Source organism: Ranitomeya imitator, chromosome 8 (genome assembly GCF_032444005.1).
Source record: "Ranitomeya imitator isolate aRanImi1 chromosome 8, aRanImi1.pri, whole genome shotgun sequence".
NCBI classification, from domain to species: Eukaryota; Metazoa; Chordata; class Amphibia; order Anura; family Dendrobatidae; genus Ranitomeya; species Ranitomeya imitator.
This window is the reverse complement of record NC_091289.1, coordinates 61,076,535-61,211,448: the sequence shown is the minus strand read 5'-3', so window position 1 is coordinate 61,211,448 and position 134,914 is coordinate 61,076,535. Positions and strand designations below refer to the sequence as shown.

General features: G+C 45.7%; 1 protein-coding gene across 1 annotated transcript; it reads right to left on the bottom strand.

Moving 5' to 3' along the window:
• Positions 1-16,010: 16,010 nt before the first annotated feature.
• On the bottom strand, positions 16,011-132,169 carry SUN2 (Sad1 and UNC84 domain containing 2). Its single transcript, XM_069737017.1, has 19 exons — positions 132,044-132,169; positions 131,769-131,891; positions 91,357-91,466; positions 87,925-88,082; positions 80,531-80,671; positions 75,893-75,970; positions 73,882-73,975; positions 59,091-59,161; positions 58,634-58,776; positions 44,531-44,740; positions 44,362-44,439; positions 43,934-43,977; positions 43,406-43,568; positions 41,885-42,118; positions 23,604-23,688; positions 23,409-23,524; positions 22,974-23,141; positions 19,903-19,995; positions 16,011-18,353 (listed from the first exon to the last, which is right to left on the bottom strand). Exons 3-19 carry the CDS (start codon positions 91,458-91,460, stop codon positions 18,240-18,242), a joined length of 2,094 nt encoding a protein of 697 aa, XP_069593118.1. The 5' UTR covers positions 91,461-91,466; positions 131,769-131,891; positions 132,044-132,169; the 3' UTR covers positions 16,011-18,239.
• Positions 132,170-134,914: the final 2,745 nt, after the last annotated feature.

Here is a 134,914-nt window from a genome sequence, read left to right as displayed (position 1 = left end):
TGGGATGAAGACACTGGTGAGGTTTTGGAGCCTTCATTCCTACCCGACTTTCCATGGCACCACATTTATTAAGTTACCCATAGCAGATATACTCATTTTCCTTGGTCATGTCTTGCTCCTGTGTTTCTGGTCTCTTACAGAATTAGGTGTTTCATGTTGTAATAGAAGCTATATTCCACCACCTCACCCCACCACTTTCCAACCCATTCCAAGTGTAAACCTTTATCGCTTCATTGGGGGACACAGGAACCATGGGTGTATGCTGCCTCCACTATACACAAAAAAAGTTAGTTCTTCCGCAATGTACACCCCGACTGGGACTAGGTTAATTGGTTTTAGCTTAGTGTCAAGATCTCTCATGCAGGAAAGTACATCTGCCTCCCTGGATGCCGCATCTTGCACAGTTCAGGCGTCCAGCAATATTGTGGCCATGCGACAAACTATTTGGTTTAAGGCCTGGCAGGCGGACATGTCTTCAAAGAAGTCCCTTACCAGCCTGCCATTCCAGGGGTCCCGTCTGTTTGGCTCCATGTTGGACCAAATTATTAAGGAGGCCACCAGAGGCATGAGTTCCCTCCTTCCCCAGTCCAAACCTCGCCGGCCTCCTCTGAAGCGGCAGTTTCATCCCTTTCGCCACTTTGTGGCGACGGAGGATGTTTCCCACCAGCAGATGTCACAGGCTCGCCAGGTTAGGAAAAAGGCTTCCTTCAAACCCACCCCTTCCTGGCGTTCCCATAACACCCATGGTAGATCTACTGGGCCTAAGGCTAGGGTCACATTGCGTTAGTGCAATCCGTTTAGCGCTAGCGGATTGCGCTAACGCAATGTTTTCTATGGGGCTGCGGTCGGGGTCGCGGTAACGTCCCCGCTCTCGCAGATCCCCGATCTGCGAGAGCGGGGAACGGACCGCGGGCGCGCCTCGGACGCTGCAAGCAGCGTCCGCGGCGCGCCAGGAATCCCCGGCGCGTCGCTAGCGCGTGCCGAACATGGCACACGCTAGTGAAGCGCGTTCCCATTAGCGTGAATGGGCGCGTTAACGGCCGCGTTGCACGGCGTTAATTTCGCCATGCAACGCTGTCCGTTTAACGCGGTCCCATAACGCAATGGGAACCCAGCCTAAACCTGGCAGATCGTCCTCGGCATGACTTGTGTCAAGATCCCAGCGTATCTCCCAAGCTGGGCGGTTGTCTTTTTTTTTTTCCAGGGACGTTTGACTCGCCTCGGTGGAGGACGCATGGGTCAGGGAGGTTGCATCCTCAGGATACAAAACAGAGTTCGCATCACGGCCCCGAGATCAATTCTTCGAATCCAGTTCTCCAAGAGATTCTTCTTTTGGTTCTGGGTTTCTTTGCATCCATCGCCTCCCTTCTCAGTTCAGGGGTAATCGTCCCTGTCCCAGAAGGAGAACGCTTCACAGGTTTCTATTCAAACCTGTTTGTGGTGCCGAAGAAAGATGGGGCGGTTTGGCCTATCCTGGATCTAAAGTTACTGAACAAATGGGTCCGCCTGCGACATTTTCAGGATGGAGTCCCTTCGTTCAGTGATTGCTTCCATGAAGGCGCAGGAATTCCTGTGCTCCATGGACATTCAAGACGCCTATCTCCATGTTCCGATTTTCCCAGGACACCAGAGATTCCTGCCTTTTTCCGATCTTTCGTGTTCACTGGCAGGTGGTAATGACAGACACCAGCCTTCTCAGCTGGGGTGCTGTAGTTCGCCATCTGATGGTCCAGGGACGTTGGTCGGCACAGGAATCTTCTCTGCCGATCAACATTCTCGAGATCAGGGCCATTCTTTGTCCCTCCGTCACTGGGAAAGGCTCCTCAGGTCTGCCAATCCGAGTTCAGACGGACAGCGCCACAGCGATGGCATATCTCAATCACCAGGGAGGGACTCTGAGTCCCTTGGCAATGGCTGAGGTATCCAAGATTCTTCTCTGGGAAGAGGAGACTTGTGGAGATATCTGCAGTGCATATCCCCGGAGTGGATAAGTGGGCCGCCGATTTTCTCAGTCGTGGTGGTCTCGCGGCAGGAGAGTGGTCCCTGCATCAGGAGGTCTTCCATCAGATTTGCCATTGATGGGGGACTCCAGATGTGGACCTCATGGCACCCGAATGTACAGGAAAATTCCACAGTTCGTCTCCAGGTCCTGCGATCCTCTCACGGTGGGCGCCGACGCTCTGGCCACTCCCTGGTCGCAGTTTGTGCTTCCCTACCAGTTTCCTCCCCTTCTTCCCAGGCTGTTGAAGATCAAGGTGGAGGGGGTGCCGGTCATAATGATCGCACTGGATTGGCCCAGAAGGTCTTGGTTCACAGACCGTCAATCTTCTCATAGACGCCCCCTGGAGGCTCCCAGACAGACAATATCTTCTGTCCCAAGGACTGATCTGCCACCAGAATTCTCGGTCGCTCAATTTAACAGTGTGGCTATTGAAACCGCGGTGCTGAGAGCGTTCATTTTTTCAGATCGGGTGATTCTCACCATGATCCAGGCTAGGAAGCCGTCGTCTTCCAGGGTCTATTATCAGACCTGGAAAGCCCATTTCATCTGGTGTGAGTCTAATCACATCCCGCCTATGTCCTTTTCTCTCCCTTCCGTTTTGGCATTTCTCCAGATGGTATTTGACACTGGTCTTGCCCTTAGTTCGCTAAAGGGCCAGGTGTCAGCACTTTCCAATCTTTTCCAGAAGAATCTATCCTCCCGTTCTCAGGTCAGAACTTTTCATCAGGGGGTTGCGCATGCGGCTCCTGTGGACCCCCTGGAACCTAAATCTAATGCTGGAGGCCCTGAGGAATTCTCCCTTTGAACCGCTCCCAGGTTTCCCTGTCCGTTCTGTCTTGGAAGGTGGCGTTACAGGTGGCCATCACCTCCATTAGGTGCGTTTTGCAGTTGGCGGCCCTTTCCTGTCGCCCTACTTTCTTGGTTGTTCACCAGGATAAGATGGCTTTACGACCACCTCCTTCCTTCCCAAGGTGGTGTCTGCCTTTCACCTAAATGAGGATATTGTCCTCCCTTCTTTTTGTCCTGATCCTCCTCTGGAGCGTTCAGTGAACAGGCTAGACCTGGACAAGGCAGTGCGGGTCTATCTGGCTAGGGCCACCCTCTTTAGGAAAACGGGCTCCCTTTTTGTTATTCCATATGGTGCGCGAAGAGGCCTGCTGGCCTCCAAGGCTGATTACTCGCTGGATCAGAACAGCAATTTTGGAGGCTCACAGGGTCAAGAACAGAGTGCCTCCCCCTGGGATTAAGGCTCACTCTACCCGAGCAGTGGGTGCCTCCTGAGCGGTGCACCATAGGTCATCTGCCCTACAACTTTGCAAAGGGAAAACTTGGTCTTCCATCCACACATTCGCAAAACTTTATAAGGTCCATACTTATGCCTTGGTGGACGCTAGCCAAGGCAAAAGGATCTTGCAGGCAGCAGTGGTGAGTTCTTCGACCTGAACGAACCTTCGGCTATTCCCTCCCCAGGGACTGCTTTGGGATGTCCCATGGTTCCTGTGTCCCCCAATGAAGTGATAGAGAAAACAGGATTTTTGGTTTCTTACTGTAAAATCTGTTTCTCGCAGCCTTCATTGGGGGACACAGCACCTTCCCTGTTTATCAGCTGTATTTTCTGTGTTCTACTGTTAATGTTTTGATTGTCTGTTTTATTCTCTATCTCGTTGCTTCTTCTACTGCTTTCTCACTAACTGATTAACCTAGAGACAGTTGGTGGGGTGTACACTGCGAAGGAGGAGCAAACTTTTTTGCACATAGTGTCAGCCTCCTAGTGGCAGCAGCCTCTAGTGGAGCCACCCATGGTTCCTGTGTCCCCCATTGAAGACTCTGAGAAACAGATTTTACGGTAAGCAACCAAAAATCCTGTTTTCAGCAGTGTGGGGGTATTCCTGACTAGAAGCAGAATTGTAAAATCCACAATTTACACCAGAATGTTGTTTGATGACCAGAGCTCCTCATTCAGGATCCCTGCTCCCATCATATCGGCCTTTTCAGTTAGCCATTAGATCCTCAACTTGTGCTATTATCAGTCCTTTTCAAACAAAATACTGTAATATTGTGACAGTCCAAAAAATCCTGTCCTCATCATATAAATTTGGAAAGGTCAATCTCCATCCCTCGCCTGTGTCTAGCCATCTCGGTGCCTTCTTTGGTGTTTAAAAAACAAAGCAAAAAAAATAAAAGCCTGGCTTCCTTGCGCCACCACTCTTGGCTTAGCTGGATTGATAGAATATTGCATATTCATTGCTCTCCGTCACTGATTTCTATCCCAGAATTGCACCTCTGAGTAGTCTAGGAAAAAAGGCAAAATGTTGTCTATTGATAGAGACCTCCTGGCACTCTAGTCATTCTTAATACTTTGTCTCGATCTTAATAAGCACAGGTCTTGGAGGTCTACCAGGGACTTCTGGTCCTAAAGTAACCCTGTGATCACTTTACTCCGCAAAGAGTGGAGTCAGATTATCCCTGCCAGACATCGCCACTAGCCCTTCTGTTTGCATTTGTCTCTTCATTTTTTTCAGGAACACTTATCAGATTATTTTGACAGTATTTTTAAGATTCAGTTTGATAGTAATGCAGCAACATTTTGTGTGCTAGCTTTCACTTGTTAATGGCAGCATGGCATAATCTATGTCACTTACATCGTGGTTGCCTTCCACAGTAGTAGTTCTCGTTCACATTCTTCAGCTCTTGCCTCAATACAGGAATGTCCGCTTATGCCTCCTACTTGACAGTTTAGTAACTTGCAGATTACACTGACTCACCACCATAAAGACATAAGTCGGCTGTGCTTGTTCTGCCTCCTGTGTTGTCTCTTCAGTATCTCCATTCAGTGCGCAGGCAGAAAATGTGGCACCAACATTAAGGGGTCTAAAACAGCCCGGAAACTATAGGTCAGTACAGTATTAACCCCTTCCCGACCTGTGACACCGTATGCGTCATGAAAGTCGGGGCCAATCCGACCTGTGACGCATATGCTGTGTCACAGAATGATCACATCCCTGCAGATCGGGTGAAAGGGTTAACTCCAATTTCACCCGATCTGCAGGGACAGGGGGAGTGGTACTTTAGCCCAGGGGGGGGTGGCTACGATTGCTCTGATTGAAAGTGAAACATCACATTCAACAGCCAATCAGCGATAGTAATATTTCACCAACGAAAATTGGTAAAATATTACAATCCAGCCATGGCCAATGCTGCAATACCATCAGCCATGGCTGGAGATCGCGATCTGCCCGCCACCGATCTCCTCCCCTCCGGTCATTAGCTGTCCTCCTGTCCGCTCCCCCCGCAGTCCGATTTCAGCATTTTTGGGTTCGTTCTCGCTAGCACAGATCGGGCATCTGCGCTAGCAGGATCGCTAAACGCAATCCCTTTTTGTACATTGCGTTAACGGATTGCACTAACGCAATGTGAACCTAGCCTTAGGCTATGTGCACATAGGGCAGATTTGACTGCGGATCCATAGCAGTTTTCCATCAGGTTTACAGTACCATGTAAACCTATGGAAAACCAAAGCTGCTGTGCCCATGGTGCGGAAAATACCACGCGGAAACGCTGTGCTGTATATTCCGCAGCATGTCAATTCTTTGTGCGGATTCCGCAGCATTTTACACCTGTTCCTCAATAGGAATCCGCAAGTGAAATCCGCACAAAAAACACTGGAAATCCGCAGGTAAAACGCAGTGCCTTTTACCTGCGGATTTTTCAAAAATGGTGCGGAAAAATCTCACACGAATCCGCAACGTGGGCACATAGCCTTAGGGTTAGGGTTGGAATTAGGGCTAGGGTTGGAAATAGGGTTAAGATTAGGCTTGTGGTTAGGGTTATGGTTAGGGGTGTGTTGGGGTTAGGCTTTTTTTTTTTTAGGGTTGTGATTAGGGTTGTGTTTAGCGTTATGGCTGTGTTTAGAGTTATGGCTACAGTTGGGATTAGGGTTAGGGGTGTGTTGGGGTTAGTGTTGGAGTTAGAATTGAGGGGTTTCCACTGTTTAGGCACATCAGGGGTCTCCAAACGCAACATGGCGCCACCATTGATTCCGGCCAATCTTGCATTCAAAAAGTCAAATGGTGCTCCCTCCCTTCCGAGCCCTGACGTGCGCCCAAACTGGTTTACCCCCACATATGCTACCTTGGTTTACCCCCACATATGCTACCCTTGTGAAAATAAAAAGTTTCTTGCTAAAACATCATTTTTGAGGAAAGAAAAATGATTTTTTATTTTCACGGCTCTGCGTTGTAAACTTCTGTGAAGCACTTGGGGGGTTCAAAGTGTTCACCACATATCTAGATAAGTTCCTTGGGGGGTCTAGTTTCCAAAATGGGGTCACTTGTGGGGGTTTCTACTGTTTAGGCACACCAGGGGCTCTGCAAACGCAACGTGACGCCCGCAGACCATTCCATCAAAGTCTGCATTTCAAAAGTCACTACTTCCCTTCCAAGCCCTGACGTGTGCCCAAAGAGTGGTTTACCCCCACATATGGGGTATCAGTGTACTCAGGACAAACTGGCCAACAACTTTTGGGGTCCAATTTCTCCTGTTACTCTTGTGAAAATAAAAAATTGCGGACTAAAAAATAATTTTTGAGGAAAGAAAATAATTTTTTATTTTCACGGCTCTGCATTATAAACTTCTGTGAAGCACTTGAGGGTTTGAAGTGGTCACCGCACATCTAGATTAGATCCATGGGAGGTCTAGTTTCCAAAATGGGGTCACATGTGGGGGAGCTCCAATATTTAGGCATACAGGGGCTCTCCAAACACGACATGGTGTCCGCTAACGATTGGAGCTAATTTTTCATTCAAAAAGTCAAATTGCGCTCCTTCCCTTCCGAGCCCTGCCGTGTGCCCAAACAGTAGTTTACCCCATGTGAGGTATCAGTGTACTCAGGAGAAATTGCCCAACACATTTTAGGATCCATTTTATCCTGTGCCCATGTGAAAACGAAAAAATTGAGGCTAAAAGAAATTTTTTGTGAAAAAAAAAGTACTTTTTCATTTTTACGGATCAATTTGTGAAGCACCTGGGGGTTCAAAGTGCTCACTATGCATCCAGATAAGCTCCTTGGGGGGGTCTAGTTTCCAAAATGGGGTCATTTGTGGGGGAGCTCCAATATTTAGGCACACAGGGGTTCTCCAAACGCAACATGGTGTCCGGTAAAGATTGGAGCCAATTTTTCATTGAAAAAGTCAAATGGCACTCCTTCCTTTCCGAGCCCTGTTGTGCGCCCAAACAGTGGTTCCCCCCCACATATGGGGTATCGGCATACTCTGGACGCCAAAAGTTATTGTACAATTTGTCCGGTTTCCCTTTTTACCTTTGGGAAAATAAAAATTGTTGCTAAAACATCATTTTTGTGACTAAAAAGTTAAATGTTTGTTTTTTTCCTTCCATGTTGCTTCTGCTACTGTGAAGCACCTGAAGGGTTAATAAACTTCTTGAATGTGGTTTTGAGTACCTTGAGGGGTGCAGTTTTTAGAATGGTGTCACTTTTGGGTATTTTCAGCCATATTAGATCCCTCAAACTGACTTCAAATGTGAGGTGGTCCCTAAAAAAAAAAATGGTTTTGTAAATTTCGTTGTAAAAATGAGAAAATCGCTGGTCAAATTTTAACCCTTATAACTTCCTAGCAAAAAAAAATTTTGTTTCCAAAATTGTGCTGATGTAAAGTAAACATGTGGGTAATGTTATTTATTAACTATCTTGTGTCACACAACTTTCTCGTTTAACAGAATAAAAATTCAAAATTTGAAAATTGCAAAGTTTTCAAAATTTTAGCCAAATTTCCATTTTTTTCACAAATAAACGCAAAAATTATCTACCTAAATTTACCACTAACATAAAGCCCAATGTGTCACAAAAAACAATCTCAGAACCGCTAGGATTCGTTAAAGCGTTCCTGAGTTATTAGCTCATAAAGGGACACTGGTCCGAATTACAAAAAACGGCCAGGTCATTAAGGTCAAAATAGGCTGGGTCATGGAGGGGTTAAACCTAAATTGACAATCTTAGGGTTTTTGTTTGTATGTGTGGTCAATACAAAGGATCGGCAAATTACTTATTCATTCCAAAGACCATACTAAGGACTAGGGGGCACTCATTATGTTTGGAGGAAATGCAATTCCAGAAGCTTAATAGGGTTCTCAGACACTGATATATAAGACCACACAGGTAGTAATGGCAAATACTATAACAGCATTTATAAAAGGGGCTGGATGATTTTCTTGCAATAAATGGCATAATCTAGATTATCAAGAGTGTATAACTGGTGGAGAACGGTTGGACTTGATGAATCTGTGTCTTTTTTTTCAGCCTAGGCAACTATGTGATTACATACAGTATGACTAGAAATTTAATACACCAAAATATAAATGCAACCCTCATTTAATGATTGAAAATTACTCTCTTTTAGGTTATGTGCACACGGTGCAGGTTTTGCTGCAGATTTGCAGCGGTTTTCCATGCGTTCTACAGTACCATGTAAATGTATGGAAAACAAAATCCGCAGTGCACATGCGGAAAAAAAACGTGCGGAAATGCAGCAGTGTTTTTTCCGCGGCATGTCAATTCTTTGTGCAGATTCCACAGCGGTTTACACCTGCTCCTTAATAGGAATCCACACAAAAACAGCATGTAGTCCGCAATGCGGATTTTGCAAAAACAGTGTGGAAAAATCTGCACACCAATCCGCAACTTGTGCATATAGCCAGAAAGGGTCTGTCCTGGACTTAGTTTATTTTTTTTTTGTATTGGGCTAAGAACTTACAGGCAGGTAGTTGCCAACGATGTCTACCAGCTCAGAGTGATGAGAGACTGGTCTGCCGGCGATTCTACTGCTTCAGGTGATGTCACATTGGCACAGTAGCTTCTTCTTTGCTCTGTCGATGGGATATTTCTGACGATTTAACAGACAGTTGGCTCTCCGCTGCCCAACTGCAGAGCTCTCAATCGGCATGATGCCGTCAGTGACGCACAGGCGACAAGTGAAGCCATTGCTCTGTTGACGTGTGGAATTGAAGGAGGGGAAAGTTGCCTGAGATAGTGTCTGGGTAGAACAGGCAGATAGCAGCCAACTAACAACCACTAAGTTCTTAGGGTACCGTCACACTAAGCAACGCTGCAGCGATACCGACAACGATGTCGATCGCTGCAGCGTCGCTGTTTGGTCGCTGGAGAGCTGTCACACAGACAGCTCTCCAGCGACCAACGATCCCGAGGTCCCCGGTAACCAGGGTAAACATCGGGTTGCTAAGTGCAGGGCCGCGCTTAGTAACCCGATGTTTACCATGGTTACCAGCGTAAACGTTAAAAAAAACAAACACTACATACTTACCTTCAGCTGTCTGTCCTCCGGCGCTCTGCTTTCCTCTGCACTGTCAGCGCCGGTCAGCCGGAAAGCAGAGCGGTGACGTCACCGCTGTGCTTTCCGGCTGGCCGGCGCTGACACAGGATGTAGGAGGAGTGCAGAGAAGCACAGCGCCGGGGACAGACAGCTGAAGGTAAGTATGTAGTGTTTGTTTTTTTTAACGTTTACGCTGGTAACCAGGGTAAACATCGGGTTACTAAGCGCGGCCCTGCGCCTGGTAACCCGATGTTTACCCTGGTTACCAGTGAAGACATTGCTGGATCGGCGTCACACACGCCGATCCAGCGATGACTGCGGGAAGTCCAGCGACGAAATAAAGTGCTGGACTTTCCTCAGCGACCAACGATCTCCCAGCAGGGGCCTGATCGTTGGTCGCTGTCACACATAACGATTTCCTTAACAATATCGTTGCTACGTCACAAAAAGCAACGATATCGTTAACGATAACGTTATGTGTGACGGTACCTTTAGGCTCATAGGAAAGATTAACTAAAGTCCCAGATAACCCCTTTGATGAGCTGTTTAGCTCTTTGTAACATGCAGAGATTACACAGAATGCCATTGTGGACCAAAGGATCTTAAAGGGAACCTGTCACCCGGAAATTCGCGGGTGAGGTAAGCCCACCGGCATCAGGGGCTTATCTACAGCATTCTGTAATGCTGTAGATAAGCCCCCGATGTTACCTGAAAGAGGAGAAAAAGACGTTATATTATACTCACCCAGGGGCAGTCCCGCTGCTGGTCAGGTCGGATGGGTGTCTCCGGTCCGCTGCGGCGCCTCCCATCTTCATTCCAAGACATCCTCTTCTGATCTTCAGCCACGGCTCCGGCGCAGGCGTACTTTGCTCTGCCCTGTTGAGGGCAGAGGATAGTACTGCAGTGCGCAGGCGCCGGAAAGGTCAGAGGCCCGGCGCCTGCGCCCTGCAGTACTTTGTCTGCCCTCAACAGGGCAGAGCAAAGTACGCCTGCGCCGGAGCCGTGGCTGAAGATCAGAAGAGGAAGTCTTGTAATGAAGATGGGAGGCGCCGCAGTGGACCGGAGACGCCCGTTTGACCTGACCAGCAGCGGGACCGCCCCAGGGTGAGTATAATATAACGTCTTTTTCTCCTCTTTCAGGTAACATCAGGGGCTTATCTACAGCATTACAGAATGCTGTAGATAAGCCCCTGATGCCGGTGGGCTTACCTAACCCGCGAATTTCGGGGTGACAGATTCCCTTTAAGGTTTAGACCTCCATGCATAGAATCACCAGCTCCATTCCCATCTATTGTCCAGTGCCTCTGTGCAAAAATATTTTTTTCTTTTATATAAAAACATTATACAATAATATTGTACAAAACTATAATGACACCATGTTACCAAACCAGACAATTTATTTATAAATTACATAACAATGCACAAGCCTCAGAAAGAAACAATGTAAGACATAAAATTTTAACAGGAACAGACTGGCACACAATGAATGTTACAGTAATACATTCTTTTTAGAGGGTAAATAATTGTAATTCAAAGGAATTATTCAGGATTTAAAAAGTATTTTATTTATTTTTTTATCCCAGATCGCTCCCATACCTGTCCACGAATAAGAGTAGCACGGTTGTACATAAAAATATAAATATATCCCACCCTTTCACTTAGGGAATATTTTCCATGTGAACTACAATTACAACCCAATTTGTCCTTCACTCACGGCAGAATAACATTATGCAGCACAATGTCCATGAATAAACCACTCTTCTGGGATTATAAGTGAGAAAGAGTCACCAAGATTAGAAAAGTGTAGTCCCAGTTACTCAGAAAGCCGTGTCTTCCACTAGACGATTAAGTCACAGCGAGAAAACTGCGTTCAAAGTAACCACACTTCGACTAAGCAAATGGTAAGAAACTAACCTTCAATCAAGTTTCTACTATTTAATAGTCATTTCTCTCTACCAATGGTTTTGGTAATCTAAAGAAAAAAAAAAGTACTGTATTCCCCAAGTCAAATGATTGAATAAAAATGATACAGTGCCTTGCGAAAGTATTCGGCCCCCTAGAACTTTTCAACCTTTTCCCACATATGCTTCAAAGATACCAAATGTAAATTTTTGGTGAAGAATCAACAACAAGTGGAACACAATTGTGAAGTGGATCGAAATGTATTGGTTATTTTAAATTTTTGTGGAAATTCAAAAACTGAAAAGTGGGGCGTGCAATATTATTCGGCCCCTTTAACTTAATACTTTGCTGTGCCACCTTTTGCTGCGATTACAGCTGCAAGTCGCTTGGGATATGTCTCTATCAGTTTTGTCCATCGAGAGACTGAAATTCTTGCCCATTCTTCCTTGGCAAACAGCTCGAGCTTAGTGAGGTTTGATGGAGATCGTTTGTGAACAGCAGTTTTCAGCCATTTCCACAGATTCTCGATTAGATTGAGGTCTGGACTTTGACTTGGCCATTCTAACACCTGGATACGTTTATTTGTGAACCATTCCATTGTAGATTTTGCTTTATGTTTGGGATCATTGTCTTGTTGGAAGATAAATCTCCGTGCCAGTCTCAGGTCTTTTGCAGACTCCAACAGGTTTTCTTCAAGAATGGTCCTGTATTTGGCTCCATCCATCTTCCCATGAATTTTAACCATCTTCCCTGTCCCTGCTGAGGAAAAGCAGTGTCAAACCATGATGCTGCCACCACCATGTTTGACAATGGGGATGGTGTGTTCAGGGTGAGGAGCTGTGTTGCTTTTACGCCAAGCATATCGTTTGGCATTGTTGCCAAAAGTTTCGATTTTGGTTTCATCTGACCAGAGGCCCTTCTTCCACATGTTTGATGTCTCTCCCAGGTGGCTTGTTGCAAACTTTAAACAACACTTTTTATGGATATCTTTGAGAAATGGCTTTCTTCTTGCCACTCTTCCATAAGGGCCAGATTTGTGCAGTATACGACTGATTGTCATCCTATGGCCAGACTGTCCCACCTCAGCTGTAGATCTCTGCAGTTCATCCAGAGTGATCATGGGCCTCTTGGCTGCATCTCTGATCAGTCTTCTCCTTGTTTGAGATGAAAGTTTAGAGGGATGGCCAGGTCTTGGTAAATTTGCAGTGGTATGATACTCCTTCCATTTCAATATGATTGCTTGCACAGTGCTCCTTGGGATGTTTAAAGTTTTGGAAATCATTTTGTATCCAAATCTGGCTTTAAACTTCTCCACAACAGTATCCTGGACCTGCCTGTTGTGTTCCTTGGTCTCAGGGTTCTGTTTGAAGCACAGAGAGCATCATGAAAACTATCACAGAGCAGGTGCATTTATATGAAGACTTGATTACACACAGGTGGATTATATTTATCATCATTAGGCATTTAGGACAACATTGGATCATTCAGAGATCCACAATGAACTTCTGGAGTGAGTTTGCTGCACTGAACGTAAAGGTGCCAAATAATATTGCACGCCCCACTTTTCAGTTTTTGAATTTCCACAAAAATGTTAAATCACCAATAAATTTTGTTCAACTTCACAAATTGTGTTCCACTTGTTGTTGATTCTTCACCAAAAAATTACATTTGTTATCTTTATGTTTGAAGCATATGTTGGAAAAGGTTGAAAAGTTCCATGGGGCCGAATACTTTTGCAAGGCACTGTATATCCAGGAAGGAGAGACTGTCGATTTCAATAGTGCCATGTCCGCTTATACTGTGCAATTAATAGCAACTATGGCATGTAAGTGGTTAGCCTAGGCACACACTGTATTTATTGCCACTGTCAGAATAGATACCTAGTAGCGAATGTGTTTGAATAAGGTATTATCTGATCATGCTTGGGTGCTAACCGAGTGACTTCAGTGTGGTCAAAAAATAAGTTTGAGTCCCCGCGGCTGCATGGCCTGCGGCTGTTTGACAGCCACAACACATGCAAGGATTGCCGCAGCTGATCTCAGACTTCCTCTTCATGTTTAATTTGTCCACAAGCGGGGACAGTGACACCAGCGCTGATTGAGTGCCAGGCTCGTGTCATAACCGCACGTGAGCCCTGGGACCGCGAGTGACAACCAAGTTGGAATGGTGTCGGCAGGGGAGGAGAGTATAAACGTTCTTATTTTATCATGGCCAAACAGCACAGAGAAAAGAAATCTTTAAATGGCGTTATAAGAAGATATTGTACATGAAGCGATATGTCACCATGATAAGCCAAATCAATACAAGGCAATCTTCACATGTGTGCCATCAGTTATCTTTGTGGGTTTACTGTTTTTTTTTTTTTTTTTAATTAACGATCCGCAAAAACTCCCAAAAAAAACAGGAGACGTCAGAGTTTGGTCCGAATTGTGGACAAAAATGGCTCATTCTAATGATAGAGCCCACATTTCAGACAGACAGTATACGGAGGCCATCCATCTGCAACACGGTTGTGTGAATAAAGCCTAAGTGAGGTTTTTGTCCTGGCATGGCCCAATCGGCAGATACTGATGGCAGATCTGAGGGCCTTCTACAAGACCAACTTTGCACTGAGTGATTGTGCCGCACCAACAGGATGACAGAAGCAGTCCTCTCCCTCTGTCAAACACTTCATATTCTATAGTCACTACTGGCTGCAGCATCCAAGGGGTTAAGCAGCTGGGATCCAAGTTATGATCGCAGTAGCTGTGACTGGAACAGGTCTATGGATTCGCACTTACGAGACCACCACACGAACATGATGAAAATGGACGCAGTGGTGCGGAAAGTAGCGACATGCTTCAAGGATGCTCCAAGCAGCAGCTCAACCGCTAGATGCATTAAAAAAAACAAAAAACGGGGCAAATATTGTATGAACTCCGCCATGCGATAATTACAGAAACCCAAAAAGAAATACTAGAGCTATTAAAACGTTAGAACATTTTTATTGAAAAATATTCTAAAAACTGTATACAAACAATCATACCTAATTTTGTAATTAAATAAGATGCAATTGATAAGAAAAAGTTAACAGTCCTAGTACCATGTACAGGAAAAGAGCATAAACCAGTTCGTATTTCATACAAACTACATATATAAATACATAGATAGTCTCAAAATAATACCTCTAATGGTTTGTAAGGATGAATAAAAGAATACTGTATGTGGATTAATGGTTCAAAGTATCATAACAGATCTCTATGTATCATCAGCTAATGAGACCAAAAAATTATTCACAAAAACATATTAATAGTCTATATACTGATTAAATAGATTAATTCCAATATGCCACGTCTATTAGCTCATATGGGTACTGGTAGGAGAATATGGTGATTAGATTTATTACTCGGTCCTAGTATATGGTAACGGTATTTACATTGTGCGCCCCAATGAGGTATTGATAGAGTGCAATCGCCACTGTAGCGTTTATCTGGACTCTATATCTATATATATTGCACTACTGGCACTATATATACGTAGGATTCTGTTACTCATCTATAACCCCTTTGAGGTACGAGACTATTTAATCAGTATATATACTAGTAATATGTTTTTGTGAATAATTTTTTGGTCTCATTAGCTGATGATACATATAGATCTGTTATGATACTTTGAACCATTAATCCACATACAGTATTCTTTTATTCATCCTTACAAACCCTTAGAGGTAGTCTCAAAATACTATCTATGTATTTATATATGCAGTTTGTATGAAATACAAAGTTGTTTATGCACTTAACCCGCATTGCTCTTTTCCAATACATGGTACTAGGACTGTTGTCTTTTTCTTGTCAATTGCGTCTTATTTAATTACAAAATTAGGTATGATCGTTTGTATACAATTTTTACAAGTTTTAATAGCTCTAGTGTCCATTTATTTTTGGGTTTCGCTAGATACATTACAAGGATTTTTTTTTTTGCCCTCCACAATTACATGGGTTAGTTTTTGAAATCTTTTGTATAAGAATATTTTTTTTCAGATTCAGACTAAAGTTGGAAACTCCTTATAAGAAATTTATATATATATATATACACACACATATATATATATATATATATATATATATATATATATATATATATATATATATATATATATATATATATATATATTTACACACACACACACATTTTTTCATGTACGAGTGTGCAAATTCACTCTACTACACAGGGTTTCTGTACTTTTTTGAGTATTTGAGATTTTATATATATATATATATATATATATATATATATATATATATATATATATATATATATATATATATAGTTACATTATAATATGTGCGGTCCTGGGGCAGCCATTGTTAGGGTTGGTACCAGTAGTACCATTCTTCATATGATATTATCGACTTTAACTTTTGTTTTAGAAAGCGGGGTGATGAAATTGCAATGTTAACCTATTCAGAGGCTCAAATTTGCACTCATGAAATGTATTGGTTCCCGCCACCTCGTGTCGGCCACTGACCGATTTCTTTCTATAGAATCAATCCACAAAAATGGTCAACTGAAGGCAAAGGATGGAGTAATTAATACATCTCCTCTCCTGAGAACATGGATCTCCTCCTATTCATGTGAAGTATGACAAATTGCAGAGCGGTGATGCAGAATATCGAGTTATACACAGTCCTCCTCCGTCAGCCGCGCTAGTAACCAGTGTCTTTACATGGGGAACCGTATTCCCGCAGGTTGTCTTTAACAGAATGGATGTAGACAACCAAGTAGAGATTTTCAAATTGACATTAAGTAGATTTCTATTGATCGGTGTCAATATGCGCAGATCCAGGAATAATCAAACGTCACACAATACAATATGTCCGGCCAGACTAGTGCATCGGGCCCCGTATGAAGATATGGAACAAGGCAAAAGTTTGAAAGAACTCAAACAATGAAAGAAAAGTCCATTATAAATGTGCCATCTACATTCTAGGAGAAGCCAGGGCTTTCCACCGCTACATAAAGCCAGTTGCAATCGCAGATAAATTAATATAGAAGCATGTACTTAAATACAATAATTGAATACTCACTGAGAAAAAGTATACATCCGTCAAAATAATACTAGCATGACAATTACCACACAAGTGCAAGGAGTAGGGTGTTGGATGCCCTAATAGCCCGTATATAAAAACGCATCATAGGGAGAACAGTCCTTATTACAGGACCTATTGGAAAAGCTGGAGGACGGAACAGTTCATCAGGAAATGCAGTCCTGAGTACGTAATACTTAGAGGTATTAGGCATTTTTAACATTGTAAAATGCTGATTAGCTCTGAAAATACAGTCAAAATGAACAGATATGTAAAAATGACATTGGTGCAGCCTCCATAGAGCACTTAAAGGGGTTGTCCACCTGGAAAAATATATATCATTAAATGTGCTCGAAGTATAAATATGTCGACTTTACTAATATACCTGTATCATCAAAGCCCCAGTGATCCGATATTACCGCTGACCATCTGTCTGGCCATTTGGGTTTGTGCCAACACAGCAGGAGCTCCAACCCCTCGATGTTGGCACGTGGCTAGTGAAGGGGGCTGGCTGCCAACCATCCAGCTTCAATCATGTCACGTCATGAGCCAACACAAAGGAAGGGAGGCAAGTGCCCCACTTAATCGCAAAACAAGCCCATAATAAAACCAAAATAAAAGTATATTATCAGTGTTCAGACATAATTTCAAATACATTTAAATAATTGTGTTTTTTTTCTGTCTGGACAACCCCTTTTAGACCAAAGCAATGCATTTTCCTTTAATTACTGCTAGTGAGATCAGTGAAAAGATCTAGATAAAATAACAATCAATGACTACAGGGCATCCTGTACCAACAGTCTGTTAAAAAATGATTAATCAAAATGCTAAAATAACTAAAGGGAGTCTGTCACTGGTGTTTGCTGCCCCAAGAAGAGCATAACTTATGGGCAGAGACCCTGATTCTAGTGTTTGTCACCTACTGGGCATCTTGGTGCAGTTTTATTCCTGCAGCTCCTGTTCTGCTATTCATGAGCTCTGGCCATCTCCACCCCCGATCGGCAGAACTCTATAAACACAGAAGACAGAAAACTGTCAATCAAACTTTTGTGGGGTTATACAGAGCTCATCATTGAAAGAACTAGCAAATCTGCAGCAGATAAAACTGATTTATCGAAACCACAGCAAGAAGGCCAGTAAGTGACATAACTGGACATCAGGGTTTCTTCTACTATTTTACTCTGTCCTTAGACTGAAAGCAAAAACCCGGTGACAGATTCCCTTTAAATACTGCCTTTCAAAAAGACAAGCAGGTAGATGGCATCCACAGTGCATAAATCAAGGCAGATAAGTGCAAAAAGAACAATTCTATACAGTTTAGTATAAATTTAGCTTCCAGCAGATCCTTATTTATGTGACGGACACACAAGAGAATGATCACAAAATCCTTTGTTTCTCTACTGGGTTAATGGTATATTTGGGTTATTTACAGTCAGAATGATCATGGAAGATTAGTTTTATTGGTCTTACTAATCAATAGGAGAATTTCCCAGAGCGGATTCCCATGCGCCATTATACATGGATGACATCATTAATTTAATGATCATTACCATAACGTTATGAATCAAAGAGCAAAAACAGCAACTGTGCTGAGAAACATGAGATTTATGGAACTAGCCTAAATGTACTGTGTATAATGACACATTATTAGGGGATGGACACGGGTGGGATAAGTATATTGCCATTTCTCTTGTGTGTGCCAACATTACCAATACACTTCATATGTATAGCAGAAAAGTCAGCAAATTATCCCTTTGGGGTAGATCCTTTTGCAGAATGTCGTCATAATTGTTGTTGAGCAGATTATTTGCTGTAAAGCGATAATACATAATACTGCAACCACCAAGTCTGGCAGGAAAGAACGCTTTGATACTGCTCAGGACCCTTCTCCAGAAGCCTCAGCCTGAGATTACGTACAGTGGTCCGCTATGGTTCAGCCTCACCATGCACCCGGAAACGGTATATACAGGTGTACTCCGGATGGCCCCAATTGCTTTGGATTCGGAGTTCTACCAAATCAAAGGCCGAGATGTTTTCCACCTTAATATAAAAGAAAAGATGACAATAGACACCTATGAGAGGCAGCTGAAAAGTGCAAAACATTGGGGTATGAAAGGTTACTCTGCATGATGGGCGAGGACCTTCAGAAAACGTCCTGGTTGAATACAGCGTTGGCCAGAAATGCGCACCACTGCTCCATGCTTTGCTATTTGACTGGCGGAAAAAAGCCAAGTAATGCACCAGAGTATCTCGGCAATCTCATAGAGAATGAATGGAATGGCAGTGTGCATTCCCAGCCATGGCTCCGGTCAGACCCTGCTCTCATGATTGTTGGTGGTCCCTGTGGGTCAACACTCAGTGATCAGAAAATTATCATCTATCATATGGATCAGTGAGAACTTATAACATTTAAATAAACCTTCAATACCTAACTTAAAGTGACTACGTCAGCAGACTTTTGCTATGTAAACTGAGCACAGCATGGGGTAAGGGTTAAAACACTGAACGCAACCATGTGTCACATGTCCGGCTGTGTGCTGTTTACTTACATTGAAGCTTTAATCACATTGTGAGTAACATTGCTGTGAGGAGCTGGCTGCATGTTGCAAGTGTGACTGGCCTCCTTCTGTGCAGCAGCTCAGGGTCAAAGCTACAGAGCCTGGTGTGGGCGGGGCTAGCTGTGGTGTGGGCAGGGCTAGCTGTGGTGTGGGTGGGGTTAGCTTTCTCAACTCTGCCACACTGCTAAATCTAACAACTCTGTGCCAGAACAGCTGCACCCAGTAATCAAAGTGATACATTGTTGGATTCAGGGTCTCTTTGCCTACATCATGCTGCTCTCAGATGAGATGAGGTTCAGCAGAAGCCCATTGTAGAAGTTAGATTCAAATCACTATAGAAAGTCAGGCTGGTGGAGGGACTGCCTTATCAGGCATCAAAATATCAGCAAATTGGTCTTTTAGCCAAAGACCGAAAACCAGACAGTTACTTATGCTAAAGCATAACACCTAGGGAGGCATGAAAATTGAAAAATTGCCTCCTATCTGTATGCAACAATAGGCATCATAGAAAGCAGGTGAGTTATATGCACCATACGAATAGCAGACAAATAACCTACTAGTAGTCCCAGGAAGGCATTATAACCCCTACACAAATACACATAATGTTTGAGTGGTATAATTTAATCCATCAGCTCCCAGGAATCACCTCGTTATAAAGCTTTATATAGTGTATAATTTGAGAAGGCGAGCCAGGACCCTAGATACTAAATACACACTAGTGGTGTGCAGCGACTGGACAAACAAGGCGAGTGTAATGTTCTAAAATAAGTAACTGGTTTAAATACCTGACCCTGTATATTGGGGTTTGCTGTATGTTTTAGTTCTTTTTTTAATTAGAACATTAAAAGTTATGCTTCCATTAGGCACCAGCAGTGTCTGGCGGTGGCTTCAGATTACTACTCTCACTATAGCCCATAATTATGGTGCCATTATGGTGATATCACAGTAAGATAAGACATCATTTAGCCCTTGATATTTTATAGAAGCATCTTATAAGGACATTGAAAATAGCTAAGAAACAATATGATTACCTTCAAAGGAAAAGTCTGTATTGGGTTTCCATTCTGATTGTACGTGAAGTTGCCGAGGAGTAACCCTTCTTTCTGTGTCTCTTCTTCCAAACCCTGTAGGATTTTTATTAGTTAAATTCTCAGAATTCCAACCATTCATTGATAAAATAAGAAATCATCACAAGCGATGAGGAATAGGTATACGCAACCAAAGCGGTTAATAACCCCAAAGGAATCATATATATGAGTGCGCGTTCCTAATCACATTGTAAAATAGCACTCCTTAATATTCATATCTTGATCTTGTATATGACAATGATCGTAGGAGAAGTTGTTCAGACAGGGTGAATGTCTGGCACATTTCACACCAAAATCCACAACAAAGCCCAGTAGTGGTCAATAAAAAAATGTAATTTACCATGTATGAATAAACCAGAGTGATATCAGAAAGTTACAGCTAGAAACAAAATGTAGTATTCTGTTTTGCCATGGCAGAGAAATGCAGCAGAAAACAATACAGAGGGAAGTGCAGGAAACTGCTTAGGCCTCTTGCTTAATCACCATTTAATCTATGCTTCTGTTAAATAAATAAATAAATATATATAACACACAAATATATATAAAAAATATACATACACACAATTATTATTGGCACACCAGCATGCTCGCTCCGAGTGTCTTTGGTGTGCTCGCATAATATGTTCGAGTCCCTGCGGCTACATGTCTCACTGCTGTCCAACAGCCGCAACACATGCAGGGATTGTCTAACAAACAGGCATATATTATATACACACACTGTATATTAATAGCCTAGGAAGGGGCAATGGATATTACTCCCTCCCCCCCTACACCACAGTGCAGGCTAAAAACATCAGCTCTCAGCCACCCCAGAAAAAGGCATCTATAAGACACCCCTATCACTAAAACCATAGTGATATTGTATAAAAACACACGCACACACATAAGGGACATAAAAACAAACAAATTAAGGGAAAAAAAAAAAGTTTTCATCATAATTAACGCAGACCTTAATTCATCAGGCAGAGGCCAAAGAGAGTCCTTTTGTCCCAACATTTGTCTGGATTGAGCTTGCATGATGTTTAGTTAACCATATAGGGAAGCCTGGGGATAGCGCTTTCATATACAAAGGGCCATCACAAAAAATAAGTATAGCATGTTGTATACATTTGTACATGGGTTCCTATGGTGGACAGATTCCCCTGCTCCCTTCCAGACTGGCCACTGTCAGTAGTAGTGTGCCTCATGATCATACATGGGGGGGGGAGAATAAGTATTTGATCCCTTGCTGATTTTGTAAGTTTGCCCACTGACAAAGACATGAACAGTCTATAATTTTAAGGGTAGGTTAATTTTAACACGGAGAGAACGAGTATCAAAAATAAAAAATTCAGAAAATCACATTGTATAAATTATATAAATGCATTTGCATTTTGCAATGAGAAATAAGTATTTGATCCCTCTGGCAAACAAGACTTAATACTTGGTGGCAAAACCCTTGTTGGCAAGCACAGCAGTCAGACGGTTTTTGTAGTTGATGATGAGATTTGCGCACATGTCAGAAGGAATTTTGTCCACTCCTCTTTGCAGATCTTCTTTAAATCATTACGATTTTGAGGCTGTCGCTTGGCAACTCGGAGCTTCAACTCCCTCTATAAGTTTTCTATGGGACTAAGGTCTGGAGACTGATTAGGCCACTCCATGACCTTAATGTGCTTCTTTTTGAGCCTCTCCTTTGTTGCCTTGGCTGTATGTTTTGGGTCATTGTCTTTCTGGAAGACCCAGCCACGACCCTTTTAAATGTCCTGGCAGAGGGAAGGAGGTTGTCACTTAGGATTTTATGGTACATGGCTCCATCCATTCTCCTATTGATGCGGTGAAGTAGTCCTGTGCCCTTAGCAGAGAACACCCCAAAACATAATGTTTCCACCTCCATGCATGACAGTGGGGACAGTGTTCTTTGGGTCATAGGCAGCATTTCTCTTCCTCCAAACACGGCGAGTTGAGTTAATGCCAAAGAGATCAATTTTTGTCTCATCTGAGCACAGCACCTTCTCCCAATCACTCAGGTGTTCATTGCCAAACTTCAGATGGGCCTGCACATGTGCCTTCTTGAGCAGGGGAACCTTGCGGGCACTGCAGGATTTTAAACCTTTATGGCGTAATGTGTTACCAATGGTTTTCTTGGTGATTGTGGTCCCAGCTGCCTTGAGATCATTAACAAGTTCCTCGCCCGTTTAGTTTTAGGCTGATCTCTCACCATCCTCATGATCCAGGATAAGCCACGAGGTGAGATTTTACATGGTGCCCCAGATTGATGTTGATTTACAGTCATTTTATATTTCTTCTATTTTCTTACTATTGCACCAACAGTTGCCTCCTTTTCACCTAGCATCTTACGCATGGTATTGTAGCCCATTCCAGCTTTGTGCAGGTCTATGATCTTGTCCCTGACATCCTTATAAAGCTCTTTGGTCTTGCCCATGTTGTAGAGGTTAGAGTCTGTCTGATTAATTGAGTTTGTGGACAGGAGTCTTTTATAAAAGGTGACTATGTAAGACAGCAGTCTTTAATGCAGGTAATGAGTTGATTAGGAATGTCTAACTCAGTATTTACCAAACTCCAGTCCTCACGGACCCCAACAGTTTTCAGGATTTCTATAGTACTTCACAAGTGAGAGAACTCCGGATACTTCCATCACCTGAGCAATACTAAGGAAATCCTGAAAACATGACCTGTTGGGGTCCGTGAGGACTGGAGTTTCGGAAACACTGGTCTGTAGGAGCCAGAACTCTTATTGGTTGGTAGGAGATCAAATACTTATTTCTCACTGTACAAGTTATATAAACTTATCTGCATTTTGCAATGTGATTTTCTGTATTTCATTTTTGATATTCATTCTCTCAATGTTAAAATTAACCTACCCTTAAAAGACTGTTCATGTCTTTGTCAGTGTGCAAAATTACGAAATCAGCAAGGGATCAAATACTTATTTCCCCCACTGTATATGCCCAATAGCAGCCAGAACCAATGTTACATAGCAACATAGTAATAGCAGTTAGGACCTTACGTACATAAACAGAGAATTCCTTAGGTGCGCTTGCAATTGTGGACTTTGGTGACAAGGATCGAGGAATATGATCCAGTGTGACGGATGTTGGCTTGATACGACTGGAGAGACGGATAACGGCGTAGCCCTGAGAACCCCTAAATGCCCAGCAGTTTCCAGGGTTTGAATCCGGCTGAAAAAAGAAAATACTAGTTGTTTGACAGTGTGTGGGAAAAAATTAGAGAGATATTTGCCAAACACTAAATGCCAAAAATCTGGCATATAACAGTTACAACATGTAGCTGTGGGAGGATTTTGTGAGGTGTTTTTTTTGTTGCTTTTATAGCTTCACCAATGATTTTCTAACAAAGTGGTCATAGCATTACAGAGGGGATGTAGCTAAATTATAGGAGAAACATTTTTGTGAAACATGATACATTCATAAAACTGGAACTTCTACCTGAAGTATTACACGAGGTGACTGGGACTGGTACCAAAGGGGGACCCCAAACAGGCTGATTAAAGCGGTCTTTGTCTCATACGTTTCAGAACATCTTGTATTTAAGACACTTGCACCTAAGCACATAAATGTAATTAGAAACTTATCACAATGTAGCATTACATTTATGAGTAAACTGAGGAAAGAAGAACCAACCTGAGGACTCCAGGGCATAATCTACAAGCCCTATCCGGTCCTCGCTGTATCTCTGCAGGGCACGGTTAACAATTTCATACACCTCCTACAAAAAGAAAAATAAAAGGACAAATTATATAATGTAGTTCCTACAAAGTGTTCATTATATTGGAAATGTGTGTTGATTTCAGAAGGAGAAGTTTATAATAGCGTCATAACCCTATATAGCGAGACATGAAGACCATATATTCTGCATTATAAAGACAACCACTCAGGGGGTCACTGTGTGACCAGCATGGATCAATTATACAGCCATGTGAAAAGGTTTTTCAAAATAAGCTTTACCCTCCTGATTATTTTTGAAATTTTATAAATCAGGAAAGTTTTACGCATGTGCCCTGTGGATCGGTTGCCTGGTTCTTAATATTTGCTATGTTTTTCTATTTTTTTTTACTGTTTTGTAACTTTTGTTCGGTACTGGGAGCTATTTCAGGTGGGTGATCTCTTTAAAGGGAACCTGTCACCCCCCTCAGGCGTTTGTAACTAAAAAAGCCACCTTGTGCAGCACTAATGCTGCATTCTGACAAGGTGGCTCTTTAGTTACAAACGCCTGCACACGCTGAAATAAACACTTATAAAATGTGCCCCATCATACCGTGAAATCGTGCCGGGGGTGGGACTTTCCTTCCCAATTCGAAGCAGCACAGCCGTCACTCCGGAGCTGTGCGCGACGGGCGTCGCCTCCTCTTGCTGCATTATCGTCCCCGTCACCTGACCTGTAAGTACGAAGGGCAGCGCAACTGCCCGGAAAAAAAAAAAACAGCACAGGTGCCGGGGACGATAATGCAGAAAGAGGAGGCGACACCCGGCGCGCACAGCTCCGGAGTCACGGCTGTGCTGCTTCTAAATAGGAAGGAAAGTCCCACCCCCGGGACGATTTCAGGGTATGAGGGGGCACATTTTATAAGTGTTTATTTCAGCGTGTGCAGGCTTTTGTAACTAAAGCCACCTTGTCAGAATGCAGCATTAGTGCTGCAGAAGGTGGCTCTTTTAGTTACAAACGCCTGAGGGGGGTGACAGGTTCCCTTTAATTTCTCAACTTCCCTAGAGACTTGGGCACTTTCCTCCCTCTCGCCCTTCTAATGTGCTGCTATCTCTAATCCTGGGCAACTGTGACGGGGAGAGCAGATAGCATCCATGAGCAGGGTATCATTATATCTAGGGCACAAGCAGCAGCACAACTAGCTAAGTACGGAAGTTGCGCAGACTCTATAACTAAGAAAAAAATGATAGTATTTTTTTAAGCAGATGTGTTGCCTTAATATACTGCCCTGTGTAAGAACATATTACAGCTACAGATCCACACTCCTAGTAACCTAAACAGCAGAAAAAAATGTTCTGCCATTTGGCTACTTGAAGAGACTACATCTAACACATTGAGTCATAGGGACTAGTGATGAGTGAGCACTAAAATGCTTGGGTAGTTGTTACTTGAGTAAAGCAAATCGTAATTTTAACATTCTACTACCTTCTCTGGCCATGTGGTGTCTGAGACATGATCAGACACATCCTGTTTAATTTATGAAGGAATGACTCAAACTCACAAAAAAAAATTTTCAGGGCCATCAGGCGGCCCACACCTCACTATTTGTAGAGGGCCATCAGGTGGCCCTCACTCAAAGGTTTTAGAGAGCTTTGCATATCCATATACTGCTACTGCAGTATAATTTATCCATCTGAGGTGGGCAAATTTTCTTTTTCATATTAATACTGTAAAGTTTGATACTTAGAGGGCCAGCAACGTGGCTCTCACTATTTTTAGAGGGCCAGCAGGCATCTTGTGCACAGATGAGACCAAGATAGAGCTTTATGGTAAAGCACATAATTCTACTGTTTATTTTAAACGTAATGAGGGCTACACTTAAAAGAACACAGTAGTTACAGTCAAATATGGTGGAGGTTCAAAGATGTTTTGGGGTTCTTTTCCTGCCTCATATCATATATTACTAATAGAAACCATCGACTCTTTTGGTTTTCAAAAATATTCCCTCAACTAGAACTTGGACTCAGAAAAGTATGTTTCCCATTACTAAAGAGTGAGTCTCCTACACTCGTAAAGTGTAAGCACTAAGTGCAAGGGATGCCAAAAATTAGAAGGAGGCACTCCAACACCCCTTTGAAGAGACATAGTTAAGGGCCTCGCAAAACCAATATTATATATATATATATATATATATATATATATATATATATATATATATATATCTATCTATCTCAAAGAATGTTAGAGGTAGGCCTCTAAAATATGTTAATGCAGGCAACATAAATACTCTTTAAAAAATGTAAAGCAAAGGACCAGGAAAATCCTAAATTAATTCTCCAAGAGATCTTTAATTCCGTCCTCAGTGACCCACCTTCTCCACATATTCAATTTTACAGAGCCCACCATGCTCTACAACCTAAAGGATCGTCACCATACAAACGTGACATTATCTGTTGTCTTCACAATTCTGAAATCAAGGAAAAGATCATGATGATGGCCAAGTCACAGAAAGAGATACTGTACTTGGGAACAGCAGTCCAGTTGTTTCCAGATCTGTCTCGCCTCACTTTGCAGAAAAGATGATCCCTCACACCCCTATTAAAACATTCTGAAAGATCTCCGTATCCCATATAGATGGGGTTTCCCCTTTGCCCCAACAGCTCGCCGGGAAGGAATTCTGTGACATTTCAATCTCGAGGATTTACCAGCTTTCTGTGATGCCCTGGGGCTACAGTTTCCCAACATTGTGGACTGGGACACTCCAGTTCCCCCGAGAGCGCCACCTCCAGTTTGAAATAAAAGAAGAGGAAGAGATCGGAGAAAGCCGAGTGATAAAGATATTACAAGGGGACTGTCCTCTACTAATCCTTGTTGAAACGTTCCTTAAACATTCTTTTATACCAATGTTTTGTATCTTCTATCTTGTGGGTAGGTGGTTACTGTGCCCACCTATTACTCGCCATGAGAACTGGCCGGTGCGGGCACACTTATAATGTTACTTACAATGCTGCTTAACCCCTTAACGACCGCTGATATGCCTTTTAATGGCAGTAGTTAAGGGTACTTAAACCACAGCGCCCGTTAATTAACGGCGCTGTGGAAAAAGTGTATAGCGCCCCCAAGAGTCGGATTTTCTCTGGGGTCTCGGTTGTCAGGGGTAGCCGAGACCCCAGGAGAACATGATTCGGGTCGGGTCGTTTTTTACTGACCCCCAGGTTGCAGTCGCCGGTAATTAACCGTTTACCGGCTACCGAATAAAACAAACAAACAAAAAAAAACAAAAAAAACCACGATTTGCCATTTAATTTCTCTGTCCTCTGAAAATGGTGTCACTTGTGGGGGTTTCAATGCTTAGGCACATCAGGGGCTCTCCAAACGCGACATGGCGTCCCATCTCAATTCCAGCCAATTTTGCTTTGGAAAGTCAAACGGCGCTCCTTCCCTTCCGAGCTCTGCCATGCGCCCAAACAGTGGTTTACCCCCACATATAGGGTATCAGCGTACTCAGGACAAATTGCACAACAAATTTTGGGGTCCAATTTCCCCTGTTACCCTTGTGAAAATAAAAATTTGAGGGTGAAAAGATCATTTTTGTGGAAAAAATATGATTTTTTATTTTCATGGCTCTACATTATAAACTTCTGTGAAGCAGTTGGGGAGTCTTAGTGCTCACCACAAATCTAGATAAGCTCTTTTTGGGGGGGGGGGGGTCTAGTTTCCTAAATGGGTTCACTTGTGGGGGGTTTCTACTGTTTAGGTACATCAGGAGCTCTGCAAATGCAACATGACGCCCGCAGACCATTCCATGAAAGTCTGCATTTTAAAGCGTCACTACTTCCCTTCCGATCTCCGATGTGTGCCCAAACAGTGTCCCCCCCTCCCCCCCCTCCCCCCCCCCCCACATATGGGGTATCGGCGTACTCAGGACAAACTGGACAACAAATTTTGGGGTCCAAGTTCTCCTGTTACCCTTGAGAAAATAAAAAATTGCGGGCTAAAAAATAACTTTTGAGGGGAAAAAAAAGGATTTTTTATTTTCACGGCTCTACGCTATAAATTTCTGTGAAGCATTTAGGGGTTCAAAGTGCTCACCACACATCTAGATACAGTTAGGGCCAGAAATATTTGGACAGTGACACAAGTTTTGTTATTTTAGCTGTTTACAAAAACATGTTCAGAAATACAATTATATATATAATATGGGCTGAAAGTGCACACTCCCAGCTGCAATATGATAGTTTCCACATCCAAATCGGAGAAAGGGTTTAGGAATCATAGCTCTGTAATGCATAGCGTCCTCTTTTTCAAGGGACCAAAAGTAATTGGACAATGGACTCTAAGGGCTGCAATTAACTCTGAAGGCGTCTCCCTCGTTAACCTGTAATCAATGAAGTAGTTAAAAGGTCAGGGGTGGATTCCAGGTGTGTGGTTTTGCATTTGGAAGCTGTTGCTGTGAGCAGACAACATGCGGTCAAAGGAACTCTCAATTGAGGTGAAGCAGAACATCCTGAGGCTGAAAAAAAAGAAAAAATCCATCAGAGAGATAGCAGACATGCTTGGAGTAGCAAAATCAACAGTTGGGTACATTCTGAGAAAAAAGGAATTGACTGGTGAGCTTGGGAACTCAAAAAGGCCTGGGCGTCCACGGATGACAACAGTGGTGGATGATCGCCGCATACTTAATTTGGTGAAGAAGAACCCGTTCACAACATCAACTGAAGTCCAGAACACTCTCAGTGAAGTAGGTGTATCTGTCTCTAAGTCAACAGTAAAGAGAAGACTCCATGAAAGTAAATACAAAGGGTTCACATCTAGATGCAAACCATTCATCAATACCAAAAATAGACAGGCCAGAGTTAAATTTGCAGAAAAACACCTCAAGAAGCCAGCTCCGTTTTGGAAAAGTATTCTATGGACAGATGAGACAAAGATCAACCTGTACCAGAATGATGGGAAGAAAAAAGTTTGGAGAAGAAAGGGAACGGCACATGATCCAAGGCACACCACATCCTCTGTAAAACATGGTGGAGGCAACGTGATGGCATGGGCATGCATGGCTTTCAATGGCACTGGGTCACTTGTGTTTATTGATGACATAAGAGCAGACAAGAGTAGCCGGATGAATTCTGAAGTGTACCGGGATATACTTTCAGCCCAGATTCAGCCAAATGCTGCAAAGTTGATTGGACGGCGCTTCATAGTACAGATGGACAATGACCCCAAGCATACAGCCAAAGCTACCCAGGAGTTCATGAGTGCCAAAAAGTGGAACATTCTGCAATGGACAAGTCAATCTCCAGATCTAAACCCAATTGAGCATGCATTTCACTTGCTCAAATCCAGACTTAAGACGGAAAGACCCACAAACAAGCAAGACCTGAAGGCTGCGGCTGTAAAGGCCTGGCAAAGCATTAAGAAGGAGGAAACCCAGCGTTTGGTGATGTCCATGGGTTCCAGACTTAAGGCAGTGATTGCCTCCAAAGGATTTGCAACAAAATATTGAAAATAAAAATATTTTGTTTGGGTTATGTTTATTTGTCCAATTACTTTTGACCTCCTAAAATGTGGAGTGTTTGTAAAGAAATGTGTACAATTCCTACATTTTCTATCAGATATTTTTGTTCAACCCTTCAAATTAAACGTTCCAATCTGCACTTGAATTCTGTTGTAGAAGTTTCATTTCAAATCCAATGTGGTGGCATGCAGAGCCCAACTCGCGAAAATTGTGTCACTGTCCAAATATTTCTGGCCCTATCTGTAAGTTCCTTAATGGGTCTAGTTTCCAAAATGGGGTCACTTGTGTGGGGTTTCCATTGTTTAGGCACATCAGGGGCTCTCGAAACGCGACATGGTGTCCGATATCAATACCAGCCAATTCTGCATTGAAAAAGTCAAAAGGTGCTCCTTCTTTTCCAAGCCCTGTCGTGCGCCCAGTGGTTTACCCCCACATATGGGGTATCGGCGTATTCAGGAGAAATTGCACAACAAAATTTGTGGGGATTTTTCTCTTTTTTACACTTCTGAAAATAAAAAAAAAATGGTTCTCAAGTAAAATGTTTGCAAAAAGAGTTAAATGTTCATTTTTTCCTTTAACATTGTTTCAGGTCCTGTGAAGCACATAAAGGGTTAATAAACTTCTTAATTGTGGTTTTGAGCACCCTGAGGGGTGTAGTTTTTAGAATGGTGTCAAGTTTGGGTATTTTCTGTCATGTACACCCCTCAAAGTGACTTTAACAGATCCTAGCAATTCTGAGACTGTTTTATCGTGACATATTGGGCTTCATGTTAGTAGTACATTTTTATTCTGTTAAACCAGAGAGTTATGTGACACAAAAAAATAGTTAATAAATAACATTACCCACATGTCTACTTTACATCAGCACAATTTTTTGATAGGAAGTTATAAGGGTTAAAATGTGACCAGCGATTTCTCATTTTTACAACAAAATTTACAAAACCAATATTTTAGGGACCACCTCACATTTGAAGTTAGTTTGAGGGGTCTATATGGCTGTAAGTACCCACAAGTGACACCATTCTAAAAACTGCACCCCTCAAGGTGCTCAAAACCACATATAAGACGTTTATTAACCCTACAGGTGCTTCACAGCAGCAGAAGCAACATGGAAGGAAAAAAATGAACATTTCACTTTTTAGTCACAAAAATGATCTTTTAGCATTGCAACAATTTTTTTATTTTCCCAAGGCTAAAAGGAGAAACTGGACCCTGAAAGTTATTGTATAATTTATCCGGAGTATGCCGATACCCCATATGTGGGGAACGGGGACCACTGTTTGGGCGCACGACAGGGCTCGGAAGGGAAGGAGTGACGTTTTGGAATGCAGACTTTGATGGAATGGTCTGCCGGTGTCATGTTACGTTTGCAGAGCCCCTGATGTGCCTAAACAGTAGAAACCCTCCACAAGTGACCCCATTTTGGAAACTAGACCCCCCAAGGAACTTATCTAGATGTGTGGTGAGCACTTTGAATCCCCAAGTGCTTCACAGAAGTTTATAACGCAGAGCTGTGGAAATAAAAAATAATTTTTCTTTCCTCAAAAATAATTTTTTAGCCCGCAATTTTTTATTTTCACAAGGGTAACAGGAGAAATTGGACCCCAAAACTTGTTGTCCAGTTTGTCCTGAGTATGCCGATACCGCATATGTGGGGGTAAACCACTGTTTGGGCAAACGTCAGGGCTCGGAAGGGAAGAAGTGACGTTTTGAAATGTAGACTTTGATGGAATGGTCTGCGGGCATCACGTTGGGTTTGCAGAGCCCCTGATGTGCCTAAACAGTAGAAACCCCCCACAAGTTACCCCATATTAGAAACTAGACCCCCCAAGGAACTTATCTAGATGTGTGGTGAGCACTTTGAACCCCCAAGTGCTTCACAGAAATTTATCACGCAGAGCCGTGAAAATAAAAAATCATTTTTTTCCCCACAAAAATAAGTTTTTAGCCCCCATTTTGTTATTTTCCCAAGGGTAACAGGAGAAATTAGACCTGCAAAGTTGTTGTGCAATTTTTCTTGAGTACGCTTATGCCCCATATGTTTGTGTAAACCACTGTTTGGGCGCACATCGGGCTGCGTTTTACCTGCAGATTTACCGTGGATTTCCAGTGTTTTTTGTGCGGATTTCTCCTGCGGATTTCACCTGCGGATTCCTATTGAGGAACAGGTGTAAAACGCTGCGGAATCCGCACAAACAATTGACATGCTGCAGAAAATACAACGCAGCGTTTCCGCGCAGTATTTTCCGCACCATAGGCACAGCGGATTTGGTTTTCCATACGTTTACATGGTACTGTAAACCTGATGGAAAACTGCTACGAATCCGCTGCGGATCCGCAGCCAAATCCGCACCATGTGCACATAGCCTAATTGTAACCCTAACTGCTACCCTAACCCTAGTTCTAACCCTAACCCTAGTGGAAAAATAACAGTAAATATATTTTCTTTATTTTATTATTGTCCCTACCTGTGGGGGTGATAAAGGGGGGTTTATTTATTATTTTTTTATTTTGATCGCTGTGATAGAACCTATCACAGCGATCAAAACGTACCTGGAACTAATCTTTTGGAAGATGTCGGCGCCCATGGAGAAGACGGACAGAGACCGGAGGTCGGTAAGTATGCGGGGGTGGGATCGGACTTTGGGGGGAGCGGACAGGAGGACGGAGGGGAGCGGAGCACAGGACAGGACGGAGGATGGGGGCAGTGGATCGGTGGCGGTGGCAGATCGCAGTCTCCAGCCATGGCCGATGATATTGCAGCATCGGCCATGGCTGGATTGTAATAATTCACCAATTTTCATTGGTGAAATATTACGATTGCTCTGATTGAAAGTGAAACGTCACTTTCAACAGCCAATCAGAGCGATCCTAGCCACGGGGGGCAAAGCCACCCTTCCCGGGCTGAAGTACCACTCCCCCTGTGACTGCAAGTTGGGTGAAATTAGTTAACCCTTTCACCCAGCCTGCAGGGACGCGATCATTCTGTGACACAGCATATGCGTCACAGGTCGGATCGGCACCGAATTTAATGACGCATACGCTGTGTCACAGGTCGGGAAGAGGTTAAAGGGCACCTGTCACCCCCAAAATCAAAGATGAGCTAAGCCCACTGGCATCAGGGGCTTATGTACAGCATTCTGTAATGCTGTAGATAAGCCCCGATGTATCCTGAAACATGAGAAAAAGAGGTTAGATTATACTCACCCAGGGGCGGTCCCGCTGCGGTTGGCGTCGCGGTCCAGTCCGGGGCCTTCTATCTTCATAGGATGATGTCCTCTTCTTGTCTTCACGCTGGCCCTTCCCGGCGCCTGCGTGCTGCAGTACTTTGCTCTGCCCTCAACAAGGCAGACAAAGTACGCCTGCGTCTGGGCTGCAGCGTGAAGACAAGAAGAGGACGTCAAGAAGATGGGAGGCCCTGGACCGGACCGCGATGCCCATCGGACCAGACCGCAGCGGGAACGCCCCTGGCGTTCAAAGTTTGAAAATTGCTAAATTTTAAAAAATTATTACCATATTTCTGTTTTTTTTTCCATAAATAATCGCAAGTAATATCGAAGAAATGTTCCATTATCATGAAGTACAATAGGTCACGAGAAAATGTCAGAATGATCAGGATCCGTTAAAGCGTTCCAGAGTTATAACCTCAAAGTGACAGTGGTCAAAATTGTAAAAATTGTCTCAGTCATTAAGTACCAAATTGGCTGTCACTAAGGGGTTAAGAGTAGAGGAGCTGTTCATGCTTTGTGGACATATCCGCAATGTATGAGCGTTATTTCCCTGGAGGGGCCCTGGTTTTTTCTATCCCCAAAGTTTCCTCCCAAATCAGAGCAGGCTAAATTTTGGGCTCTGCCCCCTTGCTGAGGTTTTTGGAGTTACGTGTTATATACTCCCAGTGGGCTCAGCTTGTTCAACTGGAATAACCCCAAACCAGGAATTTTTCCCTGGGAATTATGGTTCATAATTCATTATGGTTTGTACTTTCTTTTTGTCTTTTTTCATTATGTCCGTATCTTGCCCTTTTCCTCTTGTTCCCTCCCTTTACCTCTACTCTGGCACAGCTTGGAGCCATTTCCGACCCAGGAGTTTCAGAAGAGAGACAAGCCTGGGGTCCTCTGCACCAGTGAGTTAAGGGAGTAACATTTCATCAACATGACTCATATAGTGTCGCTTAATGTTAGGGGCCTCAATTCCCCTAGAAAGAGGAGGCTCACCCTTCAGGAATTAAAATCCCAAAAGGCCGATATAGTATTTTTACAGTAGACTCACTACAATAAAACTGGCACATTTAAGTTTGCTCTTAATTCTTACCCTACAGCTTTCTTGGCTTTTAACGATGTAAAGAAAGGAGGTGTGGCGATTCTGCTATCCTCAAATTGCCCATTGCAAGTGACCAATTAATCTGTGGATCGGGGGTGGGGGAGGAGCTATGTAGTTCTAGAAGCATCTATGAGGGGTAAACCAATTACGGTCTGCAATCTACACTGCTCAAAAAAATAAAGGGAACACTTAAACAACAGAATATAACTCCAAGTAAATCAGACTTCTGTGAAATCAAACTGTCCAATTAGGAAGCAACACTGTTTGACAATCAATTTCACATTCTGTTGTGCAAATGGAATAGACAACAGATGGAAATTATTGGCAATTATCAAGACACACTCAATAAAAGAGCGGTTCTGCAGGTGGGGACCACAGACCACATCTCAGTACCAATGCTTTCTGGCTGATGTTTTAGTCACTTTTGAATGTTGGTTGTGCTTTCGTACTCGTGGTAGCATGAGACGGACTCTACAACCCACACAAGTGGCTCAGGTAGTGCAGCTCATCCAGGATGGCACATCAGTGCGAGCTGTGGCAAGAAGGTTTGCTGTGTCTGTCAGCGTAGTGTCCAGAGCCTGGACGCGCTACCAGGAGACAGGCCGGTACACCAGGAGACGTAGAGGGGGCTGTAGGTGGGCAACAACACAGCAGCAGGACCACTACCTCAGCCTTTGTGCAAGGAGGAATAGGAGGAGCACTGCCAGAGCCCTGCAAAAATGACCTCCAGCAGGCTACAAATGTGCATGTGTCTGCACAAATGGTTAGAAACCGACTCCATGAGGATGGTCTGAGTGCCCGACGTCCACAGATGGGGGTTGTGCTCACCATGCAGGACACTTGGCATTTCACACAAAACACCAGGATTGGCAAATTCGCACTGGCGCTCTGTGCTCTTCACAGATGAAAGCAGGTTCACACTGAGCACAGGTGACAGACGTGGCAGAGTCTGGAGACGCCGTGGAGAGCAATCTGCTGCCTGCAACATCCTTCAGCATGACCGGTTTTGCAGTGGGTCAGTAATGGTGTGGGGTGGCATTTCTTTGGAGGGTTGCACAGCCCTCCATGTGCTCGCCAGAGGTAGCCTGACTGCCAGTAGGTACCGGGATGAGATCCTCAGACCCCTTGTGAGACTATATGCTGGTGCGGTTGGCCCTGGGTTCCTCCTAATGCAGGACAATGCCAGACGTCATGTGGCTGGTGTGTCAGCAGTTCCTGCAAGATGAAGGCATTGAAGCTATGGACTGGCCCGCCCATTCCCCAGACCTGAATCCGATTGAACACATCTGGGACATCATGTCTCGCACCATCCACCAACATCACGTTGTACCACAAACTGTCCAGGAGTTGGCAGATGCTTTAGTCCAGGTCCCTCAGCAGATCATCCGCCGCGCTCATCAGGAGCATGCCTAGGCGTTGTAGGGAGATCATACAGGTACATGGAGGCAACACACACAACTGAACATCATTTCCTTGTCTTGAGGCATTTCCACCAAAGTTGAATCAGCCTGTAACTTCATTTTCCACTTTGATTTTGAGCATCATTCCAACTCCAGACCTCCGTGGGACTTTACGTTGATCACTTTTAGGTTTTATTGTTGTGGGATTTTAGTGTTCCCTTTATTTTTTTGAGAAATATTGTATGTATGTATGTATGTATGTATGTATGTATGTATGTATGTATGTATGTATATATATATATATATATATATATATACACATACACACACGCACACATATACATAGCTATCTACCGAATATATACGAGAGTATAAGCTGACCCGAGTATAAGCCGACCCACCCAATTTTGCCACAAAAAACTGGGAAAACTTAATGACTCGAGTATAAGCCTAGGGTGGGAAATGCAGCAGCTACCGGTAAATGTCAAAAGTAAAAATAGATACCAATAAAAGTAAACTTAATTTGGCATCAGTAGGTTAAGTGTTTTTGAATATCCATATTGAATCAGGAGCCCCATATAATGCTCCATAAAGTTTATGATGGCCCCATAAGATGCTCCATATTAAAATATGCCCCATATAATCCTGCATAAAGGTTAATAATGGCCCCATAAGATGCTCCATAGATACATTTGCCCAATATAATGCTGCACAAATGTTGATTATGGCCCCATAAGATGCTCCATAAAGATATTTGCCCCATATAGTGCTGCACAAACGTTATGGCCCCATACAGACACTTGCCCCATATAGTGCTGCACAAAAGTTATGGCCCCATACAGACACTTGCCCTATTTGCTGTTGCTGCTATAAAAAAAAAAATAAAATCACATACTCACCTCTCGTCGCTCAGGCCCCCACCACTTTCAATATTCACCTGACTTCGTTCCGGCGCCGCTCCATCTTCAGCGTCTTCTGCACTGAAGTTCAGGCAGAGGGCGAGCACTAACCACGTCACCGCGCCCTCTGACCTGAGCGTCACTGCAGAAGACGCTAAAGACGGAGCGGCGTTGAAACGAGGAGCAGGTGAATATCGCGCAGCGCTCCCCTCCCCATTATACTCACCTGCTCCTGGCGCTGTGCGGTCCCTGCTTCCCAGGCTCCGCAGCTTCTTCCTCTACTGAGCGGTCACCGTTACCGCTCATTACAGTAATGAATATGCGTCTCCACCCCTATGGGAGGTGGAGCCGCATATTCATTACTGTAACGAGCGGTACCATGTGACCACTCAGTACAGGAAGAAGCTGGGGCGCCGGGGAAGCAGGGACTGCATGGACCGTGCCGGGAGCAGGTGAGTATAATTAGACAGCCCCCGCTCCCCCGCCGACCCCTGGGTATGACTCGAGTATAAGCCGAGAGGGGGACTTTCAGCCCAAAAAATGGGCTGAAAATCTCGGCTTATACTCGAGTATATACGGTACTTGAAATTTAGAGCTTATTGTTTTTCTATACATTGAGGTTTGTCGTTTTATGGGGGAGAGCGCCAACTTACATTTTATTTCATCGTCCTTCTTTCCTGAAGCTTTCTCCCCTTTTTTTCCTTGCTATGAAGATTCTTAAAGTTGTTTACTCACTGACGTGTCTGATTGTAATTGTTGGACTTTTGTTTTCTAATGTTATAAAATTTTATAAAAATTACAGTTTAAAAAATAAATTTAAAGCGAGGGTAGCATGATCCCTCTGTTGATATGGAGGTGGAGGACGACATAAAAAATTTGAAATCCTGAAGCAAATACCCATGTTTGGGTGGGAAGGGTTGCATGGGAATAGACCAGAAAAAAAAGGCAAAACAAAAAAACACTGGATTTGAGTTTGAGTTCCGCTGATGTCATCTGGTGGTGTACAGAAGTCAGGCCCAATCCAGCCCTTGTCCATTTGAGTCAGCATTTGGCAGCTGACAAGTATATGTAAAAACCCTCATATAAAATATAAAACTTTTAATGAAAAATAAACAAAAACAAAAAAAAGAGGGTAAGAAAAGTGCTAAAGTGCTAGAAAATAAATAGGAGGGATTTGGAAGGGGAAATTATATGACCTCACGCTCCTAAACAAGACTAATTACTAGGATCAGCGCCCCAAAAACTATAAAATTCAGGATTCAGCGCTATAGACAATCCTTCAATTACCCCAAAAGGGATAGTACCTTTTTGGGGGAAAGAACAAAAGGGGACGTTCTCCCTCAAGAAACACCTCAGCTGAGGGCCAAAAGTAAAGATGAGGAATGTGCAAAAATAGAAATAATTTGCAAACGCTCCAAAGCTGAAAGGTAACAGCCGAGGTGTACTGTATACTACTGTACAAAAAATACTGGAATAAAAACAGACCTGTGTCACACAAACGTCAACTGCATATGACAGCATAGTACAGGAATAGGTGCAGCACACACACACAAAGGTACTGTGTGAGGAGGGGTGATAGAAACCCCTAACCTATAACACCTGAACACCTTCCTACTTGAGGAGGTTGGCATCCTAAGATGTTGAGAGCTGGGGCCCCACTTGTGTGTCGCCTCTCCTTAAGGTCCCCATCAGGCCTTACCAGAAGACGTATCGAGAAAAGATGTATATATACAGTTAAATCCATATCTATCAGTATATAGTGCATGAAATGCAAAGGAAGGGATAGCTTCTAATGCTACCTCAGATATAGTGACCGGTGAAGTGTACATACAAAAAATGGATAAAGTAAGCTATTATGTAGAGAGCCCACGCAATAAGAGACAGTCCCATGCATACAAAAAGATACAGTCAAACAATAGAATGAAATGCAAAAGTGTTGCATAGTGTAGTAATATCTCTGAACTAATCTCCCAATATCTTCCCACACATAATAGTCGATCCTCCCAAGACCTCCTAATCTCCTCCACACTTAATCGTTCCTCACACAACCGCCTCCAAGATTTCTCCCGAATATCCCCCCATCCTCTGGAATTCCACGCCTCAACACGTCCGATTATTCCTTCAGATGGAACCTGAAAACCCATCTCTTCAGGAAAGCCTACAGCCTGCAATAACCATTCTGCCGCCTCACAAACACCCAAGCTGCCGCCTCACCAACCACCCGAGCTGCTGCCACGTCACCAACCACCCGAGATGCCGCGTCGCCACCGTCAGAGCTGCTTCCCCACCAACCACCCGAGCTGCCGCCTCACCACCACCAGAGCTGCCGCACCCCCAACCCTTCTGTTTCTTCCCCATTATCCCATATAATGTAAGTCCGCAAGGACAGGGTCCTCTCACCTCTGTACCAGTCTGTCACTGTAAATTTGTTTACTGTAAACGATCTCTATAACTCTGTACGTAATCCCTTTCTCATGTACAGCACCATGAAATTAATGGTGCTATATAAATAAATAATAATAATACAAATAATAATAATATACAAGTTATTTTCTTAAATATGATGCACATACCAGTCTATTCATGCTAGAAGTCAATGAGGTGTTTTTGAGGAAGACAGTCCTCCTATTTTTCTTTCCCCAAAAAATTTCCCCTTTGGGGTAATTGTAAGATCATCTATAGCACGAATCCTGTATTTTATAGTTTTGGGGGCGCTGATCCTAGCAATTCGTCTTGTTTAGGAGCATGAGGTCATATAAATTCCCCCCTCCAACTCCCTCCTATGTATTTACTAGCACTTTTCTCACCCTCTTTTGTTTTTTTTTGTTTTTTTTTACATTTTCCAGTAAATGTTAGATTTTATAAAAGGTTTTTTTTCCCATTGTGAACTTTACAATAGCTTTGGTCTATCTACATTGTTATCCAACAGACATATACGCCTATCGGTTATAATACCCATGGTGGCACTATAAACCCACGCTGACAAAACGCAAGCAGCAGGGCAAGCCAGGACCTCCAAGGCATAGAGAGTCAGTTCATGCCACATGTCTAGCTTGGATACCCAATAGTTGTAAGGCAGTAAGGAACCACGGAGGACGCTGGTGCGCTTGGCATGGTACTCCTTCAGCATCTTCCAAAACTTTCCCTCCTTGTCAGAGTACCCCGCGCCTCAGGGCCTGGGTGATGGGAGGGTCTAACAGAACTGTCCCAGACCTTTCATAGTGTTCCCCTGCCTCTGATGCATCTGGTGTGGGTCTCCTTAGTCTCCAATCCTTGGTTGTCAAAGGAACTCTGACCTCTGTTGTTGTTGTTGCTGCAGTTGAAAGAAATGTAACTTGTGTAATCTCTGCCTGTATGCAGGCAAACTTCTCTTATTCACCAGCACCTTTCCCTGATTCCGAGTTATAGTATGCAGAGCACGGAGTCACGTGTCTTATATAGACCTGATGCATGTAAAGAAGCTGCGGAGACACCATCACGTGTTTCTCGACGTGATGGTGTCTCCGCAGCTTCTTTACATGCATCTGCATATTTCCCATAAGGGATGGGGGCAGTGTTCTGGAATCACTGCGTTGAGAAACACGTGATGGTGTCTCCGCAGTGTTGGATGTTTTGGTGTCCCCGAGGCTAATCATCTGTGCCTTTATAGCCTTTTTACTAGGCACTGCTCCTAATAGCCAGATTCCTACTCCACACTGATGAGGGGCAAAACCCCGAAACAGCTATCTGTGGATGGATACCATGCTTGGCATAGGTGGCTTTCCTTCATAGGATGCTGCCCTTCCCGTGGTTGTTCCTTCCCGGGGAAAGGCCTGGCTATTCACTGCTTGCGTCGAGAAACACGTGATGGTGTCTCCGCAGCTTCTTTACATGCATCTGCATATTTCCCATAAGGGATGGGGGCAGTGTTCTGGAATCACTGCGTTGAGAAACACATGATGGTGTCTCCGCAGTGTTGGATGTTTTGGTGTCCCCGAGGCCAATCATCTGTGCCTTTATATAGACCTGATGACGCTATGCGGCCAGCCAATCCCAGTAATGCCACAACCAAGATGGCTACAGCATTACAGTGAACGTCAGGCAAGCTTTGCATGTTTATTGGCTGTCTAAAAAGCACCAAACATGCGAGGCCTCGAGCTCCAGCTTGAGCATGCAAAAAATAGTCACAAAGTAAGGAACATCCCGAGCACACTGATGCTTGAGTGAGTAACGAGCACTCTCCCTCATCACTAATTGGGACAGCATTGGCTGCAGGATATAAATGTGTATCCAGCAACTAGAAGTATGGACAATGAGCTGCAGTATGTTGCCCTTACATAAGGAGGCATGGAGCCAACAGATCGCTTTAGTGAAATCTATTAGGAAAAGTCATTTAATTTTGTAATTAGCAAAATAATTAATAAAATTCGTGTAACGGTGTATACAGGCCGACACGTGTTTATCAGATCTACACGCACATTATATTACACGTACACAGTGTCTTGAAAACGTATTCACCCCTTTGCCCTTTTTACCTATTTTGTTACATTATAACCTGTGGTTAAATATTTTTGTAAACCGATTTGTGTGTAATGCATCAGCACTAAATAGTTCACGTTGGTGTAGTGAAGTCAGAAAAACACAGGCAAAAATTTAATTGATGGAATCAAATAGTGACTAATGATCAAATAACAAAAAATTGTCATGTGCATATGTATTCTCCCCTTTTGCTATGAGGTCCCTAAAAGATTCTGGTGCAAGCTATTACCGTCATAAGTCCCATGCTTAGTGAAATGAAGTCCACCTGTGTGCAATCTAAGTGTTACACGCCTGTCAGTATATACACTTTACCTTGTCTGAAAAGCCACAGAGGCTGCAACACCATTAACAAGAGGTACCACTAACCAAACACCATGAAGAGCAAGATCTCCAAACAAGTCAGGGACACAGTTTTTGAGAAACACAAATCAGGGTTGGGTTATAAAAAAAAAAATATAAATAAATAAAATATCCCAATCTCCAATGCCCCAGAGCACCATCAAATCCATTATCAAATGGAAAGAACATGATACCACAACAAGCCTGCCAAGAGAGGGCAGTCCACCAAAACTCTCAGCCCGAGCAAGGAGGGCATTAATAAGAGAGGCAGCACAGAGGCCAAAGGTAACACTGAAGGAGCTAAAGAGTTCAGAAGCAGAGATTGGAGTATCTGTCCACAATACGCCTAACACTCCATAGAGATGGCCTTTATGGAAGAGTGGGCAGAAAAAAGCTTTTACTTACATACAAAAATTGTAAGGCTCACTTTGAGTTTGCCAAAAGACATGTGGGAGACTCCTCAAATGTATGGAGGACGGTGCTGTGGTCAGAAGAGACGAAGATTGAACTTTTTGGCCACCAAAGTAAACATTATGTCTGGTGCCAAACCAACACCGCTCATCACCACAAGAACACCATCCCCACAGTGAAACATGGTGGTGGCAGCATCATACTCCCCTCCCGTGCCGGCTCCGTTCCAGTGATGCCGGCAATCACAGTCCCAGGGCTGTGATGAGGTACAGGAGGAGAGTATAGGCTTTATTATTTTATCAGGGACAAGCATTTAGTTCAAGAAGGGGTTGTCCTAGTAGTGGACAACCCCATTTCAACCAACTGATAATCTGTGGTCAGATTGCTGTTCACCAGAGGAAACCATCTAATTTGAAGGATCTGGAGCAGTTTTGCCGTAAGGAGTGGGCAAAAATCCCAGTGGCAAGATGTGGAAAGCTCATAGAGACTTATCCAAAATGACTTGCAGCTGTAACTGCAGAAAAAAAGAGACTCTACAAAGTACTGACTTTAGGGGAGTGAATAGTTATGAACACTGAAGTTTTTAGTTATTTTGACCTATTTGTTGTTTGCTTCACACAGAAAAAGAAAACTAAATGTTCACAGTTGAAGGCATTTTCTTTACATGAACGGGTGTAAACCCTCAAACAACAAAATACTGAAATTTGAGCTTGTGAGGTAGCAAAACACAGAAAATGCCAAGGGGGTGAATACTTTCACAATCCACTTTTATATATCTTACAAAGCAAACCAGAATGTTATTTGAAAACACCTAAGAACACAGTTCCTGGAAAAAATACAAAGAAAAGATCACATACCTCCCGGGACACTCCAGACAGTCCACTTTCCTGCAGTTCTCGGTCTATGTTCACATGTGCCTGAGACGCCCACAGATTTCTGTCTGCAGTGATTCCAGAGAGGATCTTCCTCTCCAAGTCCACCAAATACTCCTCCAATTCATCACGACGCAGGAAAAGATCAGAAAGAGATGCTGACCCTCCATTCTCCTTTTCTATGCTTCTTTGGAGCCAAGTTGGGAAAAGTGACTGAACCTGACAAAACATAGGACACGATTCTGAGAACAGTACACCAGTGAGGCCATCTCGTAAGGAAGGGAAGCAGGTATCCATATTGTTTAGTAGCACTACAGGTAATTGGAGGCAGAATTGTTTCCAGCAGAAAAAGAGGCCTTACTCTGACATGGATTTGGCATAACACAAGGAGGGAGGGAAAGGCTCACACTGCACGGATCTAGGATTTCAGCTGGGTAGTTAATGAGGTCATGTTTATTAATTAAGTGCATGTGTTTTTGTAATTGGGTTTTATTAAAAATGTCTCACATTTTTCTTTCCATAACCTGTGGAATTCTGCTGGCTGCAGAATGAATTAACCAAGTATTCATCAGTGAGCTCTTTTTCACAATCCATTGGGAGTTACTAATTCGTCTGTCTTTTTTTTTTTAAACTGCTTTCAGCTAATTTATAATCACGGACCACTTTAAAGTTGAATGTGGGAAAACAATAGCTTGTCAAAGCCAAACGGTGCAAACATTTTAATGAAAGCAAATAGCAAAAATGGTTTTTAGCCTCAAATACATGTATTTATAATAAGTTCTCTTAAGTTTCCAGTCTATGACAAACTGTACCCATTCCGTGGCAGGGGTAGACAGAGGCCCAAGAGTAAGAGGGCCACTACTACCCCAAAGTGAAATTGATCATTCTGAAGAGCCACTGCACTGTAAAGGGCCCATGTATTCTTCTGGCACAGAGGCCCCTTATCTCTGTGTCCACTCCTGGTCTGGGGAAGTCACCATCATGATATTATTAGGGTATGTGCACACGTTCAGGTTTTTTCGCGATAAAAAAGCGATAAAACCGCATTAGAAACCGCAGACATATGCATCCTATCATTTAGAAAGCATTCTGCAATTTTTGTGCACATGATGCGTTTTTTCCTGCGAAAAAAAGCGCATCGCGGTAAAAAAAGCAGCATGTTCATTCATTTTGCAGATTTTCTGCGTTTTCCCCGCTATTCTATGTATTTGGAAAAAACGCAAGAAAAAATGCATCAAAACCGCGAAGAAGAAAAATGCAAAAAAAAACGCATGCGGATTTCTGGCAGAAATGTCAGGTTTTTGTCAGGAATATTTCTGCCAGAAATCCTGACGTGTGCACATAGCCTTAGTGTCTTGTTTCCAGGTGCTGGTCAATCGGCTATGAGCCTGGACGGCTAGGGCGCGGGATGTGAGGTCTGGTCAGTGGCCAGGGACTTATTTTGATATTGTAATGTACTGCTGACCCTTTCATACAGACACCAGATCAAACCATAAGGAAACTCACTTCATCCTTCACTCCTCTTATTTGTCCCGGGACAGTGTCCATTTGCAGGGAAAGTTCAGCTTGAGTTTTCTTCACATTTTCCAATTCTTGCTGGAGACTCAAAAGCTTTGTTTCCAGCTTCCCAAAATCATTGGCAAAGATTTCTCTCGTAGCCTGAGGAGAACTACAACGACAAAAGACCCCGGAGTGCTATTTAATACCAGTCTGAATTCCAGACAAAATTATAAATGATGTCTGAAAAAGAAAAGTGCATGCTACCGATCCACGCAAAGCTTATAGGACCAATGCAGACAGCTGAAAGAAGCATTCGGCATCTCCACCGGGCCCGTGGAGAAGGAATGGAGCGGCAGCACACGTGTGACCATCACTCCATTCAAATGGGGGTCAGGGAAGCCCACTCTGGCGATCAGGGATGGCCTCAGCGGTCAGACCCCTACAGACCTAGCAGTTATCTATTCAGCAGACAGGTGATAACTTGTTATTATTAGAGTACCCTTTAGGAGTAAAACTGTCTTATTGCAAACTTACTTTTTGACTTCTGTTCTAAGCTGCAAAATCTGTCCTTCTATATCCTATGGAAAAGAAAAAATAGCAAGCCATTCATATTTACATATTAATTCACAAACCTCCAGGTATATGTTTTATCTATTAACCATTTTATAAAACAATCCAAGCCATATATATTTTACACCTCAAATACATTTATCACGTGTAACATGATGAGTATTTTCTATAGAAGCCATCGTACACATATCCTAAAGCAAATGGGTGTATTGGGACTTGAAAGCTGCTGGCTTATCCTCAGGATGGACCATCAGACTTCAAGGTCTGATCTCCTTCCGATTCATCCAGGGTTACACGATTCTTGCTATATAGTTTAGTAGGATTTGTGCACCATTAGATTTCAAGGGATTTCACTACACGAGGACATTGCTCTAATATGGAGAATTCCTTACCTGGGACATGTGGTTTATTTTCTGCTGGATGTCCTGATGACTGCGCTGTTGCTCTTGTTTTACTGCTGTCAACTCAATCTAGGGCATATAGAGTAAGAAATACATTCCGATTACGGCATCCTGCTGCGGCTGTGTATCGACCAACATAAGCCCCGATTGTATGCCTTACCCTTGTTCTGGCTGCACTTTCTTGCAAGATATCTTCTGTCAAAGCAGCCTCTTTAGAGGTAGACAGGTCTCTGAAGACCTGGACAACCTCATCACGACTTAGGCCACCCACTGCTTTTGGACTTGTTTCACCGTGCTTCAGAAATTTTTGCTCATTTTCTAGACCCTTAAACCTCTTTTCTAGAGATTCCATGCGAGATACTATTTCATTCTTCAAAACAAAAAAAAAAAAAAAAAAAACACACACCCATTAAACATTCCTATTCAAATTATGCTTTGTTAGAATAAAAGACAAAAAATAACATTTAACACCCTTAATGACATGTAACATATAAGGCTACTTTCACACTGGTGTCGTGTAACGGACGTCGCAATGCGTAGTTTTGGAGAAAAAAACGCATCCTGCAAAGTTGCCTGCAGGATGCGTTTTTTTCTCCATAGACTTGCATTAGCGACGCATTGCGACGTTTGCCACACGTCGCATCCGTCATGCGACGGATGCGTCATGTTTTTGGCGGCCACGACGCACAAAAAACGTTTAATGTAACTTTTTTTGTGCGTCGGGTCCGCCATTTTCAACTGCGCATGCGCGGCCGAAACTCCGCCCACTCCTCCCCGGAACTCACAATGGGCAGCGGATGCGTTGTAAAACAGGATTTTTGGTTGCTTACCGTAAAATCTGTTTCTTGAAGCCTCCATTGGGGGACACAGGAAGCATGGGTGTATGCTGCTGCCACTAGGAGGCTGACACTATGCAAATAAAAAAGTTAGCTCCTCCTCTGCAGTGTACACCCCACCGACTGGCATTATACTCTTCAGTTAGTGAGAAAGCAGTAGGAGATAATGAAACAAGGTTGAAAAACCATAACCACAAACTTGAGAACTGTAACGTGAGAATAGTCATAGAACAGATAACAACAGAAAACATTGGGAGGGAGCTGTGTCCCCCAATGGAGGCTTCAAGAAACAGATTTTACGGTAAGCAACCAAAAATCCTGTTTTCTTTATCGCCTCTCATTGGGGGACACAGGAACCATGGGACGTCCCAAAGCAGTCCCAAGGGCGGGAAAACAGACTTCCATCAGGTCAGAGGACTCACCACTGCCGCCTGCAGGATCCTTCTGCCTAGGCTGGCGTCCGCCGATGCGTAGGTATGGACCTTGTAAAATTTGGCGAACGTGTGGATGGAAGACCAAGTTGCCGCTTTGCAAAGCTGTAGGGCGGAAGCCCTGTGGTGCACCGCCCAGGAGGCGCCGACTGCCCGGGTAGAGTGAGCCTTAATCCCAGGAGGGGGCACTCTGTTCTTGACCCGGTAAGCCTCCAAAATTGCCGTTCTGATCCAGCGAGCAATAGTCGCTTTAGAAGCCGGCTGGCCTCTGCGCGTGCCATCAGGAATGACGAAAAATGAATCCGTCTTCCGGAAAGAGGATGTTCTATCCAGATAAATCCTCACTGCCCTGACTAGGTCCAGCTTGTTCAACGATCGCTCCAGAGGATGAGTCGGAGCTGGACAAAAGGAAGGTAGAACGATGTCCTCGTTGAGGTGGAAGGTGGAAACCACCTTAGGAAGAAAAGAAGGTGGAGGTCGGAAGACCACCTTGTCCTGGTGAATGACCAAAAACGGAGGGCGGCAAGACAGTGCCGCCAGCTCGGAAACGCGGCGAATGGACGTGATGGCCACAAGAAAGGCCACCTTCCAAGATAAAACTGATAGAGGAATCTCCCTAAGAGGTTCAAAGGGAGAAACCTTCAAAACGTCCAGTACCAGGTTTAGGTCCCATGCCTCCACAGGGGCCCTGTACGGCGGGACGGCGTGGGCTACCCCCTGAAAGAAGGTCTTAATCTGTGGCCGAGAGGCCAAGGTCTTCTGAAAGAGGATGGAAAGCGCAGAGACCTGACCCTTCAGGGAACTAAGAGCCAGGCCCGAATCCAGTCCTGCCTGAAGGAAGGCCAAAAGAGCAGGGAAAAAACCATAGGCGGCACGCGGTTGGACTCGCACCAACGGAAGTAGGCCTTCCAGGTGCGGTAGTAGATCCTGGAAGACGAAGGCTTCCGAGCCTGAATCATGGTGTGAATCACCCGGTCCGAAAGGCCGGACGCTCTTAGAACCGCGGTCTCAACAGCCACGCCGTTAAACTGAGCGACCGAGAATTCGGGTGGCAGATCGGACCCTGGGACAGCAGATCGGGCCTGTCTGGAAGGCACCAGGGAGCGTCCGCGAGAAGGTTGACGAGCTCCGCGAACCAAGCTCTCCTGGGCCAATCCGGGGCGATCAGGATGACCGGCACCCCTTCCGCTTTGATCTTCTTCAACAGTTTGGGAAGTAATGGAAGGGGTGGGAACAGATAGGGCAGCTCGAACTGTGACCAAGGAATGGCCAGAGCATCGACGCCCACTGCGAGAGGATCGCGTGACCTGGAGACGAATTGTGGAACCTTCCTGTTGATCCGAGACTCCGTGAGATCCACATCCGGAGTTCCCCATCGAAGACAAATCTGATGGAAGACCTCCGGATGCAGGGACCATTCCCCTGCCGCGAGACCCTCGCGGCTGAGGAAGTCGGCGGCCCAGTTTTCTACGCCGGGGATATGCACCGCGGATATCACCGGAACCGTTGCCTCTGCCCAAAGGAGGATCTTGGACACCTCGGCAAGGGCCAAGGAGCTCCGAGTCCCCCCCCTGATGGTTGACAATGGCATTGTCCGTCTGGATCCGGACTGGAAGGCCCCTGAGGATCCTTTCCCAATGGCGGAGGGACAGAAAGATGGCCCGAATTTCGAGGACGTTGATCGGCAGCGCGGACTCCTGCAGCGACCAACGGCCCTGAACCGTCAGGTGGCGAAAAACCGCACCCCAGCCGATCAGGCTGGCATCCGTTGTCACCACCTGCCAGTGAACCGGAAGGAAGGACCTGCCCTGGGAGATGAGAGGAGACGTCAGCCACCAGTTGAGAGACCGCTTGACCCGAAAGGAGAGTCTGATCGGCCGATCCAGGGAGAAGACCGACCTGTCCCACTGAGACAGAATGGCTTGCTGAAGGGGTCGAGAATGGAATTGGGCGAAGGGAATCGCTTCCAAGGTAGCTACCATCCTCCCCAGAACCTTCATGGCCGATCGGAGGGAGGGAGGCCGAGGACCCTGGAGCAAGAGAATGTCCCGACAAAGGGTGGATCTCTTGTCCTTGGGAAGGAAGACTCTGGACTGACGAGTGTCGAAGAGCATGCCCAGAAAGATGATGCGCTGAGAAGGAATAAGGCAGGACTTCTTCCGGTTGACCAGCCATCCGAAACGGGATAAGCTGTCGAGAACAATGGACAAGCTTTCGTGGGCCTGAGCAAAGGACGGAGCCTTGATGAGGATGTCGTCGAGGTATGGAAACAGAACCAAGCCTCTGACTCTCAAAATGGCCATCAGCGCCGCCATGATTTTCGTGAACACCCTTGGCGCGGTTGCGAGACCGAACGGCAGGGCGACGAACTGAAAATGATCTTGTTGCACTGCGAAGCGCAGGAAACGGTGATGTCCGGGAAATATTGGAACATGTAGGTAGGCGTCCTGGATATCTATAGAGCATAGAAATTCCTGAGCCTCCATGGAAGCAATTACTGAACGAAGGGATTCCATCCTGAAGTGTCTCAGGCGAACCCTCCTGTTCAACAATTTGAGGTCCAGAATGGGACGAACCTTGCCGTCTTTTTTCGGTACCACAAAGAGGTTCGAGTAGAAACCCGTGTACCGTTCCTTTTCTGGGACGGGAACGATTACCCCGGATTTGAGCAGAGAAGCGATGGCTGCGAAGAAGCCCGGAACCAAAGCGGGATCTTTTGGAGGACGAGATTGGAAGAAACGATCTCTGGGTCGGGAGGCGAACTCTATTTTGTATCCCGAAGACACAACTTCCCTGACCCATGCATCCTCTACTGCGGAAATCCAGACGTCCCTGAAACGGAGAAGACGGCCCCCCAACCTGGGAGTTGGGCTGGAGTCTTGCCGAGAGTCATGCGGAAGTGGATCTTCCAGTCCTGGGCCTGGACGATCTACCCTGGGAATAGCGAGGACGCCAGGACGGAGTGGGCCTGAAGGACACCGCCTTCTTCTCTGTGGCCTGTGGCCTCTGTTGCTGCTGGGAAAAGGAGTTTGATGCAGCGAAGCGACGAAAAGGCCGGAACGAGCGAAACTGCCGTCTAGGAGGAGGGCGACGAGGTTTAGCCTGGGGGAGAAGGGAACTTGTGCCCCCAGTGGCGTCCTTAATGATCTGGTCCAGCTGGGAACCAAAGAGACGAGAGCCCTGGAAGGGCAGACTAGTGAGGGACTTTTTGGAGGACAAGTCCGCCTGCCAGGCCTTGAGCCAAACGGTCCGGCGGATGGCAACGGCATTGCTGGAAGCCTGAGCCGCACAAGAGGCGACATCCAGGGAGGCGGAAACCAGGTATTCACCAGCGTGGGAAATCTGGTTGGCAAGTTCCACTAATTCCGCGGGAGGAGCCCCGTCCAGGATACCTCGCCGCAGATCCTTGGCCCATTTTGAGATGGATTTTGAGGCCCAATTGGAAGCAAAGGCCGGGCATAGCGCTGCTGAAGCCGCTTCGAAGGCAGATTTTGCGAAGGATTCTATAACTCTGTCGTTAGAATCCTTCAGAGACGCTCCGCCGGACAGTGGGAGCACCGTGTTGGTGGACAGCCTGGACACAGGTGGATCCACCGAGGGAGAGACCGTCCAATTGGCGGTAAGATCTGGTGAAAAAGGATATAACACCCCCAGGCGTTTTCCCCTCTGAAAACGTCTGGTCGGATTCTCTCTCTCTCTGGCCAGGATTTCCTCGAATTCAGGATGAGGGGCAAAAAATTTTGAAGGTGGTTTGGCCCGTCTAAACGAAACCGCCTGATCTGCGGGTTCCGTAGAGGGATCCTTAATGCCACAGGTTTGGTTTATAGCCCGAATGAGGTTCTGGACAGACTCACTCATGGTGGCGATTTGGCTAGGATCCAACTCCGACATCTCCTCTGAGGGCGCATCAGATAAAGCCTCGCCTGACTCAGGGGAGGAGGAACGGTGCGACACCAACCGCGGGGGAGGGCCGTGCGGCGAGATGGAACGCGAAGAGGACTCAGACCGACGTTCCTGTCTGGACCTTTTGTGGCTAATCAAGGAGGGCTCGGGCGGCGGTTCCTGCGACCCGCTGGCCACTGCAGCAGAGGCGTATCTAGGGTTTCTGGCACCCGGGGCAAGAATTCATTTCGGCGCCCCCCCCCCAGGACATATGTGATTTGCACACTTAGTCATGTACCCACGAGCTCCTCTCCCTAATGCTCTCAATATTCAGTGAAAAACTGAGAGAAGCAGAAGAGAAGCTCGTTGTCACAGGACCACAAGTCTGAAAGTCGCATATGAGTGAAGTGTCCATGTGACGACTACTGGAACCTGCAGAGCTGAATCCTGACATCGCAGCTTCTGAATTCTTTTAGGATTCTCCCTTGCCGGTGGACGGTCATGTCAGCAAAAGTATGTGATTTGTATACTTCTGACCACATTCCGACTAGACGTGCCGGCCTCGCTCAGTTCATTTTCATTGAGTGAGGCCACACATGTCTAGTCAGCACGTGACCGCATGTATGTAAATCACCAGCACGAGAGAATCCTGACAGCGTGCAGGGCGCACTGTGAGAATTCAGAAGTCTGCAGTCACAAAGAATGACTGCAGACTCATTACAAACCTGGACAACCCCTATAATGCTCCTAACATAAATAAAAACATGAGTTAGTCAGTATCACAATGTTATGATTAGGTAATTCAGAACCACAATGGACCTTGAAGTTCAGAGCACACAAGTGACCTGACAAAACCCACAAAACATAGGACGAGCTCTGAGACGTGGGAACTCTGCTGACCGCAATCCCTAATCCTATAATACCACACTAAAGGTAGCCGTGGAGCGCTCCTGACAGACCTAGGCGCCTCGGGCACAGCCTGAGAAACTAGCTAGCCCTGAAGGTAGAAAAATAAGCCTACCTTGCCTCAGAGAAATTCCCCAAAGGAAAAGGCAGCCCCCCACATATAATGACTGTGAGTAAGATGAAAATACAAACACAGAGATGAAATAGGTTTAGCAAAGTGAGGCCCGACTTACTGAATAGATCGAGGACAGGAAAGATAGCTTTGCGGTCAACACAAAAACCTGCAAACAACCACGCAGAGGGGCAAAAAGACCCTCCGCACCGACTAACGGTACGGAGGTGCTCCCTCTGCGTCTCAGAGCTTCCAGCAAGCAAGCAAAACCCAAAAAGCAAGCTGGACAGAAAATATAGCAACAAAATAAACACAAGCAGACTTAGCTTATGCTGAGCAGACAGGCCACAGGAAAGATCCAGGAGGAAGCAAGACCAACACTAGAACATTGACTGGAGGCCAGGAGCAAAGCACTAGGTGGAGTTAAATAGAGCAACACCTTACGACTTCACCACATCACCTGAGGAAGGAAACTCAGAAGCCGCAGTACCACTTGTGACCACAGGAGGGAGCTCTGCCACAGAATTCACAACACACAAATAACATTTACATCCAGGTACCTTATAGATGTCGTCATCTCTGGAGTCGTTCTACTTCTTTTCTTCATCTTGTCCAGACCCCATGATGAGTTTTCTCATCCACAGCCGTCTCTGCAGACTTCCATCTTGTCCGCTCTTTTGCAGAAAATCTCCACATGACGCCCTTAAAGATACAAGTGTCATTATAATGCTCCTGAATAAAAAATTGCCCCTCACTATATTGTCTGCCCAAAATATGACCCCCACACTGTCCCTCTTATGGTACATACTCTTCACTCTAACCTCTCCTTTCCATACCGGTCCCCTCTTCACACTGTCCTCTCACACTGTGTCCCCCTCTATAGGGCCCAGTATTTGTACTGTACTCTGATTACACTCCCCCCTCCTTGGTATACCGTCCTCTGCTGGCTGTGCCCTTACACTGTCCCCTCATTCTACACCCCTACTGCTCAGTTTCTATTCTGTGCCCAGTCACTTTTCTCCCGCATACTGTCTCCTCACACTATTCCCTTCCCTCCTCATACTGTCTCCTCTCACATCCCTCCTGTTCACCAAACTGTCTCCTCATATATTTACCCCCTCGCTTTCTATACTGCCTGCTCACCTGACTCCCTATATTGTGTCTGCACACATCCCATCACCCTCACTCCCCGTACTCTGTCCACATACATTTTTCACATTGCTACTCATACTGTGTCCACATACATTCCCCCGTTCGCTCCTCATACTGTCTGCACCCATCCCCCATACTGTTTCCTCAGATATGCCCCCCATTCTCCTGAACTGTTTCCTCATATATGCCCATTATTTTCCTCTACCCCACCCCATCATTGCTCTCTTCACCACCTCCATCTTTACTTTCTCCACCACCACTATAATTGCTTTCTCCCCCACCACCCCATAATTTCCCATTCCACCACCTCCATCATTTCCTCCTTTGCCTTTTCTACCATATCCATCATTTTCTTTTCCCCCACCATCTCCATCTTTGCCCTTTCCACCACCATCATCATTGTCCTTTCCACCATCACCATACTTGCCCATTCCACCACCTCCATCATTTTCTCCCCCTCCAATATCATCAGTGTGCTTTCCACCACCACCATCCTTGTCCATTCTACCACCTCCATCATTTCTTCCCCCCCTCATTATTGCCCATTCCACCACATCCATCATTTCCTCCTCCCCCTCCATCCCAATTATTGCCCTCTCCCCGTCAGTCCCATCATTGCCCTCGCCTCTCCTCTCCGTACACACACAAAACCATTTACGTCTCTGCACATTCACCCGCAGCGCTACGCATGCACGCACAAACACACACACACACACTGAGTACAGTAATGTAATGGCCACACCTAGTTACTCCTACACACGTGGCTGAGCTCCGTACACCTTGCACACACGGCTCCGCTCCGTACACACGTGGCTCCACTCCATACACCTCGTATACACACGGCTCAGCTCCGTACACCTTGCACACACGGCTCCGCTCCGTACACCTCGTACACACACGACTCTGCTATGTACACCTCGTACACACACGGCTCCGCTATGTACACCTTGCACACACGCAGTTCAGCTCTGTACACCTCGTACACACACACACGGCTCCGCTCCGTACACACACACACGGCTCCGCTCCGTACACACACACACGGCTCCGCTCCGTACACACACACACGGCTCCGCTCCGTACACACACACACACGGCTCCGCTCCGTACACACACACACACGGCTCCGCTCCGTACACACACACACGGCTCCGCTCCGTACACACACACACACGGCTCCGCTCCGTACACACACACACACGGCTCCGCTCCGTACACACACACACGGCTCCGCTCCGTACACACACACACGGCTCCGCTCCGTACACACACACACGGCTCCGCTCCGTACACACACACACGGCTCCGCTCCGTACACACACACACGGCTCCGCTCCGTACACACACACACGGCTCCGCTCCGTACACACACACAGCTCTGCTCCGTACACACATGGCTCCGCTCCGTACACACACACACGGCTCTGCTCCGTACACACACACACGGCTCTGCTCCGTACACACATGGTCCCGCTCCGTACACACATGGCTCCGCTCCGTAAACACACACGGCTCCGCTCCGTACACACATGGCTCCGCTCCGTACACACACGGCTCCGCTCCGTACACACACACACAACTCCGCTCCGTACACACACACGGCTCCGCTCCGTACACACACGGCTCCGCTCCGTACACACACGGCTCCGCTCTGTACACAGACACGGCTCCGCTCCGTACACCTTGCAGACACGGCTTCCGCTCTGTACACCTAGTACACACATGGCTCTGCTACATCCACACAAACCACTCCTGACCCTTACCCTCGTCCAGCACCGAGCACCATGACAATCAGCAGAGTCCTGCACTACACAGAAGCCCTTCATCATGTGACTCCTGACTCCTCCCCCCCGTGACCTCATCACAGGTCCTGTGAGCACAGAGCTGCACAAGCAATAGCTGTGGTGTGCGGCTCTCTGCGGTGGAGGGGCTCTGCTCAGCTGCGGGACAAGTGCAGTCCCACCCGAGCCTCCTTGGACCGCCGCATCATCAGGCGGCCCGCTGGCGCCCCCCTGTCGGCTGCGCCCGGGGCACATGCCCCGGCTGCCCCCCCCTGGATACGCCACTGCACTGCAGGGGTCTGCAGGGGTAACCGATCCAGCGCGGACACCAGGGTTTGAGACACCCGTGTTAAATCGGCCACCGATTGTGACAGAGAAGCGGCCCAGCCTGGGATGGGGGGGATCACTCTCGGGCGGAACAGCCGGGGGATCCTGGGCGGTGGGAGCAATCGGGTTGCTGCAGGACTGACACAGCGGGGAGGACTGACCTGAGGGAAGTTTGCTGTTACAGGACGAACATGCAAAGTACGTGACTAAGGTAGTAGATGAAGAAGAAGTAGGGGAGCGAGAGCGGCCCCCTTTAGAGGAAGACATTTTGAGGGACCCTGAAGATGCCAGTTGGTTAGGGGACAGTGGGCAGAGGGGGCTGTCAGACTGCAGTGCAGCTACAAACGGACCCGGTCCTGGAAGATGTCCCACTTGTCCTTGGTGGAGAAATCCCCTGGTGCTGAGCTCACAGAAGATGCGGGCGAAGGAGCGTGGCGCGCTGCGTGAGGCACTGCAAGGGCTGCTGCTGTGGTGTGAAGCGATGCTCACACCAGACGAGTGTCCCACGAGGAAGGGGGCGGAGCTAGACGCAGAGGCGCCGGTGGGCAGGTCATAGTATGTCGGGCGGGAAAAAAGCCCGCCCGCAGAAGCGGAAGAGACAGATCCGAAGACCGGAAGTAGGCCCCGGCCGAAGCCGGGGCTTAAATTAGGAACCGGCGGCCGGGAAACGAGCCGCGGCGCCGGTATAGAGCGCCGGAGCTATGCGCCGCGACGGGAGGCTGGCGGCACAGGCGCCGCAGCCTGCTAGGCTGCGCCGCTGAAGGGCGCCGCAGATCCACCTCCTGCGGCGCCGGAGCAATGCGCCGCGACGGGAGGCTGGCGGCACAGGCGCCGCAGCCTGCTAGGCTGCGCCGCTGAAGGGCGCCGCAGATCCACCTCCTGCGGCGCCGGAGCAATGCGCTGCAGCGATAAGCAGCGCGATAGACTGCAGGGCTGCTGCGCTGAGGACTGTGCCCAGTCAAAAACCGCAGCGCTGATAGTGCGCCGCGGAAAGGAGCGAACAGCAGCCAAGAGTTGTCAAGAAAGAAGGTGCTGGTCACGGGTGAGAGCGCTGCGGCCAGAAAACAGGCGCCGCAGCCTGCTCAGAATGGGGAAAATGCTGGAGCTCCAGGATCACCGATAAAATATCGACCGCGCCGCAAGGTTACAGGCGATGACCGGGTAAGAGAGGGTCACCGTCTGGGAGCCCTTAACAAGAATCCCCCCCCTAACAAGGATCTGGGATGGGATAGGGGAAATACTCACCTAAAAAACATCCCACGCCGTACTAACCTTAAAAGAGGGTGAGACATCCAGGGCTGATGGACGTCCTCGTCTCCTCCAACCGACAGGCTCTGGTGGGCGAGTGGGTGGGGGACGGAGCCAGGACCGGACTTCTGAGCACGCTGGTGTGCCAGGATCTTGGTCCTGGTGAGGGATCTGTGAGGATACGGGGTGGCAGTACACACCGTACTCATAGTCCGCTTGTGGGAATACAGGTGTGACTGTTCACCCTGTATCCCTCCGAGGAAAACTGAAAGAAAACGACGCACATTGAGGTAGATAAGGGTCTAATGAAAGACCCGTGTCCACCTCCTACTGACACTAAGCTAAACTGAAGAGTATAATGCCAGTCGGTGGGGTGTACACTGCAGAGGAGGAGCTAACTTTTTTATTTGCATAGTGTCAGCCTCCTAGTGGCAGCAGCATACACCCATGGTTCCTGTGTCCCCCAATGAGAGGCGATAAAGAAAACTGCATCCGCTGCCCACATTGTGCTAATCAATCACACTGTTCGTCGGGCCGACGGTCTGCGACGGCCCGTACCGACGGACTAGTGTGAAAGTAGCCTAACAGGCACCTGCCTCCAACACAAGCAAGTGAGGCTAGAGCCAAACCCTGCTGCTTAATTATTCACAGGTCACTGATAATATGGGACAGTGGCATTTACCGTAAATGCTTGCAATTGCTCCTATGACGCCCTGCCTTTGGCTGCTTCGAGGGACTAATATAAAAGTTTCAATAACCCCAGTTCAAAACTAAATACATAAATTGTAAATATATATGAGAATACTTGGTCCATTGCTGCATCCATTAAATTACACAATTAATTAGCCCGTACCGTAAACAACGTGAAGAAAATAACCAAAACGACTTCTATTGGCCACCGATCTCCCCCCAAAAATGCAGTAAGGAAAAGTCAATACACTGTATATTAAAAAAACAACAACAAAAAACAAACACCTGCATAAATTCAGTATTGTCATAATCATACTGACCTGTAGAATAAGGTTGTTAGGCCAATTTTACTGCACGGTGAAAACTAAAAAAAGACATAAGTACATGTGGGGGTTGCCTGGTTGCTAGGGAATCCCCACATGTACTTATGCTGGCTAACACATGTAAATCATTCAGCTGCGGCAATAAAAACAAAATCTCTGAGCACTAAAAAATACTCTGAGGAGACCCGAGCAAGCTCGGGAAATCTCGAGTAACGAGTATATTCGCTCATCACTAGTGGTGACCAATCACGTAGGTATAAGCAGACTTTAGTCTAATGTGTATGAGAGCCTTTAAACAAGAAGTATCATTTCTCCTTGCGAAGATCGACATGCTAAGCATGCCGAGATGAGGAGACTTAAAGCCGCAATGCTCCTCTGGGTAATATGCTAATTATGCAAATGAAGAGAGCTAGAACTCTAGTGCCACCTATTGGAAGGTAGCAATCCTACTACAAGTCAAGTTCTACATCTCTTCCTCTCTGAAGAGACAATTTGTATAATTAGCATATTACCCAGAGGGGCATTGCGGCTCTAAGTCTCCTCATCTCGGCATGCTTAACATATCGATCTCCGCAAGGAGAAACAATATTTCTTGGATAACGGTCTGACGCCTCTCACACATCCAAACCAGATCTCCACTTTGCACTGACGAGGGGCAGTACCCCGAAACACAGTGTCTGCAAATTGAGATTCTGGTTTGGTATTATCCTAAGTCATGTGACAAGGCTCGTTAAAGGGTCAACATTGACTTGTAGGATTGCTACTTCCAATAGGTGGCACTAGAGTTCTAGCTCTCTTCCTCTCTGAAGAGACACTTTGCATAATAGAGCCTTTAAAAGTACGGTAATCTGTCAGTAGAATCAACTCCCCAAAGCCATCTATTTGGGCATGTAGGTCATAGAAAGATTAATAAAATGATATCTTGATATCTGTGATCTAATGTTTTATTTCTGAAAAATCCATGCTTTTCTTTTATATAAATGAGCTGTTAAGATCTATGGGCCGGATATAGATCTGCACAAAAATCTGCCTCCAGTGATTAGATTACATGAAGGGGAGTTACCAGTGTGAGACATGTAACTAACAAGGAACAGGAGAAATCAACCTTAATAAATAATAATAATAATCTTTATTTTTATATAGCGCTAACATATTCCGCAGCGCTTTACAGTTTTGCACACATTATCATCACTGTCCCCGATGGGGCTCACAATCTAGAATCCCTATCAGTATGTCTTTGGAATGTGGGAGGAAACCGGAGTGCCCGGAGGAAACCCACGCAAACACGGAGAGAACATACAAACTCTTTGCAGATGTTGTCCTGGGTGGGATTAGAACCCAGGACCCCAGCGCTGCAAGGCTGCTGTGCTAACCACTGCGCCACCTTGTCTTCTTATAAACAATAATAATAAATAATAATAATCTTTATTTTTATATAGCGCTAATATATTCCGCAGCGCTTTACAGTTTGCACACATCATCGCTGTCACAAACCAACTTCCCTATCAGTATGTTTGGAATGTGGGAGAAAACCGGAGAACCCGGAGGAAACCCACGCAAACACGGAGAGAACATACAAACTCCTTGCAGATGTTGTCCTTGGTGGGATTCGAACCCAGGACCCCAGCACTGCAAGGCTGCAGTTCTAACCACTGAGCCACCATGCTGCCCTTTTTGCAGCTCTCTGAGCACTGCTGTATTGCAACAATATTGTATCCCTGTCTGCCTGTGAGCTGGAAGCCGAGAGGAACCTGCAGATGTGTCCGGTATAATCACACACAGCTCTGCAGGGAGATCAGGGGAGCAGAGAACGGCCATCACACTGGTAACTCTCCTTTTTACTTAGAGAACCACTCCAGCATATTTTTTTATTCTACCGCTGGAGTGGTGCTTCTAATTTAGGTCCTCTGCCTCTGGTCTTATACTTACCTGCCGCCATCTTCACCTATCTCTGCCAGTTCAGTCGATCTCAGCAGTTTGTGACCTGCCGGATTGCTCCAGGTGTTTGCTGGCTGAGTCGGAGGTCACTTTTCACAGTACGTCTATGAGATCCTCGTTCTGGCTCTTATAGACTTACATTGAGAGCTTGTGACATAACTTCTGACTTCTGGTCAGTTAGAAGTTGCTGCCATGAGATGACAACACGGGACCAGAGAGGCGCCAATAAAAATATGAAGACGGCAGCTGGTGAGAATATAAGACCGGGCGCAGGGACCTTAGAAGCACCACTCCATCCCACACAAAAAATACTGGAGTGGTGCTTTAAAATAATCTCTGGAGGCAGTTACCCGTGCAGATCTATATCCGGCCCACAGATCTTAACAGCTCATTTATATATATCAGAAAAACATGGATCTCTCCAGAATAAGACATTGTATCACAGACATCAGAGTATCATGTTATTCAGTTCCCTATGATCTACATGCCCATATAGACGGCTTGGGGGGGGGGTTGACCTTACTGATCAACCTTTAAAACGTTCTGTAAAGAAAATAAAAACAGGAGCATTAAGAAGTGAAGCAGTCTTTTTTGGGATGCTAGAAAATAATATCCAGTGCGCGGTTGTGTCACAGACCTGGAACAACAGAGGTAGGTTTTGCGGACCTGGGTCGACTTTCTTTATAAAATGATCTTTTGTGGTCTTTTCAGTCTCAGAAAAAGTTGCCTTTGGAAAAATTACCAAGTTCTTGAGTCCAAATGGAAAGAAATACCATAGCCCTAATATAAGAAGTAAATGTAGTTAGTGAATAACATGCAGTGGAAGGAATTAAACACGATATTATATATACATATATAAACAAATAGTAGATCTCTAATATGGATGCCGTAAATTATCATGTGATGAATACTGTTTATGTAGAGGTACCAACTAGAAATATCCTGTAAGCATTACTTATCAATATATTCACTATCTGTCCCCTTTTATTTTTATGTGGTTCAGTTTGTTTTTCCTATTTCTTTATACAGTTAGTTTTTTATGGCACTTTAAAAATACACAAAAGAAAAATAGAAAATGTGCCCACATTACTTACCTGTTGCTATTAATGCCAATAATAGTAGGAGCAAAAGAATCTGCAACGCTTTCTTCAAAATACTGTAATGCCTGAAAAACATTTACCGGACATCTACTTCATTTGCTTTGTACTAAAAGCTACAGTATCGTAAATACTGAAAATATGAGCGGTCTCATCAGTGATAGCACCAACTAGGAGCAAATGGATGTGATTAAAGAGTGACAGCAGCTAAATAAGTGATGATGATTGTACAGGCAGAAATCGCTGTTGGCCTGCACACTAACAGATATGTTCCACTTAGCTTAACCCCTTTACCCCCAAGGGTGGTTTGCACGTTAATGACCGGGCCAATTTTTACAATTCTGACCACTGTCCCTTTATGAGGTTATAACTCTGGAACGCTTCAACGGATCCTAATGATTCTGTTTTCTAGTGACATATTGTACTTCACGACAGTGATAAAATTTATTTGATGTTACCTGCATTTGTGAAAAAAAGGAAATTTGGCAAAAATTTTGAAAATTTCGCAATTTTCCAACTTTGAATTTTTATGCCCTTAAATCACAGAGATATGTCACACAAAATACTTAATAAGTAACATTTCCCACATGTCTACTTTACATCAGCACAATTTTGGAACCAACATTTTTTTTTTAGGGCGTTTATAAGGGTTAAAAGTTGACCAGCAATTTCTCATTTTTACAACACCATTTTTTTTTAGGGACCACATCTCATTTGAAGTCACTTTGAGGGGTCTATATGATAGAATGGTGTCACACTTTGGTATTTTCTAAAAACTGCACATCTCAAGGTGCTCAAAACCACATTCAAGAAGTTTATTAACCCTTCAGATGTTTCACAGGAATTTTTGGAATGTTTAAAAAAAAAATGAACATTTAACTTTTTTTCACATAAAATTTATTTCAGCTCCAATTTGTTTTATTTTACCAAGAGTAACAGGAGAAAATGGACCCCAAAAGTTGTTGTAAAATTTGTCCCGAGTACGCTGATAGACCATATGTGGGGGTAAACCACTGTTTGGGCGCATGGCAGAGCTCGGAAGAGAGGGAGTGCTGTTTGACTTTTCAATGCAAAACTGACTGGAATTGAGATAGGACGCCATATTGCGTATGGAGAGCCCCTGATGTGCCTAAACATTGAAACCCCCCACAAGTGACATCATTTTGGAAACTAGACCCCCTAAGGAACTTATCTAGATGTGTGGTGAGCACTTTGACCCACCAAGTGCTTCACAGAAGTTTATAATGTAGAGCTGTAAAAAAAAAAATATCATTTTTTCACAAAAATGATCTTTTCACCCCAAATTTTTTATTTTCCCAAGGGTAACAGAAGAAACTGGACCCCAAAATTTGGTGTGCAATTTATCCTGAGTACGCTGATACTCCATATGTGGGGGTAAACCACTGTTTGGGCGCATGGCAGAGCTCGGAAGGGAAGGAGCTCAGTTTGGAATGCAGACTTCGATGGAATGGTCTGCAGGCGTCACATTGCGTTTGCAGAGCCCCTGATGTACCTAAACAGTAGAAACCCCCCACAAGTGACCCCATATTGGAAACTAGACCCCCCCAAGGAACTTATCTAAATGTGTTGTGAGAACTTTTAACCCCCAAGTGTTTCACTACAGTTTATAACGCAGAGCCGAGAAAATATAAAAACATTTTTTTTTCCACACAAATTATTTTTTAGCCCCCAGTTTTGTATTTTCCCAAGGGTAACAGGAGAAATTGGACCCCAAACGTTGTTCTCCAATTTGTCCTGAGTATGCTGATACCCCATATGTTAGGGTAAACCCCTGTTTGGGCACAAGGGAGAGCTCGGAAGGGAAGGAGCACTGTTTTACTTTTTCAAAGCAGAATTGGCTGGAACTGAGATAGGACGCCATGTCGCGTTTGGAGAGCCCCTGATGTGCCTAAACAGTGGAAACCCCCCAATTCTAACTGAAACCCTAACCCAAACACACCCCTAACCCCAACCATAACCCTAACCACACCCCTAACCCTAATCCCAATCCAAACCCTAACTTTAGCCCCAACCCTAACTTTAGCCCCAACCCTAACTTTAGTCCCAACCCTAGCTTTAGCCTCAACCCCAACTGTAGCCCCAACCCTAACTTTAGCCCCAACCCTAACTTTAGCCCCAACCCTAACTTTAGCCCCAACCCTAACCCTAATGGGAAAATGGAAATAAATACATTTTTTAAAATTTTGTTATTTTTCCCTAACTAAGGGGGTGATAAAGGGGAATTTGATTTACTTTCATAGCGGATGTTTATGATTGACAGCAGTCACACACTAAAAGACGCTTTTTATTGCAAAAAATAGTTTTTGCGTCTCCACATTTTGAGAGCTATAATTTTTCCATATTTTGGCCCACAGAGTCATGTTAGGTCTTGTTTTTTTGCGGGACGAGTTGACATTTTTATTGGTACCATTTTCGGGCACGTGACATTTTTTGATCGCTTTTTATTCCGATTTTTGTGAGGTAGAATGAACAAAAAACAGCTATTCATGAATTTCTTTTGGGGCGTTCGCTTATACCGTTCCACGTTTGGTAAAATTGATAAAGCAGTTTTATTCTTCGGGTCAGTACGATTACAACGATGCCTCATTTATGTTTTTTTTATGTTTTGGCGCTTTTATACGATAAAAACTGTTTTATATAAAAAAATTATTTTTGCATCGCTTTATTCTGAGGACTATAACTTTTTTATTTTTTCATTGATGATGGTGCATGGCGGCTCGTTTTTTGCGGGACAAGATGACGTTTTCAGCGGTACCATGTTATTTACATCCGTCTTTTTGCTTGCGTGTTATTCCCCTTTTTGTTTGGCGGTATGATAATAAAGCGTCGTTTTTTGCCCTTTTTTTACGGTGTTCACTGAAGGGGTTAACTAGTGGGACAGTTTTATAGGTCGGGTCGTTACGGACGCGGCGATGCTAAATACGTGTACTTTTATTATTGTTTTTTTCTATTTAGATAAAGAAATGTATTTATTGGATCAATATTTTTTCTCTCTCTTTATTTAGGATTTTTATTTTTTATTTTTTACACATGTAAATATTTTTTTTTTTACATTGCCCCAGGGGGGGGGGGACATCACAGTAAAGTGACAGATCGCTGATCTGACACTTTGCAGTGTGCACTGTGTCAGATCAGCGATCTGACGTGCACTGCAGGGAGGCTTCCCGATGCCTCCTCTGAGCAGGCGCTTGAAAGCCACCTCCCTGCAGGACCCGGAAGGCGCCCCGCGGTCATTTTGGATCCCTGCCTGCAGGGAGGAGGAGGTAGGAGACCCTCGGAGCAACGCGATCAGATTGCGTTGCTCTGAGGGTCTCAGGGAAGCACGCAAAGAGCCCCCTCCCTGCACGATGCTTTCCTGTGCCGCCGGAACGCTGCGATCATCTTTGATCGCAGTGTACCGGGGGTTAATGTGCCAGGTGCGGTCCGTGACCGTTCCTGGCACATAGTGCCGGATGTCAGCTGCGATAGTCAGCTGACACCCGGCCGTGCTCCCCCTGTGAGCGCGGCTGATCGCGTTAGACGTACTATCCCGTCGGTGGTCATACGGGCCCATACCACCTCGACGGGATAGTACGTCTAATGTCCGAAAGGGGTTAAAGGGAACCTGTCACCTGGTTTTTAGCTATTATACTGCCCCCGTGCGTTGCTAGGGATGCAATGTGCATCACAACATCTTATGGTCAAAGAAAAGATCCAGCATTAGGTTTAAAAAAACACTTCATATCATTAGGAGGCTCCCTCACAGACCTTTTCTTTCAGACATAGGGGAGGTGACTTTATCTTTTCAGTCATGGATCTGTCAGTGTGGTTTTGAAATTATGCACGCCCACAATATTGCGATTGCTTGTCATGACTGGCCCGATGTCACAGCAAGTATGTATCAAATCCCACATGTGCGCACTGCCCATCTGCTCCCCGGGCATGCGCACTGACTCTGGCGTACATCCCCAGCTTTATATCAGATGCGCGCTTGCATTAGAGCTGCTCTGGATCAGTCGCATGGGTGCGCACGCTATGCACGCCGCTGTGTATCCTCCACTCTGCGCTCCTGAGCATGCGCACATCTGGTATGAAGTTGGGAAAGTACGCCAGAGTCAGTGTGCATGCCCGGGGAGCGGGCAGTGTGCATGAGCAGGATTTGATACGTGGTTGCCGTGACTTTGGGCCAGTCACGACAATTGCAATCCTGTGGGTGTACTTAATTTCAAAACCACACTGACTGATCCATGAGTAAAAAGATAAAATCGACACCCCTATGACTGAAAGAAAAGGCCTGTGAGGGAATCCCCTAATGATATAAAAGTGGTTTTTTAAACATAATACTGGGATCTTTTCTTTAACAAAAACAGGTTAGTGAAGCACATCACATTACTAATCAAACACGTGGGCAGTTTAATAGCTAAAAATTATGTGAGAAGTTACCTTTAAAGGAAATATCCTCGGAAAAAAATTGACCTACTGTGTAAACTAAATAGGTTGCTTTAATGTAACTTCCAGTGAAATCCTCCAGTTGAAACCAACCTATCTGGTGCCCTTCTTGTTTCATCCAGCATCTAAGGCTGTGTGCACACGTTGCTGATTTTTCGTGTTTTTTTCGCTATAAAACCGCAAAAAAAACCATCATACATTATATACATCCCATCATTTAGAATGAATTCCGCAATTTTTGTGCACATGATGCATTTTTTTCCGTGAAAAAAACGCATCGCGGTAAAAAAAACGCAGCATGTTCATTAATTTTGTGGATTTCCCACTATATAATGCATTGGGAAATGTCCGGAAAAATCCGCAATAAAAAACGCACCAAAAACGCGCAAAAAAACACATGCAGATTTCTTGCAGAAAATTGTAGGTTTTTCTCAGGAAATTTCTGCAAGAAATCCTGAACATGTGCACATAGCCTTAGACAGTGGCAGCCAAGTATTTTCTGAATCAGAGAACATAGCTTCAGAACGGAGAAAACTTGACAACAGTCAGCATAAAGGGGTGACCAGGTAAGGCCCCTTTCACACATCAGTTTTTTTGCCATCATTCACAATCCATTGGCTCGACGGAGAAAAACTGATGTGATGCGACGGATCTGTTTTTTTGGACGGATCCGACTAGCGAATCTGGCTAATTCGATCGGAGCATGCTCAGTTAAAAAAAACGGAATCCGTCGCCGGATTCCATCATTTGAAGTATCCGGCGCCATAGACTTCCATTCTAGCAAACGACGGACGGCGACGGATCCGTCACCGTCCGTTTTTTCGACGTACACAAAAAAACGTTACATTGTCCGTTGTTTCCGGCCGCTGGACAAAAATTTTTCGACGGATCCGGCAAACGACGGATGAAACGTGAGGCCATCCTTCGCTAATACAAGTCAATGAGTAAAAAAACAAATCCGGCGGCATCAGTTGACGGATCCGTTTTTTTTTCTTCTCAAAATTCGATTGCGACTGATGGCAAAAAATTGATGTGTGAAAGGGGCCTAAGTTGTGCATGTCCCACGTGTCCATATATTTTTCAGTGACAACATGACAAGCTCTTTAAACACTGAAGGAGACATCAGGGGGCTGGCTGCTACTAGTAGCACCCGGGAGCAGGCTATACCCCCTTATATAATGTCCCAGAAGGGAGGGGGAGAAGTGAGGAGCAGCTCTAGCATCACACGGAATTACAGGTACTTTGAGGGTGGAAATCAGAACTGTTCATGTTAACTTTATTGTTTATGAAGGCATGGCCATTAGAATAATTTTTTATCTCTCCGGAGTAACCATTTAATTAGTGGAGACCAGGAGTAAGGTGTAATGTTGAATCGCGTAGGTTTGCTACACTATATTTGACTCTTTTTTTGGTACTAGGATTTTTTAGGATACAATAAAGATATATTCCTTTAAACTACGGTTTTTTTTTCAGCTCCACTTTAGAAGTACACAGGATGCCCAATTAATCCACCTCTCTCATCGCTACGCCTCCTCTTCTCCCCTCTACAAACCCCTTCACTGGCTTCCAATTTCCCAACGAATCCTGTTCAAACTATTAACAATGAGCTACAAAGCCATCCACAACCTGTCTCCTCCATATATCTCCGAACTAATCTTCCGACATCTCCCCAAATGCAATCTCTGGTCTTCACAGGACCTTCTTCTCTCCTCCACACTCATATGTTCCTCACCCCATTGCCTTCAAGACTTCTCCATGGTATCTCCCATCCTCTGGAATTTTGTGTCTCAACAAGTCCGATTATCCACTACATTCAAAACATTCAGACGGAACCTGAAAACCCATCTCTTCAGGAAAGCTTACAGCCTGCAATGACCACGTGGCCACCTCACCACAGCCTGCAATGACCCCGCTGCCACCTCATCACAGCCTGCAATGACCCCGCTGCCACCTCATCACAGCCTGCAATGACCCCGCTGCCACCTCATCACAGCCTGCAATGACCCCGCTGCCACCTCATCACAGCCTGCAATGACCCCGCTGCCACTTCACCATAGCCTGCAATGACCCCGCTGCCACCTCACCATAGCCTGCAATGACCCCGCTGCCACCTCATCACAGCCTGCAATAACCACGTGGCCACCTCACCATAGCCTGCAATGACCCCGCTGCCACCTCATCACAGCCTGCAATGACCCCGCTGCCACCTCACCATAGCATGCAATGACCCCGCTGCCACCTCATCACAGCCTGCAATGACCCCGCTGCCACCTCATCACAGCCTGCAATGACCCCGCTGCCACCTCACCATAGCCTGCAATAACCACGTGGCCACCTCATCACAGCCTACAATGACCCCGCTGCCACCTCATCACAGCCTGCAATGACCCCGCTTCCACCTCATCACAGCCCGCAATGACCCCGCTGCCACCTCACCACAGCCTGCAATGACCCCGCTTCCACCTCATCACAGCCTGCAATAACCACGTGGCCACCTCACCACAGCCTGCAATGACCCCGCTGCCACCTCATCACAGCCTGCAATGACCCCGCTGCCACCTCATCACAGCCTGCAATGACCCCGCTGCCACCTCACCATAGCCTGCAATGACCCCGCTGCCACCTCACCATAGCCTGCAATGACCCCGCTGCCACCTCACCATAGCCTGCAATGACCCCGCTGCCACCTCATCACAGCCTGCAATGACCCCGCTTCCACCTCATCACAGCCTGCAATAACCACGTGGCCACCTCACCACAGCCTGCAATGACCCCGCTGCCACCTCATCACAGCCTGCAATGACCCCGCTGCCACCTCACCATAGCCTGCAATGACCCCGCTGCCACCTCACCATAGCCTGCAATGACCCCGCTGCCACCTCACCATAGCCTGCAATGACCCCGCTGCCACCTCACCATAGCCTGCAATGACCCCGCTGCCACCTCACCATAGCCTGCAATGACCCCGCTGCCACCTCACCATAGCCTGCAATGACCCCGCTGCCACCTCACCATAGCCTGCAATGACCCCGTTGCCACCTCACCATAGCCTGCAATGACCCCGCTGCCACCTCACCATAGCCTGCAATGACCCCGCTGCCACCTCACCATAGCCTGCAATGACCCCGCTGCCACTTCACCATAGCCTGCAATGACCCCGCTGCCACCTCACCATAGCCTGCAATGACCCCGCTGCCACCTCATCACAGCCTGCAATGACCCCGCTTCCCCCGTGTCGGTCCTGCTCCACTTGCGGCTGTGTGTTCTTACCGAAGGTGACTATATGGCTAGTGAGGCACCTAGCATGGTAGCCTAGGGGTCTGCTCAGAGTATGTGCCCAGGCATTATGATCCCTGTTTACATCTCACAGCATTATTAGATGTCTTTAGCGTTTATATACCCTACATTCCAGTAGTTTGGACTCTCTAGGGGGTTTCATTTATGGGGTTGGGGTTCGTCGTCCTCCTTCTCCCTCCCCCCTCTGAGTTCACCGTGCGGGGCATTGGGGCATTGACCCTCTGGATGCCCGGTTCTTTATGATGCTATCCCAGGTGACATTACATGGTGCCTTATTGTGAGCACAGCCGGTTCTATAGTCATATGTTTTATGCAGCATATTTATATATTCATTTGTGAGCATTTTGGACCTGACGGGGGGAGTTTTGTTGTATTGGTTTTAACTGTTTTTATTGTTGTGTTACCCATTAAAGTTGTTCTCTTTTGATACGTATCAGGTGGTGTGCGAACATTTGTGTAGTGGCTTCTTTTCTTTTTGTTTCTAGTAGTACTTTCCAGCCACTGGTTCTGCACCCCCACCCCCATGTTACATTTACATATATTCAGGAGTGCGCCAGCTGTTGTGCTATGTTATGCAGCCTGCAATAACCACGTGGCCACCTCACCACAGCCTGCAATGACCTCGCTGCCACCTCACCACAGCCTGCAATGACCCCGCTGCCACCTCATCACAGCCTGCAATAACCACGTGGCCACGTCACCATAGCCTGCAATGACCCCGCTGCCACCTCATCACAGCCTGCAATGACCCCGCTGCCACCTCACCATAGCCTGCAATGACCCCGCTGCCACCTCATCACAGCCTGCAATGACCCCGCTGCCACCTCACCATAGCCTGCAATGACCCCGCTGCCACCTCACCATAGCCTGCAATGACCCCGCTGCCACCTCACCATAGCCTGCAATGACCCCGCTGCCACCTCACCATAGCCTGCAATGACCCCGCTGCCACCTCACCATAGCCTGCAATGACCCCGCTGCCACCTCACCATAGCCTGCAATGACCCCGCTGCCACCTCACCATAGCCTGCAATGACCCCGCTGCCACCTCACCATAGCCTGCAATGACCCCGCTGCCACCTCACCATAGCCTGCAATGACCCCGCTGCCACCTCACCATAGCCTGCAATGACCCCGTTGCCACCTCACCATAGCCTGCAATGACCCCGCTGCCACCTCACCATAGCCTGCAATGACCCCGCTGCCACCTCACCATAGCCTGCAATGACCCCGCTGCCACTTCACCATAGCCTGCAATGACCCCGCTGCCACCTCACCATAGCCTGCAATGACCCCGCTGCCACCTCATCACAGCCTGCAATGACCCCGCTTCCCCCGTGTCGGTCCTGCTCCACTTGCGGCTGTGTGTTCTTACCGAAGGTGACTATATGGCTAGTGAGGCACCTAGCATGGTAGCCTAGGGGTCTGCTCAGAGTATGTGCCCAGGCATTATGATCCCTGTTTACATCTCACAGCATTATTAGATGTCTTTAGCGTTTATATACCCTACATTCCAGTAGTTTGGACTCTCTAGGGGGTTTCATTTATGGGGTTGGGGTTCGTCGTCCTCCTTCTCCCTCCCCCCTCTGAGTTCACCGTGCGGGGCATTGGGGCATTGACCCTCTGGATGCCCGGTTCTTTATGATGCTATCCCAGGTGACATTACATGGTGCCTTATTGTGAGCACAGCCGGTTCTATAGTCATATGTTTTATGCAGCATATTTATATATTCATTTGTGAGCATTTTGGACCTGACGGGGGGAGTTTTGTTGTATTGGTTTTAACTGTTTTTATTGTTGTGTTACCCATTAAAGTTGTTCTCTTTTGATACGTATCAGGTGGTGTGCGAACATTTGTGTAGTGGCTTCTTTTCTTTTTGTTTCTAGTAGTACTTTCCAGCCACTGGTTCTGCACCCCCACCCCCATGTTACATTTACATATATTCAGGAGTGCGCCAGCTGTTGTGCTATGTTATGCAGCCTGCAATAACCACGTGGCCACCTCACCACAGCCTGCAATGACCTCGCTGCCACCTCACCACAGCCTGCAATGACCCCGCTGCCACCTCATCACAGCCTGCAATAACCACGTGGCCACCTCACCATAGCCTGCAATGACCCCGCTGCCACCTCATCACAGCCTGCAATGACCCCGCTGCCACCTCATCATAGCCTGCAATGACCCCGCTGCCACCTCACCATAGCCTGCAATGACCCCGCTGCCACCTCATCACAGCCTGCAATGACCCCGCTGCCACCTCACCATAGCCTGCAATGACCCCGCTGCCACCTCACCATAGCCTGCAATGACCCCGCTGCCACCTCACCATAGCCTGCAATGACCCCGCTGCCACCTCACCATAGCCTGCAATGACCCCGCTGCCACCTCACCATAGCCTGCAATGACCCCGCTGCCACCTCACCATAGCCTGCAATGACCCCGCTGCCACCTCACCATAGCCTGCAATGACCCCGCTGCCACCTCACCATAGCCTGCAATGACCCCGCTGCCACCTCACCATAGCCTGCAATGACCCCGCTGCCACCTCACCATAGCCTGCAATGACCCCGTTGCCACCTCACCATAGCCTGCAATGACCCCGCTGCCACCTCACCATAGCCTGCAATGACCCCGCTGCCACCTCACCATAGCCTGCAATGACCCCGCTGCCACTTCACCATAGCCTGCAATGACCCCGCTGCCACCTCACCATAGCCTGCAATGACCCCGCTGCCACCTCATCACAGCCTGCAATGACCCCGCTTCCCCCGTGTCGGTCCTGCTCCACTTGCGGCTGTGTGTTCTTACCGAAGGTGACTATATGGCTAGTGAGGCACCTAGCATGGTAGCCTAGGGGTCTGCTCAGAGTATGTGCCCAGGCATTATGATCCCTGTTTACATCTCACAGCATTATTAGATGTCTTTAGCGTTTATATACCCTACATTCCAGTAGTTTGGACTCTCTAGGGGGTTTCATTTATGGGGTTGGGGTTCGTCGTCCTCCTTCTCCCTCCCCCCTCTGAGTTCACCGTGCGGGGCATTGGGGCATTGACCCTCTGGATGCCCGGTTCTTTATGATGCTATCCCAGGTGACATTACATGGTGCCTTATTGTGAGCACAGCCGGTTCTATAGTCATATGTTTTATGCAGCATATTTATATATTCATTTGTGAGCATTTTGGACCTGACGGGGGGAGTTTTGTTGTATTGGTTTTAACTGTTTTTATTGTTGTGTTACCCATTAAAGTTGTTCTCTTTTGATACGTATCAGGTGGTGTGCGAACATTTGTGTAGTGGCTTCTTTTCTTTTTGTTTCTAGTAGTACTTTCCAGCCACTGGTTCTGCACCCCCACCCCCATGTTACATTTACATATATTCAGGAGTGCGCCAGCTGTTGTGCTATGTTATGCAGCCTGCAATAACCACGTGGCCACCTCACCACAGCCTGCAATGACCTCGCTGCCACCTCACCACAGCCTGCAATGACCCCGCTGCCACCTCATCACAGCCTGCAATAACCACGTGGCCACCTCACCATAGCCTGCAATGACCCCGCTGCCACCTCATCACAGCCTGCAATGACCCCGCTGCCACCTCACCATAGCCTGCAATGACCCCGCTGCCACCTCATCACAGCCTGCAATGACCCCGCTGCCACCTCACCATAGCCTGCAATGACCCCGCTGCCACCTCACCATAGCCTGCAATGACCCCGCTGCCACCTCACCATAGCCTGCAATGACCCCGCTGCCACCTCACCATAGCCTGCAATGACCCCGCTGCCACCTCACCATAGCCTGCAATGACCCCGCTGCCACCTCACCATAGCCTGCAATGACCCCGCTGCCACCTCACCATAGCCTGCAATGACCCCGCTGCCACCTCACCATAGCCTGCAATGACCCCGTTGCCACCTCACCATAGCCTGCAATGACCCCGCTGCCACCTCACCATAGCCTGCAATGACCCCGCTGCCACCTCACCATAGCCTGCAATGACCCCGCTGCCACTTCACCATAGCCTGCAATGACCCCGCTGCCACTTCACCATAGCCTGCAATGACCCCGCTGCCACTTCACCATAGCCTGCAATGACCCCGCTGCCACCTCACCATAGCCTGCAATGACCCCGCTGCCACCTCACCATAGCCTGCAATGACCCCGCTGCCACCTCACCATAGCCTGCAATGACCCCGTTGCCACCTCACCATAGCCTGCAATGACCCCGCTGCCACCTCACCATAGCCTGCAATGACCCCGCTGCCACCTCACCATAGCCTGCAATGACCCCGCTGCCACTTCACCATAGCCTGCAATGACCCCGCTGCCACCTCACCATAGCCTGCAATGACCCCGCTGCCACCTCATCACAGCCTGCAATGACCCCGCTTCCCCCGTGTCGGTCCTGCTCCACTTGCGGCTGTGTGTTCTTACCGAAGGTGACTATATGGCTAGTGAGGCACCTAGCATGGTAGCCTAGGGGTCTGCTCAGAGTATGTGCCCAGGCATTATGATCCCTGTTTACATCTCACAGCATTATTAGATGTCTTTAGCGTTTATATACCCTACATTCCAGTAGTTTGGACTCTCTAGGGGGTTTCATTTATGGGGTTGGGGTTCGTCGTCCTCCTTCTCCCTCCCCCCTCTGAGTTCACCGTGCGGGGCATTGGGGCATTGACCCTCTGGATGCCCGGTTCTTTATGATGCTATCCCAGGTGACATTACATGGTGCCTTATTGTGAGCACAGCCGGTTCTATAGTCATATGTTTTATGCAGCATATTTATATATTCATTTGTGAGCATTTTGGACCTGACGGGGGGAGTTTTGTTGTATTGGTTTTAACTGTTTTTATTGTTGTGTTACCCATTAAAGTTGTTCTCTTTTGATACGTATCAGGTGGTGTGCGAACATTTGTGTAGTGGCTTCTTTTCTTTTTGTTTCTAGTAGTACTTTCCAGCCACTGGTTCTGCACCCCCACCCCCATGTTACATTTACATATATTCAGGAGTGCGCCAGCTGTTGTGCTATGTTATGCAGCCTGCAATAACCACGTGGCCACCTCACCACAGCCTGCAATGACCCCGCTGCCACCTCACCACAGCCTGCAATGACCCCGCTGCCACCTCATCACAGCCTGCAATAACCACGTGGCCACCTCACCATAGCCTGCAATGACCCCGCTGCCACCTCATCACAGCCTGCAATGACCCCGCTGCCACCTCACCATAGCCTGCAATGACCCCGCTGCCACCTCATCACAGCCTGCAATGACCCCGCTGCCACCTCATCACAGCCTGCAATGACCCCGCTGCCACCTCACCATAGCCTGCAATGACCCCGCTGCCACCTCACCATAGCCTGCAATGACCCCGCTGCCACCTCACCATAGCCTGCAATGACCCCGCTGCCACCTCACCATAGCCTGCAATGACCCCGCTGCCACCTCACCATAGCCTGCAATGACCCCGCTGCCACCTCACCATAGCCTGCAATGACCCCGCTGCCACCTCACCATAGCCTGCAATGACCCCGCTGCCACCTCACCATAGCCTGCAATGACCCCGTTGCCACCTCACCATAGCCTGCAATGACCCCGCTGCCACCTCACCATAGCCTGCAATGACCCCGCTGCCACCTCACCATAGCCTGCAATGACCCCGCTGCCACTTCACCATAGCCTGCAATGACCCCGCTGCCACTTCACCATAGCCTGCAATGACCCCGCTGCCACTTCACCATAGCCTGCAATGACCCCGCTGCCACCTCACCATAGCCTGCAATGACCCCGCTGCCACCTCACCATAGCCTGCAATGACCCCGCTGCCACCTCACCATAGCCTGCAATGACCCCGCTGCCACCTCATCACAGCCTGCAATGACCCCGCTGCCACCTCATCACAGCCTGCAATGACCCCGCTGCCACCTCACCATAGCCTGCAATGACCCCGCTGCCACCTCACCATAGCCTGCAATGACCCCGCTGCCACCTCACCATAGTCTGCAATGACCCCGCTGCCACTTCACCATAGCCTGCAATGACCCCGCTGCCACTTCACCATAGCCTGCAATGACCCCGCTGCCACTTCACCATAGCCTGCAATAACCACGTGGCCACCTCATCACTGCCTACAATGACCCCGCTGCCACCTCATCACAGCCTGCAATGACCCTGCTTCCACCTCATCACAGCCTGCAATGACCCTGCTTCCACCTCACCATAGCCTGCAATGACCCCGCTGCCACCTCATCACAGCCTGCAATGACCCTGCTTCCACCTCATCACAGCCCGCAATGACCCCGCTGCCACCTCACCACAGCCTGCAATGACCCCGCAGCCACCTCACCACCACCGCAGCTGCTGCAAGCTCCTCATCTACGGTCTCCTTCCCCATTATCCTGTAGACTGTAAGCCCACAAGGGCAGGACCCTCTCCTTTCCGTACCAGTCTGCCATCATTAGTTTGTTCATTGTACTTTGTTTGTTTTGTATGTAAACCCCTTTTTACATGTACACATCATGAAATCAATGTTGCTCTAAAAAATAAATAATAATCACACCAATCACTATAGGTAAATGGTCACAGCTCAAATCCACCTCCACCCGACATAACGACCTTGTCACGTTACTGAGATGCCCACAAGCCAAGTTTCTTTTATGGACATGAATAAGGCATCTCCAGACTATGGCCGGCTATTGGATTTGGTCTATGTTGTTGCTGTAAAGCAGATCTCTGACAGCTAAGGCAAGATAGCTGCACCCAAAATCATGTACAGAATTAAAAAAAAAAAAATTCCTACGGCATGGTTAGGGGCAAATAGACCCGTGATGAAGAGAAAACATTATAGTGCAACATATTAAGGTTACAAAAATTATGTACCATACATTTCTTTGTTACTACCATGGGTGACTCATGGCAACCATTTATTTAGATTACGGTAGCCTTCTTCAACATGTTTGTTAGAGAAAAATAAAAAATACATACATTTTCTGAAAATGCAAATATTATCTGCCAACATTGAATGTATTTTGCTTGCCTAACCTGGTTAAGATAAAGACATCCAGCAAGGAAGCTGAGGTTGTAAGACGATACCACGTAGTACCAATCCACCAGTACAAAAGCCCAAACACACGGCCTGCAAAAGTAAACCATTAAAAATAGTTTTTTTATGCAAAATATTTAACAACATCTAAGATCTAACCTCTTTTGGATGCTTATAATCAAAGCTTGCAGCTATCTGTACTCATATCTATTGAGGCACATGAAGGAAAAGCCATCACTTGTCTTAAAGGGAATCTGTCAACATGTTTTTGCTATTTAATGTGAAATAAGCATGATGGAGGAGATACCCTGATATCAGGGATGTGCCACTCAGACTGTGTGTTGTAGTTTCAATACAATCAGTATTTTATCAGCAGGAAATTATCACTGTTGGACTAGGCCTCACATTCAGTCCAGTCCAGTTAATCTGTGTAACCACACCCACACCACTGAGTACACAGGAAACTGCCAGTGGTATGGGTGGGGTTATACAGAGCTCAGTATTCATAGCACTGCTAGATCTGCGGCAGAGAAAAAAATGGATTGTATCAAAACTGCACAAAGCAGTCCAGTAAGTGATACATTACTGGAATCAAGGTCTCCATCCCTACATTATGTGGCTCTCAGATTACTGCCAGTTAGGCTTTATTGGTGTATGGTCAGTGTACCAAGCACTTTGATGTAAAGCTGAAAAAGAGGAGGTCCTCTTTTTGTGTCGGTGAGCTTTTATTCAATGTTTAGCGTTAGGACTGGCAAATTGTAAGGACCCGTGACGTGGGTTGCCAGCTTACGTATTGAGGCCCCAATATAAACTAATACCTTACATACATTGATATGTGGTTTTCTTTTTGCACTTTATCTTGCAGGGCGCAGTCGGACCATGATGGCTCTGTAAACTATTGGCCTCTGTTCACACAGCATGCATTTTGTAGCACTGGGCAGCCCGCCTGTTTGTGCGTTACTAATAGGCTGCAAACCAGATGCCTTGCATTGCGTGTGTGAATTATGCCATATACAGACTAGTATCTCTTATCTTTTTGTGCACTAATGCCAAACAGCCAACACTGGATTGAAAGTGGTTGTTTCATCGGTATTTTTTGCACCTGTGTGTTTGCCATCATTTATCGGGTCCGCTGCGCCCTGCTGGTGCATTCAGTTGGAGGCTTGAGCAGGTAAAACATCTCTGCTTTTTTCTGTGACTTTTTTTGGAGGATTTGTAAGTCCTCTTTTTGTGTCGGTGAGCTTTTAAAGCTGAAAAAGAGGTAAGGTCAAAATTATTCCCTTGGGTAAAAAGATTCTTGTTCCATTGCAGCTGCAAAAGTTTTAACAATTTATTTTAATACACTTTTAATTAGAATGTTAGTTGCCATTTAAGCCTGTCTGTATATTGTCTCTATCGTATTCTTCTTTGCTGGACCGGAGATCAGGAATGGGGAAGATCAGGGCGCAAACTGGGCGCTACAGTTCCTAAGTAAACCAAGAAACACCTGAAGAGTCTTGAGCACAGCTCAGATTATATAGAAAAGTAGCCATGTAAGAGGTGGGCATTGTAACATTGTTTTTGCAACTGTACGCCCAGCATGATCCTTATGCCTCTCCACGAGAGCAGGAGAATATAACGTTAGGGACATTTGAAACTATATTTAGTAGACACTGAATAGCCCATTCATGTTATTTATTGCCAGCTGCAGTAATAAGCCATTATACGGGTTGTCCAGTATGACTTTGGATTGGTAATAAATAATAAATCGATGGGTGTCCTACAGCCATGACCACAAATGATCACCCGTTACCAGCTGCAGTAGCGTCCAGATCTAAACGCTGTACAGAGAGGAACCCCAAAGCTTTTTATACCGGGTAGTGGCCACTCCCAGGTGCTGCAGATCAGCTCCTATTTATTTGATCAAAAGGGGTGTTGGGTGTCAGACCACCGATTTGCTATTAGAGACTGATCCTAATATTTTAGTAGTGGTAAACCCCTTTAATATCACTGTACATAAAGTTTCTCCACCTGGATAGGAAAACATCTGCTGCATCCATTTTCTCCAGTGAGAGAAGGCTGTATGACCTTTGTGGGGATGAGAATGACCTAGAGGAAGAAAACAAGATTGTCACTGCTATACCTCTGCTAGAAACGGATCACGACATGCTGAACTACGATTTTAAATACGGTAACTGGAATAATAAAAATAATTACTTTTGTACTATTAATATATAATAATTTTGGCACTAGTGGTTACACTGAGGATGCACTGCATAATAATTTGTGAGACCTGTCCTCTCATATCCCACCGAATAGAGAATAAAGGGTCCGCAGTGCTGGCTTAGCGCTGCATCCTAGGAACACGACATCACTATTAGCTTGGCATACCTCGAGGAAAAAATAAAAACTTCATTGTGTTCTTAGATCCTGATCTGGAGCTTTTCCCCACAAAGCTCAGCCATTTGTGCTGTAGTCCTGTAATTTCTAGTTCACCAACAGAAAGTGCTCATCTGCCATGTTACAGACAGGGGAGCCTCGGCCTTGTAATTTCACACCACATTCACACCTCAGACCTTGAGTGCAGATGCTAATGACTTAAAATGGCTTTATTTCCTAAGGGTACCGTCACACAGTGGCATTTTGATCGCTACGACGGCACGTTTCGTGACGTTCCAGCGATATAGTTACGATCTCGCTGTGTCTGACACGCTCCTGCGATCAGGGACCCCGCTGAGAATCGTACGTCGTAGCAGATCGTTTGAAACTTTCTTTCGTCGTCTAGTGTCCCGCTGTGGCGGCATGATCGCATGGTGTAACAAAGGTGTGCACGATATTGTATACGATGTGCGCATAGTAACCAACGGCTTGTACATCGCACATACGTCATGAAATTATCACTCCAGCGTCGTACATTGCAAAGTGTGACCACGGTCTACGACGCTGGAGCGATATTGTTACGATGCTGGAGTGTCACGAATCGTGCCGTCGTAGCGATCAAAATGCCACTGTGTGACGGTACCCTTAGTTAATAAAATGCAGGCCAGGTCTCAAGGTGAAAAAAAAACAGGGCTAGGTTAGATTGGAACAGTTAAAGGGGTGTTCTTAAGCAGCGCTGTGGAGTCGGTAAGCCAAACCACCGACTCAGACTCCTCAATTTCCATGACACCGACTCCACCAAAATGGGCTCTGACTCCAACTCTGACTCCTTCTCCACAGCTATGCCAGGGCTATGGAGTTGGTAAGCCAAACCTCCGACTTCTCACTTTCCATGCCGCACTCCGACTCTGTCAGAGTTTGATCCAAGTGTCTTCTTACTTTGATCAGATTCTCTCGCATGAGGTGCGGAGAAGATGGAGAACTTCATTTCTCCATCTTCTCCATGGTGTCTGTGCGCATACATTGGACTGCACTGGGATGACAGCTGGCTAAGTGCAGTCCGATGTTTCACAAGCATCAATAGACTTGTATGGATGCACATGATCAGATTATCGGATGCACTCGCAGAGTGCTGCAATTGTTCTCTTATGCCAAATCAGAATGAGAAAATAATCTCTGATCAGCACTGCCCCATAGTATAACACTGGACTGAGTGCAATCCGGGAGAAGCCAGGGGCGAAACGTGCGTTGAGGTGTGGGGACACCACTCTGCCACGTCTGAGGTAAACTATTCTACAATTATTTATGCCTAAGGCTAGGTTCACATTGCGTTAATGGGTTAACGCTAACGGACAGCGTTGCACGGCGAAAATGTCGCAATTAACGCCGTGCAACGGGTCCGTTAGCGCAAACATTGACAGCAATGTTATTTCTGCCTGTAGCGCATCGCTAGCGCGTGCCATTTTCGGCACGCGCTAGCGATGTGCCGTTCTTTTGTGACGGACCTCACTAGCGCAGATCGGGAATCTGCGCTAGCGGGGACGGCGAACGCGGACCAAAAAGAAACATTGCGTTAGCGCAATCCGCTAGCGCTATGCGCTTAACGGATTGCCCTAACGCAATGTGAACCTAGCCTTAGGGTTTGCATAGTTATTCTCTCCTCACTGTTGGGTATCAGCCTCTGCGCTGTGGAGACACCTACACCCTAGCCCATATATCGGCAGTATTATATAGCAGTTCTATTCCACTGGGAATTTGGTATATCTGTTATTGTATCTGACCTTTGGATAGATTGCTTGTTATAGGGTACAGCTACTAAAACCATTGTCTTAAGATATCTATCCATACATGTCCTGATCCTTCTTTTCTGCTTTTCTACCAACCTTTCTTGCCGACATTGCACATTACTCCCTCATGTGGCAGCATTTATTCTGATCAACCGTTCAATGTATACTCTATCAGCGTCTGTGGCGTTTCCCTTGTGAGGCACTCTGCTTTATTACCGTAATTTGTTTAGTGTATTCAGTGCTTTTAACTATCATTAATAAAGTGATATTTTTAATACTATGGATTTCTTCATGCTTCCTGGTGGTATTGGGTACCAGGATCTTTTGATGCAATTATTGATCTGAAGTGCCATTCCCTTTATATAAGCGGACACCTTCGTGTTATCGGATGCACTCGCAGAATGCTGCAATTGTTCTCTCATGCCAAATCAGAATGAGAAAATAATCTCAGATCAGCGCTGCCCCATAGTATAACACTGGACTGAGTGCAATCGATAAAACATCACATAGTCTGTGTTATATGCCAGTGTGAGTGAGCCCTTAAACTTGAGAACACTTTTTTAAACACAGAAATCAGCTTTGCATTTGGGAAAATTAAATGTTGCATTTATTACACAATATAATGCAAGGTTAATGAAATAAAAAAACAAACAAAAAAAAAAACACAATTATCTTTAACGTGATGATTGTTATGTATTCGATTTCGGAGCTGTTCACACTGCATGCATTTTGCATATACAATTGGAGAAGCTCTGTGCAAATTTATCAATAGGACCCATAGGGCTCCATTCACCCGACAATGGCCAGGAAAGTCCCTTTGGCCTCCGGCAAGCTGATGTGAATTGGCATAACTTTTTTTTGCTATTGCATGGTATAAGTGCAGCAGACTGCAAAGCAGTTGGCCAGTTCAATAAAAGTATACAGTAGTAAAAGGGTTAAAGGGTGGCGTATGCTGCTTCCTATTGAGGGGCCTGAGCTGGACACATGCAGAGAAACAAAGGCCTAGTACATACACAGAAATAATATATAAAGTACAGATGTGTGCACATAAGTATGTACTGCAGGCAGATCTGCACCAAAAATATATCTCCTTGCAGGAAAAATGCAGCAGAATACAAATGCTGCATTTTATACATTTTTTTTAACTTTTTTTCTCCCCATGCATAAGAATTTGTGAAAAAATTTGCAAAAAAACTAAGAATTGACATGCTACAGATGTGGAACTGCTTAAAATCTGCAAGGAAAAAATAAACAGTGTGTGCCTAGGGCTCGAGGAATCTCATTCACTGTGCTGGCACTAGGAAATGTTTCAGTTTTATGTTAAAACTGCGAGAAAAAAACAGCAGCAAATAATTAACGTGTGCACATGCTCTTAGGGGTGTCAAATAATGTTCACGCAGTAATATGGCTGTACACCAAGTGCAAAGGAAAGGAAGCCGAGAGGTCAATTTGCAGCAATTGAGTGATAGAAACCATCCCTTCCCCTGATGGAGCAGCACATTGAGGTCAGGCAGAGGTTTGGTGTCTGTGAAACAGCTGGCAATCTAGAGCTCCTTTACATTATTATTTGAACACAACCCTAAGTATATCTTACCTAAAATATCTACTGCAGCTGCAGAATCTACAACCATTGTGCAATAGAATGACACACCACCAGTTCCCCATAATGGTTTTATGAACAAGAGAAGAATAATGATTTGCAACAATGAATTTTGTGCCATTTGGAACTCCGATATTCTGTTTGAGATTTATTAATGGGATTCTGCCAAATTCATACAGGCCGAACCGCGGACAGCATTTATCAGACAATAGCTGTATGATCTCGGACAGGTATGTTTAGATCTGAGATGCTGTGGGGTTTCAGAGATAAACATACTTCATAAGCCGCCAGGGACTGAGCCACTCAGGAGACTAGTCGGACAGGCGAGTCCCCAGCGGCTTCTCGCTGACCGTCCTCCTGGAGTGATGGGTCTCTCCCAGGGAGACGCTGCCAGGGACCACCCTTTCCACCGGTCTCCCGAGTGGCGCAGTCCCCAGCAGCGTGTACAATATACCTTTCTCTGAAACACAGCATTTCAGAGATAAAGATATATGGCTGAAGTCATACAGCCAGTGTCGGACACCTGTGGTTCGGGCAGCATATCTCCACTTTCCTCAGCTCTCCTACTGCTTCTGTGCGAGTAAATACTTGCATTCCCCATAAAACAGTAATTTTAGAGCATCTTCCTTTAGAATTTGGCTCAGTGTCCTCTCCTTTTGGAAATATAAAATTTGATTGACAACTGGGTCGATCAGACACTGGTAACACCAAGTTATCACTTGTTTGACAAGTTTTAGACAGCGATAAAACAGTACCAATATAATCCAGAGATCCTTCAGAAATGTTCTTTCATGGGGAATACATGTATTTACTAAAGAAATCATGTCATTGGAAAGGTTAGGTTCTCTGTATGTACATCTCAGTGCAGGAATAAAATGGAGGAAAAAAAGAAGAAGTCCTCACTGGTGTAGTCCTCCTCTGAGGAATATCCAGAAGATGAGGTAGATTTGTCATACGTCGTCTGCATTTCAGAGAAGCCATTCTTGTTGTTGCTGTTATACGAAGTTTCGGTTCCCAGTCTTTTACGTACCAAATCATTTTCTCCTGAAAGACAGATTCATCATTAATGTTGTGGTATTGGTTAAAGGCATTGTCCAGGTTTGGGATGAATATCTACAGTCACTCTATGTAGACTTCTGAATCCTTACAGAGTGAGCACCGCAAGCCAACAATATTCTCAAGTGTCAGCGGTGACAGCAGGTAGTCAAGTGACCGCAAGTAAGCCATTTACATACATGCGGTCACGTGCTGACTAGTCGTGTGTAGCCACGCTTTATTCACTTGCATTGAGTGAGGCCATGTACGTCTAGTCGAAAAGTGGTCGGAAGTATACAACTCACATACTTGCAGCCACTTCGTCACCCGCTCTTTCTGCTGGCGTTAGACAATCCTAAAAACATGCATATTGTAAGGATTCAGAAGTCTGCAGTCACAGGGTGTCTAGATTTGGAATGAAAATCTGCAGTCAACCTCTTTTAAGCAAAAATATCAGGCTGGGAAGAAGCTGAACCCAATGGTTCAGCATTGGTTTTACCTAAAAGTCTGGCTTACAAAGCAAGGAGTGTTTTTTTTTCAGTCAGAGCAGTCTTTAAAGGGGTATTCTCAAGTTGTCTCTTGAGCAACTCAGAGCTCTGCAGTCTCTTCACTTCCTGGTTGCTGGGGGGGGCACTCCTCCTTGAGTGACAGTTCTGATCATAGTACCTTACTACAGCACATTAACAGTCTGTCAGTATTTGTTCTGAGTCTACACTGTACTTACCCATTACGATAGCAGTGCATTTGAGCAAGCAAGTGGCTCAAGAAAATGAGAGCTGCAATTATGAGAACTGCTCTGGAAATTGCCAATGCTGGGTGCCCAAGGATTGTGATTATGCAGAACTGATAAGACCATCGAGCAGAAAGGGAGGGGAAGGGAGGTGAACAGCTAACTGCTGTATAAAAATCAATGGACTGGAGCAAGCTGACTGGTATGTTAGGAGGCAACTCCTCTCCTACTACCCACACTGGGCCAGGCATTGAGCTACTCTAATGGCAGAGCTCCTTGGAAATAAGCTGTACACTATGCAAGATAAAATATCTCACAGCAGATAGAAAAAAACAAGTCAATTGCACACCTGTTTATATTCATGCTGTCTAACTAAAGCAATGAAAAAATACCCCTTTAATGAAGTCAAGCAGTACAGAGAAGGCTCTGTGCAGGAAGTATGCTTGTTGTAGATGGACGGACAGACAGTCTAAAAGGAAGACTTTGAAGCAGATGGAATGATAGCTAGGTAAAGTGAAGTACATTTTTTTTACTGCAAAGTACTAATCACTTTATATTGAATTGCACATATACTAATAAAGGGCTGCATAATCACAAGGACTGCATTACACAAGTTTTATATAATGAAGTTACACAATAGATCTTGTTACATATCTTAATGACCGATTTTATCCATAGCAAAAAAACAACAAACAAACAGAGGAAGCAAGAAAGATTTTTTTTTCTTGGTTGTATATATTGTACTTTCAACCTAGAATACGAACTATACCAATTACAAAGCAGACAGACTATGCTGAATAAATAAACAAACAAACTTTCTTATGTATCTATAAAAGCAGAAAGATTTATTTTATTACAAAAATATAGTAAAAAAAAAACAAATAAAATTAAAAAAAAAAAAAAATCACAAAAAAGTAGTGGTGTCAAACCATGACAGAAAAAGTCAGATATGAGGGTACTCACATGTCATGGCATGTGTATACAATATTTCATTAGCAACAAATATTAATGACCACATTTGGGCCACGTCCCCACGATCAGGATATAGCAGTGCTTTGGACACGGCATATTTTCGCTGTGTTATAATCACGTTTTAATGTAGGACGCAGCAGTTTGGATGCAGCGCAGGTGAGCTGCATCCATAACTCTGCTATTCCTGATCATGGGCACGTACCCTTGGTCCCATGGTATATGTTTAAGCTGTTACATTCTTTAAGACCACATTCACACGCTCAGTATTTGGTCAGTATTTTACCTTAGTATTTGTAAGCCAAAACCAGGAGAGGAACAATCAGTGGAAAAGTATAATAGAAACATATGCACCACTTCTGTATTTATCACCCACTCCTGGTTTTGGCTTACACATACTGACTCTGAGGTAGAATACTGACCAAATACTGAGCGGGTGAACGTGGCTTAATAACAAGGACTAATGAATGAATCAACGAACGAGCTCATGCATCCGGCTAAATAAATATGTAAATAGTATGAATATCATCAGTATAGGGCTTGTTTTCACATGCGAGGAACACGTCCGTGTCTTGCATGTGGAAACGAAGCTCTGGCGCCGGCACTCCGGAGCGGAGCGTGCGGCTGCATGTGTTGCTATGCGGCCACACGCTCCGCTCCGAAGTGCCGGCGCCAGAGCTTCGTTTCCACATGCGAGACACGGACGTGTTTCTCGCAAATGGAAACAAGCCCTAAAGAGCGGCTATACAGAGCAGTACAATTAGTAGATCAGAGTAACCAATTAATAGCACACCAAATTAATCAAGATAGGGTGATTGGATGTTCCCGTGAACTAGAAGACCACCACCACTTGCCATATTAGAATGAAGTAATGTGATGACATTAGATAGTAACCTATAATGGGATGGAGACCCTCCCACCCTGAAGTGTGTTTCGCCTCAGCTTTGTCAAGGACTCGTTGAAAAACGAAGATAAAATGCGAAGTTAGTTACTGAGGATTAACCCCTTAGTGACTGAGCCAAATTTTTTACATCTGAACAGTGTTAATTTATGTGGTAATAACTCTGGAACGCTTCAACAAATCACAGTGATTCTCAGGTTGTCGTTTTGTGACACATTATACTTTATGTTAATGGTAAATTTATGTCGATATGTTTTGTGTTTATTTATAAAAATATCAGAAATTTGAGAAAAATTTAAAAAAATTAGCAATTTTCAAACTTTGAATGATTATCCCTTTAAATCAAGATAGTCATAACACACAAAAACATTAATAAATAACATTTCCCACATATCTTCTTTACTTCAGCACCATTTGTAAAATGTTCTTTTATTTTGTTAACATTTTAGGAGGTTTAAAAATGTAGCAGTAATTTTTCATTTTTTCAAGGAAATTTACAAAATGTATTTTTTTTAGGGACTTATCCATGTTTGAAGTGCCATTAGGGGTCCCATACATTGGGAAACCCCCAAAAGTGATACCATTTTAAAAACAGCACCCCCTGACATATTGAAAACTGCAGTCAGATCGTTTATTAACCCTTCAGGTGCTTTTCAGGAATTAATGCAAAGTGGCATGACAGAAATGAAAATGTGTATGTTTACCACCTAAATGCCGCTAACTTCTGAACAGATTACTATAGTCGTCAGATTCTAAGGCCGCTATTTGGTCATGAATTGCCATGAAAAACATCAGGACCACACAATCATGATCTGAGGGCACCAATTGTGATAAATAGGAAGCCCCCACACTCTGTTAACCATTTATATGATGTAGTCACTATTGACAGCAGCATCTAAGGGATTAAACAGAGTTGGACGGTGCAAACACTGATCGTTGCTGATGCACCAAGTTGGACAGCCGGCAGCTTCTGGATTGTCACCTGTATGGGGATGCTATGCTCTTATATATCAGGTCAGTAAAAAGGCGTATCGGCGGTCATTAAGGGGTTAATGAAGGCAGAATTATTAAATGGATTCTTCAGCTGTGTGTGTACCAAAGAAGAGAGAGTGGCTGATGTACCCTATCTCAGTGGTTTAAATACATAAACTATACACTTACCCAAGGTGACTTATCAACATAGGGATTTATCACAATAGATGAAGTTATTCAAACAGTCTAATACGAAGAAAGAAATTGGCAGCACCCATCATATACAATACAACTGTCATTATTTTTATAAAAGCATAAAAACGGTAAAATCATGGAAGTAGAGTTTTACAAGATGCACTGCATGTTAATGGTCACTATGCGTCACTTCTCACAACACAAATAAAGTAGAAGGTATTGTATATAGCGAGTGGCGCCCAATTCTTTTTTTCTTGATAAACTGATTGAATAACTTTATCTGTTGTGGAAGCACCTTCCAATATATATATACAGGTGACATCGATTGATATCATGCCTGCTAGAGATGACCCATGAATCTAAATAGGGCTGACCAAAGTGCCATGTGAGCTTCTATTTTTTTTACTTTGAATTATCATGAGTCCAGAGCACTTGTCTCAAACACAGAGACCGCATGTGGCCCCTGAGGCTCAATTGTGCAGCCCTCGGGTCCCCGAGACAATCGCCTCCAGGGTGTGTGTGTGTATATAAAGGGTGCATAATGGGGGACATTTGGGATGAGGACATTACTACAAGAAGGTAACCAGGACAGGGCAATAATATAAGTGAACTATTATTACAGGACAGGGGACATTATTACTGGATGGAGCATGTTATTACAGTATCGTGACCAGGAAGGGGACCATATTACAGGATGGAGGGGGAGGGGGCAGAATTACTATAAGTGGCTAATTGTAAAACAATATTACCTTGGGGACAAGGGAAAAAGAAAAAAAAAAAAAAAAAAATATTGGCCACCTGCAATGCTGTAAAAACTGAAGTAAAACAGAGATCTTGCATCATAACCCATATGCTAAACACCATTAAAAAATAAAAATGATCAAAAAGCCATATAGAAAAACAATGGTGTCACTGAAAACGTAATCTTCTCCTTCAAAAAATACATGGCTTTTCATACTAAAATTTGTTTCTATGTTCGGCCCATTTACCCGGCTGAGTTTGAGACCCCTGGTCTAGATTGACAGTGGTCCAAGTTGTTTTTTTTTATCCAAATAAATTTTTATTAAGAATAACAAGGCAATTAACATGTTACATTTACATTTTCAATATAGAGTATTTCCCCCCCCTCCCCCTTCAATCCCAAAGCCCCCCACCCCCACCCCACAAAGCAGCTCATCTTGTTAATTACTACCATCATTAAAACAATAGAGTATCTAATCCCTCAACCATTCGTATAAGCCACACTTCACATTACTATCCCATAGCAATCCATGGAGACCACATTTTATTGAACGTTTCAGTTTTCCCTTTCTTCTTATAAATCCCTTTTTCTAGTGTCAGGCCCTGTTTCACATACTGGAGGAACTCTCCTCTTGACGGCGGTTCTTCCTTAATCCAGTTTCTAGCCATCACCTTCCTAGCCATATACAACAATCTGGCTATAGCTATCTTTAGGTGTTTATCCACTCCAATCTCATCCACGCATCCCAACAAACAGACAACTGGATCCCTTGGCACCGTGCATCCATACGCACCTTCCATACGACTCAAAACTACCACCCAGAAGGCAGCCAGTCTCGGACATGTCCACATCATATGGAAAATGTCTGCATCCGTAGACTTACACCTCGGACATTCAGAGTCATTACGCAATCCTGCCTTATATAGCACCATCGGAGACCTATAAACTCTGTGTATCACATAGAGCTGTGACAGTCTATACGGTTCACTCAGCGACAGTCTTGGGATCCATTCCAACACCGACTCCCAAGTCTCGTTATCTATTGGGCCCAAATCCCTTTCCCATTTAGCTCTTGCCATTATTGGAAACCCCAATAGAAAAGTGTGCAACAGATCTTTATACAGAGTGGATATGACTCCTCCAGTCGTCCCATCATTACACACATACTCCAGTACTATATCCCTTTGAATCCTAATACCTCCGTTCCTGCTCTGAGCTCAAAGGCATGCCTCATCCGCAAATATTGATACTCCCCTGCAGACCCAAGACCAAGTTCCGCCTGCAATTGGGAAAATGATTTCAGTTCACCTTGTTCAATTATTTGATACACATACTGAATCCCTTTGCCCAACCACTCTATCAGTACCCCCAATGCCTCAAATTCTTTCAGATTGTTATTATGCCATAGCGGCGAGTATCTAGTCAAGTCCGTGATCCCACGTATGTGCCTCAATCTACTCCACAGCTTGCGTATCAACAGCAAAGTCGGATATAGCTTCCCCAAACTCTCCAAGGATCCATCCTCCAAACATTGCACCACTGGCCTTCTTTTTGTCACCACCTCCATCAACCGCTGTACTGCCCCAGATGACCCCTCATGCGCCCAGCCCCGTGGTCCAAGTTGTTTATTGATAGAATATTTGTCCCATCGTGGTTTTCAGATTAATACTTTGCATTCCAGAGGTTACGATGAGTAAGGTTAATGAGGGGCTAATGATAACACTCCCGGTGGTTTAGACACAAATCTGCCCAGGTCATGCAATGGAGAAACAGTTGCAGACAACAGAAGTAAAAGTTATGACTGGCACTCAGGGTGCATGATGGTGGCGAGTAGTAGGATGCACCCAGACAACAATGCACAAAATACCACTGCTGAGCTGCAGTGGAGAATATGTTATTGATCCATCAGCATGTCATGTTCAGGAGTACCATCATTTACAAGATGGCTAATGTCTTGGTCCTACCAGGGCTTGATCAGAGCCTGTTAGGAGCAGTGTGTGGTGGGTGCTCAGTAGAAAGGCTGAACAAGATCTGGGAGGACAGAAACGTTGTCCATTTTGTAACGTGAGGTACCCTTGAAGATGACATGCTGACAGATCAATAAAACTGCCTTCATTGCAACCTAGAAGAGCCGTGGTCTTTTGTGCATTAGGTGCAGACTACAGTGAAGAGGGCGTTTATGTTCCATCTTGTATGGCCTTACTTCTGCTCTTTGTCTAGCTGTGGATTTCACACTTGCTTTACAATAAATGTTATGCTGTATATAGCAATGCAGAGGGTTTTTCCATACATTTGGTGCTGCGATGTTCTGTCGTATATTTGCAAAATGTTTTCTGAAGGACACACTTCTGGCCATATAAAAAGAACCCGTCTGCACATTCATGCTGCCTGATCCACGAGTCAGACACTGGCTGTGTTACTGCAGTTATGTAGATTTTACTCTGAAAAACGCTGCAGCGCCACTACCCATAAATGAGAGTCCTGCCTCATACTAGTCAAAGACGCATACTTCTTAGCCAGCTTTGCAAGGCATCTTCTCTATGAACTGCCGCAATGTTCCAGAATTAAACACGGTTGCAATAACCCAGCCAGTGTCCGATTCAGGCTGCCCATGGTTCGAGCAGCACGAGACTCTTGACAGCTTTCCTTTATGTCCATTAGCACCTTGGAGTATATGTGGAGAGACATAATGGATGACGTCCAGCGTCTCCCACTTGATTTCATAGTAACAATAGATCCTCCATTTGTCTTACCCCATGCGGTTCCTCCATAGCCTGTGTCTTCTAGGGCTGCAGACAAGCCGCTTCTGCTTTGGCCGCCATAGCTTGATGTTTCACTGAAGTACCTGTGCTCTATGGTCTGATGGGAGGTGGGAGCTTGTCGAACAGTGGTCACTTTCCTTCTAGTACTCCTGTAACAAGAGATGATCATACACTTCAAACACCATGCTAGTATGTAATAATCACTATGTGCACATTGGTAAGCATTTCAAGGGCAAAAACAACTACAGATATTCTAGCAGTGTTATTTGTTTCATAGCCACACAGTTTGCACCCTATCATTATGAGCTGCTGTGTCATGTCATCTCCAGTCTGATTACCAGTCCAGTACTTGAAATACTGTGTAGAAAGGAGGTCACTCTCCAACATCACCTCTCCCCCTAGATCTGCCCTTATTACGGCTCTCTATGTCCACATGCAGCTGAAGATATCATTTTGCTTTATACAAGACAAAAGTTTTACAGTAAGTGACTTCATACAATGATTACCTTCAGCTACAAAATGTTCCTGACTCACACTGCCTGTCCACATCTATAAGTGGTGTGTGCGGAAGCTCCATCTATTTCTATGAAATGTAGCTTCACAAGGCTTTGCCTGTAGCTGTTCATACTGCATTAACTTTGTTTATGTTTTTTAATTTTTTGTAAATGACGGCTCATGACTTTTCAGATGTGTAAAAGAACAAAGTCCATTTGAACTCAGTTTTGAACCCGCTGCAGAGTCAAACGCACAACGCAAATGCAGTGTGAATAGGACCCAACAGCTGACAGGAAGGTTCCTATCACAAGCAAAAGGCAGAGGAAAGGGTCTGAAACTGCATCACATATAATGCACCGAGACTCTGCACTGTACATGAGGGGACAGCAGTTTTAGGTCACTGATCATGCACAATCTCATGAGGCTTCATGTCCTTTGCCAAGACAGAGGCATTGTGGGAAAGGTAGGCTGCAGTAAGAGAACTTTGTTTACAACGCTTTAAAAAAGTCTTGCAGAAAATTTAGGCATGGTTAGACTTTCATTTCTAATTCACCTTTTTAACATATCAAAAAATACCTTCTCTGAATATGTACATCATCGCAGCACACGTAGTCCATGCACGCGTATCTCTAAAACCAATGTGTGCAAAGTGTGAGAGATCTTATTGCGATTTCTCGGCAATCTGTAAGTGTGTACATAACACTTCCACAGCTGTACGAACAACATAACCTGAGGTGTCATCTATAAATAATGAGACAGCTAGTGCAAGAAGGCTGCAGTATTCCGCCCATTCTCTGCAATGCATACGTTTGTAGTGTTGTCAGTCATTCATAACTGAAATAAATTACATTTTATTACCAGGATACATTATCAAGTGATAATATTTGGTTTGGTTGGATAGATTATATATATTTATTTTATTATTTATTATTATAGCGCCATTAATTCCATGGCGCTTTACATGTAATCTCCTTAGGCCACCAACATCTTTATTCTGGAGCTGATCGGTTGTCTATCCAGGTGACACAAAAATATCAATATTTGTAGTAACAAGGTGATTGTACGGGAGCTAGAGCTGGTGTCCAGATACTACTGCATGGGCCGAATGGGTCTAAATTACCGAATATTTATACACTTTTACGTGATACATTTGCACCAGCTGAACGGTAAGAGACGTTGAGACATTTTGCACACTTCAGCAAGGAGTTGTCAGTAACAGAAGGTATGGCTTCCTGTATCATTGCTGTTTCCCCTCGCACACCACAGGATGTGACAATATCAGCCTGGAGCTTCTCACTTACAGACTGACTCACTGGCTAAAAGCAGTCAGCTATGTAGATACCAAGTCTATTAGTACCACGTTACTCATATACCGCAAAATACAGCAAAACACTCAATACACTCTGTGGGCAAATGAACAAAGCTTCAATTCTATTTTGTGTTTGTATTATTTTTGTGCACTGTTGTACAGACTTGTAAGAGTAAATAGGGGACGGTCAGTTCGGAACTCAAATTCTCCATTAAGCTACAATTCAGGAGCAACTCTTGTTTTTTACAACTCTGTTTAGTGCGGTTATTTCTCCACGAAATTTAAGAATACATTAACAATTGGGTGTTACTATTCTTTTATCAAAGGGGTGTGTTCCTGCAGTCTGCTAATGGCGGCACTGATTGGACGGAGCCAGAGTATATAGGGACGCACCCCCAAATGATGAAACACTTTAGTCCCAAATGTCTAGGAGGAATAACAGACGAAAAGCACAAAAAAAGTTCTAAGAAAATCTGCTTTAGATTTGTTATTTAAAAGGAGATTATAGTGGTTTCCTAAATCAGACATGTCAGGGGAGATAATGAGTCCTCCCTCAATAGTTTTAGAGAATGTGCTACATCATAGCATCTTCCACTGACAGTTCAGAGGTTTTCATGCAATCTTTTACAGATACTCATCTAGTCAATTTAACTATATAAAAAGGGCAACCTTTTGATTATCTGTACAATAGTAGAGAGATAATGAATATGATGTGGAAGGGACAGCCACTTATTCTACCCACACTATTACATTAATTTTTACTTAAAAAGAATCGGTCACCATTTTTTGGCGTCCCCATCTGAGAGCAGAATGATGTAAGAGCAAAAACCGTGATTCCAGTGATGTGTCACTTACAGGGCTGCTTGCTGCAGTTTTAATGTAATTACTGCTTTCTCCGCTACAGATCTAGCAGTCCTTTAAAGCTCAGCTCTATATAATTATAACCTGCCCACACCACTGATTGGCTGCTTTCTGCCTATGCACAGTGTACACAGAAAGCTGCCAATCAATGGTAGGTTTGTGAGTGTTGCTTCCATCAGTAGTTTGCACCGATGCTACCCCAGCCTTTATAATGGGGGTCTGCTGTATTTTGCTTGTGCATTTGTGATCTGACTGGTGTTGGTAAGGCTGTTTTTTTTGTTTTGTTTGTCTTTTTAATTTATGTCCTTTAGGTTGTTGTTTGGGGTTATACATAGCTCATATAGACACCACTGGAATCAGGGTCTCTGCCTTTGCATTATAATACTCTCAGATTATGTGGCAAGAACCTGGTGCCAGTACCCATATAATTGAGTTTTCCACTACATCGATATCGATGACCTATCATTATTATCAACATCAGATCTGTGTGGGGAGGACACCTGGCACCCCCAGCGATCAGGCATAATCTCTGTCAGCAGTCGGATGTAAACCGTGTACAGACTGGATGATAAGATTCCTTTATGAGGCTGGACATTTTCAATATTCTCAACAAGTGCATAAAATATAGAATCTGCTGTTCTGGGGACAAAAAAAAAAAACACATTTCCTGGAGTTGTTCTGTAAAGCATAGAGAAACTTACCATGCGCCTACATCACACAATGTCAGCAAGGTGCTTCCGAATGACGTACATACTGACCTGACAGGGCTGTCTCTGTACAAGTGCTGACTCTCCAAGCTGCTGGTGCTGATCCGATCATCCTCCAGATCAATGGCACCGAGGCGTTTGCTGCGTCTTGACATGTTCACCTGGCAGTATAGGAGTAGTACAGAGAGCAGTCAGTGGAGCAAATAATTACATCTTATTGACACACAGTTCCTTGTGTTGTGAGGTGTGACGAGCTCTGCTCAGAGGAAGCTTACAAAGTATGAAGCCACCTTTTCATGCCAGTGTGTTAATACATAACTACTAATTTCACTAATCTTTCCACCACTGCATCCATCTTTATCTACTAATCTGATGAGAAAGCCTGAAAATGACTGCTTTATATGCAATGTGTGCACAATTAGGCTATTTTTCTGCACTAAATCCGCAGCCCTAGGCAGAAAACGCAGGTGCGTTTTTTAAACGGTTTTTAGATGCGTTTTTGAAAGCTAAATAAAGATGTATTAATTGAACAAAAAAAAAAGATTTGTGATGTCATATCTTGTCCAACCTCCTCTTTTACATTTGTCCAACCCACACTCCATTACACAGACAGACAGATGATAGAAGGAATGAGACAGATAGATGTAGATAGATAGATCTATGGATAGATGTAGATAGATATATGGATAGTTAGGCTACTTTCACACAAGGTTTCCGGCAAGTTTTTTTTTTAAAAAAAGGATCCGTTTTTTTTCGCCGGATCCGTTTTTTTCTCATAGTTGTATTAGCGCCGGATTGCGCCTGATGGCCACATGTTTCATCTGTTTTTTGCCAGATCCGTTAAAAAAAAATCCGTCAAATGGAGAAAACGTACTTAAGAATGTTTATTTTCTGTCCGGCAACGGATCCAGCGAAAAATTTATGAAACCGAGATGTGAAATGATGATTCCTGCCTCCGAATCCACGTTTTCCAAGCATGTTTCCATTCAAATCATGCACATTTTTCGTTCACTCTCTCTCTAAAAAAAAAAAAAAAAAAAAAGGATTTTTGTGTACTCACCATAAAATCCTTTTCCTTTTCTCTGAGCCATTCATTGGGGGACACAGACCGTGGGTGTATGCTGCTGCTGCCAATAGGAGGCTGACACTAAGGCTGTGTGCACACGTTGCGTTTTTTTTCGCGGTTTTTCCCGATAAAAACACTATAAAACCACAAAAAAAAAAAAGACGCACACAATAAGCATCCCATCATTTCGAATGAATTCTGCATGTTTTGTGCACATGATGGGTTTTTTTCCACAAAAAAAAAACGCATCGCGGTAAAAACCGCAACATGTTCATTAATTTTGTGGGTTTTTTTGCGGATTTCCCACTACAAAATGCATTGGGAAGTGTCCGGAAAAAAAAGCGGCAAAAACGCGTCAAAACCGCAGCATAAACGCATCAAAACCGCATGCGGTTTTCTTGCGGATTTCTTGCAGAAAATGTCTTGTTTTTCTCAGGAATTTTCTGCGAGAAATCCTGAACGTGTGCACATAGCCTAAGTGATACAAAAAAGTTAGCTCCTCGTCTGCAGTATACACCTTCCGGCTGGCTCTCAGCTAACCAGTTCGGTGCAAAAGCAGTAGGAGATCAATAACAACATAAAGTATAGCATGTCAAATTATATATGAGAGTATAGCATGTCAAACTATAAAACAAGCAGAAGCTAATAACAGGGTGGGAGCTGTGTCCCCCAATGAATGGCTGGGAGAAAAGGATTTTACGGTGAGTACACAAAAATCCCTATTTCTCCTTCGCCTCATTGGGGGACACAGACCGTGGGACGTCCCAAAGCAGTCACTGGGTGGGTACAACATCAGATCAGGCCCTGTGTAACCACTACTTACAAGTGCGACACCGCAGCCTGCAGACTCCGCCTGTCCAGACTCACATCTGCGGAAGTCTGGGAATTATAGTGCTTCAAGACTGCATGCGGACTGGACGAACCCACAAGCTTCCAGGCGTGGAGAGGAGTTAGGCTGACGTCTAACCCGGAAGGACTCCTGGATGGTGTAACGAATCCACCAGGCTAACATGGCCGATTAAATGGCTAACTCCTTCCTGTAACCATCAGGAAGCCTTCCTCTGCCTGTTAGGAAGCCCAAATAAGGTGTCCAATCTTTGGAAGGATGCCGTGCACGATACGTACCTACTCAGAGTACTCACTTCGTCCAGAATGTGGAGAACCCATCGAGTTTTGAGGACTCGTGCCGAAAGATGAGAAAAGAAAGATGCCCTTGTAACATTGGGAGTACAATACCACCAAGGTAACAAGGGACAGGGATGGCCTGAGGACAACCTTGCCTTGATGGTAATAAGGAAAAAAGTCTGAAAGAACAGAGCGTCTAGCTCCGAAGACTTGTCAGGATGACGAGATCGCAGAGACAAAAGGGGCGACCTTCCCTGATAGTAAAGTCTGTCCGGATCAGAAAGGAGTCTACTGTAAGACTCCCAGGACCACCCCCCCCCCCCCTTTTTTTTTTTTCCCTCAGGCATGCGCAGTCTGTGCTGCCCTTCGAACTTGCAGCGCAGGCGCCGGGGAAATTCATGAAGGAAATGGAGGCAGCGCCCGGAGGCCCTGAGTGATGAGTGGGAGGCATTTGTGTCAGGGGGGAAAGGCATGCCCCCCGCCCTGACAAAATAGAGGTATGAGGGACAAATTATAAAAACAATTATTTCAGCGTTGGCAGGGACACCAACTAAAGAGAGCCTTGACAGAATGCAGCATTAGTGCAGCATAAGGTGGCTCCTTCAGTTAAAAATGCCTGGGGGGGGCGACAGGTTCCCTTTAAGGTCCCAAAGATCTAAATGGTATGTGAAAAGGAAGGACCACATGTGAAAACTCCCTGCGAGAAAGTCCCTACTTGCAGTTTCGTTGCAATAAGAAGGAAAAAGTACTAGCTCCAGAAACAAAAAATCTAACGTGATCCGAGCGGATCTCCCAGTCCCAGGACCACTGGGGCCCTTCCTGCTTCCAAACGACTCTCGGAAGTAGGGGAAGAGGGGTTATGAAAACTGGTACCACGGAAGAACCAGAGTATTCATTGCAATGGCTTTTGGATCTTGAGGCCGAACCATGAACAAGAGTACATTGGAGTTCAGTCTGGACACCATCCAATCTACATCTGGAGTGCCCCAGTGAAGGCAGATCTGATGGAAGACTTCTGGGTGAAGTTCTCACTCACTTGAGGCGGGACCCTGATGGCTGAAGAAGTCTACCGCCCAGAGATCTACTCCTGGGATGTGTACTGCCGAGATGGCCGAATTATAGATCTCGGCCCATCAGAGATTGTGAAGTACCTTGTCCATGATGCCTGACCATGGGTACCTGCTAGATGATGATGACGTATGGCACAGCCGTGGCATTATCCAACTGAATTCGGATGGGGTGACTCGCCAGAAGGCAGAGGACCTGCTGTAGGACTAGCCGTATCGTTCGGATCCCAAAAACAAAGATTGGGAGAACAAGGCTGGCATTGGTAGTCACTAATAATCATTGAACCGGAAGGAACTCCCCTAGATGAGGAAGAAGCTCATAGACTACCCTCTGAAAGACTGTTTGACCTACAGAAAATGAGCGGAGCGAAGGAAACAGCTTCCATTGCTGTCACCATTTTTCCTCATGACCCTCCCAGCAAATCGAATGGAATGAGTGATCAAGTAAGTGAGTTCTGAGTTGAAGGGCCACGGCCTTGTCTCAAGGGAGAAATACCAACCCTTTGGAAGTGTGCAGGATCATCCTCAAAAAGGATATCTGCTGGGCTGTAAAAAAGGAAAAACCTGTCTAGATGAAGCTGCCAGCCCAGGAGAGAGAGGGTATAGCAATTGATATAGACGACTCAGCATATTCCTGGAAGAGCGGCTAGAAAGTCGACTGGATAGGGCAGGACGACCATGACTCTAGATTGCAAGAAGAACATGACAGCCGCCATGACCCTAGAGAACAATCAGGGTGCGGTAGCAAGGCCGAAGGACAAGGTCGTGACTTGAAAATGCTGTTTGCGAAAGCGAAGGAATTTTTGAAGAGGGGGACAATAGGAATGCGAAGGTAAGCATTCCGAATGTCGGTGGATGCCAGAAACTCCATCCTTTTTTCATTGAAGTAATGGCTGAGCGGAGGAACTCCATCCGAAGGAGGACCTTGTCCAGCTTGGTAAAAGTTTGAGGTCCAGGATCGGTCTTACTTTTCAGTCTTCCTTTTTGGAACCAAGATCCCTTAGATCTAGACCGTCCGGGACAATTCTTCCACTGCTGGTTGGGTCTATAGGAAATATGCAAACCTAGGGAGTGATGACAGAGGCATTTTGAACGCAGAGTATGCTTCCATACTCTGAGCTATAATGCCCTTCTGGGTATAATGGCATTTGCTGCTGACAGCGCCGCGCAACTAGCGGCATCCGAGAGGCGTGAACCAGCTAGTCTCCCGCTCAAGAAATTTGATTGACCAGCTGTACTGTCTTCGGGAAAAGGTTACTGGATGTGAATCAAAGTAGATAAGGTCTCCGACCAGGAAACCATTGCTCTAGCAACCCATGCGGTGGCTAAGGAAGGGTAGACCACTCAACCCGAGGCTGCAAGACGGAACGAACCAGATTTGCCATCTGACAGTGCGCTGTAATTTTAATTGATGACCCATTGGGCAGGAATACTGGTAGACAAACCACAGGAGATTCTACCCGGTTAATGTGCCAAGTGGCAGAATGGGCGGCTGCATCCAGGTGGTCAGGAAAAGCCGTCTCTTGCTACCTCCGCTCTTTTGACAGTGCGGAGTTAAAATGATGAACCCTCGATCCACCACCCTCTTAACAGGGAAGTGGAGAGGGATCGTCCGCCTTCTTGCATCATCTGCTAAATAGTGGAGATGTAGCTCCAGCTCCCCGCCTGCTCAGACGCCAAAAAAGGGTGCCACTGTACATCCACAGAGTTCAGGTCACTGGGTGGACAGGGCTGGTTCCGGTGTTAGGCCTGGCTGCAGAAGAGTATACATGGAGGCGACACTCCATGTGCTCATCTATTGATGGTGTGGGGAGATCGGTGCCCTTTAAAAGGACCCGTCGCCCCTAAGAATAAGACCAGGCATGGCATCCCACATCGTAGGGGGGTATAAGTGGAGGGGACACCCCACATGTTTGCATATTGGCTCCACGCCTGCAGAGGCTTCTATCCAGTGAATGACAAATGCTCTGCGAGGGAGTTTAGTCTCCTTATGAGGGACACTGCATGATCTAGAATACAACCGTAGCCCTCATCAATCTACAGAGATTGGTTGATGATATAAATAGGCAAATTCATTCTTTTCTGAAGCTCTGGCGAGTCCAGATCCAAGGCAGTATCCGATCCATATGAGAGTCTTGTTCTCAGCAAATCCTTGGTGAGGTAGATAAGGAAATGAAGCTTCCATTTTCTAGATGCCTGTACGTTTCTAGAATACTTGCTGCCCCTGCTAGCCGACGGCTGCCATGTAGGAGAGGAACCATGTATACCGGTCCTGCGAGCACTCCGAGCCACAAAGGGTTCACGGAGAGCTTCAAATCGCTTGATCAGAGGAGCCATGGGATGTGGCAGTGATGAAACCCACTGAGGGGAACTAGGAACTCTGGGATAAGCTGTGATCGGCGGCGGAGGGTTCCAGAGTTCATTTAGGGTGACCGACTTCGAACTGGTCATGTGCCTTTAAGACAAGGGAATACTAGTCATGTGCCTTTAAGACCATGAAATGCTGGTCATGTGCCTTTTAGACCAGGGAATCTTGATCATGTGCCTTTAAACCAGGGTGGATAAAAATCAATGTGTTTTTTTTTGTTTTTTTTAAATTAAAAAAAAAAAAAAAAAAAAAAATTTTTATTTAAATCGGATTTTTTTTTATTTAAATCGGATTTTTTTTATTTAAATCGGATTTTTTTCAATAAACTGCTTTTTGAGGAAAGTATTTTACCAACCAAAGGTTCTTCCATCATGAGATAAAGCTGAGTTGTTTAACTCAGTAGAATAAAGGCTGTATATGTGTAACATTCACAATGCCATGCTCTTCCAGAGGTTTCTGTAGGATTAGTGGGCAGTTACTCTCCTATATTATCACAGACGCTCGCTTTACTTACGCAGTTCTCAAAACTGAATTTGACTCCGCAGAGGTCCCATCCTCTTCTTCACGGCAAAAATGTTACAACATGAACAGAGTTGAGAAAAAGACCTTAATCTTAGTCATCTTCATCACCGCACTTCTCATGATGTTGCCTCATTCGCGCCACCAGGCCTTGCATCTCTTTGCTGCATCGTTTGCATTTTGCACGCATGCCTGCCTTACCAATAGGCGAAGGAGCTTCATTAAAATATTCCCAAACTGGGTCTCTTTTACGGCCTGCTGCCATTATAAGGAAAGAATGTAATAAACCTCAGATCGTACACACAAACAGATCCAGACTTGTCTGTCTGTGGCTATGCTGCAGTATTGTGCTCAAAGTTTCACTTTCATTTTCTTGTCTGCTTGCCCTTCCTCCTCCTCACACTTAGATTCACATTCTTCTTGTGTTGTGCAGATCTATTCCACTCCAAACAATCAGAAACATATTGTCTAACTTCTTGGATTTGGCACTGAAGGGGTTGATTCTGTATTCATAGGTTTGTAGAACAATAGGATTAAGGTCTTTTTCTCAACTCTGTTCATGTTGTAACATTTTTGCCGTGAAGAAGAGGATGGGACCTCTGCGGAGTCAAATTCAGTTAGGTAGAAACTTTGATTTAAATCACTGATTTAAATCAAGCCTTACTGACTAGTGATTTAAATCGTGATTTAAATCGTGATTTAAATCAGTTAGATTTAAATCAAATCCACCCTGCTTTAAACCCAGGGAATACTGGTCATGTACCTCCATTAAGAACGGGGAGTAATACGGGTCATTCATGTAAGTACAGGAGGGAAGAGGGCAGTACTTCCTTACCTGGCTGCAGAGCGTTGTGCCCCTTTATGCAAAAGACCATCGCCCCTGCCGGCCGGGTGGACCAAGATGGCCACCAGGAGTTGCAGAGGTGATAAAGTCTCGCAGAGCGAGAGGAGGCATTTTGGGGGCGGAGCCACAGATGCGATGTGGGCGGAGTCTCGTGACTTCCATGAATAGGCCCAAGCTGGGGCCTAAATTTCTGCAGCCGGCGGGAACAATACCAGAATAGAGGGGCATTGGACCGAGAAAAGCGAACGCTCCCGTGCCAGACAGCAAACACCAGAAAAGATGGGCGGAGCCACCTTAGCGCGCCATAATGTAGGTGCGACTTCCGGCATGCCGCCTACACATCGACTGAAGCCGGTGGGTAAATTTTTGCAACCGGCCGGAGAGTTACCTTACGGAGGTGGGCCACAGGGAAGCCACTGCAGGGGCCCCTCGCCGACTGGATCCACTCACCATTGGTGCGCGTCCTGGCATGGAGCCGCCGCAGATGACTGGGTTACAGCACCGAGAAAAGCGCGCACTGTGCTGTTCTGCTGCAGGTCAGGTATTGCAGCGTGGACGGTGCAGGGATAAAGCAATAACCCTCAATCCACCATTCCTTTGTTAGGGAGGTGGAGAGGAACCGTCCGCCTCCTTGTGCCATCCGCTTTAACAGTGGTGGGACAGTGAGGGCTGCTCGGACGCCGAAGAGAAGGAGCCTATGTACATCCACGGAGTTCAAGTACTCGGGTGGACAGGGCCAGTTGTCCGGCAATAGGCCTGGCTTCAGGAGAGGATACATAGAGGCAACACTATGTGCTCGCCCGTTGCTGGTATGGGGAGATCGGGACCCAAAGGAACCGTCGCCCCTAAAGTGAGCTCAAGCATGGCTTCCCACGTCGCAGGAGAGGGTACGAGGAGTCGACACTCCGCGTTCTCGCCTGTTGTTGGTTCGGGGGAGATTGGAACCTTGAAAGGATCCGTTGCCCCCTTCACTCCGTTAATTAAAAAATAAAAATTTACAGAAAAGTAAAAAATAAAATAAAAACGATGGGGTCTGAACCAGACCCAAGTGCCTCCGAGTCCTACAGACACTAAGCAAGAATTGATTACCTGAGAGCCAGCAGGAAGGTGTATACTGCAGAGGAGGAGCTAACTTTTTTGTATCACTTAGTGTCAGCCTCCTATTGGCGGCAGCAGCAGCATACACTCACTGTCTGTGTCCCCCAATGAGGCGAAGGAGAAAACACACAGAAAAAACGTTCTTCTGTACGTTTTCTCCGTCCGCCAGAAACAGCTTTTCTGTAGGATCCGGCAAAAAACGGATGAATCGTGTGGCCATCAGGCACGATCCGGTGCCAATACAACTCTATGAGAAAAAAAACTGATCTGGCGGAAAAAAAATGGATCCGTATTTTCAAAACTCGTTGGATTGCGCCTAACGGCAAAAACCTGATGTGTGAAAGTAGCCAGATAGATATATGGATAGATAGATATATCTGTAGATACATAGATATATCTATTTAGAAATATATCTAAAGATAGATATAGCCATAGTTATCCATCAATCTACTATATAATTGTCTAAGGGTCACTTCCGTCTGTCTGTCTGTCCTTCTGTCACGGTTATTCATTCGCTGATTGGTCTCGGCAGCTGCCTGTCATGGCTGCCGCGACCAATCAGCGACGGCCACAGTCCGATTAGTCCCTCCCCTGCACTCACTGCCCGGCGCCCGCTCCGTAATCTCCTCCACTCACCGCACACACAGGGTTAATGGCAGCGGTAACGGCCCGCGGTGTAACGCACTCTGTTACCGCTGCTATTAACCCTGTGTGTCCCCAACTATTTACTATTGATGCTGTCTAGGCAGCATCAATAGTAGAAATGTCATGTTAAAAATAATTTAAAAAAAAAAAACAAACCTGCTATACTCACCCTCCGCCGCCTTTCCCGCTCCTCTGGACGATCCCGGGACCGCGCCATTGCAAGCGGCAGCTTCCGGTCCCAGAGCTGGTATGCGACAAGGACCTGCCGTGACGCAACGGTCATGTGACCGCGACATCATCATAGATCCTGCTCACACCAGCCCTGGGACCGAAAGCTGCCGCTTGCAATGGAGCGGTCCCGGGAGCGTGGCGAGGAGCGGGAAAGGCGGGGGATGGAGAGTATAGCAGGACTTCAACGGGCCTTCGGAAGGCGAGTATATGTTTATTTTTTTTTAAAGTCTCTATACTACGTGGCTCTGTGCTGGGCAATATACTACGTGGCTGGGCAATATACTACGTGACTGGGCAATATACTATGTGGCTGGAAAATATACTACGTGACTGGGCAATATACTATGTGGCTGGACAATATACTTCATGACTGGGCAATATACCGTACTATGTAGCTCTGCTATATACTATGTGGCTGGGCAATATACCGTACTACGTTGCTCTGCTATATACTACCTGACTGGGCAATATACCGTACTACATGGCTCTGCTATATACTACCTGACTAGGCAATATACCGTACTACGTGGCTCTGCTATATACATGACTGGGCAATATACCGTACTACGTGGCTCTGCTATATACTACCTGACTGGGCAATATACCATACTACGTGGCTCTGCTATATACTACGTGGCTGGGCAACATACTCCGTCGCTGTGCAATATACTACGTGGCTGGGCAATATACTACGTGGCTGGGCAATATACTACGTGGCTGGGCAATATACTACGTGGCTGGGCAATATACTACGTGGCTGGGCAATATACTACGTGGCTGGGCAATATACTACGTGGCTTGCCAATATACTACGTGGCTGGCCAATATACTACGTCGCTGGCCAATATACTACGTGGCTGGGCTCCAGCACAATTTTCTGCGCCAGGGGGGAAAGCCGATGGCCGGGGGCCAATATTTGTAGCCTGGGAAGGGGGTAATACCCATGGCCCCTCTAGGCTATGAATATCCACCGCAGCTGTCTGCGTAGCCTTTACTGGCTATTAAAATAGGGGGAACCCCCCCAAAAAATGACGTGGGGTTCCCCTATATTTTATAGCCAGAAAGGCTACGCAGACAGCTGCGGGCCGGTATTCATAGCCTAGAGACGGCCATGGATATTGCCCTCCCCCCCGGCTACAAATACCAGCCCACAGCCGCCCCAGAAATGGAGCATCTTACAGATGCGCCAATTCCGGCACTTAGCCCCTCTCTTCCCACTCCCGAGTATCCCTGGGATATGGGGTAATAAGGGGTAAATGTCACCTTGCTAATGTAAGGTGACAGTAAGCCGGGTTAATAATGGAGAGGTGTCAATAAGACGCCTATCCATTATTAAGTAGTGACAGTTAAAAAAAATAAAGACACAGCAAGAAAAAAGAATTTTAATATTCTTAATTTAACCATACTTACCATACTCGATCACCTGCAAAAAATGTAAAATAATAAACCTTATACTCCCTGTCCGACGCAGTCCAATTAATAACGAGTGTCCCACGATGAGAGCCCCTATAGAACAGTGACATCGGGTGAGGTCACTGCTTTATAGGGCCTTCAATGATACACTGACAGGAGACAATGGCTCCTGCAGTGCATCACTGAGGTTACCTTAGTTCAGGGTCTCACTTTATAGCAATGCTGCGTGGGAACTTTCTCACACAGCAGTGCCACAAGTGAGACTAGGGAATATTTTTTACAGTGGCGGAGAAATACAGTACGGAAAGATACCTTCCGTCATTGTATTCCTGGAGCCCCTGGAGAGCGGTCGCATCAGCTGATGCTGCTGCTCTCCACGGGAGATCGTCGTGGGACACTCGTTTTAATTGGATTTCTGCGGATCAGGGAGTATAGTGTTTGCTTATTATTTTAATATTTTTTACAGGTTGCACTGGCTTCGGGGATCAAGGTGACAAGGTGATGGTGAGTATGTACTCTATGTCTATATGCATGTATTGTATGTTATATGTACTGTTATATGTAGTATGGTGTATGTACGGTCATATGGTGTATGTTGTGTTATATGATGTATGTTATGTGTTTTTTTTTTTACATTCAACACATTAGCCGGATGATGGGACTACTACTGACCCATCATTGGCTAATGTGTCACTCACTGTCACTGTAGCATGCATAGCCCGATGCGACTTGTAGTCCCATCGGACGATGCGACTTGTAGTCCCATCGGACGATGCGACTTGTAGTCCCATCGGACGATGCGACTTGTAGTCCCATCGGACGATGCGACTTGTAGTCCCATCGGACGATGCGACTTGTAGTCCCATCGGACGATGCGACTTGTAGTCCCATCGGACGATGCGACTTGTAGTCCCATCGGACGATGCGACTTGTAGTCCCATCGGACGATGCGACTTGTAGTCCCATCGGACGATGCGACTTGTAGTCCCATCGGACGATGCGACTTGTAGTCCCATCGGACGATGCGACTTGTAGTCCCATCGGACGATGCGACTTGTAGTCCCATCGGACGATGCGACTTGTAGTCCCATCGGACGATGCGACTTGTAGTCCCATCGGACGATGCGACTTGTAGTCCCATCGGACGATGCGACTTGTAGTCCCATCGGACGATGCGACTTGTAGTCCCATCGGACGATGCCCACACACACACACACACCCCCGAGAGGCCCGCACAGACCCCCGGAAGCCCCGCACAAACCCCGCCCGCACAGTCACCACCCAAACTCCGCCCACACATTTCCCCCCTCCCGATCTGCAGCGTTTCACCCGCAGCTAAACCGCAGATCTATTTTACATCTGCGGTTTTGCTGCAGATGTGCCCGACTCAATGCAAGTCAATGGGTACAGAAACGCTGCAGATCCGCACAAAGAATTGACATGCTGTGAAAAAACAGTGCTGCATTTCCGCACGTTTTTTTCTGCAGCATGTGCACAGCGGATTTGGTTTTCCATAGGTTTACATGGTACTGTAAACCACATGGGAAACTGCTGCGGATCCGCAGTAAAAACCGTAACGTGTGAACATGGCCTTAGGCAATTAGTATTTGATTATTAATTTTATTATTGAACAACTACAGTGCTGTTGGTCAATCCAAAAGACTAATATATCTGAACTAGATGGTGGCCCGATTCTAACGCATCGGGTATTCTAGAATATGTATGTACTGTATATACTCGAGTATAAGCCGACCCCCTAATTTTGCCACAAAAAACTGGGAAAACTTAATGACTCGAGTATAAGCCTAGGGTGGAAAATGCAGCAGCTACCGGTAAATTTCAAAAATAAAAATAGATACCAATAAAAGTAAAATTAATTTAGACATCAGTAGGTTAAGTGTTTTTGAATATCCATATTGAATCAGGAGCCCCATATAATGCTCCATACAGTTCATGATGGGCTCCATAAGATGCTCCATATTAAAATATGCCCCATATAATGCTCCACAAATATTGATTATGACCCCATAAGATGCTCCATACAGACATTTGCCCCGTATATTGCTCCACAAATGTGGATTATGGCCCCATAAGATGCTCCATACAGATAACTGCCCCATATAATGCTGCACATGGCCCCATAAGATGCTCCATACAGATAACTGCCCCATATAATGCTGCACATGGCCGGATAAGATGCCCCATACAGACATTTGCCCCCATATGATGTTGCACATGGCCGGATAAGATGCCCATACAGACATTTGCCCCCATATCATGCTGCACATGGCCCCATAAGATGCTCCATACGGATATTTGCCCCATATAATGCTGCACATGGCCACATAACATGCTCCATACAGATATTTGGCCCAAAAGATGTTGCTGCGATGAAAAAAAATAAAAAAAATTACATACTCACCTTTCCCGTTCCACCGCTGACAGCCGCTGTGTCTTCCCATTCTCTGCACTGACGTTCAGGAAGAGGGCGGCGCGCACTAATCACATCACCGTGCCCTCTGACGTGAGCGTCACTGCAGGGGACGCGGAAGACACAGCGGCGCCGCCAGTGGCACGAGGAGCAGGTGAGTATCGCGCACTGCCCCCGTCATACTTACCTGTTCCTGGCGCCGTCGCTGTAGGTCTGTTCCCCGACGCCGCATTTTCTTCCTGTAGTGAATGGTCACCGTTACCGCTCATTACTGTAATGAATATGCGGCTCCACCTCTATAAGAGGTGGAGCCGCATATTTATTACTGTAATGAGCGGTACCATGTGACCGCTCAGTACAGGAAGAAACTACAGCGCTGGAAGAAGCAGGGACTGCGCCGGGAGTAGGTAAGTATAATTACACAGCCCCCGCTCCCCCTTCCCTGCCGACCCCTGGGTATGACTCGAGTATAAGCCGAGAGGGGGACTTTCAGCCCACAAAAGTGGGCTGAAAATCTCGGCTTATACTCGAGTATATATGGCAGTTTATTTATGAAGATCTAAGAATAATGCAATGAATACACAGGATTTTCCGGGTAAAATATATACATTATCAGTGTAGCGGTGTTTAAATCACGCACCAATATCACTGACTGGTCGCGCCCGGCCGCAACCAATCAGCAAAGCGTGGCTCAAATCCTGCGCCAATTCGCACCCGGATTGCGCCTGTCGCTGATTGGTCTCGCAAGCTGCCCGTGACCAATCAGCGACGCGGGATTTCCGTAACAGACAGAATTAGACGATTATAAATTAGATACCCGATGCGTTAGAATCAGGCCACCATCTAGTATTCATATAAACATTGGTGCTTACATTTATGTTTTAACCCACTGGACACACTGCCATTGTTTTTCTCCTGTCTTTATTTTAAGAGTCAAAACTTTATTAGGCCGGGTTCACACTGCGTTAGCAGCAGCCCGTTCAGCACATACGCTAACGGGCTGCTCTTAGCGCAAGTGCTGACGTTTACATCGCGCTAGCGCAGATAGAGCATCTGCTAGCTCTATCTGCGCTAGCAGTGACGGACCGGAAACGCTGTAGCCCGCGTCTCCGGGTCCATGTCTCAATGACGGCACATCCCTAGCGCACGCCCATTGTGGGCGTGCGCTAGCGATGCGTCCGACATTGCTGTTAATGGCGGCCTTAACGGACCACGTTACACCGCATTTATGCCGCTGTGTAACGTAGTCCGTCTAACGGACTGCCAGGACGCAGTATGAACCCGGCCTTAGTCATCTGTCGCTGTATGACAGCTTGTTTTCTACAGGATGACTTATAGTTTTCAAAGACACCATTTATTTTACCTTATGATAAAATTAAAAACTGGGAAAATGTTTATTCTCTCCCTCACAGACTGTCCTCCATGTTATTCTCTCCCTCACAGACTGTCCTCCATGTTATTCTCGCCCTCACAGACTGACCTCCATGCTATTCTCTCAAACACACTCTGTCCTCCATGTTATTTTTTCCCTCACAGACTGTCCTCCATGTTATTCTCTCAAACACACTCTGTCCTCCATGTTATTCTCTCCCTCACAGACTGTCCTCCATGTTATTCTCTCCCTCACTGACTGTCCTCCATGTTATTCTCGCCCTCACATACTGTCCTCCATGTTATTCTCTCCCTCACAGACTGTCCTTCATGTTATTCTCATTCTAGTATACGTATGTACTTTATTTATGAACGCTGATTGGTCGAGGCTGGCCGGGCGCGACCAATCAGCGACGCGGGATTCCGGTTACAGACAAACAGACCCTTAGACAATTATATATAGACTAGATGGTAGCCCGATTCTAACGCATCGGGTATTCTAGAATATGTATGTAGTTTATTTATGAAGATTTTAGAATAATACATTGACTACACAGGATTCAGCCAACCGCGACCAATTAGCGAAGCGTGGTTCAAATCCAACGCCAATTCGCGGCCGGACTGCGCCTGTCGCAGATTGTTCGCGGCCGGCCACGTAGTATATAACAGCCCACGTAGTATATAGCACAGCCCACGTAGTATATAGCAATGTGGGCATCATATCCCTGTTAAAAAAAGAATTAAAATAAAAAATAGTTATATACTCACCTTCCATCTGCCCCTCGGATCCAGAACAGGCCTTTCCCGCTCCTCGCAACGCCCCGGTGACCGCTCCATGCATTGCGGTCTCACGAGACGATGACGTAGCGGTCTCGCGAGACCGGTACGTCATCATCTCGCGAGATCTCAATGCACCGGGGCGTTGCAAGGAGCGGGAAAGGCCTGTTCTGGATCCGAGGGGCCGACGGAGGGTGAGTATATAACTATTTTTTGTTTTTTTAATTATTTTTAACATTAGATCTTTTTACTTATGATGCTGCATAGGCAGCATCAATAGTAAAAAGTTGGTCACACAGGGTTAATAGTAGCATTAACGGAGTGCGTTACACCGCAGCCCATTAACGCTGCCATTAACCATGTGTGAGCGGTGACTGAAGGGGAGTATGGAGCGGGCACTGACAGCAGGGAGGAAGGAGCGGCCATTTTGCCGCCGGACTGTGCCAGTCGCTGATTGGTCGCAGCCTGGCGGCCGCGACCAGTTCAGCGACGTGGAATTTCCAGGACAGACAGACGGAAGTGACCCTTAGACAATTATATAGTAGATATTTAGGAAAGTAAAAGGTGAGGTTTTGTCTTTCATAAGAGAATATCTGTGTGTACAGAATAATTATGCAACTAAATAAAAAAAAATGTAAAACAATCCCTCCTAAATTGTTTATTTTTCATCTGTTAATGGAAGAATAATCAAAATGTGCAAAAATACATAAAGAAAAAAAAATACCAGTGACTAATATAGCCACGCTTCTCAATAACAGCCATAACTCTTCCAACCATGGAGTCTGTCAGGTTCTTAATCTGTTGATGATCAACTTTTTGTACAACAACAACCACATCCTCCCAGGCATTGTTCAGAGGAAGTGTACCGTTTTTCATTCACCATAAATCTTCTGGTTAAGAAGGACTCACAAGTTCTCAATAGGGTTTAGATCAGGTGAGCAAGGGGCCATACCATTATTTTCCCATCTTTAAAGCCTTTACTGGCATACGAGCAGTAGAGACTTCGAGGCATGAGATGGAGCGTAGTCCTGAAAGTTACGACTTTTTCCTGCATCACTGGTTAAAGAACGTGTCCTCTAAAAACTGGCAATAGGTTTGAGAGTTGATTTCAAGTCCATCTTCAACCTGAACAGTTCCAACTGGCTCAACTTTAATAATACCAGTCCAAAGCAGTGCTCCACCTCCAACTGGTTGGCATTTGAGTGGTCTGGTCCATCAAGAGTCACTCATCTCATCAGTCAATAAAACCTTTGAACAATCTGTCTTCAGATATTTCCTGGCCCAGTCCTGATGTCTACCCTTCTGTATCTTGCTCAGTGGTGGTCAGGCTTCAGCCTTCCTTACCTCGGCCATGTCTCTGAGCACTGGTCATCTCGTGTACTTCTGGTCTCTCCAGGGAGGTTGCAGTTCTGGAATATGACAGCACTGGAGGATAATGGCTCCCTAGTCGCTTCACTTTGATGCTTCTCAAATCTTTGGCAGTTAATGCGTGTCTTTTTTTTTTCTCAACACATTTTTTGAGACCCTGTTGACTATTTGCAACAAAACATTTGAAGAATCTCTGATTACACTGAAATGTCTCAGCAATTTCAAGAGTGCTGCATCCCTCAGTAAGACTAATTTTTAGAGCATGTTTAATCTCTTTTTTTTGTCCCATTTGCCTAAGGACAACAAGCTGCCTAATAATTCTGCACATCGTGATAAAGGGTGTTGTATTCTTAGGCCTCACCCTACTTCAATACATAAATACACATCAACTGATCTGCTTCATCCAATAAACATTAAAGTTTATACATCTTGGAGTTGGAAAATATGTATAAAAATTGTGATATGATATGGTGAAAATACTTGCCTAATAATAGTGCACAGTATATGGTCTTTGTGTAATAGAGTCTCACTAAGGGCTCCTTCTCACTTGCGAGAAATACGTCCGAGTCTCACAGGTTAAAACCCGCTGCGTTATGGCACCCGTTCATTGGTCCTGTCGGGGCTAACATCCAAATCCCAGCAAAAAAATATTCGGCCAGATGCGCAGACGGGGTCATAGACTATTATGTTGCCGACAGAGAAAGCATGTGCTCTGTCGGGCATCATTTTCTGGCATGTATGCCTACTGTTGATGAAGACTGAGATGCAGTTTACTATGTCTAAGTGTCCACCTGCAATAGGCGCATATGCCCGAAAATGATGCAAGACAGGGAGCACATTCGCTCTGCAGGCACCATTATAGACTATGGCTATTACAGATTGTAGGCTAGTGAGCAGGACCTTCACTCCTCCTGTAACTGTTGAGCCATGTGTTAGGCTAGGTTCACAGTGCGTTAGGGCAATCCGTTTAGCGCATAGCGCTAGCGGATTGCGCTAACGCAATGTCTTTATAGGGGTCGCGTTTGTAGTTCCGATCTGCGCTAGCAAGGAACGGACCTCGGACGCACCTCGGACGCTGCAAGCAGCGTCTGAGGTCCGTCACAGAATAACGGCACATCGCTAGCGCGTGCAGAAAATGGCATGCCATTTTCGGCACGCGCTAGCGATGCGCTACATTGCTGTCAATGGGTGCGCTAACGGACCCGTTGCACGGCGTTAATTGCGACAATTTCGCTGTGCAACGCAGTCCGTTAGCGTTAACCCATTAACGCAATGTGAACCTAGCCTTACTTTGTATTGCCATTATTGTCTGTATATGTCCTTGCTGAATTATAAAAAGTGCTATGGAACATGTTGGAGCTACACAAATAAAATTATTATTATTATTTATGGCCCTGTCAGTGCTTGAATCCCGTTTTGCGGGAGGTTTGGATGTAAGCCAACGAACGGGTGCCAAGCGCAGTGTCAATGTACCCCAAGAACATGACTGTTGAACTGCTCACAAAGAGTGGCTCTCGCTTTGACCTAGTAAATCCATGTATTACATAGCCAATCAATTGAGAGATTCATCACTATGATACTGACCACATATCTTTATAACGCGTTATCAACATTAGATCGGTGGTGGTGTGACACCCAGCACCCCACTGATCAGCTGTTATCAACTCGAACCGGATGTAAACAGTGTACAGAGGGAGCATTAGCGTTACAGCTTGGTCAACGCTCTTGTTGCCGCTGCCGGGTACAGCAGCTTCTGATCCATACAGGTTTTAGATTTTCAGCCAGTGCAGGACAAACTGTAGGTCAAGTGCTGTTACCTTTGGCAGCAGCCACTAAACAAATCGATGGAGGTTTGCTGTCAGCACAATAACAGTTTACACATGGCTGCCGCCAAAGCTCAGAACAGCTGATCGGTGGGGATGCCAAGTGTCCGACTCCCGCTAATCTGAGATTGATGACCGATTCCAAAGATAGGTAATCAGTGTCATAGTAGTGAAACACCTATTTAGTGTCAAAACAACTACATTTTCCTTGGGAGCGGCTAAGGTATGTATCAGTTGATCACTTGAGGTTTCTGACACCAAACCTGAATTAATCAACCCCAGAATATTACTAACTGTAGAGTAGCACAATCTCAGGACTAGTGTTGAGCATTCCGATACTGCAAATATGGGGTATCAGCTGATATTCGCTGTATCGGAATTCCAATACCGAGTTCGGATACTTTTGCGATATCGGATACCGAAATCGGAAGTTCCTATAGTGCAATGATGCACTATAATCGAGTGTGGGCGGTGCGTGGGCAGAGACTGCGTGTGTGTGGGCGGGTCTGTGCGTGCCTGCCGGGGGTCTGAGCGGCATGCCTGGGGTCTGAGCATGTGTGCAGGCATCGTCCGATGTAACTACAAGTCCCATCGGACGACACCTGCTACAGTGACAGTGATTGACACATTAGCCAATGATGGGACAGTAGTAGTCCTATCATCCAGCTAATGTGTTGAATGTGAAAAAAAAATAAAAATACTACATACCACATACATACAACATACTACTTACATACATACTACATACAGTACATTCATACATTACATACAGACATACAGTACATATAACAGAGTACATACTCACCATTACTTGTCACTTTGTTCCCCGAAGCCAGTGTCATCTTTAAAAAAATATGAAAATAACAAACAACCAATATACTCCCTATCCGCAGAAATCCACGAGTGTCCCACGACGATCTCCCGTGGAGAATGGCCGGTATCAGCTGATGCGACTGCTCTCCAGGGGCTCCAGGAACACAATGATGGGAGGAAGGTATCCTTCGGCTCTGTATTCCCCCGCCGCTGTAAAAAAAAAAAAAAAAGTCCCTAGTCTCACTTTTGGCATTGCTGTGTCAGAAATTTTCCCATGCAGCAATTGCCATAAAGTGAGACAACTATAGTAACCTCAGTGATGCACTGCAAGGAGCCATTGTCTCCTGTCAGTGTGTCACTGAGGGTCCTATAGAGCAGTGACATCACCCGATGTTACTGTTCTATAGGGGAGATCGTCGTGGGACACTCATTATTAATTGGACTACGGCGGACAGGTAGTATACGGTTTATTATTTTACACTTCTTGCAGGCGCTGAAGTATGGTAAGTATGGTTAAAAGAAGAATATTAAAATACTTTTTTCCCTAATGTGTGTGTGTTTTATTAACCCTTTATTACTATTGGATTAATAATGGATAGGCGTCTTATTGATGCCGCTCCGTTATCAATCCCCGGCTTAATGTCACCTTACTAACAATAGCAAGGCAACATTAACCCCTTATTACCCCATATCCCACCGCTAAACGGGAGTGGGAAGAGAGGGCCTAAGTGCCGGAATTGGCGCATCTTACATTTCTGGGGCGGCTGCGGACTGGTATTTGTAGATGGGGGGGGCAATATCCATGGCCCCTCTCTAGGCTATGAATATCAGCCCGCAGCTGTCTGCGTAGGCTTTCTGGCTATAAAATATAGGGGGACCTCACGTCATTTTTTGGGGGGTCACCCTATTTTAATAGCCAGTAAAGGCTACGCAGACAGCTGTGGGCTGATATTCATAGCAGGCTACAAATATTGGCCCCTGGCCGTCGCCTTTCCCCCTCTGGTGCAGAAAATTGTGCGGGAGCCCACGCCGTTTTTTTTCCGATTTTTTAAAAATTCAACGCTCATTAAGGCCTCCTTCACACTTGCGTCGGTACGTGTCCGTCGCTATGCGTCGGGCCGACGTACCGACGCACATTGTGAAATTTGTGCACGACGTGGGCAGCGGATGCTGTTTTTCAACGCATCCGCTGCCCATTCTGAAGTCCGGGGAGGAGGGGGCGGAGATTCGGCCACGCATGCGCTGTAGAAAGTGTCGGACGTGACGGACAAAAAAAAACTCTTCACTTGAACTTTTTTGTGCCAACGGTCCGCCAAAACACGACGGATCCGTTGCACGACGGACGCGACGTGTGGCCATCCGTCGTGATCAGTCGCTAATACAAGTCTATGGGTAAAAAACGCATCCTACGAGCACATTTGTAGGATCCGTTTTTTTCCCAAAACGATGGATTGCGACGGATTGCTAAAAACGCAAGTGTGAAAGTAGCCTTAGAAATATCGGCCTTTCTATTATATATCTATGGATATATCTATCTATAGATATATTTATAGATAGATATATAGATACATAGATGTATCTATCCATATATCTGGCTGATTTCACACATCAGGTTTTTGCCGTCAGGCACAATCCGGCGAGTGCATATAACACAAAAGTGCAAATATCAAAAGAAACCAGATTTAAAGGTCTACTGCAAAGTAATTAGTATATAAGTAGAATTATATTGTGTTTAGGGTACAGACAACACTCTCCTATAAGATATCTGAAAGGGTAGTATTCCTATTAATAATAAGGCATCTTTTTAACATAATCCCTTACTTATCCCCATCTAAGGGGATTCCATCTACCGGTACGTCAGTTAAATAAGGCTATAACCATAACAAATACTCAATGTGGTGACCCCGGCGATGGGAATATTAGGAGGGCATGTCTCACCTCGTGCTAGATAGACCTCTGCACGCACCCTAGAGGGGTAAATCTGGAGTCTTTTGATATTTTCACTTTTGTGTTATATGCACTCTCATTATTCTGATATGTGCTTGTTTTTAAATTGTGTGTATTGTTATAAATAAAACGTGTTAATTTTTTATATAAAACTTCCATTAGTTCTCCTGAGTCTTATATGGCTAATCCATGGAGGTATATGCTACTATTAAGTGACTAACAGTGGTCACGAAATGAATCTGGTAACGTTGATATGTATGTAGTATGTATGTTTTTTTTTTTTTTTTCATTCAACACATTAGCCGGATGATGGGACTACTACTCTCCCATCATTGGCTAATGTGTCAATCACTGTCACTGTAGTAGGCATCGTCCGATGGGACTTTTGGTCCCATCGGACGATGCCTGCACACACGCACAGAGCCCCGGCAGGCCCGCAGAGCCCCGGCAGGCCCGCACAGAGCCCCGGCAGGCCCGCACAGAGCCCCGGCAGGCCCGCACAGAGCCCCCGGCACGCCACACAGAGCCCCCGGCAGTCACGCACAGAGCCCCGGTAGGTTGCACAGAGCCCCGGCACGCCGCACAGAGCCCCCGGCACGCCGCACAGAGCCCCTGGCAGTCACGCACAGAGCCCCGGTAGGTTGCACAGACCCCCGGCACACCACACAGTGCCCCAGCAGGCCCGCACCCTACTTATATGTATCATTAAGCTTTTTCTTCAAATATATAGCAGCTAAAAAAATAACTTACCGTATATACCATCTGGTTTCCAGTTCTCTACATGCAGACCAGTAATGTAAATAATATAAAGGCAAGATAAAAACAGCATAAAAACACTGTATCAATGTAACTCCTAAATAAATGACTGGGATATCTGTGGGGGAGGAGGAACAGCCATAGCGCTGAAGCAACAATGTTGGGAATGTACTCACAGTTGGCGAGCGTTGGACAATAGTAATTGTTAGCGTCCTATTGTGGATCCTAACCAACGTGCACCGGACTATGGCCATGGAGCCGTTATCTACTCCAGAGGTGGGTGAACTGGAGACTGCCTCAATTTTCTCATACACGGAGGAGGACGCAGTACGGATTTTATCTGGTACTTCTAATGACAATACCTTTTTAAGTAAACCGACTGCAGACATGGTATGTAAGAAACATGAGACTGAATCTAGGAGATTGATCTCCTTTGAACTGCATGTGACTACACTCACTGAATACTATAAAGCCCGTAGAATACCTCGTGGCTTACGTCCACATCTACGTCCCACTTTGATGGTAGATAATGCTCAATTCTGTAATAGATTTGAATCCATCACTAACAAATACTCCTTTGATTTGATGCTCCTGAATATAGAGTTCCTCCGTAAGGAGATGGAGCTTATCAAGGGGTCGGTGTTGGAATTGGAGCAACAATTGACTGGTCTAATGACTGTGCCCGAGTTGACAGCATATAAAAATAAATTGGAGGATAATCTTGTAAAATTTCGGAGTGACATCGAGAAAACCAAAAGATCCAAATGGTTCCGTGATATGGAGGACTATAAATCAGGACGGATTTTTTCCTGGCATCCGGGGACACAATTATCATTTAACAATAGGAGGTCTAGACCTCCCCAGCAGAGGAGGAGAAAGAGACCGCAGGAGAGGGACCCACACAGATTTGGCTTTACAACAGCAGATTCCGATTCAACTGATGACTCTAATTTGGGAGCTTCTTCTTCATCCTTAAGTTTTTTAGGGGTCAGACAAGTGGCCGCAACAACAGCAAAAGGAGGAACCGGAGAGGCGGGAGGAAACACAAAAGATGGCGGTTCGAACAGAGAACGGAGGAAGTTCTACAAGTCCCCTATGAGAACACGGAACATGGACGAACGTCGGAAAGTGAACTAAACCGCAATGAATTGGTGGTAAATATATCATCTGCCCAGTTGACTGGTATCGAGTATGATATGTTGGCTAAAGGCTTGTCTTTTTGTCCAAAAAACTCTCCTGATTGGTTTCAGATTGAATGTGACTTGTTTGCTTTCTATAGAAGGCTGCGATTAACCTCTTATTTTTCAGAGAAACAGCCGTGTGCTGATGAACCAACGGATGGGGTGGTGGGGGGTTTTACGCTTAAAGGAGCTGGTTTGTTTAACAAAAGCTCTTTTCAACCCCACGTTAAAAACCAGTTTGTCGAGTCATATATTACTTTGGTGGAGAGGGACATCAAAAAATTAAGGGAGCGGTTTTGCCATCATGGATTTAATAATCTGTCCAGGGCTGAGAGACAAGCGCTAGATCGCCTATCAAATAATACTGCACTTACAGTGAAACCTGCCGATAAAGGCGGTGCAGTGGTAGTAATGGATACTGTGAAATATAGGGCTGAAATTATGACACAATTATCAGATACTGCGGTATACAAGAAACTTACATGTGATCCGACGGCAGGCTTTCAGAGGGAGTTACAGCTTCTGATCGATGACTCCTTAAATAATGGACTCATCGATCAGAAGCTGTCTGAATTTTTGTTTGTTAATTCGCCTATTACTCCTGTCCTGTACACATTGCCAAAGATACACAAGGATTTATTAAATCCCCCCGGACGCCCCATTGTATCGGGCCGGGGTTCCATGTGTAACAAGGTGTCAATCTTTTTGGATAAGATTTTACGGGTTTTTTCAACTTCTGCCGGTTCCTACATTCGTGATACGAATGATTTTTTGGTGAAACTTAATACTGTTTCGGTATGTGCCTCAACTCTCTTGGTGTCATTTGACGTTGTGTCTTTGTACACCTCCATCGAACATGAGAGGGGTCTGGATGCAGTCGGTGTGGTGCTGTCGGGCTCGGACGTGTCGCCGGATTGTGCACGGTTGGTCCTCACTCTGCTGGAGTTCATCCTCAGGAGGAATTTTTTCCTCTTTGGGGATGATTACTACCAGCAGTTGAGGGGTACCGCCATGGGGTCCAATGTGGCCCCTACGTACGCTAACATCTACATGGCGGTACTCGAGGACCAACACGTGTACAGATCCAGCTTCTGGCGGCACGTCCGGGCCTGGTGGCGCTACATCGATGATATTTTTTGTGTTTGGGAGGGTACCCATGAGGACCTCCTTGGTTTTCTGACAGAATTGAATCATATACACCCGGAATTGAAATTTACGATGACCTGTTCGGTGGAGAGGGTACAGTTTTTGGATACTATGGTCTATAAACAAAATGACAAACTTTGTACTGACCTGTTTATTAAAACAACTGATAGGAACAGTCTTCTATCTTATGATAGTTACCATCCTAGACGTATGATGGATTCACTACCGTGGAGTCAACTTCTTCGGGTACGAAGAATAGTCACTGATACACAGATTTGTGATAAGAGGTTGGACGAAATGTGTGACAAATTTATTCGAAGGGGGTACCCACAAGTGAAAGTTATGGGTCATAGAGATAGGGCTGCGAGATTGACTGAGGAGGATTTACAACGCCAGAAGGGGGACAAACAGAAACGGGTACCATTTGTGTCCACTTATTGCCCGGCCAGTAATGGCATTGCTAATATCCTTAATAAGCATTGGGGGATTTTGCATAGGGGTTTACCTCAGATTTCAGATTTTTGCTCACGCCCCATTCTCTCTCATAGACGAGGACGTAACCTTAAAGATTTATTGGTCAAATCAGATATTGGGGCTGGGAGAGTTGCCATCCAGAGGACTTTGTGCCCCCCTCGGATGGGCAACTTCCCTTGTCTCAATTGTGCGTGCTGCGGGAATATGCTTAAGGGCGACAGTTTCTGTCACCCGCATACTGGTAAAAAATTTACAATTAAAGAACGGTATACGTGCTCATCAAAGTTTGTCGTGTATTTGATAGTCTGTCCATGTGGACTTATGTATGTCGGTGAGACGACAATGGAAGTGAGACAACGAATAAGCAAACATAAGAGCACGATACGTACGAATCTAACTGACCTACCAATACCTAAACATTTCAGTGAGTGTAGACATTCTGTTAATCAGTTGCGTTTTAGAGTAATCGATGGGGTCCCGACACTGAGGAGAGGGGGTGATAGGAATCTTATACTGAAACAAAAGGAACTAAGGTGGATTTCAGTTTTGGGAACACTACAACCCAAGGGGCTTAATCTGGACTATAATCTACAGATTTGCACTACATAATTATTTGCAATATTGATGTGCTACAGGTAGTGTGATAGTTATGTTCAGATGTATAGGATTCTCCCTCTTGACATAGTGTGCGCACTCTATTCCATATGTTTTAATATTGTGCTGTTTTTGTATTTTGTTTTTATTGTAATCTGTTTTTTGGTTTTTTTCTCTTTTGTGCACATAGGGTCGTGATTTGGCAGTCAGAGAGTGGATGGAGGTGCCTTATCTGCTATTTATAGCGTATGGTTTATATGTTGATATGTTTTGTATTTCTTTCTCCCTGCGCTCCCTGCCTGCTTCATTGCGGTTATTTGTGAGGGATGGTTGCCATGGAGTTGGCTATGCTTGCGTCTATCTTGGAGCGCTGGCCTGGTGCGGCGTGTGGGCGGGCTGGTTGCCGTAGCAATGGGCTGTGGCGCCTGGTCCGGTCATGCGATTCGCTGCCGGGTCTAGCGCTCTGATGTAGACGCTGACTCTGGGGCGTCTGGCGCGGGCGCGCTTGGTTGTGCTGGGGGGCGGCCTGTTGGTCGTCCGCTTGGTGCGCCTTGCGCGTGCGCTCCTCCGCTCTATGACGTCGGGGACGTCCGGCGCTTGCGCATTTGGTTATCGCTGTGGGGCGGTCAGGTGATCGGCCCTGCGGTGTGCCGTGCGCGTGCGCCGGCGTCCTATGGCGCTCGCATGCATCCTTGTACTTTCTGCTCTGATTGGGGGGTTTATTTTTTGCGCCTTTTCTCCTAACCCACAGGGATTGGATGAGAAGGGGGATTGGCCCATGGACATCTTGCGATTGGTGGAGATGTCGATATGACAACCGGACAACAAATGCAATCATTGGACCGTACACCTATGTGATGTCTGTTTATATATGTGATTTTGAATTATATGTTTTTCCTGTATATATTTTTATACGATATGGGTAGGGATGGTGCTGTTTAGCTGCTATCTAGTAGATATATGTATAGTATTTGAGATTTAAGCACATTAAATGTTTATTTAATAAAGGCCGCCCCTTGATGGTGATTGGAGCTCATGTGGGTTTCACACTATTTAAGATGGCTACTTTGGACAGTGTGTATACTTGACAAAGGCCAACCAGGCCGAAACGTTGTACTTTTATCATGGCGGAATAAAGAACTTTTTTGGATTAACATCACCTGGTATGGATGCTGCTCTTTCTTCTTCATATACGTTTTTGTCCGATTGGATCCTTGGATTTTGGAGCGTGCATCCGTTGTCTGAGTGCTGATGGTTGACCTCGTTGTACAGTCGCTAATACAAGTCTATGGGTAAAAAAACGCATCCTGCGAGCACATTTGTAGGATCCGTTTTTTTCCCAAAACGATGGATTGCGACGGATTGCTAAAAACGCAAGTGTGAAAGTAGCCTTAGAAATATCGGCCTTTCTATTATATATCTATGGATATATCTATCTATAGATATATTTATAGATAGATATATAGATACATAGATGTATCTATCCATATATCTGGCTGATTTCACACATCAGGTTTTTGCCGTCAGGCACAATCCGGCGAGTGCATATAACACAAAAGTGCAAATATCAAAAGAAACCAGATTTAAAGGTCTACTGCAAAGTAATTAGTATATAAGTAGAATTATATTGTGTTTAGGGTACAGACAACACTCTCCTATAAGATATCTGAAAGGGTAGTATTCCTATTAATAATAAGGCATCTTTTTAACATACGGTAATCCCTTACTTATCCCCATCTAAGGGGATTCCATCTACCGGTACGTCAGTTAAATAAGGCTATAACCATAACAAATACTCAATGTGGTGACCCCGGCGATGGGAATATTAGGAGGGCATGTCTCACCTCGTGCTAGATAGACCTCTGCACACACCCTAGAGGGGTAAATCTGGAGTCTTTTGATATTTTCACTTTTGTGTTATATGCACTCTCATTATTCTGATATGTGCTTGTTTTTAAATTGTGTGTATTGTTATAAATAAAACGTGTTAATTTTTTATATAAAACTTCCATTAGTTCTCCTGAGTCTTATATGGCTAATCCATGGAGGTATATGCTACTATTAAGTGACTAACAGTGGTCACGAAATGAATCTGGTAACGTTGATATGTATGTAGTATGTATGTTTTTTTTTTTTTTTTCATTCAACACATTAGCCGGATGATGGGACTACTACTCTCCCATCATTGGCTAATGTGTCAATCACTGTCACTGTAGTAGGCATCGTCCGATGGGACTTTTGGTCCCATCGGACGATGCCTGCACACACGCACAGAGCCCCGGCAGGCCCGCACAGAGCCCCGGCAGGCCCGCACAGAGCCCCGGCAGGCCCGCACAGAGCCCCGGCAGGCCCGCACAGAGCCCCCGGCACGCCACACAGAGCCCCCGGCAGTCACGCACAGAGCCCCGGTAGGTTGCACAGAGCCCCGGCACGCCGCACAGAGCCCCCGGCACGCCGCACAGAGCCCCTGGCAGTCACGCACAGAGCCCCGGTAGGTTGCACAGACCCCCGGCACACCACACAGTGCCCCAGCAGGCCCGCACCCTACTTATATGTATCATTAAGCTTTTTCTTCAAATATATAGCAGCTAAAAAAATAACTTACCGTATATACCATCTGGTTTCCAGTTCTCTACATGCAGACCAGTAATGTAAATAATATAAAGGCAAGATAAAAACAGCATAAAAACACTGTATCAATGTAACTCCTAAATAAATGACTGGGATATCTGTGGGGGAGGAGGAACAGCCATAGCGCTGAAGCAACAATGTTGGGAATGTACTCACAGTTGGCGAGCGTTGGACAATAGTAATTGTTAGCGTGGGGAATAAACTTTGCATTAGGCCATGTTCCCACATTCAGTATTTGGTCAGTATTTTACATCAGCATTTGTAAGGCAAAACCAGGAAAGGAGCAATCAGAAGAAAAGTAAAATAGAAACACATCAGCACGTCTGTAGTTATCACGCACTCCTGGTTTTGGCTTACAGATACTGATGTGAAATACTGACCAAATACTGAACATGGCCTAAGAGGTACACGCCACTTAATGAATCAGGCGAGGCATTAACTGTGGCATGCGCCTCGTCACAAATCTTCCTCCAGTTATAGACTGGAATAAGATTTGTATCATAAGGAACGTCACAGCTCCTCATGAATTTGACATGTGTGGGGATGGACTCCACGGCTCGTCCTGCCCAAGCTCTGGCCACTTTGTCAGAGTTTGGCAAAAATGGCATAGAACGTCAACAATCAGCTAAAATACTGACCAAATACTGAAGGTGAAAACGTGGCCTTAAAAAGTATCAATGGTCCACTAGTATGAGAATTTGAGAGGATGAGCATGTAGTTCTACAGCAGGTTTTTTATTTGTTTAAGTTTTAAAGCACTTTCAGTTTAGAAGGGTGAACACCTAGAGAATGATCAGAGAAACAATAGGGAACAGAGCAATAAATGCAGGTGACAGAATTACCCAGCACAAGTCAGGGAATAGGATTAGCCTCATGATCCTGCACACAAAGTACCTTTCTTCTCTGTTTATTTATGTAAATACAAGAAAAACTAATTATATACACCACCCAGTATGAAAACATTTAGACCTCGATTCATCAGTTTTAAGGCCCCTTCACATTAAGCGACGCTGCAGCGATACCGACAACGATCCGGATAGCTGCAGCGTCGCTGTTTGGTCGCTGGAGAGCTGTCACACAGACAGCTCTCCAGCGACCAACGATGCCGGTAACCAGGGTAAACATCGGGTAACTAAGCGCAGGGCCGCGCTTAGTAACCCGATGTTTACCCTGGTTACCATCCTAAAAGTAAAAAAAACAAACACTACATACTTACCTACCGCTGTCTGTCCCCGGCGCTCTGCTTCTCTGCACTCCTCCTGTACTGTCTGTGTGAGCACAGCGGCCGGAAAGCAGAGCGGTGACGTCACCGCTCTGCTTTCCGGCTGACCGACGCTCACAGCCAGTACAGGAGGAGTGCAGAGAAGCAGAGCGCCGGGGACAGACAGCGGTAGGTAAGTATGTAGTGTTTGTTTTTTTAACTTTTAGGATGGTAACCAGGGTAAACATCGGGTTACTAAGCGCGGCCCTGCGCTTAGTTACCCGATGTTTACCCTGGTTACCAGTGAAGACATCGCTGGATCGGTGTCACACACGCCGATCCAGCGATGTCAGCAGGGAGTCCAGCAACGAAATAAAGTTCTGGACTTTCCTCAGCAACCAACGATCTCCCAGCAGGGGCTTGATCGTTGGTCGCTGTCACACATAGCGATTTCCTTAACGATATCGTTGCAACGTCACCAAAAGCAACGATATCGTTAACAATATCGTTATGTGTGAAGGTACCTTAAGTTTGGGTTCTGGCATAAAGCTGTTTCAGTTGTTGTGCCAAAATTTTGCAACTTTTAACATTTTCATATTAGTCCCAGACAGCCGAGCCAAGATGTCCAAACGCAAGAGTAGTTTAACCAGGAGGAAACATGGCCTGACACTGGTGACAAATTAATCATAATTTATGTCACAAAAGTGGAGTAAATTACAGCTGCAATGTACTCCAATCTTTGACTGGAGTACATTTCTTGCGGTCGTGCACAGCAGCTGGAAGATGCACTAAATTCATTAAGAGACCTGCGATTATTAATTAATTTGGCGCATCTTAAGGTACCGTCACACAAAGCGACGCTGCAGCGATATAGACAACGAAGCCGATCGCTGCAGCGTCGCTGTTTAGTCGTTGTGTGGTCGCTGGAGAGCTGTCACACAGACAGCTCTCCAGCGACCAATGATGCCAAGTCCCCGGTAACCAGGATAAACATTGGGTTACTAAGCCCAGGGCCGCGCTTAGTAACCCGATGTTTACCCTGGTTACCATTGTAAATGTAAAAAAAAAAAAAAACACTACATACTTACATTCCGGTGTCTGTCGCGTCCCCCGGCGTCAGCTTCCCTGCACTGTGTAAGCGCCGGCCGTAAAGCAGAGCGGTGACGTCACCGCTGTTCTCTGCTTTACGGCCGGCCGGTGCTGACCCAGTGCAGGGAAGCTGACACGGAATGTAAGTATGTAGTGTTTTTTTTTTTTTTTTACATTTACAATGGTAATCAGGGTAAATATTGGGTTAGCATACAACAATCTTTTTTGGCTATATTGTTATCTGTGTTTCCACAGTAATCAGATTTGCTGATCTTTTTTGGCTAAATATCGGGTTACTAAGCGCGGCCCTGCGCTTAGTAACCCGATGTTTACCCTGGTTACAAGTGAAGACATCGCTGGATCGGCGTCACACACGCCGATTCGGCGATGTCAGCGGGTGATCCAGCGACGAAATAAAGTTCTGGCCTTCTAGCTCCGACCAGCGATGCCACAGCAGGATCCTGATCGCTGCTGCGTGTCAAACATAACGATATCGCTATCCAGGACGCTGCAACGTCACGGATCGCTATCGTTCTAAAGTTGCTCAGTGTGAAGGTACCTTTACTCCAGTGTACGCTTGTTTCTTCATCAAGACCTGCGTTTTGTGTGTCAGTCTTGATTAAGCGGTGTACACAGCAAAATAGAATTGAAGCCATGTGCACATCAGCTGCCCCTGTCATAGATGCATTATATTTGACGGGAATATTAGTGATGCTGGCAAAACAGAAGTTTTCTTATACCTATATCTCATCAGCAATCTATGTATTGGCAACAAACGGGTTACTTTTCTTCACGCTTGCAGCAGTTTGTTTTGGCTGCCGTTTGGGAGGGTCATTACATCCTAGATCCTGAAAACAAAGAAACCCAATAAATCCATCAATTCACCTTTCTAGTCTGCACCAAAGAGCGTTTTGTAACTTGCTGCGTAAAGTTAGACAATTATAAAAAACATTTAAAGGGTAAGGCTGTAATTATGAAAACATAAATTATCCAATAATTATTAGTGAGTCCCAGACTACTCAATGCACAAATCCCAATCAGATTTTTGTTCTACACGTTTTCCTTAAATAGGTAACAAAACCTATGATAAAAAAAACAAATTGAGCAAATACCCTGCAGTAAATAGATAAACACAGATGCTTCTCAGTAAATTAGAATACCATCAAAAAGTTAATTTATTTCAGTTCTTCAATACAAAAATTGAAATGGAGTCATTACAGAGTGATTTATTTCAAGTGTTTGTTTGTGTTTATGATTATGGCTTACACCCAATGAAAACCCGAAAGTCATTATCTCAGTAAATTAGATTAACAAAAAATGCCTGAAAAGTCTTCCTAAGCATTTAAAAAGGTCCCTTAGTCGGAGTAGGCTTCACAATCATGGGGAAGACTGCTGCCTTGACAGATGTCCAGAAGGCAGTAATTAACACACTACATGAGGGTAAGCCACAAAAGGTCATTGCTAAAGAAGCAATGTCATAATGCATAACACACTGCGGGGCAGGGATTACCGAGGTGGGTGGCCGCACTGCCAGCACAGGCGCAGTCTCCAAGCCTGGCTGGGACGTCAGACCGCCAGAGCTTACTGCGCCTGCCCCACAAACATTTACACAGCGCAGGCGCCGGATTTGAAGAGAAAACAGCGCGGAGGGGGCGGCGCCGAAAGCCCCTGAAGATGTGAGTGACGGCAGAGTACCGTTCAAGCTGGGGATTGAGGACCCGCCTCCGTGGACAAAGATAGGTATTTTTGCAAAGTTTCAAAGCGCTTTATTTTAGTAATACCTGAACACAAAACTAAAAGAGCCACCTTGTTAGACTGCAGCATTACTGCTGCACAAGGCGGCTCTTTTAGTTCATAATGGCTGGAGGGGGTGACAGAGGCCCTTTAAAAAAAACAATATTACTGTGCTTGATTGGCCAGCAAACTTGCCTGACTTTAACCCCATAGAGAATCTATGGTGTATTGTCAAGAGGAAGATGAGAGACAATGCTGAAGGCTGTTATCAAAGCAACCTGGGCTCCCATAACACCTCAGCAGCGCCACAGGCTGATCACCTCCATGACACGCCACATTGATGCAGTAATTGATGCAAAAGGAGCCCCGACCAAGTATTGAGTGCATTTACTGAACATACATTTCAGCAGACCAATATTTCGGATTTTAGTATCATTTTTCAAGCTTGTGTGATAAAGTATTCTAATTTACTGAGATAATGACTTTTGGGTTTTCATTTTCTGTAAGCCATAATCATCAACATTAACACTTGAAATAGACCACTTTGTAATGACTCTATATAATATATGTTTGACTTATTGTATTGAAGAACTGAAATAAACAAACTTTTTAATGATATTCTAATTTAGTGAGAAGCACTTGTAGCAATAGTGCATGAAAATAACATAGGGGATTTAGTTAACAATTTTTATAAAAAAAATAAAGTTAGAGCCATCCCACTGCTTCACGATTACCCTATTCAAGACAGGGCAACAGCACAACATTGGTGATAACTACCAGATATGTAACGAACTTTGGGACTGACTAGTAAAGGAAAAAAAAAAAAATAGAAAAAAAAAAATATAGTTCTTACCGATAACGGTATTTCTCTGAGCCCATGACGGCACCACGGAGAGAGGGGATCCGCCCACCAAGGACAGGAAACCTACGGATAAAAAGGCGGTACCACTCTCCTGCATCAGTTGTTTTACATAGAGAACGATGGGAGACTACTAAAACATTTGTAAATTTTAACTGTTTATCATAACGAGATACCGCGTGTTTAAAGACTATAAATAGACTATGGCACTAATTTGATGTGCGCACCCATAAGTGAAGGGAGGGAATGTACGGGTGCCGTCATGGGCTCAGAGAAATACCGTTATCGGTAAGAACTATATTTTTCTCTGATCGCCCATGACGGCACCACGGAGAGAATTGCATAGATAGTACATTCAGGGAGGGACCACCGCCTCCAGAACCCTTTTACCGAAAGTAAGGTCTGAAGAGGAGATTAGGTCCAATCTATAGTGCCTATAGAATGTGGATGGTGAAGACCAGGTAGCAGCTCTACATATCTGGTCTATGGAAGCTCCGGCTTTCTCCGCCCAGGAAGTTGCCACTGCCCTTGTTGAGTGAGCCTTAACCTCCCCGGGAACGGACATCCCACTTGTCGAGTATGAGAGACTGATGGCGTCCGTGATCCATCTTGCTATGGTGGCTTTGGATGCTTTTTTCCCCTTCCGGGGACCCTGGAAACACACAAACAGAGAGGGATCCTCCCTACTCTCTCTAGTGGCTTCTATGTAATGTAAGAGACACCTTTTTACATCTAGTGTATGTAATGTTTGTTCCTCCTTATTTTTAGGGTTGGGACAGAAGGAGGGGAGAGATATCTCTTGGGACCTGTGAAATTTTGAAGCCACTTTCGGTAGATATGCTGGGTCTATTTTTAAAATGACTCTATCCTCTAGAAATTGTGTGTAGGGAGGATTAGCTGAGAGAGCCTGTAAGTCGCTAACCCTACGGGCAGAAGTGAGGGCGACTAACAGAGCAGTTTTTAGAGATAAATTTTTCAGTGAAGCTTCGCGTAATGGTTCAAATGGAGTACTAGTCAGGGCTTTAAGGACCAAGTTTAAGTCCCATTGAGGAACAACTTTTACTGGAAGAGGCCTCGATCTTCCTGCTGCCCTGATAAATCTAGAGACCCATCTGTTTGAAGCCAAGTCAAAATTGAATAGGGCTCCCAAAGCTGCCACATGAACTTTTAGGGTACTAGTGGCCAACCCCATCTCCAACCCATTTTGTAGGAATTCTAGTATGGAAGTAAGGGGAATTTCTTTCCCTATTCTTACACCTGAAGAAGACAGAAATTTTTTCCATACCTTGCCGTATTGTTTTGTTGTAACCGGCTTCCTACTTTGTAACAGGGTTGAGATTAGCCCCGGAGAGAACCCTCTGCTCTCTAATAATTTCCTTTCAAGAGCCAAGCTGTCAAGTGCAAGTTCTTGACTCGTGGATGACAGACTGGGCCCTGCGACAATAGAACCTGAAGGTCTGGTAATACCCAAGGGTCGGATATTGACATCTTCCTCATCCATGAGAACCAAGGTCTCTTCGGCCAGAACGGGGCAATTAGGATGACCAGCGCCCCGTCCTCCCGAATCTTCCTCAGCACTGCTGGAATCAGAATAAGAGGAGGGAAGGCATAGACAAGATGGTGACCCCAAGATATCAGGAAAGCGTCCACCGCTACTGGGTTCCCCAGAGGAGATAGGGAGCAAAAGGAGGCTACTTTTTTGTTTAGATGGCTCGCAAAGAGATCTATTTTGGGAACACCCCATCTTTCTGTGATCTGGGTGAATATTGACTGATTTAGTTCCCATTCCCCCTGTTTTAGGCTGGACCGGCTGAGGAAGTCTGCTTTGTAATTGTCTACTCCCTTTATGTGTAGGCTTGTTAGGGATAAGAGATTGCTCTCGGCTATTTGCAGGATTGAGTCGGTCACTTCCATTAGATTTTTGGAACGGGTACCCCCCTGGTGATTTAGGTAAGATACTACCACCCGGTTGTCCGACATTACTCTTACATGGTGAGAGCGAAGGACCCCCAAGAATTCTTGAAGGCCAAATTTTACTGCAAGGAGTTCCTTCATGTTGGAGGATTTGTTTACCAGAGATGGAGACCAAATGCCCTGGGCTACTAGGTCGCCCAGATGGGCCCCCCACCCTGAAGGGCTTGCGTCTGTAGTCAGGACTTTCGAGACCTGAATTACCCATGGGACTCCCTGGGAAAGATTTTCCTGCGATTTCCACCATGTTAGAGAGTGATTGGTGCGAGGAGATAGAGTCAACTGCCCGTCTAAATGCCCTCCTAGATGGATTTGCTCCGATAATATCTGCCATTGAAGGACTCTCGAATGTAATTGGGCCCACTGGACCGCTGGAATACAAGAGGTCATGGAGCCTAAGAGGGACATGGCCTGACGGAGTGTTATGGAGGGGAGAGATTGGGTTCTTGATACTAAACTTTTTAGTTTTTGTATCTTGTTCTCTGGGAGCCGACACTCCATCTTTTTGGAGTCTAGAGTGAGACCTAGGTACTCCTGGACCTGAGAAGGCATTAGTCTGGATTTCCCTACGTTTATTAGCCAGCCCAATTCCTTTAAAGAATGCATCACTATTGCCAGTTGATCCTCGCAATGTTGCGGGGAGGAGCCTATCACCAAGAAATCGTCCAGATATGGAACGATTAGGGTATTTTCTTCCCTGAGGTGAGCCATTACCTCTGCTATCAGCTTTGTGAAAACCCTCGGGGCTATGGCAAGGCCAAATGGTAGAGCTGAAAATTGGAAGTGATTTAGGACTCCCCTGATGTGAACTGCCATCCTGAGGAACCTCTGGTGATCCTTGTGTATTGGGACGTGATAATATGCGTCCTTTAGGTCCAGGACCACCATGAAGCATTGGGGAAACAACATTTTGATAGATGATTTTATCGTTTCCATCTTGAATGCTTGAACGTCCAAGTAATCGTTTAGTTTTTTTAGATTTATAATGGTCCTGAAGGAACCGTCTGGTTTCTTCCTCAGGAATAGAGGGGAATAGTACCCTTGCCCTCTTTCTTGTGGGGGAACCTCCAGGAGTACTCCCTTTTTTACTAGCCCGATGACCTCGTTTTCCAGTGCCAGCTGTTCTTCTGCCGAAGATCTTATAGATGTCATCGTAAAAGAGGGACGGGGCCATTTTTTGAATGTCAGCCTCAGACCTGATTCTATGATGTTTAGAATCCATTGACTGGAGGTAATCTTTTTCCAGGCTGGGAGAAAGAGAGATAATCTCCCTCCCACCTGGGGCGAACCTTCATTGAGAAGGCTTCTTGGTATCGCTGGGGTTTTTGTTAAAGATGAACCCCTTGTTCTTGTTCCTCTTATCCTCCCACTTTCCCTGGCCTCTCCCAGGGTTCTTACGGAAAAACCTCTTGTTCCGAAAGGGCTTCCGGTAAGAGGGGAGACCTAGAGAGGGAAAGGACTTTTTCTTGTCCCCTGCTTTTTCCAAGATATCATCTAATGTGGAACCGAACAAAAACTCCCCTTCGCAGGGGATAGTACACAATTTTGTTTTTGTTTGTAGATCGCCAGGCCAATTCTTAAGCCAGAGGGCACGCCTGGCCGCATTAGCAAATACTGCCGACCTGGCAGCTAATCTTATAGAGTCTGCCGAGGCGTCAGACAGAAAGGCCGCAGCTCCCCTTATTACGGGTAATGTCTTCAGCATCAAGTCTCGGGAAGTTTTCCCCTTTAATTGACCCTCTAGTTGATTCAACCAGATCATTAGGGAGCGAGATGTGCATGCTGCTGCCACTGCCGGTTTCAGGCCTCCTCCCGCTGACTCCCAAGAGCCCTTGAGGAAGGCATCCGCCTTCTTGTCCATAGGGTCTTTTAGGACCCCCATGTCCTCGAACGGGAGAGCGAATTTCTTTGATGCTTTCGCTATTGCTACATCTAATTTGGGGGCTTTTTCCCAAAAGGAGCAGGATTCATCCTCAAAGGGGTATTTCCTTTTGGGAGTTAGGAGAGTCTTTTTCATGGGTTTTTTCCATTCCTTTTTGATTAGCGCTGCAATTGTTTCATTAAGCGGAAAAGCTCTCCTCTTTTTTTGTTCTAAGCCCCCAAACATAATGTCTTGTGCTGATTTTTTAGGGTGGGAGTCTACTAACCCCATAGTACTCCTCACTGCCTTTATGAGGCCATCAGTGTCCTCTAATGGGAAACAATTGTGACCTCCTGAGGAAGAAGTGGATGACGAAGACGCGGAGGAGGAGTCGGAAGATACCGAACTCGCACTATCGCTGTCAGATTTAGAGACTGGGGACGGGGACCTGTGTCTGGTCCTACTCCGTTTTCTTCCCCTTTTAAGGGATTTAAAGGTATCTTCCACCTGCTCTTTAATCAGGTTTTTAAGATCTGTTGCAAACCCGGGCAGGCTTTCTGATACCGTCTGCTGTATGCAGGAATTACATAGCTGCTTCTCCCAGGCGAGTGGAAGATCCTCTTTACAGATGGCACAGACCTTGTGCTTGGTTTTACCTACGCTTTTCCTTCCCTAAAAGAGACAAATAATAATCTTACTGTCTCTAACTTTCACGAAGATCAACTTACCACCTCCAGGACCCATAAATACCGGTTGGGAATTCTCAGCCTCTGGCTTTTTCCCCGACGCCGTGCTGGACTCCTTGCTGTGTTGAGACCTTTGGCGTTCTTTGCTGGTGTCCTGGTAACCTTTCTGCTGCCGCCTTTTTTGCTGCTGCTGCGATGCTATAGGTGGAGGTGATTCAGGCAAGGGAGATGCCGGGTCGCTCATACTGCTGCTGCTGGTCTGCGCAAAACAACACTTGCTACGCTGGCGCTGACACGACTGCTCCTGAGGCTCCTGCCAATATACTGCAGAGCCACTGGGGGGGAAGTAAATCCTCCCATTTAAACTTTCCCGCTGCTCCTCTTTTTTTTTTTTTTTTTACTTCCCGGCGCCTGCGCAGTAGCGCCCGGCCGGCACGAGGAGCGCTGAAACGCTGGCGCCTGCGCAGACGCTCCTGCGTCTTGTAGAACGCCTAAGCGTCATGTCGGGATCTATGGAGTGTCCAGCTACGGCGAGGAGCGCCGACGCCTGCGCAGTCGCTTCCGCGGCGCCCCGCGAGACCAGCGCAGTTCCGGGCATGCGCCGACTTTCCAAGATGGCGCCCGGAGTACAGATATGGCGCTGCTGACCGGCACCCCCGGTCCTATGCAGACCCTTATTGCGCGGCTCTGCAAGCCCGATGGCGTTGCAGTGTGCAGGCTGACGCGAGCTAGGGGAGGGCCACGCCGCACCTCCCGCAACCACAGAGGGACCCCCCTGGATGTTGCCGCTGCTGCATCTTACCTGAGGAGGTGACCGCGAACTCCTTGTCACCTCCTCCACGCACCCTTGAGGCCCACTAGCCCCCAGCGGTGGTGCCTCGGGTCACCACCCCAGCCGAGGCAGAGGGACCCCAGCTGCCTGAATCGGACTGGTTGGCCCCGGAATTCCAACGCTGACTGGTAAGTCCGTAGGTCTCCCATCAAGGACAGGAAACCAACTGATGCAGGAGAGTGGTACCGCCTTTTTATCCGTAGGTTTCCTGTCCTTGGTGGGCGGATCCCCTCTCTCCGTGGTGCCGTCATGGGCGATCAGAGAAAGTTTATTATGCAACAAATAAAACACAGCTATATATGAACATAATGTGCAAAAAGGACATATCTGCAGTACATTTATGCAACTGCGGCCTCTGAGGACAGTGTTCTCTGTCCTCTGAATGGGTTTTTGTATACACATACACGTGACAAACAATCAACTCATCACCAACACAAAATGGGCAGCAAAGCAAATGTGCTTGTTTTTTTGACATACGCATTTTCTGATATAGCACGAAACTGACAACAAATTGTCATTTTATCAGTATCTTCTATGAAAAAGTTACGTAAAAAGGTAACGATCAATGTGGTCACCTTTTTTTGTTGTTACTGTTGCAACATGGCCATCATTGTAGATCAAAAACAGGCATTATCTCTGTAAGCAAATCATTACCAAACGGTGACTTACTTCTGCATTACTAAAAGCCAGCCAATGTTTATATTATTCTCTAGGGCAAAAATCACAGAATATACTGTCATTTTCTACATGAATTAGTGCTGTGTGTCCAGAGCTCTGAGATTAAGGCTGCATTCACCCATGACACGTCCTAGTGCTGTCCGCTTTTCCCTCAGACTGTACATTGACCCAAGAACACAGCTTAAAGGGAACCTGTCACCCCGAAAATCGTGGGTGAGGTAAGCCCACCGGCATCAGGGGCTTATCTACAGCATTCTGTAATGCTGTAGATAAGCCCCCGATGTTACCTGAAAGATGAGAAAAAAACGTTAGATTATACTCACCCAGGGGCGGTCCCGCTGCTGGTCCGGTCGGATGGGTGTCTCTGGTCCGCTGCGGTGCCTCCCATCTTCATTCCAAGACGTCCTCTTCTGATCTTCAGCCACGGCTCCGGCGCAGGCGAACTTTGTCTACCCTGTTGAGGGCAGACAAAGTACTGCAGTGCGCAGGCGCCGGAAAGGTCAGAGAGGCCCGGCGCCTGTGCATTGCAGTACTTTGCTCTGCCCTTGGTTGAGACTCGAGCATGCTCGGAAAACTCGAGTAACGAGCAAACTCACTCGTCACTACTCCAGACCATTGGCAGAGACAGCTAAATTGAGAAAGATCTGCTTACAATCACACGTGTGGTGGTCATACACACAGAATAGAGAAGATCGCATTTGAGCTGCCAGTTCATGGCTATTTTATACGAGATGATCCAGACTTTACAGAGGCCAACACACACTCTACACACAGAACGATCAATAAAATGATCATTCTGTGAGCGTAGAATTTCACGTGATCGGCAGCACAACTTCTGTGCACACAGGACAATCTGCTGCCAACACAGATGATTTTTTCCCATACTTTGTAGATGATGAGGCTGATAGTGGGAACGCCTCGTCTAACTGGACCAGAAGGGTATGTTCCCATGTAGCATCTGTGCCGCAGTGACATATGCAGCGGTATTTGTGGCTGCGGATATTGTTGTGAAGTAGGAATTACAACATCTGAAATAAGCAGTGACGGGATAAACATTGTGCCACAAACAGTGCACGCAAATAATAGCCCACAACTGTGACGCAGGTATCGCCTTCAGTTAGATGCTGCGTCCACACATTGTGTGATTTCTGCCAATATGAACACTGCAGTAATGAAACATACATTTTTGCTGCAACTTCAGAAAACCACAGCAAAAAAAAAGCAGCATGTGAACACAGCCTAAAAACAAAGTGGAGCTCAAATACAGGGGCGGTTTTCTGACCCATGATTTCCCTCTATAAAACTGTGGGAAGGAACAATGAGCAGCTGTGGAGGTCCCGGCACATCGTCAGCCGCGGCAGGACATATTGGACGAGGGGTTCTGCAGACACGTCAGCGGTTATGGCCGGGATCACACAAGCGTATGTCACGGTCTGTAGACGGACAACAATGGCCGCTGGCCTCGCGACTCCATCTTACAGCCTCAGGCTGCCGTCACACTAGCAGTATTTGGTCAGTATTTTACCTCAGTATTTGTAGCCAAAACCAGGAGTGGAACGATTAGAGGAAAAGTATAATAGAAACATGTGCACCACTTCTGTATATATCACCCACTCCTGGTTTTGGCTACAAATACTGAGGTAATGACCAAATACCGCTAGTGTGACGGCAGCCTCAGCGACACACGAGGTTAGAAGGGTGAGTTATAAGGGTGAGCTGGGAGACCCGCTGCCGGAGCGGACATTGTGCACCGTATACAGACCGAAACGTGCGCGTGTGAACACGGCCTAAGAGCGGACACGTCAGCCGGTCCGGGGTGGCCGTATGACGGCACAGTGCCAATATGTCACCCCACAAGCCCGTACCTGGTCCTGTCACACAACGACCGCAGCCCAGGATCTCGCCCCAACAGTCTTCCAGACGCCCAACTTGCCCCGTCAATCTGCAGCAAGTTCCTGGTCACTTTGTTCACTACGGTGGACAGCGATCTGCAGGGGGAAAAATGGCATTACAGACATGTGAGGACCATGACACACGCACAATGTGAGCGAGTCAGTCACAACATCACAAAGAAACGCCAGAAGTGGGCAGCGCCACAGGACAAGAGACCAGTCAGGAGCACACAGGCTCCTCCACTCACCGGCCGCACAGAACAAAGGCAGACAGAAGTGTACAAAGCAGCAGCCGCGGTGCTCCCCGTGTGCGCGCAGGTGACAGCGACACAAACACACACTGCTGTCATCCGAGGATGCAGCTGTCCGCCGTCCCCTCCAGCAGCCCGCTGGTTGGCCGGCCCGCCTGTCACTCAACACCGCAGCGCCCTCCTTATTGGTGGGTTTAAACGGGCAGAGTGAAGACGCAGGTCCTGCAGGAAAAGGCTGGACTTGTGCTTGGCTGCCTGCCGCTGGTATTAGCAGACGGCGTGTGTCTGTAGCCGAGGACGGAGGGTGGACAGTGTGCGCTGTGTGCACATTCCGCGGCGGCTGCGGGAGAGGCGCGTCTTCTTGCCGCGGAGTGCGACTCCTCCGCCGCCGCCTCTGTGCGTTCTCTTTGTGGTTTCTCTCCCGCCCTTTTGTGTCTCTGCTCAGTGTGTCACGTTGTGCTGGGTGAGCTCATCTTCACCACAGGCTCTCCATTGTGGCTCTCTATCGTGGCTCTCCATTGTGGCTCTCTATCGTGGCTCTATCGTGGCTCTCTATGGCTACGTTCACATTAGCGTCGCGTCGCTGTTGCGTCGGCGACGCACGGAAAAACGCGCGCAAAAACGCGCGCGTTTTGCGACGCGTGCGTCGTTTTTTTACGAAATCGGACGCAAGAAAAATGCAACTTGTAGCGTTTTCTTGCGTCCGACGCTAGCGTCTAAAACGACGCACGTGTTGGAAACCGCGTGCAAAAAGACGCACGCGTCCCCTATGTTAAACATAGGGGCGCGTCGCCGACGCAACAGCGACGCGACGCTAATGTGAACGTAGCCTATTATGGCTCTATGGCTCTCTATCGTGGCTCTCCATCGTGGCTCTCCATCGTGGCTCTCCATCGTGGCTCTCTATCGTGGCTCTCTATCGTGGCTCTCCATTGTGGCTCTCCATTGTGGCTCTCTATCGTGGCTCTCCATCGTGGCTCTCCATCGTGGCTCTCCATCGTGGCTCTCCATCGTGGCTCTCCATCGTGGCTCTCCATCGTGGCTCTCTATCGTGGCTCTCTATCGTGGCTCTCTATTATGGCTAGTCTCGGATGCTTTACAAGGAGAGATTTGGTTTTTTTTGCAGATTTTGGCGATGGAGAAGTGTTTTCATTGCAATAAAAAAAAAAAAAAATCCCGCTGAGGCTCATTGTTATTAGGAAGACAGCGCCGCCATGGTTCCCCTGTTTGATTTCTACGAGGCTGAAGTTGGTTTCTTATTCGGCAATTTTTTCTTTTCTGTTTTTTATAGGTTTTACAAAAAAAAAATAATCATCACAATAATAAAACACAATGCATCGATGAGCCCTGATGTGAATACACTTAAAAACGGCTACAAAAACAATAAAACTGGCACAAAACTGGGCATCAACATGGGCACCAAAGAGCGCTGAAGAAAGGGTTAAATGCCTTTGGGCCACTGATCTCACACTGCAGACATATAGAACAGGGCGCCCCATATCCAAACCAGTTATTTCCAGCCTGGCCCAAATGGGTTCTGGGCATTAGAACTGGTATCAAAGTGGGCAGACAGTCAATTCTTGCCATTTTAATAAGTAACTGATGTTTTTAAGGAGTTAAATGACTTTGGGTCGCTGATCTGATACATAAAATACACAGACAGTGATGCCCTGCATCAAACCCAGGTCCCTCCAGCCTGGCCCAAATGGGTTCTGGGCACCAAAACTGGCATCAAAGTGGGCAAACAGGCCATTTTCTCAGATTTGAATAAGTGATGTTTTTTAAGGGGTTAAATGCTTTTGGGCAACTGATCTAACACTTAAAATACACAAACAGTGATGCCCTGCATCAATCCCAGGTCCCTCCAGCCTGGCCCAAATGGGTTCTGGGCACCAGAACTGGCATCAAAGTGGGCAAACAGACCATTTTTGCAGTTTTGAATAAGTAACTGATGTTTTTAAGAGGTTAAATGCCTTTGGGCCACTGATACCACAGTGCATACATATAGAACAGGGAGCCCCACATCAAAAACAGGTCCCTCACACTGGCCCAAATGGGTTCTCAGCATTAGAACTGGCATCAAAGTGGGCAAACAGCCCATTTTCTCAGATTTGAATAAGTAACATGTTTTTAAGGGGTTAAATGCCTTTGGGCCATTGATCTGACACATAAAATACACAGAAATTGATGCCCTGCATCAAATCCAGGTCCCTGCAGCCTGGCCATAATGGGTTCTGGGCATCAGAACTGGCATCAAAGTGGGAAAACAGCCCATTTTCACACATTTGAATAAGTAACTGATGTTTTTGGGGGTTAAATGCCTTTGGGCCACTGATACCACAGTCCGTACATATAGAACAGGGGGCCCCATATAAAAAACAGGTCTCTTCAGCTTGGCCCAAATGGGTTCTGGGCATCAGAACAGGCATCAAAGTGGGCAAACAGCCCATTTTCACACATTTGAGTAAGCAACTGATGTTTTTTTTTAGGTTAAATGTCTTTGGGCCACTGATCTGACACTTAAAATACACAGAAATTGATGCCCTGTATCAAACCCAGGTCCCTCCAGCCTGGCCAAAATGGGTTCTGGGCATCAGAATTGGCATCAAAGTGGGAAAACAGCCCATTTTCACACATTTGAATAAGTAACTGATGTTTTTGGGGGTTAAATGCCTTTGGGCCACTGATACCACAGTCCGTACATATAGAACAGGGGGCCCCATATAAAAAACAGGTCTCTTCAGCTTGGCCCAAATGGGTTCTGGGCATCAGAACAGGCATCAAAGTGGGCAAACAGCCCATTTTCACACATTTGAGTAAGCAACTGATGTTTTTTTTTAGGTTAAATGTCTTTGGGCCACTGATCTG

Excerpts from the sequence above, each read along its gene's own strand:
- SUN2 (XM_069737017.1), bottom strand. The coding sequence starts at position 91,460 with ATGTCAAGACGCAGCAAACGCCTCGGTGCCATTGATCTGGAGGATGAT. Across the intron at positions 80,672-87,924 it reads CTATGGAGGAACCGCATGGG|GAGAAAATGATTTGGTACGT; the intron begins GTAAGACAAATG and ends TCTGTCTTTCAG. Across the intron at positions 44,440-44,530 it reads AAAGTGCAGCCAGAACAAGG|ATTGAGTTGACAGCAGTAAA; the intron begins GTAAGGCATACA and ends TATATGCCCTAG.